The sequence below is a fragment of the Hypomesus transpacificus genome, chromosome 21 (genome assembly GCF_021917145.1).
Source record: "Hypomesus transpacificus isolate Combined female chromosome 21, fHypTra1, whole genome shotgun sequence".
Lineage (NCBI taxonomy): Eukaryota > Metazoa > Chordata > Actinopteri > Osmeriformes > Osmeridae > Hypomesus > Hypomesus transpacificus.
The window spans coordinates 8,113,353-8,257,531 of record NC_061080.1 but is presented as its reverse complement, the minus strand read 5'-3'; the positions used below and the strand labels follow the sequence as shown (position 1 = coordinate 8,257,531).

At 41.4% G+C, this 144,179-nt stretch overlaps 4 protein-coding genes and 2 long non-coding RNA genes across 9 annotated transcripts; 3 read left to right on the top strand and 3 right to left on the bottom strand.

The window, feature by feature from the left end:
* The first annotated feature begins 3,653 nt into the window (after window positions 1–3,653).
* Window positions 3,654–58,586, top strand: sde2 (SDE2 telomere maintenance homolog (S. pombe)). 3 transcript variants are annotated; one of them, XM_047043507.1, is made up of 7 exons: window positions 3,654–3,785; window positions 50,523–50,640; window positions 51,123–51,234; window positions 51,761–51,930; window positions 56,532–56,637; window positions 56,747–57,050; window positions 57,869–58,586. In XM_047043507.1, the coding sequence occupies exons 1-7, from the start codon at window positions 3,783–3,785 to the stop codon at window positions 58,085–58,087; spliced, it is 1,032 nt and encodes a 343-aa protein (XP_046899463.1). In that variant the 5' UTR covers window positions 3,654–3,782; the 3' UTR covers window positions 58,088–58,586. The 3 variants fall into 3 exon arrangements, with proteins under 3 accessions (XP_046899463.1, XP_046899462.1, XP_046899461.1); XM_047043506.1 differs by lacking the exon at window positions 3,654–3,785 and adding an exon at window positions 40,402–40,560 and having other exon boundaries at window positions 57,872–58,586; XM_047043505.1 differs by lacking the exon at window positions 3,654–3,785 and adding an exon at window positions 40,403–40,560.
* Window positions 39,549–40,227, bottom strand: mrps28 (mitochondrial ribosomal protein S28). The gene has a single exon (XM_047043508.1). It carries the CDS (start codon window positions 40,199–40,201, stop codon window positions 39,623–39,625), a length of 579 nt encoding a protein of 192 aa, XP_046899464.1. The 5' UTR covers window positions 40,202–40,227; the 3' UTR covers window positions 39,549–39,622.
* A 6,118-nt stretch (window positions 58,587–64,704) lies between the features above and the next one.
* On the bottom strand, window positions 64,705–66,430 carry LOC124483547 (putative nuclease HARBI1). The gene is made up of 2 exons (XM_047044040.1): window positions 65,043–66,430; window positions 64,705–64,900 (listed from the first exon to the last, which is right to left on the bottom strand). The coding sequence occupies exon 1, from the start codon at window positions 66,285–66,287 to the stop codon at window positions 65,547–65,549; it is 741 nt and encodes a 246-aa protein (XP_046899996.1). The 5' UTR covers window positions 66,288–66,430; the 3' UTR covers window positions 64,705–64,900; window positions 65,043–65,546.
* A 15,076-nt stretch (window positions 66,431–81,506) lies between these two features.
* Window positions 81,507–107,779, bottom strand: mtif2 (mitochondrial translational initiation factor 2). Of its 2 annotated transcripts, none has more exons than XM_047044093.1 (14): window positions 107,614–107,779; window positions 107,076–107,236; window positions 100,339–100,453; window positions 99,967–100,138; window positions 99,652–99,812; window positions 99,371–99,547; window positions 98,899–99,038; window positions 97,703–97,827; window positions 83,911–84,115; window positions 83,301–83,553; window positions 82,817–82,957; window positions 82,466–82,630; window positions 81,929–82,069; window positions 81,507–81,788 (listed from the first exon to the last, which is right to left on the bottom strand). In XM_047044093.1, the coding sequence occupies exons 2-14, from the start codon at window positions 107,232–107,234 to the stop codon at window positions 81,619–81,621; spliced, it is 2,124 nt and encodes a 707-aa protein (XP_046900049.1). In that variant the 5' UTR covers window positions 107,235–107,236; window positions 107,614–107,779; the 3' UTR covers window positions 81,507–81,618. The 2 variants fall into 2 exon arrangements, with proteins under 2 accessions (XP_046900049.1, XP_046900050.1); XM_047044094.1 differs by having other exon boundaries at window positions 99,689–99,812.
* Window positions 107,780–118,509: 10,730 nt separating this feature from the next.
* Window positions 118,510–120,021, top strand: LOC124483758. The gene is made up of 3 exons (XR_006957899.1): window positions 118,510–118,633; window positions 118,774–118,914; window positions 119,748–120,021. It is a non-coding gene; the product is annotated as an uncharacterized LOC124483758 (long non-coding RNA).
* A 303-nt stretch (window positions 120,022–120,324) lies between these two features.
* LOC124483683 lies at window positions 120,325–122,277 on the top strand. Its single transcript, XR_006957890.1, has 4 exons — window positions 120,325–120,390; window positions 120,583–120,713; window positions 121,090–121,293; window positions 122,155–122,277. It is a non-coding gene; the product is annotated as an uncharacterized LOC124483683 (long non-coding RNA).
* The last annotated feature ends 21,902 nt before the right edge of the window (window positions 122,278–144,179 follow it).

Here is a 144,179-nt window from a genome sequence, read left to right as displayed (position 1 = left end):
CAGCAGCGCTCTGATGTTTGCTACCTTTGGAATGGCTAGTTAATGCCGCCTCTCCCATGTTTGAAATGTTGAATGATTTTCCACCACACAACCGACATTTTGCCGGGTCTTTGTCTGTTTAATGTATCTTTCCATTTGTAGCCAAGCATCGTTAAATCGACACTTTCCTGGCATTTTGAATTATCCCTTGCGCTTTTCTGAGTTTCTGTTGCTATGGCCATCTAACTTTTCAGTTAGTATGAGAGCGTATGCCTGCTTATATTTTGAACGTATTTCTTTTAAACGCATGTGAATTATTTAAAACTCAGTGTAAATGATAACAACTTTCCATGACTTTTCCCAAACTTTTATTTTTTTCAAGCACTTTTCCAGGCCTGGAAATAACCATTTAAAAATTCCATGACTTTTCCAGGTTTTCCATGACCGTACGAACCCTGACAGTACTTGACAGAGATATTTCACAGTTATCAATTCCAAATCTACAACATGGAAAATAGGGCTGTCCCCGACAATGATTTTCTTTGGTCGGTCGAAACTCGACTAAAACGTCTGAAAATCGACTAATCGAACTTTGAAACGCTTAAAAAAAAAAAAGTACAAATATTTTCGCGATCTGACTCAACGGCTGCTGGACATTGCAGATTCAGCTGCTAATAGCCAACTGATAACAAGACTTGTATCACCAGTCCTGTTGTAACCGAATGCCGATGGTATTTAGTATATCTTACAATGTACTACAAATTAAAAATATTGTTTGTTTAACATGCAAATCATCAGAGCGCGCATATCACTGCCTGAACTTGCAGCATGCAAACTTACATAGAAGCTGAGTGGGGTACGTTGCAACAGAGAAAGATTTTGTCTTGGTCGGAGAAGATAATGTCATTCGATTTGGATGTGATTCTTTTAAAAGGCATATTCCTTTTTCAACCCAGCGCGTTAGCATGAGTGAAGTAGGGCTAGACCAACTTACGTTTTTCAGGTGGTAGGCTACAGCATTTTCGACGTCGAACTATGAAAAATAAACCGTTGTTGGCAGAGTTTGCATTCAACGTTTTTGGAGTCACCCGGTACTTTGTAAATGTAAATGTACTTTAATCAAATGCCACCATACCACAGATGTCTTTGCCATTTTGACTAATAACACCGACAAAGTAGGCTATGGCAGAGTTTGTAGTTGTGCAGCCAATTGTGCTCGTGCAGTGTGCAAAATACCAAAACAAAACAAAGCGCAGATTAACGAAAGGGAAAATAGTAACACCTTTTCTTTTAAATTATATATTTTTAGAGTTGGTTTATTTGTCTTAAATAATATAATCTACAATTTCTGTTGAACATTTCGTTAATTCAGCAATGATGACACAAGCGGGAATCAGATCTCACACTGCCATATGGCAGCTCGACTAAAACAATCTTACTCGACCAAGAGCATATCGACCAGAAAATCGACTAGTCGACCAAGTGGGGACAGCCCTAATACTGTTGATTCGATAATTCTACACATTCTCAAATGTATTTCCCATCTATGTCCACATTCTCAGATCCATTCCCAAACCCTCCACCTCCGACCCTGGCAACAGATGGAATGGATGGTAAATAATCTAAATTAATAATGTAACTACCATTGCAATATCGTTTTTTCATGTATTTTTTTTCATTGTATTTTACCTGAACCCAGAACTCCATGACGCTGACCCAGCATTTTGTCGAAGGTAAACTGATCATTTTACATGAATTGATTTTTGAACATGTCCTTAGAAAATGCTGTTCTGTTGCCCTATAGCAGACCAATAATGTCATGATAACAGACTTTCATATAATTACAATATTGCAATGTTGCCAATTTAGACAAGAGACCCTCTTGGCCAGCGACAGCTTGGGAGCCAAGAAAACTGCAAGGTATGCCTTTTTATACATCATATTTAAACTTAACCTATGATATACCCTAAAGTAGCCTAATAATCCCTAGCATTTTTGCAGACACTGTGACCGCGGTGGTGATGTAAGGTGATTCTTAATTACAGATACACTACAAGTTCTCCTTCAAAAGGTGGAGACAATTGAAGCAAGCCAGAGGGAGATACTCCTTCTGTTGCGCAGAAGCCAGGGAAGACAAAGTGAGGAGCCTGCACTCAACATTGTTGCGGCACAAAGCCTAAAAGAACTTCAGGATCTTAAGGAGCGCCTCAAGATAACCGAGTTCAGAAAGAGAGTGGTAGGTCGCTAGTATAATGCTTAATTCAAGTTGAACTGTCCTGTAATTAATAACCTACCTAATTTGGTGTATTAACTACAAACATAAATTAAACAGTTTAAGACTAAGAATGATGTACTGTTGAAATGTAAAATTGCAAGTTGAATGTGGTTACCTTCAAGGCCTGGTTATTTCAACAGATTCACCATCTCAGCCTCACTGGTGGGGCCACTCCTGGCGAGTGCGTCAGGAGAGTGATGCGGTCCGTGGCAACAAATGCTGTCTGGAGCTGCTACAGCCTCAATGGGAAAAGGGAAAAGTTGCCCTTCATTGGCACTACTGTGTGCACAACAATTAAACGTTGAGTCTGAGCACTTCTTTCTGTGAAAGAATCACATAAAATGTCTTAAAATGTTGATGATCTCACTTAACACTGGGAGTCAGATGGCTGAGCGGTGAGGGAGTCGGGCTAGCAATCAGAAGGTTGCTGGATCGATTCCCCGCCGTGCCAAATGAAGTTGTGTCCTTGGGCAAGGCACTTCACCCTACTTGCCTTGGGGGGAATGTCCCTGTACATACTGTAAGTCGCTCTGGATAAGAGCGTCTGCTAAATGACTTAATGTAAATGTTAACACTGAATGTATATGGTTGTGTTGTCTGTCCAATTGCAAAAGCAGTTATGAAATGGAAGGCAGGGCTGGGAGAGAAGGAGATTGAAATGCTGATAGGGGAGACTCTGAAGCATGCTCCAGCACAGACCATTAAGGTAATAAATAACAATGGGCAGTTATATTGTTCTTTAAAATGTCAGATTCAAAGCTAGACAGGTAAAATGGGATGGACTTGACACTCACCTTTTCTGTTTGTGCATTGTTTTGTTGATAGGCGCAACTGGTCTCTTCAGTTGGAGGAGTATAGCTGCTGGAACTATGGGGCGCCGTTTGTAAAAGGTTGCACGTCCGTTAATCCTGCTCATTTTTCGCACATTTAGCACAAATAAATGCAGCACAATCTTTAACGGTCACTTTTTTTAATATTTAGAGGGAAATTCATCTAAATACATGTCATAACTTATCCAGAGCAATGTTCTGCAGTATGCAAAATGATAAAATAATATTTTATAGAACTGTTAAATCAAAATGTTTAAATGTAAATGTTAAATCTAAATGTTACATTTTAAATCTAAATGTTAAATATTTAGCTAAATAGTAAAATATTTAGCTAAATAGTTAAATATTTCAAATATTTAGCTAAATAGTTAAATATTTCAAATATTTTGCCAAATAGTTAAATATTTAGCCAAATAGTTAAATATTTAGCTTAATAGTTAAATATTTCAAATATTTAGCTAAATAGTTAAATATTTCAAATATTTAGCTAAATATTTAGAGACGAGCCAATAGCCGAGCTCCTGGCAGTAGCAGTGCACACAGCCCCGCCCATACCCGGATCAGTGGGTGCAACGTGGGTGACAGGATTCAAACATGGCTAGTTCTTTCCAGTTAGGAGAGATCGAACGCCCCGTTATGGCAGGTGTAAGGGCAGCCTCCAAGGTGCAGGTCCACCGGTGGTGCCGTCCACATCATTAATGGTAAGTTGTTTTAATTTGAACTTCTTACTACACCTTGGAGGACGTTACATTACCTAGCTAACTAGCTAAAGTTAGCTAACATTTGTCAGGGTGACTCGGATGCTAAAGACTCGAATGCTTAGTTAGTGCGATCGCTAATTACAGTACCTTAAAACCATAGAGTTAATGTACCTAGAGTAAGCTACTTTTGTCTTCCAAGATGGCGTCCCCATTCATTTCTACGAAAAGTGCTCAGTGGCGCAGTGAGGCAAGCGAGAGTGCGAGACTGGGCGCGACCATATTTCCACTTCCGTGTCTTCCGGTCTAGCTTTAAAGAGTGGCTCATTTTTTTCCTAGCTCCGAGACTTCGTGCACGCTTGCAACTAGCTACAACCAGTCGCGAGCATAGATTTATATGGTTACGAGAGTGTGAGTTAAGGCAGAATCCATGGGCAGAAAGTCCGATAAGAATCAGAGACATGATGCAGACTTACGGAAATGTATTCTGTCACTGTATAGTATCCCTTCTACTTGATTTTTAGAAATATGCTATAGGGCTAAATATAAGGCTATTCTAGATGGAACTCATCACATATGTTGCTTTTTTTCTTCGTGATATGAGTATGATTTCAAACGCATTGTATCGGACGAAATAAACTGTTAACATGAACAGTTGTTCTCGCCAGGCAAATATAGCTTAGTTATTTTGGTAACCGAAATTCCATAATGCAGACTTACCATAGCTTACTGTCAACTTTATATTCAAACGAAATGCCACAAAATTCACACTGCCTTCAATTTATCATCAGTGTAGAAATGTGGCCTGTGTTTTATATGTTCATCCTACAAAACCAAACGCCTATTAATGGATATAACGTGATCTAACAAGACTTGGTAATAATGTAATAAATAAAAGCTTGAGAACTGTGACTAAAATATACTTTATTGAACATTTGCCTTTGAAAGGGGCTCATTCACAGAACCATATAGGCTACAAGACGTTTCCATCAGATGAAAGTGGGGGTGAAGCAGTCTGGCTTGATGACACGATCAAGAAAAGAATAATGGGTGTTTTTAACAAAATTTCTGAAGGCAAGACTAATATTATTTAAATATATATAATTTCCTATTGTGGTTAACAGTTAAAGTATTAATCTTCGTCTTTGCTCAAGATAGACATGTCAACAATCTATGCTTGCGCTTAACATAATATAGGCTATTTTCCCATCATGTCATTAACGTTTTTATGAAAAATCTAATCCGTTTTACAATAACGGGAATAAACTATATTAACAACATTTCATGTATGTGTGACAACGATTTGCTAAACTTGCTACAACAAGGCAGGCAACTCAAGCCATTTCTCCCTGTGCTCATTCAATATTAGTCTATGGCTCATTCAGCTCCATGTAAATCGGCCATCGGCCAATGTGAACTTTTGTGCTCGTGCCCTTTTTGTATCCGCGAGCACATTTGCAGGCAACTTATATTGACTTAAGTAAATATATTGGGTGCTAGTTTACCCATTTCGGATTGGTCTCAAACTTAGCAAAAGTCGGGAAAAAATATTCTATGAAAAAGCTAGTAGTATGAGCCAGGTTCGAGAATTGAACAAAAATTATTGGGGGAGATAGTTTTGTAAATGTTGACTGGAGTTAATAGAATAAAAACGATCGGAAGAGTCGGAAACCTAACCGTAATGCAATACCACCTACATTAGACCCCGAAGCCGCCGCCAAGCGCCGATAAGCGGCGCCATTTAAAGGCCGATATATGCTTTTGCGTTTTTCGAAAAACTGACACATGGGAACGCCCTCGTCTCCGTGGAACGCCCTCTAAAAGCTCTCTGTCAGCCCTCGTAGAGCCTCGGACAGCTTGACGTGCACCTCCTTAATTTTGTAACTATCCGTCGTAGCTACGGAGAGCTACGGAGAGCTACGGAGACCCCCTTGGCTGTGATTGGTCAGTATTAAGTACCACTTGCGTCAGGGGTAGGGGCGGGGTTGTCGTGATAGCAGGACGAACAGAATCCTTTGACCGCCATTGCTTATAAAGTTTTTAAAATTCATATTTCAGCTAAACAGTACATGTAAATCAGAATCTGAATTAAAATGTGATGACAAATGGTCAGTGTAGTTGCTGAAAATGTGCGTATTTTATTGATGGAACGGCTAATTTGTAAACTTGCTCCGACTTTTCGGTAACCTAGGTAAATAAACACTTAACGACTTCTAAACAAAAAACCGTTGCGCCACCTACTCTTCTGGCGGTGAATTGTTTTCAGCACCCACAGCCTACGGAGAACCATAAACGCAGTCTATCCGTCCGTATCCGTGCGTATCCGTGCGCCCGCCCATCCGTAAACGGAGACGCAGAAGCATATTTCGGCCTTAAGTTTCAGCCAAAGCCAGCTAATAATTTTGTCAGCCAAATTGAGCCGCCATCTGATATTTTTTTAGCCTGGCTGCCAGCCCAACTTCTCCCCGCCCCCAAAAAAATTTGGTCGGGAAGTTGGGTCTGGAGGGTCTCGTATTGGGGACCAACTACAGAAAACCAGAATCTGGGCGAACCAATTAAATTGCCAGGGCGGGCTTTATACGATGATGGACAGATGATCAACAGAAACGTAATCACACACGTCACAAAAGAGCGCTTAAGTTGAATTCGTTTTGAACAAACATGGCTACCGCTGGAGAGCTGGGATGTTATGATACTGCCATCGAGTCTGTTTTAGAAGACATCGACAGCGCATTAATTTTGAAAGAGGAACAGAGAGACGCAATCAAGGCATTTGTCGATGGAAAATATGTTTTTGCCGTCCTTCCTACGGGATTCAGTAAAAGTTTAATTTATCAGCTGGCCCCGATGGAGTTGTAATCCTAAACGGAGAACTTCGTATATGCATTGCCCTTTATTGTTTCGCTCAAAAAGGTTGACCGTGTGAACAAATACTCTCCCTACCCTTAAATTAATTTTACAACACCGGCAAAAATCGTTTGTATTCATTCTTCAAGCATACTTCAAGTCTGCTTGTAGTTTAGTTCTGTTGACAACAACTATGCGGTGCTTAACATACGTCACATACTCTGTTGCTCTGATTGGTTGTAGATCTATCCAATTGAGCGAAGAGGCATTTGTTTTCCAGGCTCGTTTGAAACACGCCCTGTAGTCAAAGCCCAACGGAGAGTTCTCAGACTCATATTCTGACTAGAATTGAGTATGACAACGTCAGGCTAATATTTTTTGGCTGAGCCAGCTGAAATTATTTGCATCAAACAATAATTCTATCTATCACATAGAGACATACACACACGAAAAATAAATGATAAACTAAATCAATGTTGCACACCGGATTCGCCACATTATCGTGCTCGTTGCTATGATACACAGGACTCAGTGAATTGATGACCAATTAAAATTGCGCGTTTTCCTACAGTGATGATCATAGACAGTAAAAGAAAGAATGCATTTTTCTCTCACGCTGAGCTGAAATGGCGGAAACAACTAGAAACGGTAATTGTGTTGTTCTCACATAGCACATTTTAGGTTCTCAAATCTCACAGTATGAGACTAAAAAAGCATCACGTCATGAGAGCGTCCTGTTTATAGACAAGTTTACGTGCCAAAACTAGGGGCTGCCATAACTCTACAAATATGCAATTCATTTCCGCCAGAAGTGGTTTGCAGAGCGTCTGCCGGTATAAACACAGCGATTTGTCTATGCTAGCTTGGGATCACGGTTCTACTACTTTGACATACTTGTCGTTTGACATTTACTACTGGATAAGTTGCCAACGTTGTGGCATGTACTTGTGGATAACGTTGTCGCCTTACTTTTAAGTACATTTAGAGTATATTTATAGTTATAAAGCTTTTGCCAGTTCATCATTTTGGAGCTTTTAACATGGAGCAAAGGCAATGTCAGAAGATGACTTTTAGTCGGTGATTCATTAGAACATTTGTTGTCTAGCTCTTCAATCTCTCATTAAAATGTAGGCTAATTATTTGGCTAAAGGATGCCACACGTATCAGACAGAAGTTGTTCAATAAATTCGTAGCCTGACATTAAAACCATTTGTGGTCGGTTGACTGATCGCGTTGTTGTACCCAGTCAAAGGAATAAACACACAGGAACATCATGAACATTCAATGGTCTTGCCAGTTGTCATGGCAAAACATGTAGCATAATGTTCTTTATTTATTGCCAGGACACGGTACAAGTAGCCTAGGCATATGTTAAATTGAAAGCTAACGCTAATTCGTTTGGAATTTCTAGGCTATACTTGATGTTACATGTTGATGTTCAGCCTATTCAATTTAACAACTTCAGAAGGACAAGACAGGCAGTACAATGTTATCCTTATTTATGTGGCAATTGTCACTGCCTGAAGTGCCAACGTATCTATTCTTATGAACCTGGTTATGACTGCTTTAAACAAGCACCGTTTGGCTTCACACCTCATGCCGGGTTTATATAGACGTGTTGTATTGGCACTTTGAAAGGTTTGAATTATTATATCCACATATCAATGTATAATTATTAAATCCACTGCAACAATAGGACAAAGGAACACCAACAAAATGTGACTATCATACAAACAATACTGTAGTATAGCCTAACAGTAACAGGCTAGAGGCAATTCTAGAGGCGATTCTAGGTTTTAAAACTGGTCGTAGCACTCTATCCAACCACTCGTTCAGGTGCTTTCTCGAGTGTTTGCAACCAACTACCGCACACGTCGTTCCCAAACCACTTTTCTTCATGTTGTAAATGTTATAACCTCTTTTTCCCTGCGATACCAGTGCTTTGTCGGCACAACGGATCTAGCTAGCAAAACAAACCCAGCCCGCCAGAAGAGAAGTGGATTGCATATAGGGGAGCAGTTCAGGAAGTATAGCGGAAACGGCTCATTAACTTGTCTATAGTAACACGTGCGTTCGACTTCATGCAGCGCCGGCATCGCCTGCAGCCCGGCTATCGAACGCCGATTGTGCCAAAACGTCTGAACTGTCGTTCGTGTACACACGTCAATTTTTGACGTCTGTACACGTCCGTTTTTGACGTCTGTACACGTTTTGATGTCTGTACACGTTTGGACCATCTATGCTTACATGCTATTGGTTGGCTTCAACATAGCCACCCCCCTTTTTACGTAGTGTCAGCGCGAGGCTGTACGTAGTCCTACTGTGACCATGTGGGCTCTTACGTAGCTATCATTTAGTATTTTGGACAGTCCATTTGTGTGGGGGAGAGCCACTTGTGCAGTTTATCCGGTATCATACTCCCGTCCAGTAGGTGGCGATGATGCACCTATACATTGTTTGCTAACTGCCATTCAAAGAACCAACGAAGAAGACGAACACGTTGTGTGTGATTTCGAATTCTGGTGGAGGCAAATCTCAGAAAATTACGACCACAAACTTTCTCAACAAATGTGCCCAGACTTTTTCAGATTGTACTCGACTTTTATTTTCAGATGACCAGGATTCCATACAGACTATTCTAACCAGGTAAGCTATCAATTAGCAACGTTAAGCCAAGTTACTTGTTTTGTATAGCTGTTGGCTAGTCCTGTCCTCCTGGGCTCCTGACTTTTCGTCAACACACTTGTAGTGCTAACTCTTTAATAATGAGCAAGATCAAATTAACGCCGCTAAACTAGACCATAAGGCTTTGAATATTGTGTTACTGAATGCGATTATTATGTTACTGAAGCCAGCAAGCTCAAAGAGTTGTTTAAGAAGCTTTGTTGTAGTTAGCCTACCACTTGTCAACACACTTGTACATAGGGAGGACAAACGTTCTGCTCTCAATGTAATCACAACGGAGGGTTCCAAGCGTCAACAAATGCAAAATTGAACGTATTGCTCATTTTACATTGTGATAAAAAACACAATTGTGAGATTTAATGTACAATACGATGTACGCTGATATTATTAGTACATTTACTTTCGAAAACAGTAGTCAATTTTCGGTTGATGACTGAGTCGTTAGCGTAATTAGCCTCTGTTGAACGGTCTGTGATACATCCGTTTTCAATCGTTAAAATAATAAACATGCCTCACATATCGATTAACTTTTTATGATTTATTATGACATTATATTACTAGTAAACAATTCATGGGTACAATTATCATTATATACCTGTAGTTTTAAGCCAGTGTAGCTCACTGTTATGCTGTACGTGACGCGGTTTAGAGAAACTTAAAATTCTACTGCTGTTTAGGAAGCCAAACGGCGACAGTAAAATCTCGGCACTCCCCTTACAAAAATCAAAATTCCCAGATGAGTTTTTCAATTGGTGAATCAACCTGTCACTCAAATTAGAGCCAATCCCTGTGCGAATACCATCCCGTATGTGGCACAGAAGTTTTCCCATTTTAAGAGGTCTGTAATGGGCTGTGAGTACTTTGAGCCATTGCCTACTAACCTGAACTTCAATGCCACAGCCTCAATTTGATGTCATTCTGTTCATGAAGGTCTCCTCTACAAGACTGTGAAAACCGCAAACATTTCCCATCTGGGGTTTTTTTAATAATCGAGCTTATGTCTGAGGAGTGCCTGTGATTTACTGAATTCTGACAGTAGCTACCTAGCTTGGAATGCCCACGACAGACTGAGGTTATACTGGCTTTGTTTTACAGTGCCTAAGTGGGATGACATGGTTGCGTTTTGAAGTTTTTGCTACATTGGGCTTCATATAACATTTCTATTTTGAGTATACTTGTATCTTGCAAGGTTTGCTATAAAAAAAAAAGTTTATTCGTACTCGAAAAAAGGCGCGTTTTTATATTCCCCTCAACTCCGCCATCTAGTGGCTTTTTGTGAACTGATCTGTATTATCTTCAATCACCAGCACATAATGAGACAGTTAAATATCACATAGATTAAACAACAAATTTAGCCAATCCCAAAATTAAGTAGGCTATTGTGTGAAAGGTGTTATGGAGGACATTTGGATTTGAATGACTGACAGTGATCAGCTCGACGTGACTTTCACTGAGCGCATTAGTAAAAGTTTATTTTTGGGTTATTTAGGTGGCTCTTAAGAGCCTTTGTTGCTTTTAGGCGGGAGTCTTTACAATATCCTGCTCAGACCTGAGTGGACATTCAACAGAAACATTTTGTTTCCCCTGAAATTTAAGTGAACGCCGTCCCTTAAATAACAATCATCCTTATGATGGATGTCGTTGTTTCGGATGCCAGACATGCCCCTATCAGCCAGGAAGGCGGCTATGCCGGCATTCACATGCCTTCGGGCCCGTTCAATCCCGTACACACTGGTACCAGGTACATGGTTGCGATAGACCTGTCGCTGGATGATATCGGAAAATATGATCCTGGTACTGGGGTACTTTTGCAGTAACCATTCAAGATCGTTCCTCATTTGGATCATCAGACAACAAGATGTTTGAGAGGCCAGGTTGTTTCCGCCCAGATGCAAGATCATTACGTCAGGACCTGGACCCGCTGTTCCCTGGAGAAGAGGCAGGAGCTGCGCCCATCTCATACCCCTCTTCCCCATCCACTCAATCTGGCACATCAAGCCGAGGGTGGCTGTGTCCCGTGGCCTTGTGGCGATCAGGTGGCGTTCAAGCCAGTATATCAACGAGCTGCCGATTATCCACACTCGTGGCTTTCGAAGGAGTTGGAGTTTGCTTTCCATAATAGTTGGTGAGTATAACTAGAGACAGATGCACTTTTATTTAAACCCCCTTCTATTTTTTTTAAGGGACAAATAACTGCTTACTATTGGTCTGTCATAAAAGGGCGGGAAATGTTACAATTTACCACAGTGACAGGGGGGAGGGGCACAAGTGAGTGACAGGGGATATGATCTTATTGGGTATTGATCAGAGTAAACAAACCAATTATATCCAGCTAAGCACCCTCCCCCCCAGCAACACACACAAACACCCCAGCAACACATTGTAACTCATACAAAGATTTAGCCAATCAATACTTTGTTACTATCCACCCCTCCCCCCCTGTCAGAGAGTAGTTATTAGTTCAAATCTAATAATTCATTACTGACACTGACGTAACAAACGTCAAAAACTATCGAACGCCAACTGTGCCAAAACGTCTGAAATCACGTTCGTGTACACACGTCAATTTTTGACGTGTACAGACGTCAAAAACGGACGTCTGAATTTAGGTTAAGAAATAGGCTAATATAAATTGGCAGTGACATTATCAACAACTGTAGGCTATTTTGTACCAACTGAAGAAAAAAAAAAAGCGTTTGTATACTATATCATATTCACATTTCGAAAAAGGTATACATTTAAGTTTGTTAAAATGCCACTAGATGGCAGTGTGAGTGCACAAATAGTAAGGGCAGAGCCTCTGGTCAATGTGATGGGTATAGCCAAGGATAAATTGTGGTGCAACAGCAAGCAAAATAACATTACAATAAAACAGGTTAGGAATACACAGGGTTGAAGACAGCTGGACAGTACACAGAGTAGCCTTATTCAAGAAATAAAACAAGTAATACCCATGGCAATATACAAGTAATATCCAACACAGGGAATGTACAAAATACTTTTAATGTAATTAAGAGTAAATGAAAATGTACAGGGTCTGTTTTTTCCCCCCAGGATAGGGATGGGAAGTAGTAGTGGTTCCCAACCCTGGTCCTCAGGGCACCCCTGTCCTGCATGTTTGAGATGTTTTCCTGCTCCAACACACCTGATTCAAATAAATGGTTATAAGCAGGCTTCTGCAGAACTGGATAATGACCCATTCATTTGAATCAGGTGTGTTGGAGCAGGGAAACATCTCAAACATGCAGGACAGGTCTATAGAGGATAGAGACCTGTGTTATGCTGGAATTTTTTTTTTTTAACTTTTAAGATTGTTTAAATGTGAGAGACCACAAACATGAGGACAAGAAAATCCTAAATGTAACCTTTTTGATCCTATAGTGTGTGGTGTTTGTTCTTGGGGTTCCCCTCACACATGATTTCGGAGTGGCTCCGACGTTCTTCCGAGCAAGTTCGGCCACTCTTAACACACCTCACATCAAGGGAAAATCTGATAAAATAATCAGTAGATAATCGGGACATAACCTAGGATTGTCGGGACATTACCTAGGATTGTCGGAAGGGGGAAATCGGCCCAAAATCAGACCGATTATCTTGTGGTGTGTACCCAGCATTAGTCAGAGGATGTTTGAACGGAGTTGTAAATTAGTGGAGCAAGGAACAGAGTACCATTAATTAAACCTGAGCAAGGAGCGCATATTATTAATGGCCCAGATAATGTGATCAGATTTAATCTCCATGCCGCTATGTTGCATTGCCTGAGCAGCACCTTTGGCCAGATATCTGGTGCATTCCTTTGCCTATTTGGTAGGCTATTGAATGTTTGAATCCCCTCAATCATTCATGGGGCATAGCATACTCATTTATTTTTTCACTCATACTTTGGTGGTTGTAAAGTTTCAGCATAATACTTTTTCACGCCAAAACTAATCTTTAATAAATGTGTATATGACCTTTCATCAATTATTTACAATCTCTTTGCATGCTCTGCACTTGAGTCATTATAGGCTATGGTTGCATTCATCCCTGTTCCCAAGTCGAGGTGCATCATTTTCGTAAAATGAATGACACTGAATAGTTTGCCATGAAATGCTTGTCTTGTTGACTACAAAAACAAATTGTAGGCCTATGTGTAGGCTACAGAGTCACATATATTTATGCATAAAGTTGAACACGTTGTTTATGAAATGTCTAAAGTTGGCCAATTTAGATTATGTAGGCCTACCTTAATATTCTAACCCAAGGGGGTTGGTATATTATGCAGTGTATATAATGCACTGTATATTTAAACATCAGTTCTCAGCTTTTTTTTTTTTACTGTCGAAGGCCGAACACACCACAAAACAAGGCTATAGCAAAATCTGGCTATTGACTTTACAAGGAATTAATTAGCCTACGCACTAAAGAGGCTTAATTATTATTATTATTATATGTATATATTACATATTTCCGGTACAGCCAGAGCTCGCCTTTTCTCTACCCAGAAGATGGACTGGCCAGGTTCCCAAATGCAAACAAGTGCACGCTGGTGCTATACCTGTGGGCGAGACTTTAAAAGGTGTAGCTTGGAATAGGTTAGAATATGTTCTGCAGATCAGTTTGGGGAGGACTAAATGTAGTGGATGGATTTCAAAGGCGTAATACTCATCTTCGAATGTTATGTATGTGATCTGCTGATCCGTTGGGAGGGCTGAATATTGTTTGTCCTACATGTATCCTTTTTTCAGTTACATAATGCAATAACATTAAACACACAAAAATTGTATTTGGTTTGCTCATCTTTATTACATTGACGTGATGGAGACTGCTTACTCATTCCAAGGCCTATTGACAATGTGATTACAATAGTTAAATTATGTGTGTGTGAACTGTATTTAAGACAGGACATTGAGGACCTGATCAGTTCCCAAACTGTCTCCATCTCCACCCAAACGATTTGTGTGTTGCCTGAGGTGTTCCAACTGTTCGTCACTTGAAATTGGTTTAGGGGTACCAGAACTCTTTGTAGCCAGTCAAAGACAAGTGCAGCCGCCCCCTGGTCAGCCACCCCCTGGAACTGTCTGCTCCAAATATACGTAGGGTACCAGTGTGATGTTGCAACTCTTGTGTCAGACAACCTTGCACAAAAATTTGATATGGTGACATGTATTTGAAATTTATTGTTTGGAGGATAACCCCTTGAGATGCAGCATCTCGTTTTCGAGGGGGTCCTCAAGACACAAGACAAAGACAAATACATGCACATTCAAACTCGCTCAAGTTCCCCCACTCCCAGACCTCACCCACCCCACCGACTCTTTATTGAATACATATTGTAATATTGAGAGGTGTATATATACACATATACATACATACACATATACATACATATATATGCACACATATACACAAACCTTCACCCGTACACACGTACAATATTTATACATAAAAAAAAGAAGAAAAAAAAAAGAAAGAAAAGTCCAGTCAAACATGAGCAAAACATTTACAGCGATAATTTGCTTGTAAGTGATTATAAAGGGATATTTTGAAGGAGTGCAAAGAAGTGATAGATCTTAGAGACCCTGGTAGGCTATTCCAGTCTGAGGGGGCTTTAAATTTAAAGGCACGCCTGCCACTCTCTTTTGAGATGTTTGGTACAGTAAAGAAGGGGTATTCGGTGTGTCTCAATCTGTACATAGGTCTATATGGAATTAAATATTCCTTCAGGTAAAGAGGATAGTCAGAGTAGATACATTTGAATATAATCTGGTACCAGTGAAACTGTCTTCTGGCTTTTGGTGATAATAAATTCAGTGTGTTATACATAATACAATGGTGAGTAGTGAACGGACATCTCAACACAAATCTGCACATACTATTGAAAACAACATTTAGTGCTTTTAGATTAGATTCTGATGTGTTTTGATAGCATCTACATAGTCTAATATAGGAAATATTAGCTGTGTCACAATTCTTAACCTAATCAGTTGAGTGAAACAGTTAATAGAATGATACAATATTCGTAAATTACAATTTATTTTATTGACTACTAAGTGAATGTGACGCCTAAAGGAGAGTTGTGAGTCAAGTACAAGGCCCAAATATTTGAGTTCATCAACTTTAACTAGCGGAGTATCATCTGAGAATTTGAGTAAGAGATTGTTGTCTTGATTCAATGTAGCTGATCTGGTGGGAAACAGCATACTATATGATTTTTTCTTATTGAGTAGTAGGTGGTTGGAATGGAACCAAAGTTGGATGGCATTAAAGTTAGATTGCAGTGTGGATTGAATCCTAGAAATCGACGAGTTAGATGCATAGATCACCGTGTCATCTGCATATAGATGAATAAGACAGTCAGAGCACATTTGAGGAAGATCATTGATAAATATAGAAAATAAAAGAGGCCCTAAGGAAGAGCCTTGAGGGACACCTTTTTCCATTATTAAGGATTCTGATAAATAACCCTGAAAAGAGACTCGCTGACGTCTAGAATGGAGATAAGAGTTAAACCAAAAAAGAGATTGTTTAGAGAGGCCTATCGCATGTAGTTTGTCAAGAAGCATATAGTGATCAACCATATCGAAGGCCTTAGTGAGATCTATAAATATTGCGCCAGTCGACATGTTATTGCCTAAGGAGGATGAAACATCATTGGTGAATTTTAGAAGAGCAGTAGTTGTAGAAAACTTAGGTCTGAAACCAGATTGATTAGGTGACAGAATGGAGAAATCATTAATATATTTAAATAGTTGATTAAATATTAGTTTTTCAAACACTTTTGCTATACTACTTATGATGGAAATGGGTCTGTAGTTGTTAAGGTCAAGTGCATCGCCACCCTTGTGTATTGGTGTTACTCTGGCAGACTTCCACATTGATGGAACCACACAGGTGGATAACGATAAGTTAAATAAGTCCGATAAAGGAAATGCCAGTACATGAGAGGCGAGCTTGATAAACTTGATCTCCAGACCATCAGGATCAGTACCATTACCTGCTTTTAGATCAGAGATTGCCTGTTGGACGTCAATAGGATTCATTGAAGCGAATGAGAAGGAGCTGCTTAACTCATCTATCGGATTAGAGTAAGAGAGGTTGAACGATTGTGAACTACAAATAGTGGAGAAGTGTTGGTTAAAAGCATTGGCAACCGTAGAAAGATCACTAATAATGTCATTGTGAACTTTGACTTTTGTGGCAATGCTTTTAGTCGATTTGTTGAGTAAAGAATTGAGACTTTTCCAGAACTTCTTAGGACTTCTGAAGTTATTAGACAGAGAATCTTTATAATAGTTTGATTTGGCGTTTCTTGTTTTAGTTGTACACATATTTCTTAATTGTTTATATGCAGCCCAGTCTGTTGAGTCCTTTGACAGGCGGTACTTTTCCCATGCCTTATCTCTTTGTTTAAAAAGATGTATTAGATCAGCATCAATCCAAGGTAGGTGTCTGCCCTTAACCCTTACTGATATCCAAGTAAGGGTGTTTGTCAATAACTTTAAGAACTTCAGTGTAAAGAAAATGCCAAGCATCTTCAACAAAAGGTATAAGTTGAAGCCTATTCCAATTTATATTTACTATATCTTGAATGAAAAACTCAGTGTTAAGATGCTTACTCTGCCTTACCCTGATTACCTTGGGTGGTAAGCGAGGCAATCTAATTTTCCATACACAGAAAACCATAGAATGATCGCTAAAGCAATCGGGTAGTACACCAGATTCAGTGATTCTTTCAGAGTGGGTGACCAAAATCCAATCTAATAAAGATTTAGATCTGTGGTCAACCCGAGTAGGTTCTCGGATAAGTTGAGTCAGGTTTAGGGTCTCAAAAAAATGTCTGTCGTTTAGAGATGAACGGTCTAACCAGTTGATGTTAAAGTCACCCAGTATAATCATCTCATTTGAGTTATCCACGGATTTGATAGTAGTGCCTATGGAGTTTATTGACTCTGAGGGGGAGTTTGGAGGTCGGTAAATATTCCCTATGATCAGCTGTTTATTTGCGTGAAAACAAATTTTAACAAAAAGGCATTCAAAATGCACAGGGTTTTCCTTCGGGATTACAAGTTCGGAAAATAAATTTGAGGAGACATAAGTGGCTACTCCTCCACCACGAGCACCCCTGTCAGCTCTATACACAACATAGCCATCCAGTTTGATTTCATCATCTGATATTTTTGTATTCAGCCAAGTCTCAGATAGTGTGATAACACTGGGTTTGCCAGCTGTCCAGAAGGCAGCGGGGTAGAGACTGAAAGATGGGTGGTAGCAGTCTTTTAGAATCTTGCCAGCTTTCCTGAGGCATCGTGTGTGGTAGGTGTCCTGTAGGGCTGGGAGATTCCTGTCGATGATAAACTCAGCCGACCTGACCACACTACGTAGGACTCTGCGTTTTTTTTGTCACGCCTCCAGACATCGCCCCACAGTCTTTCAATGCGTTGATTATGAGTGCTCCCTCGGGTTGATCCTCGGAAGACATCCATGAGGAGACAAATGGCGTTGTTTTCCCCTCCATAGTCAGATCTGACTCTGGATGGGACACCAAACTGGGCGACTGCTTCCGAAAACAGATCCATTACAATGTCACTTCTGTTGTTGTTAGAAGCCTTCAGGAAAACCACCAGTCGGCTGAACCCATCGATTCCTCCATGGATTACAATCCTCCGCCTAAGAGAAGAAGGAAGGGAAAACGAAAGATTTCAATTGCACATCTTATTTTATAAATAACAAAAAAAATATGAATGGCTTGCATGCAGCTAAAATGATTTGTATACATTTCTGTGCAACATGTTGGGCGTTTAACAGAAAGAAAAGTCCAACCTCTATTCCATTCACGTGAAGCTGAAAATCTTATTTTAAATTCAAAACTAATAAAATAATCAGCTTGTCATTGGCTAGGGACACAGTTAGGGCAAATTAACGAATCACAGTAAAACAAGCCACTTACTTTAAGAGCTTGTGGTTGCGATCAAGATGCCACAGCGAATTTGACCCTGCCACTCGATGTGTTCTCCTCCGAAGCCTGTGGGACATACTCCGAATAGCAGCACCTTCAGATCAAGTGCATCATCTGGTCTGTAAAAGATGAAATTGTGCTGTCTACGGAAGACAATGTATACATATTAGGACTTAGATACATTTTTTACATTCATCCCTAGTAACTCTAAATAAAACTATGCGTTTAAGGAACAGTGACAAGGTAGCTATGTGCTACAAGCGCATGACGGTTTTCTCTCCAAAGATATGGGATATGAAAGAGTTCTATCAAAGTATATCAATTTCTTCATGAAATGTATAGAAAGCATAATTATGCAGTGTTTCATGTGCTTTGTAAATAAACAAATAATTGTGTAGGGCTCAGTGAGAAAGGGGTCACTATCTCTCCTGAACTAGTCCTTCAATTGACACATACCTTAACCGTCGATTCACTGTTCTTCTTGAGACACCCACGATCTCCGCAATCTGTTTAGCAGAGAAGTTAAAGGACAACAATATCTGCAACTGCTCTTGGGGGATTTGGTAAACCGGCCTTCCTCCAGTCTGTCCTCCCATTCGAGGTACGGTGAAACCAGAAGCAACTGCAGTTAAAGAGAAAAATGTTAGAGGCATCGTGTTTTGAATCTTGCTTCTTCAGATTATGTTTAATCTGACGAGTACATTACCAGGTTGTTGTTGGCTTCCCGAACTAACTCGCTAATGAGCAAAAGCATCTCATCCACCACTCCAGATTGATGCAGTCGCCCTCTGCTCCAGCGAACGCTCGTCGCCATTATCTCTAACCTGTTAGCATGACAAAATATATTAGTGGTAGGCTAACTACAACAAAGCTTGTTTAACAACTCTGAGGTTGCTGGCTTCAGTAACATAACTGCATTCAATAACGCAATATTCAAAGCCTCATAAGGTCTAGTTTAGCGGCGTTAATTTGAGTTTGCTCATTATTAAAGAATTAGCACTACACGTGTGTTAACGAGTGGTATGCTAAATACAACAAAGCTTGTAAAACAACTCTTTGAGACTGCTGGCTTTAGTAACATAACCGCATTCAGTAACGCAATATTCAAAGCCTTATAAGGTCTAGTTTAGCGGCGTTAATTTGAGCTTGCTCATTATTAAAGAGTTAGCACTACAAGTGTGTTGACAAGTGGTAGGCTAACTACAACAAAGCTTCTTAAACAACTCTTTGAGATTGCTGGCTTCAGTAACTAATTTGATCTTGCTCATTATTAAAGAGTTCGCACTACAAGTGTGTTGACGAAAAGTCAGGAGCCCAGGAGGACAGGACTAGCCAACAGCTATAAAAGACAAGTAACTTGGCTTAACGTTGCTAATTGATAGCTTACCTGGTTAGAACAGTCTGTATGGAATCCTGGTCATCTGAAGATAAAAGTCGAGTATAATCTGAAAAAGTCTGGGCACAATTGTTGAGAAAGTTTGTGGTCGTAATTTTCTGAGATTTGCCTCCACCAGAATTCGAAATCACACACTAAGTGTTTGTCTTCTTCGTTGGTTCTTTGAATGGCGGTTAGCAAACAATGTATAGGCGCATCATCGCCACCTACTGGACGGGAGTATGATACCGGATAAACCGCACAAGTGGCTCTCCCCCAAACAAATGGACTGTCCCAAATACTAAATGATAGCTACGTAAGAGCCCACATGGTCACAGTAGGACTACGTACAGCCTCGCGCAGACACTACGTAAAAAGGGGGGTGGCTATGTTGAAGCCAACCAATAGCATGGAAGCATAAATGGTCCAAACGTGTACAGACGTCAAAAACGGACGTGTACTATGGAAGGCCTAGTGGGTAAGTATTAAGACGCCCCCGTGTGTTAGCACGCGTAATTAACGCCGATTTGGCACGCAAAGTCGGCGTCTTTTGCGCCTTGTTTGACACGGCCACGTCTCAACCACGCGTAAAAAACACCGACTTCCATACAAAGTCTGCGTCTTTTTCGCCTCGAATTGAAGCGTGTCACGTGACACGTTGCATTTACACACGTAAATTACGTCTCAAACTTTGAGACGTGTCTAGCAAACCACACGAAATTAACGCCTGGTTTGGCACAATCAGCGTCTGGTTTTCCAAAATTAAAGTCTGCTTGCTTGAATCTCCGATGGGAAATTATGACAACAATTGTAACAACTAATACGTAAGCCAAGTAGGTCAAAGGATGCTCATGCGAGCTACTAACAAATGCAATGTTGGTTAGCTAGTTAGCTATTAGTATGAAGTTGGTGGTCACAATTGCAATCCTAAAAAGGGGTGCAGACTAGAGACAAATAAATGCAGTAATATCAGACTGGCTGGTTGTCTGGCTTGAAGCTTTGTGAACTTTCCTTGCACTGCGATTGCGTTGCCTCAGTATTGTGCGCGATTTGGTTTCACTGCCAACATTCCTTAATGTAAGAGGCAATGCGCAAACTCAGTTGGTGGCAAAATACAACTGTTGTTACTATTCATGTCAAGTGTATTTTATTGTCATTTTCAATTACATATGGTAGTACAAACGAAACAGAGTTTCCCCAGGACCATGATGCCATATTAAAAAACATGACAGTAAGGTGCCAGGGTCAGCGTATATGTAGCCTACAGTGACAGGACAGCAATGCGCAAACTCAGTTGGTGGCAAAATACAACTGTTGTTACTATTCATGTCAAGTGTATTTTATTGTCATTTTCAATTACATATGGTAGTACAAACGAAACAGAGTTTCCCCAGGACCATGATGCCATATTAAAAAACATGACAGTAAGGTGCCAGGGTCAGCGTATATGTAGCCTACAGTGACAGGACAGTATGTACAGTGACAGGACAGTATATACAGTGACAAGACAGTATGTACAGTGACAGGACAGTATGTACAGTGACAAGACACTATGTACAGTGACAGGACAGTATGTACAGTGACAGGACAGTATGTTCAGTGACAGGATAGTATGCAGTGACAGGACAGTATGCAGTGACAGGACAGTATGTTCAGTGACAGGACAGTATGTACAGTGACAGGACAGTATGTTCAGTGACAAGACAGTATGTACAGTGACAGGACAGTATGCAGTGACAGGACAGTATGACAGTGTGTACAGTGATTGGAGGTAGCAGTTATGAAGTGACAGGTTCTCGTGCCAATATATTGTGATGCCAATTTGTTGAGCGGTCATCTTCCTTGTATAGACCTAGAAAAGTGAAATACACAGCCACGGTGACATAAATAAAGGTTCATCTGCTGTCCTTCACGTTCACACACTGTTGTCCTTATACTTAACAAATCATCTATGATGTCTCAAAGGCCCAACTCATTTTCAGGTCACCTTCTGGCAGCAACCATGCTGCTGGATTTCACTGTGCAACCAGGCCTACCCCAGCTGCTGCTGGGCCAAGGGCTGATTGGAATGGCACACTGGGACTTGCAGATGACCTGAAATAAATATTTGTCTTTCTGCTGTGTAAGATGTAGGCCTACTGCTTTTAACTTGTTGAACGCTGTTAAACACTGCCATGGTCAGCAAACACTAGCCATGGCTCTACTTCAGAAAGGATACTGTTCACAGCTGTATGAGTCAATAGGACATTACCATTACCTGAATGACTTGTAGTGGTCAGGAGGTTATGCCTGTTCTGATGATAGCATAAACCATGTTAGATTGTTGGCTCTATGTGCATTGTTTGGGTCTCCTTTCTCTGTCTTCTGTTTCTATGTCTTTGGTTCTGTTGCAGGATGGCAGGTAGGTAGAGGAGCTGTGATTGCTGCTAGAGCACACCTGTGATCTGTGCCTCGGTCCTTAATAAGTTGTGCCCTAACAAGCTGGGTCTCTCCATTACTATCAGGAATGTCATTACTGTTTGCTTTTTAGTTTGTAATGATTCTCTACACTCAACACTTGCACTGATCCCACACCCATTCCCTACACTACTAATTTACCAACCGTTTCTTTGTAAGCACTTTTTATTAAATAAATACATGTTTATTCTTATTACCGTGGCTTGTCACTTCCTGAAGTTCTTATCTAATCTTCCTATGAATCCAGTTATGACAGCATTAAACAAGCACTGGTTGGCTACACACCTCATGCCAGGCTTATACAGATGTGTGTATTGGCACTTTGTAAGGTTTAGTGTAGGCTACTACCTCGTGTGAATGAATACATTCAACGTTTGTGTAGTGACCTGTATCCATGTACGACATGTCTAGCACCTCTACTCTAAGGAAAATACTATATTTTGACTATCTTTCTGTCCCCTGGTCCTCCCCCAGCACCAAGGGTGTTCCCAGAGGCCTACACCTGTGACATAACCCTGAGACTGCCCATACACACAACCCAGTTCAAACAGTACATGAAGTCTGGGATAATACAGTCACCCACCTTTGGGCAGGCATAATGTCACGGCCACAGCCGTGCCCCCGTTTTTGGTTTTGCCCTGCCCTACCGCGTCCTTGTGTCTGCCATTGTCTTCACCTGCGTCTCGTTGAGTGGTTTCAGTTCTTGTTTGTATTATCGTGTCCACCTGTGTCTTGTTTGGTTCTGTGTATTTTAGGTTCCTGTTTTGTGTCTAGTCTTTGTCTTGTCCTTACCCTTGTTAACGTAATACCCTGTCCAGTGCCGGTCTTTCCTATAGGCGACATAGGCAGCCGCCTAGGGCGGCATAAGAGTGGGTGCTGGTGAAAAATCAGTCTAGGGCGCCAAATGTGCTAGGACCGCTACTGACCCTGGCTGTTTCCCGTTTAATAGAATAAACCCTTTGTTTGAGGCAAAGTCTGGCTACTCTCCTGCATTTGGGTCCTACCACCACACACCGTAAAACATAAGGCATAATTGAATTAATTAAAGACATCAAATTAAATTGTATAACCTTACTTTTAGAGTGTTTGATTTTAAAAGGGTTTCTTAGTAGCATTGGCTTCTGAGTGTAGGTGGCAACCTACAGATATTACCGTTGGACTTACAAAAATGTTTTATAATTCTTTAAACTTCTCTTTAATCAATGCATCTGCAGTCGTAATCCTGAATGGAAGTTTAGTTAAAATCTAGTATTTTTCACCCCTTTACCAAGACACTGTAGCCTAATGATGGTACATTGTGTTAGTTTGGAGTATGTTATAAGGCTGAATGTAGGGGAAAGTGTATTACATGAGAAGGAAATGTAACAAAAGGTTAGGGTATGATTTCCCAGATAATGAAAATGGTGTTACCCTTATAGATGGTGTCACTAAAGGGTCAATGACCTGAGCGTCAGGTCACCTCATAAAAGTAGAGGACGCATTGCGTTATTTGTTAGTCCCTAGTGAGCGGGCACTGTGAAGATAAATTAAAGTTATCACAATTATTTTATTAGTAGCCTAACACTGCATTGCGAGAGCAGGTTTCTTCTCTTTTGTGTTTTTCTGCAGACATTGAGAATGTCTTACTGTCTTGTAGACTGTACATACTGTCTTTTCACTGTATATACTGTCCTGTCACTGTACATACTGTCCTGTCACTGTAGGCTACATATACGCTGACCCTGGCACCTTACTGTCATGTTTTTTAATATGGCATCATGGTCCTGGGGAAACTCTGTTTCGTTTGTACTACCATATGTAATTGAAAATGACAATAAAATACACTTGACATGAATAGTAACAACAGTTGTATTTTGCCACCAACTGAGTTTGCGCATTGCCTCTTACATTAAGGAATGTTGGCAGTGAAACCAAATCGCGCACAATACTGAGGCAACGCAATCGCAGTGCAAGGAAAGTTCACAAAGCTTCAAGCCAGACAACCAGCCAGTCTGATATTACTGCATTTATTTGTCTCTAGTCTGCACCCCTTTTTAGGATTGCAATTGTGACCACCAACTTCATACTAATTGCTAACTAGCTAACCAACACTGCATTTGTTAGTAGCTCGCATGAGCATCTTTTGACCTACTTGGCTTACGTATTAGTTGTTACAATTGTTGTCATAATTTCCCATCGGAGATTCAAGCAAGCAGACTTTAATTTTGGAAAACCAGACGCTGATTGTGCCAAACCAGGCGTTAATTTCGTGTGGTTTGCTAGACACGTATCAAAGTTTGAGACGTAATTTACGTGTGTAAATGCAACGGGTCACGTGACACGCTTCAATTCGAGGCGAAAAAGACGCCGACTTTGTATGGAAGTCGGCGTTTTTTACGCGTGGTTGAGACGGGGCCGTGTCAAACAAGGCGCAAAAGACGCCGACTTTGCATGCCAAGTCGGTGTTAATTACGCGTGCTAACACACGGGGGCGTCTTAATACTTCCCCACTAGGCCTTCCATAGTGTACAGACGTCAAAACGTGTACAGACGTCAAAAATTGACGTGTACAGACGTCAATTTCGGAATTTCGTGTGTACACAAACGAGATTTCAGACGTTTTGGCACAGTTGGCGTGCAAGTCTGCAAGTCTGTTGATAGCGCGGACAGACCTGCCCCCACTGCAAAAAAAAATCCTAATCCTAGAGGAAACACCGTTTAGAACTTGGAAATATTGAGATCTAGTAAATCAGTATAACATACACATCTGTAAACATGAAGTGGCAGCTTCAGCCATTTGTAGCTATTAACATTTTGGCAGCTGCAGCAGCTATTTGGGTTTTGGCTGAGCTGGCTAGCCAGCCAATAACTTCATCAGCCAGCCATTATTCTCAAAACAAATGGCTTCGGGGTCTAACCTACATCCACCGGGGCCGTTGCTTCAAGCCGAGGGGAGAGGGGTGGGGGCTTGCTTAAAACCCTTCAAAGTCAATTGACGCTTTCAAGTTCAAGTCTTTTATTTGTCAGGTGCACAGAGCAACACAAGGTTAGACTGGGCACTGAAATTCTTAAGACAAGACAACGCAAGCACTTGGCATAACATAACATATAAGTACACAGAACAAATTTACATCTATGCTGAGCTTAGATAAGTGAACTTCCTAAATATACAGATAGCAATAAATAAACGACTATACTAACCCTAACACTAAAACTTCCTAAATTACAGATAACAATAAATAGTACGCTATACTAACCCTAATACACAAAATTTGCAAATTTACAGATCAAGAAAGACAAACAGCTTACAGCTTAAGAAAGACAAAGCGTAATATCTATGTATGTATCTATGTATTACAGAAAGGATGCCAGTTTCCGTAAGACACAAAAGCAGTAACTCTTAAACCCACTATCCACACAACCTGGTGATCCAGTGATGAGTAAAACTGTACCCAATCACTGAATCATCCCGCACATCTTATTCCATCACAGCCTTTCGTTTACTGTAGATGTGGTACACTCCCCACTCCCAAAATATGTAATCGTTCAATCCGCTAAAGTGATATGTGTAATACTGTAAATATTTTGCTTTGTAACTTACTGTTGAAATTGCCTGTTTTCCAACTTACTTTTGTGGAGAATGTGTGCAGGGAACTTTCTGATGACAGTGACTTTGAAAGCCCAGTTCTCCAATGGAGACGCATAACCCCTTATCTACCTAGAAATCACTGTAAATAACAGCCCCTTGAGGTCAATTGCTGATCTGATTTTCTTCATATAGTGAGTCAGAGAGATGCAGTGTCCACTACCCAGAGAGCACTGTGAGAGGCAAGAGGCTGTTGAAGCCAGTGCTCCATCTGACCATGGGATGGGATTCAAGGACAGCGAGAAGGAAATACAATTTATGAATTTACTATTCACTTTGCAGATTTCATGCACAATTTATGTATTAAACTTTTACCATGTAACATTTAATTGACATTTTAGGGTGGTACATTTTTTAAGGGACTGTATCTTCTTTTATCCTCCTGTGTGCAGTCCTATTGATGTTGAAGAAGACAAAGCCTTTGACGAGGCCATCGGTGTCCCTCAGAGTAACAAACATTTTCTAGCTATATAACACAACTTTACTTACTGATCTCAGTGATGTGACAGTGGTGGCAGAGCTGGAAGTGCCTGACGGCACCACTGGTGTGGAGACCTGAGACAAGAGCCCACATGTTAAATTCCAGATATGGCAATAAAGCTCCTTCAAGGTCTAGAGGGGTGAAGTCTACCTGGTACTATGTTGATATAATGGCCTCTGAAAGAGTCATACTTTGGCCTACAGTGAAGTGCGGTTTGAATTCAGGAGACTCTTGGCTACATGATGAATACTATAAAGCCAAACCATTGGTTTATTATGGTGAATTACATAATACTATTGTACAATTATATTGGCATGCCTCCAGGTCTTGAAACCAGTGTGGAAAAACGTTTTTGGGACATACAAATATGGGGATACAACACAGCCATTAGTTTCTGGCATGTACGGTTCGGGAGATATTACGCTTTGTCTTTCTTAAGCGTTAATTGACTTTGAAGCGTTTTAAGGTACTGTAATTAGCGATCGCACTAACTAAGCATCCGAGTCTTTAGCATCCGAGTCACCCTGACAAATGTTAGCTAACTTTAGCTAGTTAGCTAGGTAATGTAACGTCCTCCAAGGTGTATTAAGAAGTTCAAATTAAAACAACTTACCATTAATGATGTGGACGGCACCGTCGGTGGACCTGCACCTTGGAGGCTGCCCTTACATTTATTCATTTAGCAGACGCTTTTATCCAAAGCGACTTCCAAGAGAGAGCTTTACAAAGTGCATAGGTCACTGATAATAACAACAAGATAGCCCCAAAGCATTGCAGGTAGCCAAAAACAGAAGTACTCTTTGTGAACAACCAAAAATAAGTGCTAAAGGGAAGAAACCATAAGAGCATGTAGTTAAGCAAATTACAATTACACAACATTAATCTCTAAGTGCAAGTGTACCTGTAGGAAAGCAATAAAAATAGGATTAAATATAATACAACAGTTTAAATCAGCTACCACTAACCAACAAGAGCAACAGTCTAAGCAAGAGTCATTGTGATCCTTGAGGAAACTAGCGTTGGGTTCAACAAACCATTCCTAAGTACCGTTGTACTCCCGGAACAAGTGCGTCTTGAGCCTTCTCTTGAAGGTTGAGAGACAGTCTGTGTCTCTGATGGAGGTGAGGAGGTGATTCCACCACTGGGGGGCCAGGCAGGAGAAGAGCTTGTGTTGGGACCGGGCGGTCTTGAGCGGTGGGACCACCAGGCGGTTGTCTGAAGAAGACCGTAGGTGGCGGGTGGGGGTGTAAAGCTGCAGGAGAGACGATGTAGTCGGGTGCAGTCCCCTTCACTGCTCGGAAGGTCAGTACCAGGGTCTTGAATCTGACGCGGGCCGTTATGGGTAGCCAGTGGAGGGAGATGAGGAGCGGGGTAACGTGGGAGCGTCTGGGTAGATTGTAGACCAGGCGGGCCACTGCGTTCTGAATCCTCTGAAGAGGGCGGGTTGCGCATGCTGGGAGACCGGCGAGCAGCGAGTTGCAGTAGTCCAACTTGGAGAGGACCATTGCTTGGACAAGCAGCTGGGTGGAGTGCTCAGACAGGTATCTCCTGATCTTCCGGATGTTGTAGAGGGTGAATCTACACGACCGGGAGACCGCAGCAATATGGGCCGTGAGGGAGAGCTCGTCATCCATGGTAACCCCAAGGTTCCTGGCAAAGGATGAGGGGGTCACTGTCGCAGATCCCAGGGTGATTGAGAGGTCGTGGGAGGTGTCGGTGGCAGTGTTAGTGGGGTGGGACGAGAACTCGTCAATGGGAGGGAGGGAGGATGTTACAATAGAGGAGAAATGGGAGGGGGATAGGGAGCGGAGGTTGCGCCGGAAAGTTACGAGGGGAGGGGAGGTAGGAGGGGTTGGAGGGAGAGAGACAGAGAATTTTGATAAGGTAGTGATCAGAAATGTGCAGTGGGGTTACAGAGGTTAAGTCAGTGATACAGTTACGTGTCAGGTCTAGCTGTTTGCCTGCCTTGTGGGTCGCCGGTGTGCTCAGCAGCGTCAGGTCGAAGGAGGTCAGGAGAGACAAGACAACCCTTACACCTGCCATAACGGGGCGTTCGATCTCTCCTAACTGGAAAGAACTAGCCATGTTTGAGTCCTGTCACCCACGTTGCACCCACTGATCTGGGTATGGGCGGGGCTGTGTGCACTGCTACTGCCAGGAGCTCGGCTATAGAGGGTTTTCACCGACGCGTCATCAGACCGGAAGTTGCCATCTTGGAGGCACTCCGCATCACAACAAAGCACTGGCACTGAAGTATATCCCGAACGTCGTCAAGGAAAATTGTGAATTATTGCCGTGTTTCAGGTTGTACAAATAGGACAGATCGTGAAAAACATTTGATATATTATCGACATCCAAAAGTTATTAAAAACCAGGGAAAGGAATGCCAGAGATTGTCAGAGGAAAGGAGGCGCTTGTGGTTGGCATAGCCCAACCAAGATCTACGAGGGAAAAATCTGAACAACATACGGATTTGTTCGGCACATTTCTTGTCAGGTATTGTGAAATGTTTATTTCAGCGGCTCAAAACTAATTTTCTATTGTACTGATAGTATTTTTTATAGTAAATAGTAAAAACAATTAGGCCTACTGTTTTTACTTTGCGCTTATTTTACTGTAAAGCTGACGTTGACATAATATAATTCATATCAAACTACTGCATGTGTATGGGTTCGGCGAGAAAACCAGGTGGTTGACAATATCGAGATATCCAACTAAAGGCAGAATCACCGGGTCGTCACGGATTCAAGTAGATGGAGCTAACTGGTAGGGATCTGCACCGCCAATAAATCCAATTTTCTCAACATATCGACGGTTTTCTTGCGGTCCAAGGCCTTCCCTGTATGCCGTTGGTTCTTGGACACTTTTTGGTGACCTTTTCGGTCGTTTAGACATGGCTACAATTGTACCAAAGAGTGTTGAATTTACGTTATTTTTGTTGTACTCCGTTGAGTTGTTTACATCGAGTGCCTCCAAGATGGCCGCGCATCCGGGTTACTGCCCAGAATGTGACGTCCGTGAAAACCCTCTATTGGCTCGTCTCTAAATATTTAGCTAAATATTTGAAATATTTAACTATTTAGCTAAATATTTGACTATTTAGCTAGATATTTAACATTTAGATTTAACATTTAGATTTAACAGTTCTATAAAATATTATTTTATTATTTTGCATACTGCAGAACATTGCTCTGGATAAGTTATGACATGTATTTAAATGAATTTCACTCTAAATGTTTAAAAAAGTGACTGTTAAAAATTGTGCTGCATTTATTTGTGCCAAATGTGCGAAAAATGAGCAGGATTAACGGACGTGCAACCTTTTACAAACGGCGCCCCATATGGAACCACGTCCTTCTTTTAGACTTGTTTTTTTTTAAATAAAGTTCTTGCATATAACTTGGTACGTCCATGTCTCATTTACAATTACAACATAGCGTTAATGTTGTGTGTTTGTGTAACGGATAGCAGGTTGAACTCTACGATCCTTGAGGCACACAACCAACATGGTGAGAGTTTATAAAATATAACTATTGGTATACAGTTCTAAAAACAGAGGACTCAGTTATGAGCAAATCACAACGTTACACCAGGTGCCAAAAGCTAGGGTTAGCAGATCCACAGCAAATCCACAACACTGCAAAACGTAATCGTGCACCATAAATCTATACAGCAAAACGGCGATATAACCCCAAGTCACCCATGGAAGTAGCATAAGATACAGCTTAGCATAAATAAGAATTAGCCACTTAAAAGTAGAATACGGCTAAGAGAGGATTTGTCCAGGATTTTGTCCAGTTATGCCACCGGTCCATACACTCACGACCCTGGTGATGACCCAACGTTCCAGTACTCCGTAGTCGCGACCGTATTGTTGCTCCGCTGAGATAGTCTTTTCCCCGCGGTGGCTCGTACGCGCTTCCCCCAACTAGCACTAGTAGCGCAAGTAACTCACCATTTCACGGTAATGGGAGATAAGTAAAAGTATTTCCTCTTTGTAGGAATAGAGGGCGTTGTATCTCTACGGTCTCCTTGGCGTTGTCTCGTTGAGAGCGATGTACTGGTTGTTTCCAGAGCCATAGAAAAAGAGAGTTGCGACACTTCCATAGACTCCCATTGTTATCGAGGAATGCGGAAGTTAAGCGTGTCTCATGCAACCTATAGTTCCAAACATTGTATTTTCCACCGTTGAACCCCATTCATTTTCAGTGTCTACGAAGTAAGTTAGCTGGTAAATTGATGAAAATCATGCATTTTTTCATATTTCAACCACCACATATCAATTGTTATGAGTAGTATTTCATATGGCCAATTTAAGATAAACATTTTCGTAAGATTATAGCTTGTTAGATTCTAAATGCAGTTAGAGCTGTTAGAGCCATATATGGCTTATGGGGTCCGAAGCAAGTGAGCTGGTAAATTGATGAAAATCCTGCATTTTTTCATATTTCAACCACCACATATCAATTGTTATTAGTAGTAGCCAGCTGTAGAGAAAATGTATTGTAAGATTATGGCTTGTTAGATTATAGCTTGTTAGATTCTAAATGCAGTTTGCGCTAGACTATAGTAGAGCTATGCAACACTTTTACTGTAGCTAGCTAAAGAGCATATGTATCAACCAAAAGTTCGTTGGTTTATAGTCTGTCAAATTAGTTCTAATTATTGGTGTTCTTTGGCATACACAGTTTACAGAATCTGCTATTATTAGCCTATAGTACATCTGATTATAGCTAGCAACAATGAATTGCAGATTAAAGCCTTGGGTCCCCCATCGTCCAGCAACGCTCGGCAGGAATTTCAGGTCCACTCAATAGCTAGCTAGTTAGTTAGCTCAACTAGATGCATCTACTACTGCGGTCTAAGTTTTGTGAAAAGCAGACATTAAGATCACCTGCTCACTACAAACAAAAGGAGTGGAAGAACACTGGACATATTGTACAATAAAATGTTTTATTGAATTGCAGTTGGTTGCCTTGTATATTCTGTTCAATTTTTTTCTATTGAACAGTTGCCGGTGATCATGGTTAGATTCAACTTGCATCAAGTACAAACGTGTTGTTAATGTGGTAAATTGTAAGTGGGCTGATGAAGAAAAAAAAAGTTGAACAAATCCCATTTACTTCAACAGTCGAAGGTTAAACGTTAAGTGGAACAATATAGGCTAGCATAGCCATTTCCAGCTCTGCTTCACAATATTGCGTTATGCATTATAAGTTAATGTTATACATACATGTTAATAAAGTAGCATACATACATGATACAACACACCAGTAACCAATTGATATTGTGTTAATATACCGAAAATATCCGTGAATCGAGATGGTGCTGCTGTCGGTCCAGCCGAAAACCATTCAAACACGTTGACAGCAGTGGGTTTTCATTTAACTACAGCGAGCTACCGGAACCACGTGACAAAAAAGCTCTAGCTTTTTTCCTGCGTTTCACTGGCAGTGAGTGTTCACAATGTTGTAGTTCACTCCATTGTTCACCAAAAACGTCAGCGAGGATTGCCTAATGTAGATAAGAGTCAGCTGAAGATAGCCAGAATATCGGATTTCTTCAACTGAGCCTGTTTCATTCGTAATTTGCCTGAGAAAGCGACTTCCGTTGGCCAGCTCCATTGAAAACCATTCAAAAAAGTTGACAGCAGTGGGGCTTTTTGGAACTACAGCGAGCTACATGAACCACGTGATCACGTGTCGGCGAGATCAAAGCGTGTCGCAACTCTCTTTTTCTATGGCTCTGGTTGTTCCTAGGGATGGGACATATGGCACTGACGCATCGATGCTTGTGTCGCAAAACCAATACGCACAGTTTCGAAAAAGTGTTTTGTAGCTTGTATCAAATTACGAAACCACGTGACAGATGACGTTCAATTCTTCAAACGTCACAAACTGGTTCGAAGTTTTGCCGCTCTTCTGAACCAGAGCCATGGAAGGAACGAAGCCACCGCTTCTTGTTAAAGACAAATCTCACATTGTCAGAGAAGCAGCACCAGGCATCGCTAGAGTTTCTTCCATCATTCATTATTATTTAGCCAAATCCGTATAGTAATAATTATAAATCCGTCCATTTGTGTTGTGTTATTTTATTGAAATGAAAGTAACATGATAGGACTAGGTAGGTCTATACAGTGCCCAGAAAACAAATGTTGATGATTCGTCAACATTGTCAACAGTAATAATAACTTGTAAAAATAAAGTTCCCCCAGTTCACAATAGACCTACATATCACAAATGTTAAGAAAAAATCGGTGTTATCTAGTTTAATTGATATAAAGACCATATCGTATAAAGTCCGTCCACCCGCAACAAAAAGTAATGATTTCTTCGGTGGTGTAGTTGGTTAAAGCATTGTATGCCAACATATTGTTAATGCGAATCTGGAATCCTGAGTTCGCGCCCCAATGCAGGGACCCTCGTACGACGTTCTTTAACTTTTACTGTGAGAAAATGACATAATTCTAAAGGCCTACGGATGTATCACAACATTTTAATGTGTGAGAACTAATATCAGATCAAAATGAACACATGTAGCCTTAATTAAATATTGAATAACGTAGGGTAGTCTACCGTCGGAGACAACCACTACGCCTCATTCAGCCAGTTTTAGCGGCTGCTAGATGACGCTGTTCATTTTCAATGCGCCGATAGTTCGGCTCTTTGGGCCGGCACAATCCGGAAGAAACCACCAAAGCTTCACAAGGCATCGTTCGCCCATCCCTAGTTGTTCCTCTATTGCAACGTTGCTATTGTCTCCCTCTGTGGATTTAATCCTCGGATCCTTCACTGGCACCTGCTACTAACCAGGGATCTCACTCGTCGTTCATCGTAGATGAAGGGTTTTTCGTCGTCCGGCGCGGGCCCCGGATCCTTTCATCGTCTGAAGCGGCTCTAGAAAAAGCTCTCTCGTTGGGAGGACACAGTGGTTTTTATGCGCTGCACGACCAAAATAATTAACGATTCTCTCTGTAATACCACAGTTAGTTGTAATTCCAAACATTCCTATCTAGGCCGACTGCTGTTGAAGGTACACTACAAGTCAAACTGAAGTGGAGACAATTGGTAGTCAAACAATTAGTGAGACAATTAGTAAAGTGGGCGGAGACAAAATGCGCCCGGGGCTTTAAAAAGGAGACGTCGGGAGCAAACATTAGTTGACGAACGGCATGAGTTGAGAGGAAAAGAGAGACTAGTCTGCTGGTCGCCAGCAAGAGATGCCCTACGAATGCCCGAATGACAGCCGGTAAGGAAACTAAACTCTAAAACCACCTCGCTGATGTAGCCACACAGTTGGCAGACGATCAACTGACGTCACTGAACCCTGTGTTGCCGGGGAAATTTGTCCGCTTACCGCTGTTTAAGGAACGAGTGTTTGGTACATTTTAAGAGTACTAAGATGAGCGAGTCTGAAATGCTTTTGATGCTCTTGACCTATGGTGTTAGTGTAATTAACTGTTTAAATGTTATATTGGGTTTAAAAACGGGAAAAATCTTAAACATTTGTATTTGTGTGTTTGTGTTAAAAGGTTTTTCACCTGAACTGAACCGAACTGAAATCCAAATAAAAACAAAAAAGGAGAAAAAGGAAATGATGAGTGGAATCCAGTCCTTTATTTCGGGTAGAGGCATCAGATCCCTTTCAAGTGGGGTGGCACGAAACATCAGGAGGAACTTGACAGTTATCATTTATGTCTAGCTGTGCACCATGCAAAATATTGGTTTTGCTTAAAAACTGCTAGGGGCAGGATAGTTTTGGGCAAATGAGGACTGCTATAGCAGCTAATGCAAGTCCGCCCTAGAATAGGCAAGGTTTTCAAACCTGATGATGACCAACTGACGACATTACGTTGTCACGACGTTGCAACGACCATCTGACATAGCTGCACGGTCTGTAGAGATATTGGGACAAAGCTGCAATTCAGTACATAACAGAAAGTGTTTCATTCTGCAGAAATTGTGTAAATGTTTAATGTAACAAATACCGTTTTTCATAACACCTCAATTGTTATCATTTGTATAATATTACAGCTTATCATCGTTGGTCAAAGGCACAATGTTTACCCGGACGTGACTATTGTGCATGGAAAAGTGAAACGTAAATGTAGTCTAGAAAGTTATGTCAGGCTCTGAATGATCACTAGATATAAAGAAAACGTTGACTTCCACTCGGTGCTATTCACTGACAGTTAAAATAAACTGTATATGTGGACTGCTGTTCGTAGACGAGCTCCAGAGGTCGTTGCTGCGTTGATAAATGATAGCAACTCACCAGGGCTGCGTTTCACGAAGCATCGTAAGCCTAAATTGATTGTAGAGTCCATCGTACAATGGATCTTAGTTGTACGGGCCGTTTCCCGAAACCATCGTAGCTAAAGAGGCACTTAAAATCCTCGTAGATTAACGAGAGCTCCAGACCAGTCGTAGATCGCTAAATGCATCGTAGCTAGGGCAGCAACAAACAATTATTTTGATAATCAACTAATCTAACGATTATTAGATCGATTAGTCGACTAATCATCTATTTTTTTCATTGATTCATCAGAATGCTTTGAACGATTATTTGTTTTTTGCAATTTGTTAAAACATTGAGTTATACTTATTCTAACTTATAAATAAAACCAATAAATCACTTCAGCTTTAAAAAAAAAAAAATTGTTGGCACTTTGAGCCAACTGTACAGGCTATTACATTTCTTTTTGTCCAATTGTGTCCAACCTAAATCAAAAATGCTCTCTAAGCATTGTTTTAATCACGTTGCTTTAAAGTATTTAAAAGATAAACAAAAATAAGTCAGTTGTATTACAGACAAAAAAAAGGAGGAATATACACATATCTCTTGTAAGACAACAAGGTTCTGTTCAATGAAAAACAGTGAGTAACAGTATAATTTCTGGACTGGTTTTTTGTTTGTCTCATTACAATGGTCGTATACACTGAACTGTCTAACTGCTGTCTGTGGACATGTTGCTACGGTGTTAGTATCCGTGAAATACTGCGTAATTTGATATTATCAACTGGTGTGGCTAACTAGCCATCCAGCTTGAGCACACTCACCTCTGGCCGTTTCCATCTCCTCTCGTGCGGGGATGCTTTCGTTTTAAATGTTCATGCATGCACGTTGTGCTACCATGGAAAAAAAGTTACGCCTTGCACACATTACATATTACTGTATTTTTAGTTGTATATTTGGTGAAACTTTCCCGCACAAGACTTTATCAGGCCCGTTTGCACCCTAAAATGTTTACCGCTGTTCTCTTCTTTTGGATAGCATACTGGAGGCCTTCATTAGTCTAGCGCTACAGCACCGCACTGGTAAAATCACGTTATTGCAGGAACTTAAAATAGGTTCTATGAGATCAAACGATTTGTCGACAACAGAAATATTTGTCGTCAATTTTTTCTTATCGACGTTGTCGCTAACGTTGACTAATCGTTGCAGCCCTAATCGTAGCACAGAGACTCAGTGGAGACACACGTAGGCCGACCATGAAAACTACATTAGACTAATGCTGAAAGTTACTTCAGATGGAAAATATGATTTTTTGGTCCTCTTTTTACATCAGTTACGCTGGAACTGGGATATTTCTTAGTGAACCATACAAGTTCATTAAGAAATATCCCCAAGAAATATAAAATCGGGTTTATTCTCAAATAAATTTAGGTTACACAAAATAATTTGAGTTGGTGGGTTTGGTGCATGCAATTGAAATATGGCTGTTGTAATGTGCTATAGGAACTAGAAATGCATTAATGTAACGCTTTTACGAGTACAATAACACAACAACAATTGAACATTGAAGATGTTTATTAGAATTATAGGGCTGGTAGCACGCCAAGCCCGGTGGATGAAGAGGCTGGTGGCAGAGCCGAGCCTGATGTTGGGAGATGGTGGCGCCCAGGAAATGGAAAGACTCCACAGGGTTGACTGGGAAGTCACACAGGGTGAAGGGGCCAGGAGGGAGTGAAACTACTACTAATACAAAAATCATAAAAGCCATTGAAGATATCATGATGTCATCTGACATATCTTACACTCATAATGACTATAATTGATCAACCATCAATTAAAGTAGAGTTGATTATTCATGTCAGAAACAATGATTCCATGTTGAAGACATGGGGTATTCATTACTTATGTGTTTGTCATTTGACACAATGTCATTTGTGGCCAATATGTGAGAATTATGAGATTGCAAACATGGTCTTGGAAAGCTGTTGGCCTATGCAAGATTGTAGATATAGTCAGCACAAAAAAACAAGACAGTAAATATGTTGGATTTTGTATTTGTACATTGAATTATTTAGGCTGCTAGCTGGGACATGCCATGTGTGATACCATTTATATGCATGGTTTTTAACCTTGTAGTTCAATCAAGTAGCAAATATAGGTCTCATATATATATTTGCCTATGGTAAGTGTACTACCAAGAAGAGTTAAAAACTAAGGCACAAGTAATTTGATAAATAGTTGTTTATGGGAGTTTGTTCTCCCTGCTCCTCACATGGATCTATAAGGTGAAAAAACATGTAAGGATTGGACAGGCAACGCTGAATATATGATACAATACACAATTCATCCTTTACTTAAATAAACATTGTATGCTTTTTGCAGTGTTTCCCACACAGACTAATTTGTGGCGGTGCGCCACAGAATCAACACCGGCCGCCACATATTGCGTTTCGTGAAAAAAAAATGTTATCGCTATTTAGGTTAAAACACGCAGCGTATTCGTTCAGCTGCATTTCCTTTCCCCTGCCCTCCCTCTGTCTCTCTGTCACTCATGCGTCTTTCTCACATATGCACAGTCACAACGTCAGCACACGTTAGCAACAATGCATACATACGGCGTTGTAGTAAGACCGACAGCTATATCAGCGAGCTTTCAGCATTAGTGCCGTAGCTAAAAGTCGAGGAAAGTTGAGGCTACTTTTCGCTAGGGACCTTACTCGAAGGTTCCCCTTCGTTCTTTTGGTGAGAAGTCTCAGGAGCTAGCTACTTACCCGGCGTCCTGGAGCCGACCAGTTAGGTTAAATAGTTGTTTAGCACTAGCGTGGCTACATGCATAATGCAGAAATGATATATTAGTTGTTGTTAATTTTGTGAAGGTGTGAATCATTTAGGATTAATAATTAATGTAACAAATTATTAACAAATTAACTGTGTAACGAATTATTAACGAAGAAATTATTACGACTCCCCCCCCCCCCGGTCTGACAACCCCCCTCCCCGCCACAACTAGATTTCTAATCTGTGGGAAACACTGTTTGGATACAAACACTACCTTTTTGATTGGGCAGAAGAATAGGCACAGAAATGGAGGGCCTTGTGAACTTTAGCATCCTGTGTTGCTGATTGCAGGGTCCTAACACCGGTGTAAAACTCAGATGCAGCATAGTTTGCACGTTCACCTTATTGTCTTTGCCTTCATGTAGCATCATACAATGTACATTGAAAAGTACTCAAATAAGTAGCCTATAATAAATGTTGGTTTTCTGTAGCGACATAAAATATTTTTTGTGTACCGTAATTCGTCAATTAGCTATTTTGGTTAACGTTTTAATTTTAAAGTCTTAAAGTTGCGTCAGAAGAATCACATTTCAGTACAATGGACAGCGTCTTGTTAAGTGCAACTTAAGAGACACACAATGGTTTGCCTTACGAGCATGTTCGGGAAACCCTCGTAACAGAATTGCAGCCCAGGAGGACACTTCAACTCTCCACTCATTCTCCTAGGTAGGCCTACAATGAATCGTTTAATAAATGAACCATTTATTTGGCTTTGATGGCCGGCTGCGGACCATCCTATACATTAGTGGTTCTTGCTGCATATTCTTCATCCCGGTCAGTCACCATAGTTCAGGGCTCCAGACTAACTTTTTTTACTAGGAGCACAGTAGCCCCTGACTGAAAGTTTTAGGAGCGCAAGCAGAAAATTTAGGGGCACACCTTATAACCTGCAATGCATTTATTAAGGTAACTAGAGAGGGTACAATTCAGTGGCAATTTATTCTCAGCACCCCTAAAGTATAATATATTTTAAATATATTGTTTATTATCATTTGATGCTGGTAGTTCATGAAGAACGGGACATCCTTTTTTCATTCAATATTTTGCATAATAATACATAAATGTATTAATTGTTATCCAGTAAAACTAGGGATTTATATTAGCAAGGGGATTTACGTTTAGCACTTTAGCAAGGCACTGTATTCATGTCACATTCTCATTGGGGGCTGAGCACCCCTAAAGGTCTGATCCTAGAATTGCCCCTGGGACAATTTCTGGGGAAATTGTGGGCTCCATGACGCCGGGTAAGAAGGGGTCGTGAAACTGCTCATCAAAAGAACGAAGGGGAACTCATTTGTCTGGCAGATTAAGACGTTCGTAGGAACCTAGTGAAAAATAGCCTAAACTTTCCAAGACTTTTAGCTAGGTTTATAGGTACCTAGCGAAAAATAGCCTCAACTTTCCAAGACTTTTAGCTACGGTACTAATGCAGAAGGAACACTGGTATCGTTGTCATACTAGAACGTCGTATCTGTGTCGTTGCTAACATGTGCTGACATTGTGCACACTCGATGAATTCAAAATGTGTCGGTCGCACATGCGCGAGTGATTGTAAAAAATGCTCGCATTGTCTAAAAAACTGGTCGCAAAATGCGACCATTTGGTCGCAGTCTGGAGCCCTGCCATAATTCTAGTACTAGACTAACCGTGCGTGTCCACTACAGCGGCGCGGAGCGGCGCGTCGGCTTCCTATTCATTTTCAATAAAAACCGGGCGTTGACGCTCGCTTACGCTCCCACAATGCCCTACGCGAGCGTCAACGCCAGGTTTCATTGAAAATGGATTGGAAGCCGACGCGGCGCTCCGCGCCGCTGTAGTGGACACGCACGGTGAGGCTCCTCTGCTCCATGACTCCCCAACCTGACGTTGTCGTCGAATTGCGCTAGTATGCTAATGCTAACACAAAAAATGACAAAAACTGGTCTTAAACACCATTTTGAGTTTCTTGTATAATATTCATATCTTGAGTGCTTTGTGTACCCATTTATCGACAGTGGTGGTTAACCTGCCATATGGCCTTTAAAGTTATCAATGAGAAAAGTAATTGCTTACTAGAGCAGCTCAGACTTTATCAAATGAAGTTTGAACGGTGTTTCTAGCGCTGTGAAACTAGTAGGCCAGCAAAAAAGTGGGAGGAAAATTAAGAAGAAGTATGCAGGATAACAAGTGTTTTTGCTTTCAGCAAACACACTAATTAGTAATCAGACTGACAGTTTCGCTTAATTGACAATCTCATCGTGTAAGAAGTAGGCTAAAAGGTACATGAGCCCCAAACACCAAATTTATAACATTGTGTTTATTGATGTCTGTGGACAAACTAAAACATGAACTTTAACGCGTTTGTCTGGTTACGCAACTATTACAGTTTGGTTTTTGAGTCCTTGCTCTCAATCACTCCAAGAAGGAAGGCATCCGCCTCCAGTAAAGTGGTGTCCGTGTTTGCTCCCAAAAAGCGGGACGTCAGCTCAAGGTCCTCCAAACGCAAACGAACCCGGCTGTCTCTGTGGTATTTCTCCCCATCCACCGACGGTCGTTTGCATACACAATGAAACTTTCCACCAAAGTCAATGTACAGATCGTCTTCAACAATGTGGAATATCTTGCCAACGACTATTTTACCCTTTGCTGGGCCCATCTGCATGAGAGGAGAGTGTCGTAGCATCGACGCAAATGATTTATCATCCCTCAAGTAATTTGCTCTGACAGCAACTGTCACCTGGTCTTGTGTCTGCTGGAGATCTGTGTGCTGATCGAAGGCTGCAGCAAATCCACTTTTAGGTTTCTCCAAGGCTGGTTTGACCGTTTCCACGACAGCATCTTTGTCTGATCCACCATTTTTTGCTGTACAGTAAAATGACATACGGACATATACTTGTCTTATAGGGAACAGGCACGTGCGGGTCCTCAATCCTGTCACAACCTTACACAAGGCTGCCATGTTGGTTAGCTGAAGCGGTGTGGATGACGCTAAGAATGCTGGGTAGTGGTGATTGTTTGGTATCTAATCTAAATATATATAATATATACATTGTTTTTTATATATATATATACAAATATACAAATATGTATAACAATATACATATGTATATATAACAACTGTAGTTTCCTTCACTAATCATGTCTCCACTGGGCTTCCTTAGCTTATATCCGTGGACTAGAATCACTTCCGGAACGAGCAACACGCAGATTGTCAGCATGGAGGTGTTTGTGTATAACCCATTTTCCCAGTTTTTCAGTGCGCTTTTTCCTCTTGAATCTCATGTTCAAGACCTTGTTGAGCACTATATTAACAAAAGGGTGAGTATGGGATTTCCCAAATATTTCTAATGTTTATTAAACTTTTCTTTCTTGCAAGCTAACGCACGTCAAGTCTGCTACCGAATGTTTGTAGCCTAGCTATCGAGAGACTGCTGGCGAGGTAGCTAGACTAGGCTGATCGGGGCAGACTAAAACCTTTTCTTTTGATGAATGATCGCTTGCTGTAGAGACTTGTTGTTTGATTATATGAACCAGAACCTGGGTCTATTTGTCCTACCGGGGGCCTGTTCCTTAAAGGGAGTTCGGTCAGGTTAATCTACCGTAGTGGAAAGTTAGTCTTGGGCTGTGTTCGAAATGTCTTAAATGCGTCCTTACTTCCTTTTAAGACAGCGAAGTCTGTTCGAAATGTCTTAAATCTTCTCTTGCTGTCTAATAAGATACCTTGAAATACGTCACATAACGGTCATTTTTTAAGAGAGCATCTGAGCTGCCTTGCTGTCTTAAGGCCAGACACCACAGGTTAATAGGGTATTTTTTTTTACTAATAGATATCCCCATTAAACTTCCCAAGTTGATTACTTATATTAAGACAATGTTTTTTTGCATTACAAGTTTTCTGAATATTTAATGTAGATATGCAAATTATATGCAAATGAGGCGCAATATACTTAAATATGCGCACATTTCCAGAACTGAAATCTGAACATTGGTTAAAGCTAGGTAAACACTTTTAGTGTCCTTTTGTTGATACTTTTAATACAAAGTTTTTTACAGAGGACATTTTTGATATCTCTTTTTATCACTTCAGAAATCAGAAAATACTCTCAACACTCATAAAAACTCGATTTTCGCCACTTTTTTCAAATAAAATGGCCGATAAATCAGGCTATGAAATATTTATAAACAAACCCTTCTGTAAACTCCTAGACAAAGTAAATAGGAATTTAAATAGAAAGTTTGATCTATGTAAGTACTACAGAAGTGGAGATTTCACGCTCAGAGCATGAGAAAAAACTCATTTTGAGAAAACGGCCTTTAAAAGATATGTGTTGTAAATTTTTATACAAATGTATTTCAAAGCACTATTTACAGACAAAATATCTCATCAAAACCTTAGCAACCACAACAGACAACATCCCAAACACATTAAAACTAAAAATTGAACCAGCATTGGCCTTTAACTGAACAGAACTATAGTCAAACACACGCACCCGCACAGACACACACTGCGACCAGAACTGCCACACTGGTTTGGTGGTTGTCGCATTTATATTTATTTGTTAGCATTTATGTCTGCAGCCTAGCTTTCCATGCCAGCTTCATATGTTGGACCCTCATCCCTTTCTTGCTGATGCCTTTTCACTTTTTTTGCAGTGCTCAGACACTTGCGCCTGTGCTTCATGCTGGTGGTGTAAGCCTCAGCTTTGGATATTCTGAACCGATCAGTTTCCCTCATGGCGTTAACTGTCACAACTGTGCTCTGAAGCCACAACCTCTCCATTACATTTAGCATGGCAGAGGCACCTTCATTAAAAGTGGAGATGGCCATACTGGCTGCTGCCTCAACCCTGCTTTTACCCACAAAAACCGTTTTTGGACACCGTGCCCATATAACAGAGTTGAGGCACTCGTTTGCATTTTGAGTGCCTCCATGCTGCATTCGCTGCAGCAGGCTGTCACTTGACATCCGGTGGTAGACTGGTATAAGCTGCTTTCCCACCTCACGGGTTAAATAGTTCCCAGCATGCTGCTTGTGGCTACCAGGTGATTCCCCGTTCTCCTCTGCCTTCCTGTACCAACACCAGGAGGGATTGCACCTGGTGTGCAAGGGGTTATCATCTGTGGACATACAGTGGAGGAGACTTGCCCATATTGCTGCCTTCATCCCGTCTACTGAACCCTGGTTATTTATAATTGCCCCCCTGTAATAATTTTGCAAACTTTTGCATTTTTTTGCAGTTAGCTTTCCCAAACCCTTTCCTCCTAACTTTCCCTGTGCACTCAGCTTTCTTAGAGCTGTCCCCATTCGCTTGTGAGCATGATTGATACATTCTAATTTAACAATGTCATGCCCAGGGTATGGGTTCAGTGCAACCACCTCCCTAAATGCTGCACTATCCCCATCTGACAGCATCTCTGTGTACCGCACCTGGTGGCGATTCACCGACCTCGCCCACATCCTCTTAGCGGACTCCTGCTCCATTGCCTTACTTGACCCTGTGAAGTTCTTAGCACAGTCATTGTGAGTGTTCTCCCAACTGTCAAACTCCTGCTCTGTAATTTTTTTTTCTTGCTTGGCATTTTCTTTTAGAGCACAAGCATGGCAGTATGAGGATAGGACCTCATAATCTATTACTAGCCCCGAAAGGAGGTCAATGCAAAAACCAATGCCATAATGAGAGGTGAAGCCTCTTTTTTGCCAGGTTCCATCAAAAGACACGCTGATGTTAATGACTGCATCTTCATCCTCCCTCAGCAACTCTGCCACTTCTGGGTCAACATCTGCATAAGCCTGTCTGATCTGCTCCCTGGTCCTGTGCAGTGACTCCAGCCCTCTCTCAATTTCTGCCACTAAAATCAAATGTTTAGTGTATTACTTACTGTTCATTTGGACAAGTGTTATTGTTAAAGTTATGTTTTTGCCACTAAAGTAAAACAAATTATGTGTATTGGTGAGCTACATTATCTAAATATTGTCCACTCTGATATTAAAAGGAAAAGGCTGTGGGGTTTACTGTAAAACTTACTAAATAACACATGAATTATATACTTTATTCATCCGTAAAACAAATTGATGAAGGCTACAGTGGAGCTGTGTGGTTGGTGGGGGATACAACAATGCCTCCTTTCATTAGTAATTGACTTTGTCCAAAGTGCCACATTGTTTTCCACCAGTGAGAGAGATGCATTCCTTTTCCCCTACCACTTTAAGTCTCAGCCCTGTTTCCATAGCCTACCTGTCACTCTCTTGTCGTGTTTCTGATAAGTTTTCAAATGAAGAGCAGGTATCCCTAACACTTTGCTTATTTTCTTGAGCGCAGCATACCCCAACCCTAACTCGTGCGCTAAGAGCACCATTCGCACATTCACGTCAAAGGCAACGTCGTTTCTCGTTCCGTCTTGAAGACGCGTTGATGTGTAAATACTTTTGCGGTATCCATCTCTTTCGCACAGACTGCACTCCAGAAGTAAACTGCTACAAAAGCCTTGATTTTGCGGATCAATATTAATTTTAAGCCCTGTCCCTGCACAATTAGGACAAATTAATCCATTGACCAGTTCATTCAAACGCGCCACATGAACTATCAGCCACTGCTGTGAGGCGCGTTGTTCACCGCTATCTAACTCTTTTCCTATCGATAATTTTCGCATGGATGCGCTTTGTGAAGGAACTTGATAGTCTTCTTCATTAGACTGTTTAGCCTTTTGTCTGGCAAGTGACAATTGTTGTCTTCTTTTCTTGGTAGTTTTTGTTCGCGCTTCTTTCGGCATTTTGAGATTTAAAAGGTCCCACTGACAGCTAAACCAGGAAGCGTCAGCGCACATCACGTGATGCATTTGAACGAATCAAGTTATCATAAATCGACTCCAGCCAATGGGATTTCTTGATTTGGTCTAACCCCCCGTTTGTACTTTCACGATTGGTTGCTGATACAAAGGAAATGACCATGTTTGGATCGGATAACATTGTGCAGGAGAAAGAGAGCTTTACAACGATACCACGACTGTCATGGTGAAGCAAACGGTCGCGGTACTATATGTTACGTTAGAATGCTAACTTTTGCTGAATTTTGGTGAAATCCACAGGCACAACAAGACAAAGTGCAGTAGAATAAACACTTTAAAATATATTTTGAACGTTTTCTTTCTACTAGTTTGAAAATAGACATGTTGAGGAAGCAAAATAGCTAAGAAAATCAAAATTGACCAGTATACGAAAAACTCCTATTTTTGCCTGCCGTGTCTCGCCTTAATGGCGGCACGTATTACCCATAACTCTGTGCGCGGGGTTACCGTGAGCAACAAGTTAAACAGAATCCTTTGACCGCCATTGCTCTAAGTTTTTACAATTCATATTTCAGCTTAACGGTACTTGTAAATCAGCATCTGAATAAAAATGTATCAAGAAATGGGCAGTGTAGTTGCTGAAAATGTACTTATTTTATTGATAACACTCCTAATTTGTAAATTTGCTGTGACTTTTCGATAACGTACAGTAGCTAGCATCACAGTGCAGTGCAGACACTAGCTAGTTGCTGCGTTTTATCATAATCCTATCAAATGAGTGAAATACAAACGCAAATGTTATGAGCTATTGAGCTTATATCTAACACAAGTATAAATACAGCTTAACTTGACTTAGTGTGACAATAAACTCATTGCAATTGACTGCCGTCTGACAAAGCGGGCTAGTGCGAGCACATAAATACACGCAGCGCGATGACGTACATCCTGTCTTAATAGGCTGTTCGAAAACAACGGTTTTTAAGATACCTTACCCCGAAGAGAGCTGTCTCGTTAGACACCTGTCTAGTAAGACATCAAGGATTAAGAAAGCTGTCTACGTTTTCGAACACAGCCTTGGGCTAACACAGTGGTTTTTAAAGTGAGGGGCGCGCCCCCTAGGAGGGGGAGGGGGGGGGGGCACGGATGGAATCAATCAATCAATAAATGACACTACCAGAGCCTGTTTAAGGAGAGCCTGCCCACTCCCTATGAAGCCCCATTGTACTGAATTTTGTTGCAGTTCCACCAGAGTTCCACTGGGAGTGATCGCGGTCGAGTGCAAAATGAATGGGAGTCTATGGAGCTAAACGGCTAAATGTGTCTCTTTCGCCTGATTGTCGTTGATAAATCTCAGATTTGATTGTAGTTTTTGCATGTTCAACATGGATTACAGGTCAAAAGTTGAATGAACGGGTGCTTATGTCCTTTCGATTTCTTACAGGGTAAGTCGTTGTTGCCCATAACACGCTAGCATTCTGCTAAATAATGCGGATTGGTTAGTGAAGGATTGACTACGACCAGAGATCCCGCTTGATGGCATCCGAAGTAGAACCAGAATGTCAGAGCATTAGCAACAACATTAGCAAGCCAAAGCTCTTTCTAGCATGTGTATTGACAGGCAGAGCCTAACCTGTCAGCTGTGTTGTCGATGTCTCGAGAGAAAAGTGGAAGTAACCAGAGCTTGCCGTCAAGCAGTAGCTCTTGTCGTACGATGTGTATGACGTCAATGACATTTTCAAAGGCTTTTTAGAACGGAAAGGCGACTTAAGAAAAATCTAACACCCAGCGGTGTCTATTTTTTTTGCCTCCCCTTTCGAATTCAGAATTCAAATTACTAGACAAAAAATTATATCCTGAGAAAAGTGGATTTTGAGGGGTATAGCTCCATAGACCTCCATTCATTCCGCACTCGACCGTTAGCGCCCTCATATGGAACTTGGGTGGAACTGCAACCAGTTCAGAACCCGGAAGTTTCCCGAGAGTGGGAGTTCTCTCTTTATTAGACATTCTCTGACACTACTAATATTGGGCTACCATATTTGAGTTTGTGAAAAAGAGGACACTTTGGCGCGTCGGCGGGGGGGCGGGAAGGGAGGGCGGGGGGGGTAGCTGGTCGTGTATTGCATGCCGCACTATCTGATCAAAATGACGATGTTTTCTGAGGTTCACAGATGTCGCGCAACAAGGTGGAAGGTAAAGGCCGAAATATGCTTCTGCGTCTCCGTTTACGGATGGGCGGGCGCACGGATACGGACGGATAGACTTTGTTTATGGTTCTCCGTAGGCTGTGGGTGCTGAAAACAACAATTCACCGCCAGAAGAGTAGGTGGCGCAACGGTTTTGTGTTTAGACGTCGTTGAGTGTTTATTTACTTAGGTTACCGAGAAGTCGGAGCAAATTTAAAAATGAACGCAGATGCATTTATCGGCATTCCGTCGTAGCTACGGAGACCCCCTTGGCTGTGATTGGTCAGTATTAAGTACCGCTTGCGTCAGTGGCGGGGTTGCCGTGATAGCAGGCCGAACAGAATCCTTTGACCGCCATTGCTTGTAAAGTTTTTACAATTCATATTTCAGCTAAACGGTACATGTAAATCAGCATCTGAATTCAAATGTGACGAGAAATGGGCAGTGTAGTTGCAGAAAATGTGCATATTTTATTGATGAAACGGCTCATTTGTAAATTTGCTCCGACTTCTCGGTAACCTAGGTAAATAAACACTCAACAACGTCTAAACACAAAACCGTTGCGCCACCTACTCCTCTGGCGGTGAATTGTTTTCAGCACCCACAGCCTACGGAGAACCATAAACCAAGCCCTTGCCCCTCGGCTTGAAGCAACGGCCCCGGTGGATGTAGGTGGTATTGCATTTACGGTTAGGTTGCCGTGTCATCCGGTCGTTTTTATTCTATTAACTCCAGTGAACATTTAAAGAGAAAGAGAAACCCTGGACATGTGTAGCCTATCTGGATAAAAAAGGCGAAGATTAATACTTTAACTGTTAACCACAATCGGAAATGATATATATATTCAAATAATATTAGTCTTGCCTTCAGAAGCTTTTGTTAAACACACCCATTATTCTTTTTTTAATCGTGTCATCAAGCCAGACTGCTTTTGTGGGACAATGAAGGTCCTCAGTGACTCTGTTTCACCCCCACTTACATCTGATGGAAACGTCTTGTAGCCTATATGGTTCTGCGACTATTCCCCTTTCAAAGGCAAATGTTCAATAAAGTATATTTTAGACACAGTTCTCAAGCTTTTATTTACTACATTATTACCAAGTCTTCTTAGATCACGTTATGTCCATTAATAGGCGTTTGGTTTTGTAGGATGAACATATAAAACACTGGCCACATTTCTACACTGATGATAAATTGAAGGCAGTGTGAATTTCGTGGCATTTCGTTTGAATATAAAGTTGACAGTAAGATATGGTAAGTCTGCATTATGGAAGATTTCGGTTACCAAAATAACTATTAAGCTTTCTTTTCCTGGCGAGAACAACAACGGAGCTGTTCATGTTAAGTTTATTTTATCCGATACAATGCGTTTGAAATCATACTCATATCACGAAGAAAAAAAGCAACATATGTGATGAGTTCCATCTAGAATAGCCCTATATTTAGCCCTATAGCCTATTTCTAAAAAACAAGTGGAAGGAATACTATACAGTGACAGAATACATTTCCGTTAAGTTTGCATCGCGTGTCTTGATTCTTATCAGACTTGTACCCCATTCTGCCCATAGATTCTGCAACGCCTTAGCTCACACACTCGTAACCATATAAATCTATGCTTGCGACTGGTTGTCGCAAAGTATGACGTGTACAGCTAGTTGCAAGCGTGCACAAGGTCTCGGAGCTAGGGAAAAAAAGAGCCACTGTTTAAAGCTAGACCGGAAGACACGGAAGTGGAAAGATGGCCGCGTCCAGTCTCGCGCTCTCGCTTGCCTCACTGCGCCACTGAGCACTTTTCATAGAAATGAATGGGGACGCCATCTTGGAAGACAAAAGTAGCTGACTGTAGTTATATTAACTCTATGCCATAAAAGCAGTCTATCCGTCCGTATCCGTGCGCCCGCCCATCCGTAAACGGAGACGCAGAAGCATATTTCGGCCTTTACGGAGAGCTCGTAGAGGGCGTTTTTTTTTGTTGAGAAAAACGCAGAAGCATATATCGGCCTAAGGGAGATACCCTTTCCAAAACTTGTAATTGCGAAATAGTTTGTGAAAGACCCAGAGAAACACAAATATCCGACTAGGCAAAATCCCGGACAATTTTGAAATCCCTGCCGGACGCATTTTTTAGGTCTCGAAAAGAGTACATGTCCGGGTAAAAGACGACGTCTGGTCACCCTAACATAACTGGACAAGTTGACGGGGCTCCCACCAGGGTTCTAAATTAACACCCGCCAACCCGCCAAATGCGGGTTAAAATTCATTTTGGCGGGTGTTAATAAAAACTCACTAGCCAGTTTGGCCGGTGATACATGAGGCATTACATGAATGATGCATAAGGTTGTTCTCTGCATGGTTCTTGGTCATTTATCCCCCTGGCAGTACTTCCTGAGTTTCCAATGAACACTGTGCCATAATGGTACGTGATAACGTTTTATACGCCCATTGGCTGCGCGCAGTTGAAGTGAAACCGGCGCGAGAAACCGTGGAAACGAACGGAGTTTCCACCAGAAAACACAAGGAAGAAGTCAAACGAAGTATAGCGGATCATAGGAGGTAATAAGAGCTAGCTAGTAAAGTAAAAAGTAAACTTAATGCGGCGGTGGTTAGGACAAAGTTCGGGGGGCGAGAAGAGGAACGAGGCAGGGGATGAGGATATTGATAGCACTAGAGAAACGAAGAAAAGAAAATGTAATGCCAAATGGCTGACAGGTCGGGAATGGCTTGTGTTTGACAATGAAAATGTTGTCATGTTTTGTAAGGATTGCCGCATGTAGTCTACGCATAAGAAAAAACTATGTTGCTTACTGACAGTCTAGTGTAATGTAAATACACTGTTCTTAATAAAGAGTATATTGGGTCAGTTTAATTATAGCCTGCTTGGGACAAAACGTTACTGTAAATGCATGGGCAGGAGTCAATCTCATCATGATGCGAATGGACGTTTTAGCCATTTATACGGTGGCCGACATGTGCAAACGCGCTGCAAATATAGACAAAGCACAAGCAAATTGACAAACGCAAGCAAATTAAGAAAACATCATGTATTTGACAACACATGCGCAGCATTCAGCAAATGCGCTGCAAATATAGAAACGCGCTGCAAATACACACAACACAACCAAATGGGCTACATAAACACGCTGCAAATATAGAAACGCGCTGCAAAAAGGAAAGCACGCAAACCCCGAAAACAAATGCAAACAGAAAAAAGCTGCATCCAGATAACACAACGGAACTGCTCCAGGCCTCTAGTAGGAGCGCTAAGTGGAAGAGCGTGATTTTCGAACCAGAGAGGGCAGATGAGAAGTTTGTTTTGAATAAGGGGACCAAAATCGAAGTAAAGAGGCAACATAAAAAGATTAGTATTCATTTTTACATGTGCCCCTCTTTTACAGTTTTTCAAAAGACTTACTTCGATGTTGGTCCAAACTTTTCATATGCTCTCTCTTTCTCTCTCGCTCCATGGGGCCGAAAATCAAGATGTTCCACTTGGATCTCCCCCTAGAGGCCTGGAGAACTTCCGTTGTGAAAACTGGATGCAGCATTTTTGGTTTGCGTGCTTTCGTTTTTGCAACGCGTTTATGTACTTTAGCGTTCTTGGTTTGCATGCTTTCGTTTTTGCAACACGTATTTGCAGTGTTTATGTATTTGGTTGTGTTGTGCGTATTTGCAGCGCGTTTGCTGAATGCTACGCATGTGTTGTCAAATTAATTAAGATGTTTTCTTAATTTGCTTGTGTTTTGTCTATATGCATGTGTTTTCTTAGTTTGCAGCGCGTTTGCTCATGTCGGCCACCGTACATTTACAATAAATCGTGTCCTTACTTAGTCACGTGTTGGTGATTTCACATACCCTTGCATCATACTTCTGTGCTTCATTTTACTTCATTTTCTGTGTTTTTCATGCCAACAATGTTAATAAAATGATCAAATGCATTCAGTGAAACTCATAATTGTTCTTATTTTCACCGGAAAGAATTTGGCTAGTGGAAATTCTGATTGGCTGGTAACTTTAGAAAGTTACCAGCCAAATTGGCTGGTGATCAAAAAAGTTAATTTAGAACCCTGGCTCCCACGTAAACGCAAAGCAGATGATGTATTACCAAAAATGTTGTCTTATGTACCAAAGGGGGACCCAGCACAGAAAGTCTGGGAACCACTGGGCAAACAAACCCTTACCCAAACATTGGTGTGCTCAGTAATTCCTGGTTGGACAGTCTGGCGAGAAGAATACAATCTTAGGACAGCTGTAAATAATATGTAATGCTATGTGCAATTGCAATGTAAACTTGTGCCTGTGTGTTTTCAGGGTTATCTGTTAGAGGACTTCTATATCAAGAAAAACGGGCGTCTATCAGGACTCGATGATAAATTACAAGATGGAGCAGTGTATCGACTGGAGCCTCGTCTTTGTGGGGGAAAAGGAGGTTGGATTTCATCAGAACAATATGCAAACTAGAATAATTTAGGCTGTGTATGACTGATTAAGCTGAAAATAGCCAAGACAAACTTACTATAGGAGTAGACCAGAGTTGTTTAGTCATTTGTTTGCACATATTGATGCTACATTTCCTCAGGTTGTGAGCAATTTGGATGTTAGTTAAGAAATGAATGGGACTTTTTGTGTAGGAATGGATAGATAAGGAATACATTAACTGATGTGTTTGCACTGACAGTTTGTCTCTCACAAAATATTGTCAGAAAGTAATTGACTTATGGCACCAAAAGCAATTAATCATAGCCTCTCTGTTAAGTTCACTCCTTTTATACAACACTTCACTTCTGCAGATGTTCCCTCAGTTTCTCAGACAGGAGAGTATCTTGGTGGAGCTGATGCAAATTATGTTGTCTAACAAATTATATTGTTTGCGACTTTCCGAGTATGACTGTTCCATTTTGTATTTGACAGGCTTTGGCTCTATGCTCCGAGCTCTTGGGGCTCAAATTGAGAAGACCACCAACAGAGAAGCTTGCAGAGACCTCAGCGGAAGACGTTTGAGAGACGTCAACCACGAGAAAGAGTAGGATTTTATATAGTGCCTGATACTCTGCTGGTATATACAGCATAGTATCAGGCACTTCTTTCAGCAGAGTATCTGTACATTTCTTTCTGTCCGTGAGCATTTAAAAAATAGTTTCCCAACGTCACTTGTTCCAAATGCAAACTAGACCTACCTACTCATTTAACACATGATGCTCCCTGGAGGAAGAAGGACAAATCATTGGATCAAATGTTTTTTACACAAACAGGGTGGAAAAAGCTGATTTCCTAAACTTGGACACTTTTCAATTTCAGTCCCTGAGACTTCCAATTGTAATTTGCCATGATTATGGTTATTAAAGATTGTAATTGCTGTCATTTTGTAAAAGATCTATTGATCTGTGGTACATCCATATGTTGTAGTGATTTGCATTTTTTTTTTTTGAATGTATATTTATAATGACTGCTTCTCATCAAATCATATGGTCAGAAATTTGCTACCAGGGTCGCTATCAATGTTGACACAAACGTGCACATGTCTAAGTGGTCTGTGTGACTGTTCCCAGGATGGCTGAGTGGCTGAAGAAGCAGGTGGACCGGGATGCGGAGAAAGAGCAGCGGCGTTTGGAGAGACTGCAGAGGAAGCTAGCTGAGCCCAAGCACCAGTTCACAGATCCAAAATACGAGCGGCAGTGCCACGACCTTTCAGAGCGCCTGGAGGACTCCGTCCTAAAAGGCAAGGGCAACATTCTTATCACAACAGACTGACTACCAAGATCTTGCCAACAATTGATAAATCACCTAATTCACAGCACCTTTTACATTGACATTTATTCATTTAGCAGAGGCTTTTATCCAAAGCGACTTCCAAGAGAGAGCTTTACAAAAGGGCACAGGTCACTGGTCATAACAACGAGATGGCCCCAAAACATTGCGGGTAGCCAAAACATGTAGCATACATTGTGAAAAGCAAATAAGGGCCAATGGGTACAACCTGAAGAGCATGCAGTTAAACAAGTTACAATTAAACAACATGATCCTCAAAAGTGCAAGAGTGTACCTGGTAGAGAAGCAAGCAATAATACCGCAATTTTCGGACTATAAGGCGCGCCGCAGCAGCTAAATTGAATGATGTGTACATATATAAGCCGCACTGGACTATAAGCCGCAGGTGTTTTAATGTTTAATTGTGTGCTTGCCACGTCAACACACGTTAGTAACGACGCATGGATACAACGATTTCGAGTGGAACTGCAATCTCGGATGTTTGATTTAGGTCGTCAAAGTCTTTGTAAATGAGCAAGTGCGGGTCGCCCGTGAGGCCGTCTAGTCTTTTAGGCGGCAGCCATGCTAGAAAGCATCATAGTAGTATTTTCGTAGCTAATTTTATAGTCCAATTTTACACGAAAAAAAACAGAGAGGGAAATGTAATGGCGATATGACTATTGTAAAGACAGCCAGGTGGTGAGATTTTAATGTAGGTTGCTGTAAAAACTTTAATTTGTTTGCTACGTAAGAGCCCCATCAGGCTCCATTGACGATTTGCGGCAGCAACAACAGTGTTGTCAACGAGTGTTGACACTCGTCGACAACAGTGTTGTCGATCTGCGTCTGATGAGTATTTTCTTAATTTCGTACCAGGGTCAATTCTACATCCAAATGGAGAGCAGTGTTTTAAAGATATGGCGATTGTGAAGACAGCCAGCGGGTCAGCTTATTTTTGTTATTTGTGTAAAACTTGGAATTTGAGTGAGACCGCGTCTTGTTTTGACGTTAGCCTCCGAGTCACAGACTCGGCTCGCCCACTGGCAGTGTGTCGTAGTAGGTTACAGTACTGTCTTCAATGCCACAGCTATGGCTAAACTTTATTATGTCTTATTACACGGCTGTTCTTAACGCTGTAGAATGCTTCATTCACTTGAATGGGGCTTCCCAACGTTCAGCGGTGAACAATTCTCATATTTGACCGTTGCTATGCATATTTGACCGCTGTCAAGGGAAGTGGCCTTTTTGCCTCGGATTCACGTCTTTCGTAGCACTCCGCAAGTAGTCCGGTAACTTTTTAACCCCAGCGTACTCTGTTGCTTAGCGACGTTAGCTGATTTGAAGCCTAAAGAATGTTCAAAGTCTATGAAGTTCAACCTCTTTGGCGAACTATTTTTCTGCTGATAAACAATACGAATGGTAACAAATGCATTGTAAAAAGACACTTAAGTTATTTTTATTGGCAAGTAGCCGTGTAATAAGCGGGATAATGTATAGAACGCTGGTCATTTTGGGGAAAATAAGCCCCTTCAGGACGAAACAAAACCCCTGCGCTTCGCGTCGGGGTGCTGTTCGCCCTGTCGGGGCTTATTTTCCCGATAATAACCGGCGTTCTATACATTATCTACGGTGGCCGACATTGGCAAACGTGCTGCAAACTAAGAAAACACATGCATTGACAAAACACAAGCAAATTAAGAAAACATCTTCATTAATTTGACAACACATGTGCAACATTCAGCAAACACGCTGCAAATACACACAACACAACCAAATACATAAACACGCTGCAAATACGCGTTGCAAAAACGAAAGCACGCAAGCCAAAAACGCTGCATCCAGTTTTCACAACGGAAGTTTTCCAGGCCTCTAGGGGGAGAGCCAAGTGGAACATCTTGATATTCGGCCCCATGGAGTGAGAGAGAGAAAGAGAGAGCATATGAAAAGTTTGGACCAACATCGAAGTAAGTCTTTTGAAAAACTGTCAAAGAGGAGGGGCACATGTAAAAATGAATACTAATCTTTTTATGTCGCCTCTTTACTTTGATTTTGGTCCTATTCAAAACAAACTTCTCATCTGCCCTCTGGTTCTAAAATCACACTCTTCTACTTAGCGCTCCCACTGGCCTGGAGCACTTCCGTTGTGTTATCTAGATGCAGCGTTTTTCTGTTTGCATTTGTTTTCGGGGTTCGCGTGTTTTCCTTTTTGCAGCGCGTTTCTATATTTGCAGCGTTATGTATTTGGTTGTGTTGTGTGTATTTGCAGCGCGTTTCTATATTTGCAGCGCATTTGCTGAATGCTGCGCATGTGTGGTCAAATACATGTTTTCTTAATTTGCTTGTGTATTGTCAATTTGCTTGTACTTTGTCTATTTGTAGCGTGTTTGAACGTCGGCCACCGTAATTATCCCTTACAAAAGAAACATTCTCATTTCCGGCGCTTTCAAACAATCAGTGAAGTGTGGATAGCAACAGCAGCTAGCTTGCCTCTAGCAAACTGCTTTTGAATTAGCCATGTCCCCCTAAATTAATATCAAACTTATTTACGTTTTGGGGGGCTTATTTTCAGTTAGCCGACGGTACTATTTGAATCTCAATTCCATCTGAAATACTGCCCGTGACAACGTTGTTACAGTAGCTTGTTTCAAAGGGGGTTTCTTGTTTCAAATGGTGTTCTTAATGAATATGCAATGTGAGTAGGCTAAATGCTTGAAAATATCACTAGATGGGAAAACGGACCCACCTGCAACCGATGCAAGCAGGCACACCTTACAATTTCCCCAGAAATTGTACCCTCTCTAGTTACCATATGTAAGGGTTCGTGCACAGAGGGGATTGTCGGGAAAGAGATGGCTGCTTGAGGAAGCTCCCATTTATTAACCGCTAGCTGTACAAATCCATATATTAGCCGCACCATTATATAAGCCGCAGGGTCAAAAAAAGGGACAAAAGGTGTGGCTTATAGTCCAAAAATTACGGTAATATAGTTCACAGCGAGTGCAACAATTTAAATCAGTTACAACTAACCAACAAGAGCAACAAGTTTCTCAATAAGAGTCATTGTGATCCTGGAGCAAAACTAGCATCAAGTCCTGCAAATCATTCACAAGTACCGTTGTACTCCCGAAACAAGTGCGTCTTATGCCTTTTCTTGAAGGTGGGGAGACCGTCAGTGTCTGATGGAGGCGGGGAGTTTATTCCACCATTGGGGGGCCAGATAGGAGAATTGTGTTGGGACCGGGCGCTCTTCAGCGGTGGGACCACCAGATGGTTGTCAGAAGGAGACCGTAGGTGGCGGGTGGGGGTGTAAGGCTGGAGGAGAGACTTGATGTAGTCGGGTGCAGTCCTGTTTACCACTTGGAAGGTCAGTACCAGGGTCTTGAGTCTGATACGGGCCATTATGGGTAGCCAGTGAAAGGAGATGAGGAGCGGGGTAACATGGGAGTGTCTGGGTAGGTTGAAGACCAGGCGGGCTGCTGCGTTTTTGAATCCTCTGGAAGGGCGGGTTGCGCATGCTGGGAGAACGGTGAGCAGCGAGTTGCAGTAGTCCAACTTTGAGAGGACAAGTGCTTGGACTAGCAGCTGGGTGGAATGCTTAGACCGGTATCCCCTGATCTTCCGGATGTTGTAGAGGGTGAATCTACACGTCCGGGAGACTGCAGCAATGTTGGCTGTGAGGGAGAGCTTGTCATCCATGGTAACCCCAAGGTTCCTGGCAGAGGATTCAGTAGAAGACATTACTAACAGTAAAACGTGTATTTATGTCAATTGTATAACGTGTAAACTAGTGTTGTCAGTTAAACGCGTTATTAACGGCGTTAACGCAAACCCATTTTAACCGCATTTTATCGCAAGATTAACGTTCATAAAACTTTCAAATGCTGTTGCAACAACTACTGACATTAGAAAAACTACAACAGCACACCGGATCTAGCTCGACTGGAAACAAAACAACAGGCTTGCGAGCCGGCTATAGTGTAGTAGGCTAACGTTACGTTTTAAGTGATGGCGAGCGCGAGATGCCGAAATGGATGCTACTAAGATTCTGAATGGAAAGTGGACTTTAAAAAAGATGCCAAATGGTTCCATTGACAAGACCAAAGTGATCTGTGTGTTTTGTAGTTGTAAACTGAGCTATCATCGCAGCTTGTCCAGTCTGAAATACCACTTGATGGCCAAGCACACAGCTGATGCGAATCCTCCGCCCCCTTGTCAAAGGCAGGCGATTGCAATGTTGTTTTCAATTAAAAATAAAACATTTGCACTAAGCAATCTGATCCACTTTTCCATGTTGATAATAGCATTACAATGAGAACAAATAATGGGCCAAAAATAAATCAAGGAACATTTAGAATAGATAAAATGTGCGATTAATCGCGAGTTACCTATGACATTAATGCAATTTATCGCGATTAAATACTTAAATCGTTTGACAGCACTAGTGTAAACTCAACCTAGTTAATGCATAGAGTGAAAAGCTGCATTTCATGCTATATTTCCATTCGTTTACACAAATGTAGTGTAGAAACCTATTCGTGCACACATTCAGAGTCTGACTGCCCGTTCTTTCAGGAATGCAAGCTTCATCTAGTGGGCTAGTCAAGGTTGAAGAGGCACCCAGTAGGAAAAGGCCTACTCCAAATAAAGGTAGAAAAGCCACCAAGAAAAAATGCTTATGGTGAGTTGCGTGATGACTTTCTTGTTCCATCAATACAACAATTATTAGACCATTCCCGATATGATAAACAACTCGTGACAATATTTTTCAATAACTTCTATCGTCCTAGGACGGGTGCTTCCGGGCTAGATGACCTCAACGACAGCTCAGAGGAGGACGAGTCGACTGACAGCGAGGCCTCTGCCTCCACCTCCTCCTCCAGCCCAGAGGCTCCAGGCAGCCCAGCGAAGAAAGATGACAGGGCTGAAACGGAAGTCCCTTATTCAGCTGCTCAGGGCAAATCTGATGCTAAGGAAACCAACTCCGGTTCCAGACCCCTCTCCTCAGAGAGGAGCCCGGCTCACGTCCAGGCATGTGGGGTGGCTGGGTGTGGAGCGGAGCAGGAAGCAGAGCCAGGCTGCAGAGGAGAGGAGGCAAGGACGAATGTTGTTTTCTTGGAGACTAACACAGACAGAAAGTCCCAAGGAAAGTCACTCACTGCGTTTACATGATGGTATCAATTAGAATCTAGCTTTATTCGGATAATGCAAATTTTTGGGGCAACTGCTATTATCTGAATATATATGGCAGTGAATAAACTGAATCATTGGCCGAAAGCATGTCATATCCCTGTACGATACGTGGCGCTGTTTTCATTACAACTAGTAGTGATGCAGCCCTTTTCGCTTGACCTTTTTCACCACTACCAACAACATCAACATTTTGAGAAAGACGGCGAACAGAGAGTAAGGTGAAGCTACGTCCCTCTACATTTCGTGCATGATGACAGTAGGAATACTGCGATTGCAAACGGCGCTATTGGCTCGTGTTGTATGTTTCTGCCGGGCTGGCTCCCGGCAGCGACAACTTATTGTCGCTGTCGAACGGACCGCAATTATTAGAACAAAGGTGTTTACAAGAAACGGATCATTCTATTTCAGTCCAAATAAGCCTGTAATTCGAATCCATGTAAACGCAGTGACTGTGACAATCCAGTATTTTGTGACTACCAGTGATTATACATTCATTTAGTTGTCCACACAATTTCAGGATGTACATAACAAAATTAAAAAATGTTAAATGATATGTGACAATTTGTCACATTATTTTCAGCGAAGTAAAAGATTATCGACTAAAATTATCAAATTCAGTCAAATTTAAACATGTAACATTTAAATATGCTAAATACGTAACATATCACCCTAGTGATTTTTCCAACATAATAAACATGGTTTTTTCTCCCTGACGGTAGCAGGAACAGCAGCCTGTAGACCTCGAGGCTGTGGGCTCTGTGAAGGCGCTTGAGGCGCTGGGCTTGGAGAAACTGAAGGCAGAGCTGATGAGACAAGGACTGAAGTGTGGGGGAACCCTGGCGGAGCGTGCCGCTCGCCTCTTCTCCACCAAGGGGCTAAATCCTGAGCAAATTGATCCTGCTCTGCTGGCCAAGCCCAGTAAGGGAAAGAAGAAGTGATCGGGCGAGTTCCAAATTGCTGATCTGTGTGATTTAAATGTGTGTTGATCCAAATGAAAGGGGTGGGAAGGTGGACTTCATAATGAGAATTTTGAATGTACACTGTCCAGCCTATCAGAAGACAGGTATGGAATTCAAGGGACTACAACTGTTTCAAACTTTTTTTTATTGGGTGCTTTCTTAAAGCAACAACACTTGCTTGACACGACACCAATCGTGCTTAATTCTGTCACTCATATTCTGTTGAGCCCAAAATAGTTCATTAGTGCATTATGTTTTCAAGCTGGATATTGTCTTGTGATTAATTGATTTTTTAAATGATCCTTCCTAGTTTATGTACTTAAAGGTATAACTTGTCAGTAATCATCAACATTTTTGTTTTTTTTACTATATGAGTTAAAACGTGTAGAACATATTCTAAAAGAAAGTTTACTTTAGTCGGTTTGGTCCTGGTAGAAAGGTTGTATATGGTTAAATACATTAAACATTTCAGATGGAATGTGTTTTGTTTTTGTTGGAAAATTGAGGGTATAGAGTAGTGTTATAAGGACATTAAATGGTTTTAATCTTTTAAAGGATATAATCTTGGGGAGGAGGGGGATAGTTTGTGTGATAGACTAATGTGTTCTGCAGAGAAGGGAGACTGGCGTTGGTCATGGTTTGGAATGAAAGGGATAAAACAGGACAGAGTAACACAACAGATATCGCTCTGTTTTGGATGCTGTTATATAGACCTTAGTGGTCCCTTAATACTGTATCTGAAGTATCTTTCCCGAATTCAGCCTTGGTGCAGAACTACAGCCACTACGAGCTGTCCCACAATGAGCTTTCCTCAGGATGTGCTGTTTCTGTGTTTGTAGCTTTAAATGCTATGAGGAAGAAAGAGGCATGGCTAACTGCCATCCTTGGTTGTTTGCAAGCCATGATGTCTCGAGAAAAAACAATATCGAGCTTGCACGGTCGTAGCTGATTTTCTCATTGGTGGGCCAATGTCTCTGTGCGGGCAAAGCAGAAAGGGGAGGTAAACTTCAGTTTTATGACGTCATAAAACCAGCATTTTTAAAACCGAGCATTTCAACTTTCATTTTCTGAAAGGTGGAGAAGAATACCCAGGGCTTGGTTTACACCTATTTAAATATCTAGCCACTGGGGGACCAAAGGCAGGCTAGGGGAACTCCATTAATGTTAAATAACCTAAAGTGAACATTTCATGTCATGGGACCTTTAAGGCGGCAGGCGTGTGTTGCTTAGCTGGAAAGTGCTGCTGGAAACCCTGGATGGAATTAAATCTTTGAATCAAGTTTATGGTATTTATTGTAAGATCTAAGGTGCTGCTTGCAGGGAAAGGGTCTGAAATTATTTAATATGTATTTCAGTATAATAGACACACACAAGGAATTTGTGGAAATGTTTTGATTAATTCCACCCCAGCATAAACTGGCATCAATCCCCCCCTAAATTTTCATTTTAAAAGTTGATTCCATGAAAACAAATTCTGCTGGGCCATTTACCCCATTTATTTGCTTACCTCAATAAAAGTTGCCTGCAAATGTGCTCGCGGATACTAACAGGGCACGAGCTCAAATGTTCACATTGGCCGATAGCCGATTCACATGGAGCTGAATGAGACAGAGATTTATATTGAATGAGCACAGGGAGAACTGGCTTGAGTTGCCTGCCCTGTTCTAGCAAGTTAAGCAAATGGTTGTAACACATACATGAAATGTTGTTAATAGTTTATTCCCGTTATTTTAAAACAGATTTGATTTTTTGTAAAAACGTTCATGACATGATGGCAAATATATTATGTTAAGCGCGAGCATAGATTGTTGACATGTCTATCTGGAGCAAAGACGAAGATTAATACTTTAACTGTTAACAACAATAGGAAAGGATATATATTTAAATAATGTTAGTCTTGCCTTCAGAAGCTTTTGTTAAACACACCCATTATTCTTTTTTTGATCGTGCCAGACTGCTTTTGTGGGACAATGAAGGTCCTCAGTGACTATACCCCCACTTACATCTGATAACGTCTTGTATAGCCTATATGGTTCAATGAATATGCCCCTTTCAAAGGCAAATGTTAAAACAAGTATATTTTAGACACACTTCTCGAGATTTTATTTATTACATTATTAACACGTCTTGTTAGATCACGTTATATCCATTAATAGACGTTTGGTTTTCTAGGTTGAACATTTAGCCTAAAACACAGGTTGCATTTCGACACTGATGTGAAATTGAAGGCAGTGTGAATTTCGTGGCATTTCGTTTGAATATAAAGTTGACAGTAAGCTATGGTAAGTCTGCATTATGGAGAATTTCGGTTACCAAAATAACTAAGCTTTCTTTGCCTGGCGAGAACAACGACGCAGCTGTTCATGTTAACAGTTTATTTCATCCGATACAATGCGTTGGAAATCATACTCATATCACGAAGAAAAAAAGCAACCTATGTAATGAGTTCCATCTAGAATAGCCCTATATTCAGCCCTATAGCCTATTTCTAAAAAACAAGTAGAATGAATACTATACAGTGACAGAATACATTTCCGTTAAGTTTGCATCATGTCTCTGATTCTTATCGGACTTTCTGCCCATAGATTCTGCCTAGATTAGCTCACACGCTCGTAACCATATAAATCTATGCTCGCGACTGGTTGTCGCAAAGTATGACGTGTACAGCTAGTTGCAAGCGTGCACGAGGTCTCGGAGCTAGGGAAAAAAAGAGCCACTGTTTAAAGCTAGACCGGAAGACACTGAAGTGTAAATATGGCCGCGCCCGGTCTAGCGCTCTCGCTTGCCTCACTGCGCCACTGAGCGCTTTTCATAGAAATGAATGGGGACGCCATCTTGGAAGACAATAGTAACTTACTATAGTTATATTAACTCTATGGCTTCACTGCGCCACTGAGCACTTTTCATAGAAATGAATGGGGAAGCCATCTTTGAAGACAAAAGCAGCTTACTCTAGTTATATTAGGTGCATTCGACATGGGCTGCGGCTGCATGAAACGTCCGGCGAGAGTAGCCGCTAGTGATGTGTCGTTCGTGAACGATTCGTTCATTTTGAACGAATCCTTATAAGGACTCGGGAGTAACGAGTCCTCTCAACGAGTGATTCGTTCATTTCCCGACTCGGTCTTTCTACGAGTCTTTGGATCATTTTTCACGTGACCTGCATAGGCTCTGTAGCTAGAGGAAACGAACGATTCGTTCCTTTCCCGACTCGGTCTTTCTACGAGTCTTTGGATCATTTTTCACGTGACCTGTATAGGCTGTAGCAAGAGGAAACAAACGATTCGTTGCTTTCCCGACTCGGTCTTTCTACGAGTCTTTGGATCATTTTTCACGTGACCTGCATAGGCTCTGTAGCTAGAGGAAACGAATGATTAGTTCCTTCCCCGACTCGGTCTTTCTACGAGTCTTTGGATCCTTTTTTCACGTGACCCGCATTGTATTTTTTAGTAGAGGAAACAGTTTCCTTATTCCCTTTTGCGTGGCCGCTGTTTTAGTAAGACGTGAATGAATGATATTCGCTCAAGTCATCATACTGACTGGTTTTGTTATTTTCACTTTACATTTACACTTACAGTTTAGTGCAGTGTAATTGTTTGACGTGATAATTAAATGCTAGTGTGATAATACATGACCAAATCATACAAACTCATGATACATTATTTTAATGCAGGAATTTATTTTGAAATAGTATTTGCTGGTGCACATGTCATGCACTAACCTACAGTGGACGTATAGGGGCTATACGTCCTTTGCAGTGGACGTATAGCCCCCTAGCCCCCAACCCCCCCCCCCCCCCCCCCCCTGAAATGAACAAATGACTCGGAAAAAGATTCGTTCATTTTACTGAACGAGATTCAAAGAACCGAATCAGTAAAAAGAACCGAACTTCCCATCACTAGTAGCCGCTTGCAGTCGGGGAGGAGTTGAAAACGGCTCTGTGAAGTCGGACATTCCAGCTTCTCGTGGTTTGCTGCGTTGATGTCAGTCATGGCCGATCAAGCGCTGTTTGCTTAATTTACTTTATTTATAATTTAACTTGGTCTTTCCGTTAGTGAAGAGGCTGACTAAAACCTTTTCTTCAACACATTTTGAATTCAATTAAACTTTTTTAAGCGTTGGCGAAACTGAAGGTGTCTGAATATTCCAAAATACGCGTCAAAGTTGTCGTGTGTGAGTCTGGCCAATCATGAAATAGCTGTTTCGTCACTTGAACCCGTGCAGTTGCTCTTGAGAAAATGCGCTCGGCTACACAGCCGGCAGTTCTCGAATCGATCTCACGGTACTTTGATGGGGACGTCACAGTGACGTGTCCTCGGCGCCGTCTCAAGTCGGACAAAAAGTCTAACCAGAATGCACTTTTTCAAGTCAGCCGCCTGCAGCCGGCTGCGGCGCCGCATGAAGTCGGGTCATGTCGAACGCACCTATTAACTCTATGGGTGCTAGTTTACCCATTTCGGATTGGTTTCAAACTTAGCAAAAATCGGGAAAAATTATTCTATGCAAAAGCTAGTAGAATGAGCCAGGTTCGAGAATCGAACTAAAATTATTGGGGGACATAATTTTTTAAATGTTGACTGGAGTTAATAGAATAAAAACGACCGGAAGAGTCGGAAACCTAACCATAAATGCAATACCACCTACATCCACCGGGGCCGTTGCTTCAAGCCGAGGGGCGAGGGGTGGGGGCTTGGTCTGAATCCGTTCAGACAGTAGCCTATGGCCAATATTCTCAACAGGAGATTGAGAATAATACCCACAGAACGTGGCAGAAATTGAGAATATAGGCTAAAATTCAAAACTGACGAAGGCCTTGGTTAATTGCACTTGATGTGGGCTAATAATGTTTTTGTCTTCGCATCTTGAACAAAATTAATAAATGACTTCAAAATAACTTTGCCACACACATTTATTAACTGAATGCTGAGCTTTAAGATAAAAGGGAAAGATAACCATGACTAAAATTCAGGGGATGAAATCAGAATCAGATTTATTCGCCATGGAAGTTTGCACAGACAAGGAATTTGCTTTGGCAGGAAGGTGCATACAATAAACATATAGGAACCTACAATTTAAATATGTGGACTATGTATACTAAAGCCCAATTTATACTTAGGTCGCAGACACTTTTGAAAAGGTCGCCGACAGAAATGGCGTCACGGTCGACACTTTTAACCGTCGCTTGAAAGCGTCGCCTACCAGGAGAAATTTCTAATGGCGCTGATGTCGTCACATAGTGTTACTCAAGTGTGATTGGCTAGATAGACGGCACGCGTCGTTGACTTCATTGTTTTGAATTTTCAGCGAGCGCTCAACAGGTGTTTTCCAACAGCTGTTTTCTAACAACTGTTTATGATGGAAGGAATAGAGGAGAGATTGGCGGAGCAAGTTAGAAAATATCCGCACCTTTAAAATGCCTCTCTGCCATTTTATAAAGATCATCAAGTGTTACCAAACTCATGGGGGGAGATTTCGCAAACGATTGGCTTGACAGTAGTGGAGTGCAAGGCCCGGTGGAAGAAACTGCGCGACAGGTAGAGCTAACGTTAAATTCCTCCTTGTGGTGGCTAATGAAGCTAACAACAGTCAGAATACAAATAAAATAGCTATTATAGAATAGTGTCGTTATTTTAATAAAAGTCACTCATAATAGTAGCATGTACTTGTACAGGTATAACAAGGCAAAAAAGAGGATGGCGGGGAGAAGCGGCGATGCCGGAGGAAAGCGTGTCCCCGACATTTATATAAGCCTCTCATGGATGCACGACTTTGTCAGGCTCACCAACAACACCATGACAAACTTTCCGGAGACAGAGGAGGTGTCAGTGAGTATTATGATTGTGTCATTATGCTGCAGTCAAACATTACATATGGCAGGGGCAGCAACATTGAAGCTACTAGTTTGTTTACCCTTTAAATACACAATCTAAGCAATCTGAAATGAGGCACAATGCTCGAAATGATTGGAATCATACCAAAATTACATTTCCTCTCAATGTGGTATTCAATAGCCTATACAATGCTTATGCTAAGGCTTGACATTTTACAATATTTTCCATTGCGTACTAGTCAGAGAATGAAGAAACTACTATTAACAGGGAAGACCTGGATGCACTCTTCTCTGGGACCAGCACAGCAGAGCCAGCTTCATCACAGCCAGCTTCTTCACAGCCAGCTTCTACACAGCCAGCCTCTACACGTTCAGCTCCTTCACAGCCATCTCGGCGCCGAAAGAGGAAAGGCTCAGAAGAGGCAATCCTGCAGAGGCTGGAGGAGCTACGGAGGATCCGGAAGGAGAGACAGGCCAGAGCAGAGAACGAGGACAGTGTTTTTGGCAACATGGTGGCCAGCATGCTCCAAAAACTGCCTCCACAGAAGAAGAGCGAAGCAAAGTTTGCCATACACAAACTCCTATTTGAGATGGAGCACGCAGGGCAAAATACAGAGGAGTAGGCTCACAATAAAAAAGAAATCAAAAGATTTTGATGAGATATATATTATTATTTATTATTGCAGTATATTATTATTTATTATTGCAGTTATTGTTGTGGCGGGTGGGGATTGAGGAGACCTCTTCTGATGTGGTCAAGCTGCCAGGGTACCTGACCCTGTGGTGATTGAAAAAACATATTGAGGTCATCCCTGGTGGCAACGGCAGCTTGGGATGCCCTCGCGTTTGACAGACGCCCAATACCCATGAGGTTATTGTCCCCGGCAACCACCCGTCTCCACTCCCCAGGCTGGATCTCCTGAGCTGCTGACACTGTGTCAGTGAAGTTTGGTGGGATATACCTGACAGATGAAATATGGACAAACACACATTATACAGGGTGATGAGTTGGATTATATAAGTATAACAAAGCTAGACTTTTAAAGATCTTTGATTCCTATTTGATTCCTGTTGCTGCAATTACACCTGAATTTATAATAATACCTAGTGGCCAAGGAGTTTGCAGCGTCTGTGTAACACAGGTAGTTGTGGAGAGCCGCTCAGGCATTGACCACATCAACCACCTTCTTTGGATGGAACTCGATGGGCCGACCTAGGACCCTCCATCGCGCAGACATGATTCCAAAGGTGTTTTCGATCACCCTCCTGGCTCTTCAGTGCCTGTAGTTGTAGATTTGTTTTCCTTCATCAAGATTGGTACCTGCATATAGAAGTATTAGACAAGAGACACAATGCTTTGTATGATTTTCATCAGAGACCACTGTCAAATTTTGAGATTTATTAGAGAATATTTCAGTCCATATTTGGGTTTAAGGGTCAATAAATAGGTACATGTTCAGCATAAACATTTGAATAAATAAGTAATACATTTCCTGACAAGAAATTTCCTATTATTTAGCCTAAAGGAGGAACCAATTTTTCGTTCCGCTTGCAACTTATTGGGAATTATTTAATTGTTGCCGTTAGGATAGTTTTACCGGTGCACAATCAGAAGAGCCTCACGAGGTGCTGTGCTTTCAACGTGAGGCCAGTAACAACAGGAATCTTACCATAGGGACGCATCAGATTTGCGTGTAGGGGGAAAGCAGCATCTCCCAAAAAGGTGTGTGGGATGGGCACTGTACTTCCAGGAAGATCGGCTGGCGGAGGAAGATCGAGTGTCCCCTGGAGAAGCCCGTGCCCAAACCGACTGGCTTGAAAAATCCCCCCATCGCTCTGCCTCCCGTAGGCTCCAACGTCCAGCATGGTAATACGGTACTGGGCATCGCAAACTGCCATCAACACCACGGAGTGTGTTCCTTTATAATTGAAATATTCGCTGCCGGCGGATGGAGGGGCTTTGATCTGCACATGCTTCCCGTCAATGCAACCGATGCAGTTGGGGAAGTTCCACATCCGCCAGAAATCCCTTGAAATCTCCTGGAACCCAGCTCTGGATGGGTAGGGGATGAACTCATCTTTCAGTGCCGTGTGTATGGCCTGGCAAACTTCGGACACGATACTTGAGACTGTGGCCGACCCTAGTCGGTAGCTAGCAGCCACACTCTGTTGTGAGCCCCCGCTAGCCAGGATACGGAGTGTGACGGCCAGCCTCTCTGCTACAGTAACAGGTGATGAGTGGGTGCTGGCATGCTGGATGTAGGGACGGATGCGGTGGACCAAATCGTCGAACCTACTGGCTGACATTCTGAAATATCTGAAGTGCATTTCTGGGTCAATTTCCCTCATCTGCTTTACGAGCTGATACTCTCCCTGGATCTCTCGACTCCTGTTAAGAGGACGAACACACCATCGTCTATCCCTTCTGTGCTCTCTCGCTAACAGCAATTATGTTAGTAATTCCTCCTCTAATAAATCAAATTCCTCCTCCACTGAAATGGTCTCTATTATTCCTCCAACCCCTCTCTCTCCCTCTCTCTCAAAATTAGCTGCAGACATTTTCTTCGATTGATCACATAGGCTACAAAGCGTTAACAATGTAACCATAGCTATGAATGTAACGGTAAAATGATTCTGTTTACGTCACGCGAACCTTGAGCACAGGCGACTGTTTGCCGAAGAATAAATGCAGCAGCCTGAGCGACACTTTTTTTTTTTCGTCGGCGACCATTTCAAAAGTGTCGGCGACAAAAGTAAAAACTAGGCTTAAGGGTACATAAACCAGCACTAAGTGGAATTAGAATGAAATAAAATTTACAATAAAATATAAGTGGCCATAATTTATAATATAAAAATACAAATATTACCAAAAATACAAATGTACAAGATACAATTTTGTAATGCAGTGCAAAATGCAGTGTATTTTAAGCAGGAAGTCATTAAAGTCAGTGTGGACCCTTGGCCTTGTTGATGAGGCCAACAGCGGAAGGGAAGAAACTGTTTTTGTGGCGTCCTGATGACCGCAGCCTTCTGCCACAGGGGAGTGACTGAAACAGGGAGTGTCCAGGGTGGGAGGAGGCGGCCACAATCTTCCTCGCTCGCCTCAGGGTCCTCGAGGTGTGCAGGTCCTCGAGGGTAGGCAGATTGCAGCCAATCACCTTCTCAGCAGTGCGGATGATACACTGCAGCCAGCTCTTGTCCAGTGGCAGCAGCGTACGAGACGGTGATGGAGGAGGTGAGGATGGACTCAATGATGGCTGAGTAGAAGTGCACCATCATTGTCTTTGGCAGGTTGAATTTCTTCAGCTGCCGAAGGAAGTACATCCTCTGTTGTGCTTTCTTGATGATGTTGTTGTAGCTCACCCTGGTGCGTGTTGCTATACAGCAGTCCTCACAGAAGCTGATGTATGATGTCAGGGCCTCCGTGAGTTCATCCAGACAATTGGAGGCAGTCATGAACATATCCCAGTCAGTAGAGTCCAAGCACGCCCGCAGATCCTCCATAGCCTCAGTGGTCCACTGTTTCGATGCAGGCTTACAGTGCTTTAGCCTCTGCCTGTATGCAGGAATCAGGTGGACCATGGCGTGGTCTAAGTGACCCAGTGCTGCTCGGAGAACCGCATGGAATGTTTTACTGATTAGAGTAGCAGTGATTCAAAGTGTTCCCTTCTCTGGTAGGGCATTTGATGAATTGTCTGTATTTGGGGAGTTCTTGAGTGAGATTGTATTTTGGGGAGTTCTTGAGTGAGATTGCCTTTATTAAAGTCGCCTAGCACAAAACCAAGGAGTACGGATTTACATGCTCCACACACAATATCTGGTTGACGAGCACACGTTGAGCCTCGTTGGCGCTAGCCTGAGGGGGCATGTAGACGCCAACCAGTATGAATGCAGCAAACTCACGTGGCAAGTAAAAAGGTTTACAGTTAATGAAAAATGATTCCAGATCAGGAGAACAGCGCTGCAGAATCACTGTCACATCTTCACACCAGCCACTGTTAATACAAAACCAAATACCACCGCCTTTCGTTTTGCCAGAAAGCAGGGAGTCACAATCCGCTCTCAGCAGTTTGAAACCTGCTAGATGTAGCGCAGAGTCCGGGACAAGCCCCCACCCCTCGCCCCTCGGCTTGAAGCAACGGCCCCGGTGGATGTAGGTGGTATTGCATGTACGGTTAGGTTTCCAACTCTTCCGGTCGTTTTTATTCTATTAACTCCATTCAACAAAAATATCTCCCCCAATAATTTTTGTTTGATTCTCGAACCTGGCTCATACTACTAACTTTTTCATAGAATAATTTTTCCCGATTTTTGCTAAGTTTGAAACCAATCCGAAATGGGTAAACTAGCAACCCATTTATTTGCTTAGTCAATGAAAGTTGCCTGCAAATGTGCTGGCGGATACTAACAGGGCACGAGCACAAAAGTTCACATTGGCCGATAGCCGATTTACATGAGCTCTCGGAGCTAGGGAAAAAAAGAGCCACTGTTTAAAGTTAGACAGGAAGACACGGAAGTGGAAAGATGGCCGTGTCCAGTCTCGCGATCTCGTTTGCCTCACTGCGCCACTGAGCACTTTTCATAGAAATGAATGGGGACGCCATCTTGGAAGACAAAAGTAGCTTACTCTAGTCATATTAACTCTATGGTCCGGGATCAGTTCTCTCAGCCATGTCTCCGTAAAGCACAAAACGAAGTCGCACCAAAGCACCGGCCCGTTTACCTCTCCTACGACGCTTCGCTGCTAGGACAAAGCTGAGGGTGGCTTTGACTATAATTCCCACTAAGTCTGCCGCTGGAAGCAGAAAAGTGGGAAATAAATCCACAGGAGTTGTAGCCCTGATGTTTAGAAGTACTTATTTTGTTAGAGAACCTTGACTATCTTGGCAGAACACTGAATTAACAGACAAAACAATACAAAACAGAGTGCACTTAGCAACCGAGGCAGCCATCCTTGGTGCCATCTTGGATCTTCTCTCAAATGAGTATTATTGCATAAATCCAGCACAGACTTTCATATCAGAAGGTGACCCGAATTGTAGCACATGTTGCATGGCAGAACAGTAATTTAAAATTGCTCAGCATGACTAAGAATATATAATTATTATATTACGCATGCATATTTAATCCAAATCCAATTACTACTATTCTGGCTGACAGTGTATGGACAGCTGACCCATATTTCCATATTTCCAATTAATATAGTCTGCCTCCACAGATCCAGAGAGGAATGGACAGTGGCAGACTGTGGGTGTTTGAAGGGCAGGGGCAGACAAATGTAAAGGGCTGCTACTGCACGACATGGGCTCTCAACAATGTAACAATGGGATGGGACAACACCAAGTGTCGTCACGGCCTTACTTTGGGAAAGCATGCCCTAGTGGGCACATTGTAGGGGAGACTCTTGGGCACAGCATCTAATTGTCTTCTTTGGAAAGGGCACCATTTGGGACACTTTCATGTAGGGGCAGTATAAAGGGCAATTTATAACAGCACCATTTTCCATTGGAAGTAAGGGCACGGGAACCGTCAAATATAGACCATTGTAACGGCACCTTATAGGGTACTGCATCACATTTTCTCTACTACAAAGGAACTCATTAAGATATGTTTAGAAATTCATAGAGGTCACACTATCATTTATTGCGTTAAGTGAAGCCCTCTGTGACATGCTTGCGTGTAAAAAGGGCTACAGTGCCCTCCAAAAGTATTGGAACAGTGAGGCCAATTCCTTTATTTTTGCTGTAGACTGAAAACATTTGGGCTTGACATCAAACGATGAATGTGAAACCAGAGATCAACGTTTCAGCTTTTATTTCCAGGTATTTACATCAGGATCTGATGCACAAATTAGAAAATATCACCTTTTTGTTCGAACCCACCCATTTGTCACGTGAGCAAAAGTATTGGAACATGTGACTGACAGGTGTGTTTTGTTGCCCAGGTGTGTCCTATTACATACATTATTCAATCAATAAATACCACTGAATGTCTACACTCAGGTTCAGATTGGGTAAGATAGGTTTTGTCTATGCAGACTGTATTCAGAGGTGAAAACAACATGAAAACCAGAGCGCTGTCTTTGGGTGAAAAACAAGCAATTGTGAGTCTTAGAGAAGATGGAAAATCAATCAGAGCCATTGCAGAAACATTGGCCATAGCCAGTACAACCATTTGGAATGTCCTGAAGAAGAAGAAAACTACTGGTGCATAAAGTAACAGACGTCGAACAGGTAGACCAAGGAAAACATCAGCAGTTGATGACAGAAACATTGTGAGAGCTGTAAAGAAAGACCCTAAAACAACTGTTAGTGAGATCAGCAACAACCTCCAGATGGCAGGAGTGAAGGTATCACTATCTACTGTTCGCAGAAGACTTCATGAACAAAAGTACAAGGGCTACACCAGAAGATGCAAACCACTCATTAGCAAGAAGAATAGGAAGGCCAGGCTGGAATTTGCCAAAAAGTACAGAGATGAACCTCAAAAATTCTGGGACAAAGTTTTATGGACTGATGAGACAAAGATTAACTTTTACCAAAGTGATGGAAAGGCTAAAGTTTGGAGAAAGAAAGGAACTGCTCATGATCCCAAACACACAAGCTCATCTGTGAAACACGGTGGAGGTAATGTCATGGCTTGGGCTTGCATGGCTTCTTCTGGGACGGGCTCATTAATCTTCATTGAGGATGTAACACATGATGGCAGCAGCAAAATGAACTCGGAAGTCTACAGAAACATTTTGTCTGCCAATTTAAGGAAAGATGCAACCAAACTGATTGGCAGAGCCTTCATCATGCAGCAAGATAACGACCCAAAACACACTGCCAAAACAACAAAGGAGTTCATCAGGGGCAAGAAATGGAAGGTATTAGACTGGCCAAGTCAATCTCCAGACTTAAACCCTATAGAGCATGCATTTTACCTGCTTAAGAGGAGACTGAAGGGAGGAACCCCACAAAACAAACAACAACTGAAAGAGGCTGCAGTGAAAGCCTGGGAAAGCATCAAAAAGGAAGAATGCAAAAGTTTGGTGACGTCAATGGGTCACAGACTTGCTGCAGTTATTGAAAGCAAAGGATTTGCAACTAAATATTAAGTCTTATTCACTTAAATATGTTTTAAGTATATCTGTTCCAATACTTTTGATCACATGACAAATGGGTGGATTCAAACAAAATGTGATATTTTCTTAGTTGTGCATCAGATCCTGATGTAAATACCTGGAAATAAAAGCTGAAACGTTGATCTCTGGTCTCACGTTCATTATTTGATGTCAAGCCCAAATGTTTTCAGTCTACAGCAAAAATAAAGGAATTCGCCTCACTGTTCCAATACTTTTGGAGGGCACTGTATACAAATACATTTGATTTGGTTAAGGGACACCCTGGGCACTCAACCATATTTTACAAAGTGAATGGCAGACACAGGGCACTTGGTCAAATTTTTGCAACTCTAGACGGCATTCCAAAAAACGCTTTTTTCAATGCTGGGGGCACCAGGCAGTCACCCCGAGTCTTCCAGTGGGCCTGGATACACCCATGGGGACAGTATATTTCACCTATAATATTGGGGAAGCCAGAAAGAGAGTATGAAGTAATACTTTCAACAATGAAAATGCATTATACAATTGAATAAAAAGTCTCCTCGATTCTTTGTGTTTCAAGATGACCTGGAAAACTGATGATAATATTCAGGTACTGCTTTGGAGCAAGGTATACCCTTCATATTTCCTGGCATAGTTGCCTTTGCTAAACCTTTCAATAATACCAACCCTGTTCAATAATATCCCACATGCAAAGACACACAGAGACGCAGACAGACTGAACAGTGGTCAAGGCTTGGCTACAGTCCTTTTGGTGGTTGGAGGATAATAGGAAGCAAGGGCTTCAATCTTACTGACATGAGGGCAGATGACCCCACCCCCAATTATGTATCCAAGGTACTCTACCTCCTTCTTGGCAATATGACATTTGCATGCATTGCAGACAAATCCAGCCTGAGGGTAAAACATCAGAGAGGTGTTGAATGTGCTTCCTCCATGTCTTAATGAACACCACTATGTCGTCAATGAATGTCGCCGTGTATCCGTCCGCTCCTCTAGCACCTTATCCACCAGCTTTTGAAATCCATTCAGAGCTCCGTGCAGGCCAAAAGGCATTGTCCTGACACGATAAAGCCCACTAAGCCCTGTCACCCTTCCTACCTGGTGCTGTTAACTGCAAACACGATCTGCAAAACTGAACTGTGTCAGCAAACTGCTGTTGCCGGTAGAAGCAAGTTAACATTCTGGATTTTTGTTTTTTTGTTTGCCTAAATTACCTACACAAGGCACTAAATGAGCAAGCTGTAAGACTATGGGCCTCAAGCTGAAGGGGCAACCAACTGGTCTCCGAACGTGCTGTGACGATACAGCTGTTCACCCTTTAGAAGAAAAAACACTGTGACCTCCGTTGAATTAAAAACACACTTTGAAAGACGGGGATTCTAGAGTGGGGTCCTGCCTTTGAAGCTGGGCTACATCAACAAGTATGACCTCTAATTCCTCACATTCGGGCTCTGGCTCCACCTGCTTTATTCCCCTCATCTCATCCTGTCTCCTCTGAACTCCCTCCCTTTCCTTCCTGAACCCTGTCTGACTCGCTCAACTTTAGGAATATCCCCACCTGCAAAAGATAGTACACCACATAAAAGCGTCTGCTAAATGAATACATGTAAAATGTAAATGTGACATGTGCACTGGGAGAAAGAAGAAAGCCCGAAAGTCCTGTCTGGTGTGTCTGGCCTCATACTGTGAGGCTCACCTTCAGCCTCATTATGATTCCCCTGCTTTTAAGAAGCACGATTGTCGAAGCCTTCTCACAACTCACCTCAAATACAGTGCCCTCCAAAAGTATTGGAACAGTGAGGCGAATTCCTTTATTTTTGCTGTAGACTGAAAACATTTGGGCTTGACATCAAATAATGAACGTGAGACCAGAGATCAACGTTTCAGCTTTTATTTCCAGGTATTTACATCAGGATCTGATGCACAACTAAGAAAATATCACATTTTGTTTGAATCCACCCATTTGTCATGTGAGCAAAAGTATTGGAACAGATATACTTAAAACATATTTAAGTGAATAAGACTTAATATTTAGTTGCAAATCCTTTGCTTTCAATAACTGCAGCAAGTCTGTGACCCATTGACGTCACCAAACTTTTGCATTCTTCCTTTTTGATGCTTTCCCAGGCTTTCACTGCAGCCTCTTTCAGTTGTTGTTTGTTTTGTGGGGTTCCTCCCTTCAGTCTCCTCTTAAGCAGGTAAAATGCATGCTCTATAGGGTTTAAGTCTGGAGATTGACTTGGCCAGTCTAATACCTTCCATTTCTTGCCCCTGATGAACTCCTTTGTTGTTTTGGCAGTGTGTTTTGGGTCGTTATCTTGCTGCATGATGAAGGCTCTGCCAATCAGTTTGGTTGCATCTTTCCTTAAATTGGCAGACAAAATGTTTCTGTAGACTTCCGAGTTCATTTTGCTGCTGCCATCATGTGTTACATCCTCAATGAAGATTAATGAGCCCGTCCTAGAAGAAGCCATGCAAGCCCAAGCCATGACATTACCTCCACCGTGTTTCACAGATGAGCTTGTGTGTTTGGGATCATGAGCAGTTCCTTTCTTTCTCCAAACTTTAGCCTTTCCATCACTTTGGTAAAAGTTAATCTTTGTCTCATCAGTCCATAAAACTTTGTCCCAGAATTTTTGAGGTTCATCTCTGTACTTTTTGGCAAATTCCAGCCTGGCCTTCCTATTCTTCTTGCTAATGAGTGGTTTGCATCTTCTGGTGTAGCCCTTGTACTTTTGTTCATGAAGTCTTCTGCGAACAGTAGATAGTGATACCTTCACTCCTGCCATCTGGAGGTTGTTGCTGATCTCACTAACAGTTGTTTTAGGGTCTTTCTTTACAGCTCTCACAATGTTTCTGTCATCAACTGCTGATGTTTTCCTTGGTCTACCTGTTCGACGTCTGTTACTTAGTACACCAGTAGTTTTCTTCTTCTTCAGGACATTCCAAATGGTTGTACTGGCTATGGCCAATGTTTCTGCAATGGCTCTGATTGATTTTCCATCTTCTCTAAGACTCACAATTGCTTGTTTTTCACCCAAAGACAGCGCTCCGGTTTTCATGTTGTTTTCACCTCTGAATACAGTCTGCATAGACAAAACCTATCTTACCCAATCTGAACCTGAGTGTAGACATTCAGTGGTATTTATTGATTGAATAATGTATGTAATAGGACACACCTGGGCAACAAAACACACCTGTCAGTCATATGTTCCAATACTTTTGCTCACGTGACAAATGGGTGGGTTCGAACAAAAAGGTGATATTTTCTAATTTGTGCATCAGATCCTGATGTAAATACCTGGAAATAAAAGCTGAAACGTTGATCTCTGGTTTCACATTCATCGTTTGATGTCAAGCCCAAATGTTTTCAGTCTACAGCAAAAATAAAGGAATTGGCCTCACTGTTCCAATACTTTTGGAGGGCACTGTACATCTACTCTCATCGTGCCAAAGTTATCAACATTTTCTGCCGTTCAGACCATCAGTGTATCTGTTATTTGTGTTCGATAGATGAACATAAAGGCCATGATATAGTGTCAGCTGCAGAAAAAAGGTAAGAACATTATCTGTAATTATAGAATATTCTATGTGGTAGAGTAAGGTAGAGTAACACAGATTTTGGTCCATGTCCTTTTCAGTAAATTACTGGGAATATGCTTATCTTGCCAAGCTTTAAACCATGGTCTAAAGCGTAATTAAATCAAACAGAGTACTGTACAGCTTCGGTTTAGTCTCATGCCAAAGGACAATTTAAAATGTAAAATACACACAATATTGGTCATAGAAGTTTGAGGATTACATTTATTTGAATTATCCAGGCTGAGGGTAGTATGAACTGGAAAATATCATTACTAAAACAAAGCGTTACACATTGAACTGTGCATCCATTGTTAATTTTGGGCAATGTGACTTACCATAGTTGTTATTATGCAGAACCCTTATGGTTCATCAAGTTGTAAGAGTGACAAACACACAGAGTGACTGTGTGTTTGAGAGATATGATGCCATGGATGTAACGTGTGTAATCAATCAGTAAGACGTTAGTTGTGAATTAAACTATTTTACTGCTTCTGACTTGGTTCTTCTGTGACAAGTCTTGGTCTAAAAAGGCAATAGACATAACACAGAGGTTCTTCATGAGTCTTTATGGTCAACTCTTGGGATCTCCCTCAGTCCCTTAAACTGTTTAAACTCCTCCACTGTAGCAAGCATCAAGTTTCTAGTTCGTGTTTGTGGTACAGGCATCTGGGGAGACATCCGACAGTCCAGCACAGAATCCAGGAGAGAGAAAAGGAGCTGAAGGAGCTTCAAAAGGCTTACAGTGAGTTTTGGAAGACACACACACACAGACAAGACAAACAGTGCACAGGCAACGGTGTGTGACTAGTGTTGACTATGGGGGGGGGTCAGATGGCTGAGCGGTTAGGGAGTTGGGCTATTAATCAGAAGGTTGTTTGTTCGATTCCCGGCCATGCCAAATGACGTTGTGTCCTTGGGCAAGGCACTTCACTCTACTTGCCTCGGTGAGAATGTCCCTGTACTTACTGTAAGTTGCTCTGGATAAGAGCGTCTGCTAAATGACTAAATGTAAATGTATATCATTTAGAAAATACACTTTTCTTGATTTACCCTATATTAGTTGTATCACTATATTATTAGAACCTAATCAATTGCTTTATTGGATTATAGTTGCGAAGCCAAGCGCAGCCATGTCAAATTGCCATTTGGCCCAATGGCAACAATGTGATATTGAAGTGTATGTATACATATTCTTACATAGGATGTGAACACCTGATCATCACACCCACAACATATTAACTTGTCCAAAACCAGAGGCATTCATTTGGAAAAGGCCCCTATGCACATGCACAAGGCCCCCATGTCCACACAGAAATGTTTTGTCAAGTTTGGTGTGGAAAAACGTGGCTGGCCTGTTTAGGTCACATATACCTGACCTAATCATCATCTAACACATTAGGGAAACATTCTATTGCAGTCTCCAATCTACGTAGAGGTGGTTTATTAGCCTGGTCCTAACCAGACCCTCGTACATTTCATTTGTACAGAGGGTCTGGGATCTCTCGATTGACAAACGTTAACTTCCTTGAAGGCGGGTCCTCTGTTGAAGTTTAAAACTATTGGATCCGCCCAGAGCCACTCTGATTTGCCATAACCAATCGCAAGCATTCGCCTTAGCCAACTCCTTCACCACTACTGTAACGGAGCTCGCTGCCATAGCTGGAAAATCAAACTTTTCCCGAACCCCGTGGGGAGGAGGGCCACAACATCATGGCCACCAACAAAACTCAGCAAGGAATGTTCTTGCTCCGGCTTTAACCTATATTCGGCAGCGTTGCCACAACCGCAGAATAGTTTCGCTCGCATCTTTCTCCGCCGCCATTACTGAACTACTCAAACAAGTGCACGACATTAACGTCATCGTTCTCAGCCACTCCCTCTGTTCGCTGATTGGACCTACAAAAACTTGTTTCTGGAAACCGACTTCAGAACCGACATCCCAGACCTACTACAGAAGCAAAATCCAAATTGAGCGGAAGTACGTAGGAGGGCAGAACCAGGCTAGTGGTTTATACAAGCACCCTTGAATTGATGAAATATATCTTTACATTAACATTTAGCAGACGCTCTTATCCAGAGCGACTTACAGTAAGTACAGGGACATTCCCCCCGAGGCAAGTAGGGTGAGGTGCCTTGCTCAAGGACACAACGGCATTTGGCACAGCCGGGAATCGAAACGGCGACCTTCACATTACAACCCGATTCCCTAACCGCTCAGCCACCTGAATCTTGTTCTATGTGCTATGTCTGCACCATTTTGAAACGTCTCTGTCTCTCTCTCTCTCTCTCTCTGAATGTGTCTGTGGTTTCTGTAGTCAATCAAGCAGATGTTTTACAGCTACCAGAGTGTCGGAGAAATATTAATCCAAGTTTTTAACCAATATCAAAATGTGAAACAGCACAAAAATGGCAGCAAAGTATGACGCAAAGTGTTTATTCGAGTCCAACACAAAGGATTGATTCCAACAAACGTGGGTAGATCCTGGAGTCTGACTGGAATTTTTCTCCGGACATTCGCTTATATATTTACTCTCCATTATTTTGTGATATTTTGTCATTGGTGCATTATAGTTAGTCACAGATGCATAATGCATTTCTCACACCATTGGTCTCTTACTCTAGGGGCTTACAGTTGCATAGAAATCAGGCCTGCTCTGGCCTTGAAGACCAGCTGCACTAAATTCCTAGGTGTAGGGTCGTAAATATGTTCCATGATATCTGGGTCTTAGTCCTGGATATCAGGGCCTTGTAGTTCTATGGAAGAAGCTTATACACACAGTCTTCTCTTGCCCTGAGCCCCTAAATATTCAGATTTGCACTTTGGGCTTAGTATCGGCTACATATTAGTGGCAATACTAATCAGTCAACAGCTTTGCATCTGGTTTTCAGTAATATAGTGTTTCAAAGTAAAAAAGGTGACTAAGAGGTTCTTTTTCAATCTTATAATCCATAATAATTTCTACATCGTCATAATTACAGCAGTGTGATGTTTTTTCCACAACAAGAGCCCAAGACCTTACATGGTAAGTGTGTTTTATCCTTTAGCGTATATTGCTCTGTTCAAGAGGGAAATGCCAAAAGTGAACATCACATATGTATGTATGACAGGCATTATGTAACTATGAGCAGGAACCACCAGTCATGCCATTATACAGAGCATTATAAGTGCGGGCTGGGATGGAGGTGGGCAGCAACAACAATGATACAGTAAATAGGGGCTTAAGAGGGTGAATGAAACAGTGTTCATCATAAATTGGCCGCCTTGCTGAGTGTAAGTGCGCTGTTCAGTACACAGTCAGCTGGTTGTCAGCTGATAAAAGCTGCCTGAACAAGCTTTACTCCATTTGTTAAAATGTTAATATAAATAAATACATTCTCTTAAAGTGGCTCACCTCAAGGGAAACTCCGTGCCGGAGTAATACATTGCACTTTTTGCGTGGCCATAAATACTAAAGGAGCCCAACATGCAACAATCCTCCATAATCATACAATACAGAACAGAACTTAACGATGTGGAGGCTTCAGAGCTAATGGACAAGATGAAAGAATATAACAAGAATGTGATCATATTTTACTTCAACAATGAACAGCATCACATGTTGCCCTGATTTTCTTTTTTTGTGGAGGAATTGGCGCATTTATTTAATGTTTACTAATGTGTGAGGGGGGCTGTGATTGGATGATAACAGGTGGCGGTGATCATTCTCAAGTGTCATGATCAGCACTGCTGCTGTTGCATCAGTCAGTGGTTAGATCAATGTAGTAGTCTATAAACATGACAAGGAAGATGTGTTATTGTCGCACCAATACACTCATTTTAAAGATGAGTGTATTTTGATCATTTAAATAAGTTAGTTGTTGAACTAAATACCATTTGAACTAGAACTGGATTACAGAATAGCTATTTAAGTAAAAACCTATAGAATCTTGATTTGGTTTCAGCTAAGTTTAGTACATTATTTAAATCAGATAGGCCGTACAATATTTATTTGTCTTTATTTATCTTTTGTTATTATACACCTTCGTGAGTGTATAACTCGCACAACATAAAATACAAAAACGAGATTCATTAAATAAAATGTTTTTGTTGTGTTGATTTCATCTCTGCTTGTCTCCCAGATTCCTGTTGACTCACACGGGACCCAAACACTGCAGACAAAAGCCCCCTCTGACTAATGACAGAAAGGTGACCTGGAGGGGAAACACACAGACACAGTCATATCCTGACCATCAAGATGGATTCACCAACTGGGGTCAGGTGCTGTGTAAAGAGGGTCTGCCTGAATGCTGTTACTGGGAGGTGGAGTGGGGCGGGGACTGCAGCGGTCTCATATAAAGGTATCAGGAGAGTAGGGCTGCAACAAACTATTATTTTGATAATCAACTAATCTAACGATTATTAGATCGATTAGTCAACTAATCAAACATTTTTTTCATTGATTAATCAGAATGCTTTGAACGATTATTCAGCTTTTGCAATTTTTTAAAACATTGTTATACTTATTCTAACGTATAAATAAAACCAATAAATCACTTCAGCTTTTTGAAAAAAATATTTGTATTGCACTTTGAGCCAACTGAACAGGCTATTACATCTCTTTTTGTCCAATTGTGTCCAACCTAAATCAAAAATGCTCTCTAAGCATTGTTTCAATCATGTTGCTTTAAAGTATTTACAAGATAAATAAACAAAAATAAGTCAGTTGTATTACAGACAAAAAAAGGAGGAATATACACATATCTCTTGTAAGACAACAGGGTTCTGTTCAATGAAAAACAGTGAGTAACAGTATAATTTCTGGACTGGTTTTTTGTTTGTCTCATTACAATGGTCGTATACATTGAACTGTCTAACTGCTGTCTGTGGACATGTTGCTACGGTGTTAGTATCCGTGAAATACTGCGTAATTTGTTATTATCAACTGGTGTAGCTAACTAGCCATCCAGCTTGAGCACACTCACCTCTAGCCGTTTCCATCTCCTCTGTGCGGGGATGCTTTCGTTTTAAATGTTCATGCATGCATGTTGTGCTAACATGGAAAACAAGTTATGTCTTGCACACATTACATATTACTGTATTTTTTGTTGGATATTTTGTGAAAATTTCCCACAAAAGACTTTATCAGGCCCATTTGCACCCTAAAATGTTTACTGCTGTTCTCTTCTATTGGAAAGCATACTGGAGGGCTGCATTAGTCTAGCGCTACAGCACCGCACTGGTCAAATCACGTTATTGCAGGAACTTAAAATAGGTCGTATGAGATCAAACGATTTGTCGACAACAGAAATATTTGTAGACAATTTTTTCTTATCAACGTTGTCCATAACGTTGACTAATCGTTGCAGCCCTACAGGAGAGTCAGATTATGACTGTGTTTGGATGCAATGACAAGTCCTGGGGCTTGGTGTGTTATAGTGAAGGCTATAGTTTCAAACACAAGTAAGTTGTCACTAAAGTATCAGTCTCTTTGTCATCCAGAGTAGGAGTTTACCTGGATCACAGGGCAGGTACTCTGTCCTTCTACACTGTCTCTGACACACCCTCATTCACATAATCCAGACCACTCAGCCACTCTATGCTGGGTTTGGAATTGGTTGTATGGCCAAAGCTGAGCTGTGTGGTCTGTGGTAATCCATTTAAGTTTCTACCCATCATGTTGTACCTTTTCAGTACAGTTTTGTTCGGGATCCAGCCTTAAAGGTTGAATACTTTATATTTGATTAATCTTAGAGGATAAACTCTGATTAATATTTTCTTGTAAATATTGTACCTGTACTTGGAGATGGCTGAAGCCTGCTGCTCTTAGAGGTCAACATGGTGGCAATCAGGGTAAAACACATTCCAGAATCACTATGCATCATCTTCGAAGGATGTAAACATAGAAAAGAGTTAGGTATATAATATGCTTGATTCAAAATCTAAAATACTTCTCAGACTGACATTAACTGACATTTATCGATTTATTGTGCTGAAAATATAAACGTCCTCGAAAGCATTATCCACAAAGTGTCTACATTGAATACCAAAACACATTCTAAATCTGTAAATTAGTGCTGCCAAACGATACAAATATTTAATCGCGATTAATCGCATTAATGTAATAGTTAACTCACGATTAATTGCAATTAATCACACATTTTTATCTATTCTAAATGTCCCTTAAAAAATAATGGGCCAAAAAGAAATTCTCATTTTAATGCTCTTATCAACATGGAAAAGTGGATCGGATTGCTTAGTGCAAATGTTTTTTAAAAATTAAAAACAACATTGCAATCGCCTGGCTTTGACGAGGGGGCGGAGGATTTGCATCAGCTGTGTACTTGGCCATTAAGTGGTATTTCAGACTGGATGTGCTGCAATGATAGCTCAGTTCACAACGACAAAACACACAGATCACTTTGGTCTTGTCAATGGAACCATTTGGCATCTTTTTAAAAGTAAACTTTCCATTCAGAATCTTATTGGCATCCATTTCGGCATCTCCTGCTCGCCATTACTTAAAATGTAACGTTAGCCTACTACGGCTCGCAAGCCTTTTGTTTTGTTTCCGGTCTAGCTAGATCCAGTGTGGTGTTGTAGTTTTTTAACGTCAGTAGTTGTTAGCACAGCATGTGAAAAAAACAAAAAAGTTTTATAGGCCAAAAATAACGTTAATCTCGCGATTAAAAAAATGACGCTGTTAAAATGGTTTTGCGTTAACGCCGTTAATAACGTGTTTAACTGACAGCACTACTTAAAACGCATTCATAACAATGTCAGAGGATGTCAGTGGCCAAACTTATTTAAGATAAGAGTATACTGCAGTATATTTCTAAACCGTTCTGTGCAGTTCACGGGTATTCTGCGGTCACTCAAATGTTTATAATTGCCATTCAAGTCAAGGTAAATATTTTATTATACATCCCCTTCCAGAGTTTCACATAATCAAATACCATCAAATTCTGTGTAGTTTTCTGACACGGTATGTCCAAATATCAGTGGTAAATATCTCAGAATCCAGGATCCCATGAGATAGTTTGTGGAATGTCTGTCTCCTCATAGCACACAATTTCATCTCCAGGTCTGACCGCAATATCTTGGTCCACCGAGAGTCCGCATTCCATCCCAGTTCTGACCGACTGGACGTCATCTTTATGGTGCTTTAGTGCCGTTAAGGAACCTGCAATTCACATCAAGAAAATTCTATTATCAAGAAAGGAATTATTGGGATACGTCTCTACTAACTTTGATGAGCATTTTTGACCTTGAGTGGAAAACATCAAGCTGTTAGAGCTGTTACACCAAATCCAGTTTGCTTACCCTCCCAGATTACATCTTGACCACGCAACAGTCGAAACTTCATCTTCCTGTCGAGCTGACCTTTCTGAACCCGACAGCCAGCCACCTGAACCTTTTTTTTCCCCACGGTCACATCAAACATGGCCAGGACAGATGCTTCTCCTGGATCGATACAGTGTTGCAGAGCAAGGAGGGCCATGAACAACAAAAAGAGCCGTTATGTTGTTAAAAACTCGATTGACAACTCCATCCAGAGGAGGATTGAGCCCAGTCTACAGGATGGTTCTGCTACTGTTCAATAGTCATGCTATGAATTCCCTCGTTCCTTCTGATTTTAATTAGTCCACAACCTTAATTGTGAAGATACAGTGTCTATGTGGAGTGTGTGTGTGTGTGTGTGTGTAAGTGTGTATATATACACGCATACATTGATATTTATTATTGGAAAATGTTGAAGTAGTAACGATCATGTACATAATATACATCATTTCATTTGTATGTTATAAAATATAAATGTAGCTACATTAAGGATGGCTATAAACAGATTATGACACATACCAATCACATCCTCCTTCACCTTAGGAGGGAGTTTATTGCTCAACTCCTCCTTTAGGTCATCAATGAGTTTGTAGATAACTTTGTGCAGCTTGATGGGGATGCTTTTCTTATTTGCCATTTGTTGGATAGACTTGTTCACACCAACATTGAAGCCATATATCATCCCTGACATAAAAAAACACCAACATTAAAGCCATATATCATCCCTGACATCAAATATATTGTTAAGTAAAAGTAATCACGCCATTCCATGTCACTAAATGTCTCCAAAAAGTCCAGGTCTACTTTGCATTGAGTGCACACAAGCCATATGAGCCATTTACATCTCACACAGTATCATGTCAGACCAACCTGAGAAGGTTTCAGCCAGGTTGATGTCATTCTCTGAGATATCTCCTATTCCAAAGTGAACAACCTCCATTTGGCACTGGTCATATGCATCGTAGGTCTCCATGATGTTAAGGATTGCCTCCACCGAACCGTCCACATCACCTGGGGAAAACAGACAGGACATTGTAACACATGTAACACAGGACGACAGGCAAGTAGCTCATCCAATCATTGTATTCGGTCCACTGTCGGTTTATTACAGCCTTATGACAGTCACAGATATCGGATATATTTCCTTTCATTGTCAGAGCATTTCATTTATTGATCAGGATGTGAAGTGTATTTCAAAATATGACAAAAAGTTTACATATCCTGCCTTTATTGTGTTAACTTATTAAGACTGATTAAGATATGTGTTTGTTGGATGAAATAGTTTTTTGTATGATAAAGTTGAACGTTAAGTGCATGTTGATGTACAGCCGACAGTAGTGTCACATTACTCCACCTTTAACTATGACTGGTAAGGAAAGCACTTCGGACTCCAGCTTCTCACTCGGTCTCATCGCTAATTTCTTCCTGTTTGTTTGGTACAGGAGAGACTTCCTCTGCCTCCAGGTGAGGTGGGTGAGACCCTCTCGCTCCTTCCTGTAGATTTCTTGGTGCTCTCGCTGTTTAGCTTCAATGATAGGGATGGCGTTTTTCAGTTTATCCTGCTCCTCCATGTAACAACGCCAGTCCACCACTTCCCGTGCTCTTTGCTAACGTCAAAAAGATCAACACACATGGTCAATTCTGATTACACAGTATACACATTCAACTTCTCAAAAAATGCACTGGACTGGAATATTTGTGTATAAACTGGTTACAATTTGGGTGGACATGCACAATGAGACCTACACCACCCTTTAAATCTGTCCTGGATTTTGATGCCTGATCTCGACTCGAGACTTAAGTGGATGACTATTTTGTCCTCAACTGTAAACACTTTAAAGGTTCACTAGTTCCACAAATCAATTACCCATGCCATTATCTCAAGGATCAACCCTTTTGGTCTTTTAAGTCCAAGGATGACTGAAGCTTGTGCTAAATGAAAACATTACTGAGAACTTAATCACCTCTGATTCCACCTCCTGGATCTCTTCTCCTGCAGAGGGGAGCTCCTTCCATCCCACAATCTCAACTGCGTCACTTGGGTGAGCTTCAGCGATGGTGCGGTTGTTCTCGTCGAACAAGAAACGAACCTTGGCCCAAGACTTTCCTGCCACCAGTGTGCAGCCTTTTCTCAGTGTACCTCGCTGCACAATGGCTGTTGTAACGGGCCTGTGAAAAGTGGGACATTTAAAATGTGTTTACAGAATGGGCTTAAGTTAAGGAGGGGACGCTAGGTACTAGTCAACACCAATATTTTAAGATGAAAAGATTGTCCCCACCAATATTTTGACAAACTCCTTTGTGCTGCAATTTGGATCGATTCAGAAAAAAAATATTTTGCACAATATATTTGAAAAACTCAGTGGTATTATTGTTCGTCGCCCAGAAAAGTTAAAAATAAAGTTAACCAATGCGCCCTCGAGCCTGCGAGACAAGATTATGTTATTTAATTGGCTGAAGTGGCAGTCAGAAACACTTCGTGAATCTTGACTTGCAGAAAGAGAGCTGTCGGTAGTCTAACAGCTCGGTCAGGCTACTGACTACTTAAACTACTAAATAGACCAACTTTCACCCTACGTCACACGACTGTCAAGCTGGCTGAACTGCACATGTCGGTTACAAAAGACGAACTTCTCCCGGGTATAATACACTGGAGTGTCGATCAGGTCATCATATATCTCTGTCCACTGGATTACAGGGCCTGACATACATTTTTTGAGGCACTTCACTTGTCAATGCACAAAAGTATTTTGAACCCGATACCTTTATATAGCCTGACCAAGTGATCGTACAAAACTAGCCTGGCTAACGGAGGTCGCTGTCTAAGGCAAATGATGAATGAAACAGGCTTGGTTAAAGAAAACCGAGAAGCTGGCTATCTACAGCAGGCTCGTTTCTACGCTAGGCAGTCCTCCCTGACGTTTCTGTTGTAGAATGGAGTGAAGTACAACATTGTGCACACTACCAGTGAGCGAAGAGTCTGACTGAGGCTAACGTCAAAACAGTGTAACGGGGACGCAGTCTCACTCAGATTGCCAGTTTAAACAAATCACAAAAATAATTGAAAAGCAGAATTCCCATATCTCTTGTAAGCTGCCCTGCTCGACTTTTTAGATTTAGAATTGACGGTAAAACTGTACAATTATGAACTTTGTGACATGACGTGAAGCCATGAAGGGTTCCAGACAAACATTTTCTCTTGGTTGCACTGGTGCGCCTAACTTTTTTATTTAGGTGCACCAGCACAAAATTTAGGTGCACCCACATTTTTCCTTGCGTCGCCACAATTTCAAGGTCACCTTTTTATCACGCTCCATATACATTCATATATATTATGTAAATGATCTTAAACAAGAATAAGGTGTAGGTAAATACTGGTTTTATTTGAAGCACAATTAAACTGTATATTAAAGTAAAGATATTTTAAGTGCTTCACTGAGCTGCCAAACTAAAACATTGCAAGCAAACTAAAACATTTCAAAATAGAAAGTGCTACTGACCTAACTTTTCATGGCTCAAAGTTTTATAGCGGGTCCCCCCTTGCTGTTGCATGCCCTTCAGATGGCCAACACCTGTAATTTGTCTTTCTTGCCCTTGGCCTTGGCTAAACCAGCTTGCCACACTCTCCCTAGCATCAAAATCCTAGCTCCATGGGTTAGCTCCATAGCACAGCTCCGTAACTCACGGGTAGACAATTAATTTTGACAAGATGCCACATGAGAAACTTGAAATGTTTTGGAGGGCCGCATCAACAATAACTTGAACTTAATTCTGCTCACTTATCATTTTCCCCCATTGTAAAAAGCAGTAAAGTATATATTTTGATTAGCTGCTACTGGTTATCAGAAGAATTACGGTGCGTGTCCACAACAGCGGAGCGGCGCGTCGTCTTCCAATCCATTTTCAATGAAACCGGGCGTTGACGCTGGTGTAGGGCATTGTGGGAGCGTACGCAGAAAGCAGCGGTTCTACTCTGAGCCCCTCCCGGATGACCGAGCTTCTCACCCTATCTCTAAGGGAGAGCCCGGATACCCTTCGGAGAAAGCTCATTTCGGCCGCTTGTATTCGCAATCTCTTTCTTTCGGTCACTACCCATAGTTCGTGACCATAGGTGAGGGTAGGAACGTAGATCGACTGGTAAATAGAGAGCTTCGCCTTTCGACTCAGCTCCTTCTTCACCACGACAGACCGATGCAGAGCCCGCATCACTGCGGACGCCGCACCGATCCGCCTGTCGATCTCGCGCTCCATTCTTCCCTCACTCGTGAACAAGACCCCGAGATACTTGAACTCCTCCGCTTGGTTCAAGATCTCCTCCCCGACCCGGAGTTGGCACTCCACCCTTTTCCGGTCGATTACCATGGCCTCAGATTTGGAGGTGCTGATTCGCATCCCAGCCGCTTCACATTCGGCTGCGAACCACTCCAGTGAGAGCTGAAGGTCGCGGCCCGATGAAGCCAACAGGACCACATCATCTGCAAAAAGCAGCGACCCGATCCTGAGGTCACCAAACCGGACCCCCTCAACACCCTGGCTGCGCCTAGAAATTCTGTCCATATAGGTAATGAACAGAATTGGTGACATAGGGCAGCCCTGGCGGAGTCCAACCCTCATCGGAAACAAGTTTGACTTACTACCGGCAATGCGGACCAAACTCTGGCACTGGTCGTACAGGGACCGGACAGCCCCGATCAGGGAATCCGGTACCCCGTACTCTCGGAGCACCCTCCACATGAGCCCCCAAGGGACACGGTTAAACGCCTTTTCCAAATCCACAAAACATGTGTAGACTGGTTGGGCGAACTCCCATGTACCCTCCAGGACTCCGCGGAGGGTATAGAGCTGGTCCACTGTTCCACGGCCAGGACGAAAACCACATTGCTCCTCCTGAATCCGAGGTTCGACAATCTGACGGACCTTCCTCTCCAGGACCCCTGAATAGATTTTCCCAGGGAGGCTGAGGAGTGTGATCCCCCTAAAGTTGGAGCACATCCTCCGGTCCCCCTTTTTAAAGAGGGGAACCACCACCCCGGTCTGCCAGTCCAGAGGCCTGTCCCCGATGTCCACGCGATGTTGCAGAGTCGTGTCAACCAAGACAGCCCTACAAAATCCAGAGCCATAAGGAACTCCGGGCGGACCTCATCCACCCCAGGGGCCCTGCCACCACAGAGCTTTTCAACCACCTCGGCCCCCCCGATGTCCCCAGACTCTGCCTCCACGTCGGAAAGCGTGTTGGTGAAATTAAGGAGGTCTCAAAGTATTCCTTCCACCGATCCAGGACGTCCCCCGTCGAGGTCAGCAGCGCACCATCCCCACCGTATACAGTGTTGACAGTGCACTGCTTCCCCCTCCTGAGTCGCCGGATGGTGGTCCAGAACCTTTTTGAAGCCGTTCGGAATTCATTCTCCATGGCCTCGCCGAACTCCTCCCATGCCCGGATGTTTGCCTCCGCTACCGCCAAAGCCGCGTTCCGCTTGGCCTGCCGGTACACATCTGCTGCCTCTGGAGTCCTACCAGCCAATTAAGTCCGATAGGCCTCCTTCTTCAGCTTGACAGCATCCCTCACCTCCGGAGTCCACCACTGGGTCCGAGGGTTACCGCCGCGACATGCACCGACCGCCTTGGGGCCGCAGCTCCGGTCAGCCGCTTCAACAATGGAGGCCCGGAACATGGCCCATTCGGACTCAATGTCCCTGGCTCCCCCCGAGACATGATCGAAGCTCTCCCGGAGGTGGGGCCTGCCAGGCCTGACCGGCGTCCTCCCCCACCATCGAAGCCAACTCACCACCAGGTGGTGATCAGTTGACAGCTCCGCCCCTCTCCTCACCCGAGTGTCCAAGACATGCGGCCCCAAGTCCGACGACACGACTACAAAGTCGATCATCGAACTGAGACCTCGGGTGTCCTGGTGCCAGGTGCACATATGGACACCTTTATGCTTGAACATGGTGTTCGTTATGGACAAGCCGTGTCTAGCACAGAAGTCCAACAACAAAACACCACTCGGGTTCAGATCGGGGGGGCCGTTCCTCCCAATCACGCCCCTCCAGGTCTCACTGTCATTGCCCACATGAGCATTGAAGTCCCCCAGGAAGATGAGGGAATCCCCGGGAGGAGCGCTTTCCAGCACCCCCCCCAGAGACTCCAAAAAGGGTGGGTACTCTGAGCTGCCGTTTGGTGAATAAGCACAAACAACAGTGAGGACCCGTCCCCCCACCCGAAGGCGGAGGGAGGCTACCCTCTCGTCCACCGGGGTGAACCCCAATGTACAGGCGCCGAACCAAGGGGAAACAAGTATTCCCACCCCAGCTCGACGCCTCTCACCAAGGGCAACTCCAGAGTGGAAGAGTCCAGCCCCTCTCAAGGAGACTGTTTCCGGAGCCTACGCTGTGCGTCGAGGCGAGGCCAACTATATCTAGCCGGAAACTCTCTACCTCGCGCACCAGCTCAGGCTCCTTTCCCGCCAGCGAGGTGACGTTCCACGTCCCTAAAGCTAGCTTCTGCAGCCGAGCATCGGACCGCCAAGGCCCCCACATTCGGCCGCCGCCCGTGTCACACTGCACCCGACCCCCATGACCCCTCCTGCGGATGGTGAGCCCACTGGAAGAGGGTCCCACGTTGTCTCTTCGGGCTGTGCCCGACCGGGCCCCATGGGAAAAGGCCCGGCCACCAGGCGCTCGCCATCGAGCCCCACCCCTGGGCCTGGCTCTGGGGGGGGGGCCCCGGTGACCCGCTTCCGGGCATGGGCAACTGAGAACCATTGTTGTTTTTCTTCATGGTAGGTTTTTTGAGCCACGCTTTGTCTGGTCTTTCACCTGTTACCTTTCTAAGTAACAGTAAAAACTAAAATAATCATTACATCAGTGCTTCATTTTATTTGTAAATAGTTAATCTTCACAAACACTGAAAAGTTGTTTTGCAGTATGTTAAAGATATGCAATTGATCAACTTTATACAAAAAGCAATACTTTTTTTCAGTTCATTTTGTTCTGAGAGAGGAATCCAGTGGGCTTGAACAAGTGCATCGAAATCTGGCTGAATGTCTGAGATGGATATGCGAAGGACAGCTGACAGGTGATGATCCGGGTCTGCAATTTAACTAGCAAACCATCAGCCCGGGCCCACTGAATTAGTAAAAATCTTATTATGTCTGCGTTAGTTTTTTTCCTTCAATTTTAACATTTTACTCTTTGTCTATAAGTCTTTCCATAACACTGCTCCTCTCTACCTATCTGAACTTCTCCTATTAGAAGTATTCGCTCATCTGACCAGGCTATGTTAGTGGTCCCCCGTGTACGGCTCAAGCGTAGAGAAGAGCGTGCCTTTTCTGTGGCCGGTCCTCTATTATGGAATTCCCTGCCACTAGAGATTAGGATGGCACCCTCCATTTTTAGTTTTAAGACCAGGCTAAATACCCACCTATTCTCTGGAGCCTTTCCATGACTGCTCTGGGGTTTATGTCTGTCTATATTTTTTATGGTTTTATTTATCACTTTCTTTTAAACTGGTTATTTTATTTTGTCTACTATTTTTAATAATGCCTCTTTTTAATAATGCCTATTTTAGCTTTTTGAACTCTTTCATTGTGTACGCGTGTATGTGTAAGGTCAATCGCACTGTGAAGCACTTTGGCCAGCCTTGTGGCTACATAAATAAATTTGAACTAGTCCCTTAGTGCCGATTCATATTATAATCCTTCAACACAACGACCTTAGCGAACTAAGAACACAGCTTTGACTTTGACCTCAGTAAACAGATACTTAGAAGTCCATGCCTTGTTAAAAACTACATTCTGTATCAACCTTTCGTTTTTCATTTTCGAGGGCAAACCAACAGCTAACTCTCATGTCAGTGAGGTTGCGCAAGCGCACATGTAAATCGCCTGATCACTAGTTTTTCAGGACTACATATTTACCAGCACTCAACAAATGTATTAATTTTTAATTTTAGATTTACCTCACGCGGGCCGGATTGGGAAAGCCTGTGGGCCGGTTGTGGCCCGCGGGCCGTACAATGCTCAGGTCTGCCATAACTGATTCTCTGGTGCTCAGGTCGTAATTTCAATCACACAGCACGGAGCAGTGTAGGCCTACAGGAATATCTGGACCACAGCCCATCAAAGGCAAAGACCCGCTCCATCTCTCACTCTGATTAGTTTAGACTGTACTGGGCAACATTCTCACTCAAATGTCAAGACTTTTGTGACCCAAATCAAAATTCTGATGCGACAGATCAATGGGGAATCGCTTTCTCTCTTAAAGGCTATCCTCTTCGACTTTTTTGGTCTTTTTAAATCTAACTATTTGTATGATCCGTGTGGTCCTTTTGCTATTTTAAATGCAATCCTTTCCCGGTTTTCTGAAGCCACATGTCGCTCGCATCCCGAATGTTTACAAACAAAAAATTGGTAAATAATAAAAGGCCAGAAAATAATAAAGCCTCTTATAGGACATTTCAGCCTGACGTCACAACAACAAATATCTTACTTCCAGGTGGATAATGTCGATCTTGGCTGGAGATAGTAAACCTAACAAGCCATTGAAGCCAACAGTATTTTTCATGTCATTTAACCACAAACACGTTTTACGATTATTATGATTATAACACGTTTCATGATTATGATCTTGTGAACTGAAAAATGGGGGGGTAATAAAGTACCCATCTATCTTATTGAATACGGAAACTTTATCATTGTAATGATGAGCAGTTTTGAGGATTTGTGTATCGATGAGCAAGCAGAGTTGACAGTAGAAAGGTAAATGTTGGATAAAGCAAACATTAAGATTTCTTATCAGTTAAATATTGATTGTTTCATATAGTATAGGTATACGTCTGTATACAGTATATATATATTGTTTCATATAGTTCAAGTTCAAGTCTTTTATTGTCCGATGCACATTCTTAAGACAACGCAAGCACCTGGCATTTACATAGGCCTAACATAAGTACACAGAACATAAATTACATCTATGCTAAGCTTAAATAAGTAAACCTCCTAAATATACAGACATCTATAAATAATACAATACAAATTACTGTAAATACTGTGTGTACTGTACTTACTGTAAATACTGTGTTTTTACTGTACAAATTACAGTAAATAATGAAATATTTGTATCTAGCTTTCATGGCCATTTAATGGCTATTTGTATTTAGCTTTCATGGCCATTATAATAGTGTTTGGCCTAGCTAAATTTGAGCTGCTTTCTCCCCTTGAGGAATGAAGGCATGACCAGTGTGGTACCACATTTAACCAGTTCTTCAACAATCAAAAAACCCCTGTCTGCCATAACCTGATCTCCTGAATTGATGTTAGTGTACAAGTCAGACTGTGCACTGATCTCCTTGTCGGATATTCTTCCTCCCCACATTTTGAAAACAAATGATATTCAGCCATAGGGCTTGATACCTATTAGAGCTTTGAGTGTGTTATGATGTTTGTAGTTTGACCTGAGGTCTAGGCCCTAGGCCTGAAATTGAATGGCCTGTAAATGAAAAACTCCAACCAGATCACGCCACTGTGTGTGGTTTGTTAATTACATCAACTGGACTAGTACTCTCACGCTAGCAAGCTTGCACAATATCCTACCCAACAGCAACCCAACAAAAACGTTTTATAAATGATCTGTGAGGAAATGTCTTCCTTAAATCCGGTCATGAGTGGTTGGATGCCAGCCTGTCCAATGGTACCGTTAGATGCAGCGAGACCGCCCGGTAAACGTAGACTAGGCTACTATAGCTCGATCTGAGCTAGCTAACGTTATCCACAGGTTCCGTTGGGTCGATTTCGATTTAACCGTGGCAAAACGGAAAAAGCCTTATCCTTTACATGCCTGTGTACATTTGACATTACAACCCCAAACACAACAAGATTTCAGCATGACGTTAATCTTTTCGATCTAATCTTTGAAATGAACTACTATGAACTACTATGCTATGCTCCCATACTAACTGCTGTTGACAGGATGACAGTTATCCACCCGGAAGTTTCTTGGCAACCTTTGTTTATAAACATTCTGATTAGGTCTATTATATGGCAACGACAGTACGAGCGTTCTGATTGGATAATGGTAGTCATGCCAGCCGCGTATTGACCTAATCGCCGGTCTGCGGTCTGATACGGATTATTATTGCCCTCCTCTGACGTCATCAAAATTAGCGATATCGAGGAGTCAGCTGAGTTTTACTATCCAGACGATACTGAAGACATCAACAGGGACGAAGAAATTGTTAACTAAAAAGAGTCGTTATCAGGGTTCCTTCGGTAGGAGGAAACGTATTGTTTTTGTTAGTATTATTCTTATTATTAGGGTTCCTCCGGTAGGAGGAAACCTATTGATTTTGTTAGTATTCTTATTATTAGGGTTCCTCCGGTAGGAGGCAACCTATTGTTTCTGTTAGTAATCTTATTATTATATTTCTCCGTTAAATGGCTCAATAGCTTAAAAAGTCCTTGACCCGATTTTTTTCAAATTTGGCCCAATGATACAACAGGTCACTCATTACTCCCAGACGGCTAGTGGCCCATGTACGCCCATAGGTGGCGCTATAAAACACGCCCAAAGTCTACGTGATTTCCTCAGCGCCCCTTTACTCCAAAATGCCTGAAAATTGGTATACATTCTTTATTTCTCATGGGGAACACAAAAGCATCAAGAACCTATAAGGTCCGCCATGATAGATTTTGCTGTACTGTCCAAATTTGATACAACCTTCAAAAACCTTTTCCTCATGAACCATAGATCCAATCGACTTGAAAATTGTTACATATTTGTAGAATACATGTTTTTTATAAAGGGTCAAATTGAATAACAAATGCAATACAAAATGGCTGAAAGGGGTGTATTTATGTAAATGTCCACATTGCCTCAATATCTTTGTGTCAATAAATCTAATATAATTTTGACTGATTGTTTTTCAAACCTAATAGGGTTCAAGACGACATCACTCTGAAGTACCATAAACAATTTCACCTTGGTATGTCAATATATTATTGAATTCAATTGAATTACTCCAGAGCGCGCGCTCCAAATTCTCACAGACTCATCCTGCCCCTTGACACTTGGGTTACCACCTGTCCCGCTTTGCGTTGTGTCGCACAGCATTTTCACCCCTTGTCCCGCACGTCGCATATTGAAAATGCTGTGTGATACAGCACAAAGAGGGACAGGTGGTCACCCTACTTGACACACGCGCAAGCTTGGCGAGACCACATACATCCTTTCTGGAAACCAAGCAGCCACCCTCGGTCTTTAGCTCCTGTTTAATTTCGCTTCCAATCGCAGCTCGCCGTTATGAATATACATTATTTTTTGGCGGCCATTGTTGTTTTCAACTGGAATCGCCTGATAGCTGTGTTAGAGGCAGTCACGTTCGGTAAGTCCTCTTTTTACACATTTCAAGCTAGAATCAATGATTGGGTTCGTGAAAATACACTACTCTTGAATTATGGTGAAGGTTTGAGCACTTTGAGACCTTTAGATCGTGAGTTTGAAGTGATGGAAAACCGAACTCGAAAAGTAGCTAGCTTTTTCCCTCTGTGTAATTAGTGAATCATTTAGCATCTCGGTGAATTCATCAAAAAGGTAGAGGAGGGCTAGCCTGGCTCTGCCCTCCTATGTACTTCCGCTCAATTTGGATTTTGCTTCTGTACTAGGTCTGGCCATTCGGAAGTCAGATTTTGCAAGCATTTCACAGTCAAAACTGTAGTTTATGTCAAGTGTAGGTGTAAAAAGCTGAATTTTTCACAACTGACATGGATCCTTTCTTCACTTTTACAAGACTGGAGGATCATGCAGAGGCCTGCTCAACAGAATTCAACAGAGGATGCTGAGAGAAAAACAGATCCCTTGCTGGACTACCCCCCTCTAGCTGGACAGCTTCTCTTTAGCCCTGACCCCAGGACAGCTTCATCCAGCTGGCCTGCCCTGACTGACTGCCTGCAGGCCCTGCTTGCCCCTGCCTGCCAGCCCTCCAGAGACAGACAGTCACCCCACAGACACAGTACCTCTGCAGACTGCTTTTTTGAAGACATTGATGAAAAAGGATAAACCAGCATTTTTTACTTTGATGAAATTCTAAATGTTTAATCCTTTCCATGTGCCAGCATGCCAAGCTGCTGACTTTTAGTGTCTTAAGTGATGAAACCAGTTCAAGTGCAGGGCTCTAGAGTGCGACCAATTAAATTTGTACGGGTGCGATTAAATTTTTTCCCAGGTCGCACCGGTGCACCTAACCTCCTCGCATCCGCTGCCTCTCCAGGAACGAAACGTTTGTTTTTTCTTTGACGGAACTCACACTCATGGTTGGATCATATCGTGGTCTAAACTAATCAGAGAAAAATATGGGGCGGGACTTTTGTTGTGGAAAAAACACCGCACTGTTGTAATTATGAAGATGTAATGATTATGGATTCAATGAAACTTGTGATCACCTTTGTAGTACATGCTATATTATTGGAAACCAGATGCAAGCCTGTTGGCTGATTACTGTTATCCCTAAACAATGGTAGGAGACATGAAGCCCAAAATATAAGGTTTAAATAATTAAAGGATGAATGGCGGAGAGGAGCATGTGTATGCTTTCATAAAGGACCAGGATGCATAGCTGTATCTTATGAGACATTTGTGGCCTTACGCCCAGAAACCTAATGTAGCTGGCTGTTCAAGGTCAGAAAGAGCCTAATTTCAAGCAGTGTCTATGTAGGAAAGTACCTGTTTTGAATCCCCTGAGACAAGGGACCCGCTTGGTAAGATTACCTAATGTCTACGAAACCAACTAATATCGTACCATATTAACATACAATGGGGAGAAGACTATATAAGTTAAATTGTCCGGAGAAAACTTCAGTCTGATCCCGGGATCACGCTCACGTTCTATTGGCAATCTTTGTTACCTGAGAACCAATAAAACACTTTGCATCAATCCTGCTGAGTTCCAGTGCTGTTTTTACATCTTGAGAAATTGACTGAAGACGTACAGAACTTATGTTTCAACACTTTGCCTTTGATTGGCTGTGGTCCAGATATTCCTGTAGGCCTACACTGCTACGTGCTGTGTGATTGAAATTACAACCTGAGCACCAGAGAATCAGTTATGGCAGACCTGGGCATTGTACGTCCCGCGGGCCACAACCGGCCCACAGGCTGTCCCAATCCGGCCCGCGTGAGGTAAATCGAAAATTGATAATAAATAAATGTGTTGAGCGGTAGTAAATATGTAGGCCTGAAAGACTAGTGATCAGGAAATGTACATATGTGCACTCACCGACATGAGAGTTAGCTGTTGGTTAGCCCTCGAAAATGAAAAACGAAAGGTTGATACAGAATGTCGAGTTTTTAACAAGACATGGACATCTAAGTATCTGTTTACTGAGGTCAAAACTGTGTTCTTAATTTTGGATAACAGGTCACTGTGTTGAAGGATTACAATTTGAATCGGCACTAAGGGACTAAAGAAAAACAGAGCAGAGTGCATAGCTTAAAATGCCATATAAATAATAAACAACTTACAATAACCGTTCGGTCATGCCGGGAAATATCAAACTGAGGCTTGAACGATACAGCAAAGCCGAAACCTCACGCCCCGTTAGTAAGTAGTTAATATTAGTATTTCGTTTGGTCTCAGCATTGATATTTTTGACCCTTTTGTGCTTTGTAGATAGGAAAATGTCACCCAAAGAGATGTATCAGAAGTTCTTTCACCACCCAGAGTAGCCATCAAGAAGGTAGTTGTTAGTTGGCTAGTACGAAAACTACCCACACAGTGCAAACCTGCCAGCCTTACATCGCCACCCATTCTACAATGGAAACACGTTTTGAAAGTTGTTAGTGTAGTATAGCATGTAACTTTTGCTTGTATTAAATCTATCCCTAGAGTCTGCAATCTTTCGACCAGTGTGTTAGCAGCAGCTGGTCTTGTTGAAGCCAAGAGGATAAAGCTAACATACCCACATAATGGGGCTGTGCTAGTTTAGCCTAGTACCAGCAGGCTAGCAACTCAAAAGTGATATTAACTGGTAATAAGTAGTAGATCCCTTGGATAGTCGCTATCCCTGTAATCTCAACCAATGTCAGCAGTCAACTAAGCATGGTTAGTGTCTGTTTCAAATTGATGACTTACTGAGCAGGAAAAACAGCAACCTGAAGCTACAGATGTAGAGCAGGTTGGTGATGAATCAGCATCAGGGGTTCAGGTGAGAAGTTGAATTGTCCATTTTGGTAAAGATTGCATTGAATTGCTGTTTTTTAAGGAATGTTTAGACAATGTTACCCATGAATGTTATCATTCACACTTATACTTGTAGGTAGTAAAAAGGTGCTATAAATTGGGATGCCCAAATAAAATTAATTATTTAATTGCTCAGAAGTCCAGTACAGATGATGTACGCCTAGTACAGCTCCATAAAACCAGAACCAATTACAAGGGGGGTGATGCTAGTTTCCTCCAGGATCACAATGACTCTTACTGAGAGACTTTTTGCTTGTGTTATAACTGATTTAAAATTATTGTACTCAGTGTGAAATATTTTACTGTTGATTGCTTTTCTACAAGTACACTCTTGCACTTTTTGAGGTTTGTGTTGTTTAATTGTAACTTGTTTAACTGCATGCTCTTATGGTTCTTCGCTTTGGCACTTATTTGTTTTTTTCACAATGTATGCTCATGTTTTGTCTACCCGCAATGTTTGGGGCTATCTCGTTGTTCTGATCAGTGACCTATGCACTATTGTAAAGCTCTCTCTTGGAAATCGCTTTGGGTAAAAGCGTCTGCTAAATGATTAAAAGTAAATGTACAGTATAGTAAACTAGAGGGGAACTGTGCGGGCCTGCTAAGTTTGATATACCAGCTATCTTTACATTTAAAAAAGAACGGTTTATTTCGTTTTTTTAAGGTGTTAAAGGTGTTCCTTCAGAACAATTAGTGCACATGCTAGTTTGAGTTTTTGTGCATGTTAATGCCAGCAGTGATCCATGCTAACTTAAAGATCCCATGACATGCTGTTTTTGGATGCTTTTATATAAGCCTTAGTGGTCCCCCTAATACTGTATCTGAAGTCTCTTTCCCGAAATTCCGCCTTGGTGCAGAATTACAGCCACTACGAGCAGTCCCACAATGAGCTTTCCTCAAGACGTGCCATTTCTGTGTTTGCAGATTTAAATGCTATGAGAAAGAAAGAGGCGGGGCTAACTGCCATGCTTCGGTCGTTTGCAAGCCATGATGTCTCGACGAAAAACCAATATTGCACTTGCACGGTCGTAGTTCATTTTCTCATTGGTGGGCCAAATTCTCTGCGCGGGCAAAACAGAGAAAGGGGAGGTAACCTTCCTCCTTACGATGACATAAGCAGAGGATTTTCAAAACCGGGCGTTTCAGCTTTCCTTTTCTAAAAGGCAGAGAAGAATACCCAGGGCTTGGTTTATACCCATCAACATTTCTAGCCACTGGGGGACCAAAGGCAGGCTAGGTGAACTCAAATTAACATTAAATAACCTCCTAAAGTGAACATTTCATGTCATGGGACCTTTGAGATAGACCCGGCATAAAAGTTTAGGTCAAAGGTCTGTAAGTGAAAAGGTTCAAGCAATAAAATTGTGTGGAATATTCCACAAGAGAAATTATGGCCAATAAAGCAGCTTTTAAAAGCTATTCCAAGAACGTAGAAACCACCTTTCAGTCACAATCAGTTCCACTTTAGCAGCAATTCAACTGCTGAGGTCATGTTCTCATCGATGGGTGTTCCACACTAATGCTTACCCCTTGCCCTTGTCTGTGCGGCTCTCAATGATGATACCCTCCACGGGTCCTGTAGGGTCATCTTTCAGCTCCATAACCTCAGCCAGCGTCACTGTAGCTTCAGCCAACTCTACCAGGTTGTTTCCCTAAGAAATATGCATCATTCATGTCAATACATGTACATCAGTCTTTACAACCGCTTTACTTTCCACATATACCAAACCTTTGTGGTACAGAAATGTTTTCAAAACTGTCTCAATGTTGTGGTATGCAAACATTGCACATTGTTTCGACTCGATAATGAACCATGAATGCAACAGAACTAATATATATCTTTCTTTCTTTTCAAACCATTGTTCCAACTTTTATGAAGACGAATGAACAAAACAAAGCAGCTTGATAGTCATTGGAAACTAGTTGGTATGTTCTCATGTGAGTTTGCTATTGATAATAGGAGATTGTGTCTAATTGTCTGGTTAAATAGATGTTCGAGGTCAGGAGAAAGTCCTGTGTAAACGTCTCTTGTGATGACGACGGGGAGAGCTCCACCTATGATCTCTCTCTGCCCTGAGAGTGGTCATGGGTTGGGAGCTGTGAATCTCTTTCTCTGAGACTGTTGTAATGTCATTACTGCTTGACTGTCACTATCTGTGGGGTGGCTGTGGGGCGGCTGTGGCTCAGGGGGTAGACAGGGTTGTGTAGAGAGGGTTGTCTGTTAATCTCAAGATTGGCGGTTCGATCCCCGACTCCTCACAGGCCATGTGCCGAAGTATCCTTCAGCAAGACTCTGAACCCCAAGTTTGTCCCGATGGGTTGTCAGAAATATTAATCTAGCAAGCATTGCACAGTCATGGGTAGAGCGGCACCTTGCATGGCAGCTCGCTGCCATCTGTATGTGTGAGTGTGAAGGGGTGAATGAGAGGCAAAATTGTAAAGCACTTTGGGTGCCGCTAAGGTATAAAAACGCTCTATATAAATGCAGTCCATTAACCATTTATCTATGTTTACATTCTTGTACCCTATAAAAGATGGTCCTCCGGCCTTCAGAGCTTAGATAGACATGATTGAGACCTAAGCGTAGTGTTGTGTTGTCACTTATTGTTCTAGGTCTTGTTTTCTCTCCCAATCTGCAGATTGATAACTTCAAATCCAGAACAACTGAACTAGGTCACTCCGTTAATGAAGACAGACACTTTCTTCAACAATGGTAACTTTACCTTCAAAGCAGACACATGGATGGCCTGAACTTCTCCACCATACTCCTCACACACCACATCATAGGACAGCAGCTCCTGCTTCACACGCTCAGGGTCGGCCTGAGGCTTGTCACACTTGTTCACCGCTACAATGATTGGCACTGAATAAAAAAATAATAATAGATTAACCACTAAAACACACATATTCGACAATGTACAGAGGATGCCACTCAAAGTTTGTATTTAAAACTGAAGGTAGTGCAGTCGCATAAAGGATCTGCCGGTAGGGGTTTCTTGCAAATAAGTAAGATTATTGTGTTAAAAAAAAATTTTTTTTTATATTAGAGAAAGGATTAACCCTGATTAATGGTTAATGAAAGAAGTTCAGAGCTAATTTATATTTCACCTTGAAATGCAGTACAGCACATCACAGACTAAGATTTTGCACACACATAAATGGTATTTGAAACACAATAACAAAGAAAAGGTTCACCTTTAGCATGTTTGGCATGCTGTATAGATTCTATGGTCTGCTTCATCACACCATCGTCAGCAGCAACAACCAGGATGACGATGTCTGTGGCGAGAGCCCCCCTGGCCCGCATGGCCGAAAAGGCAGCGTGCCCTGGGGTGTCTAGGAAGGTGATTTTCTCCCCTGAAGGAAGCTTAACTGCAAAGAGAGGTTACCAGTTGAAACCTTTGAGATGTGATATGACTAAGAAAATCTAATATTCCATCCATGTCTGCCATCCGTTATGTGTCGGGGTTCCGTACCCAGGAAGGCCCCTATGTGCTGGGTAATGCCACCTGCCTCCATGGCGGCCACTTGGGTCTTCCGGAGGCTGTCTAGCAAAGTCGTCTTCCCATGGTCTACATGGCCCATGATTGTCACTACAGGAGGACGTGATACCAGATTTGCATGATCCGGGGGCGGTCTACAAATAAAATGACTTTAATCACTTATTTGCCAGCTTGTGTTGATTATTCATGAAGCAGTATTTACAAAATATTTTAAACAATCATTGGGTCTCCAATCATGCATCGTTTGCTTATTTTGAAAACAGAGTACAAGACTCCAAGCTTACTCGCCTTTTCTGAATATCTTTGTTTTCTCTCTGTTTGGTCTCCACTAGTTTGGCCCACTTGTACTTCATTCCAGATTTCTTCACAATCTCTTTGATCCATTTCCCTTCTAAAATAGATTCAGGCTCAAGGGAGTCCACATCAGCTGAAGTGTCCAGTAAGGTCTCAATGATGTGATCTACGAGAAACAAATAGCTGATGTATTGTACAATTATGTACAATACAATTATGTACAATACAATTATGTCCTTTCATGTCTCCATCTTCCATAAAAAAATATATGCAAATTAGCATTCCATATTTAACTAACTTGATATTCCGTCAATGTAAAATATATTTTTTGCCAGGAGTGCCAAGTACACAGCATATTGACATTACCAAAGTCTTTGTTCATAGCATGTGCAAGAGCAGACACGGTCATCCCTTCCTTTATCTCCACCTCTTGTTTCACCTGTTTCTGTTTGGATTTTTGATCTTTGCCAGGGCCTTTGACCTGTAGCATAACAAGAGCATATGGTGAGGGAAAGAAATAGGAATGAGCTCAGAAACATATATCTACCTAGGAACAATGAATGATATATTCAATCTAAAAGAGGCTTGATGGTTTAATGCTGGCTCAGTTGCTTGATGACTTATTTGTTTGGTTGACCAAGTAATTGTAAGTTAATCAATCATTTAATTATATGCCACAGTAATTGACTGCAAATGCTTTTTGTACCAATATCTGTACATTTTGATCAAAGTAAATCTTCATGTCTCTAATAATGACAGGAATCTCTCTATCTCTCTCTGTGTGTTTGTGTGTGTACAAATTAGCATGGGTTTTGTTTCCCACGATCACCTGAAGAACCGGGCTCAGTTCACATTCTGCATGTGTCCTTTTTACAATACAGAGTGCAGGGCCGCGGATTGACGTTGTTTGGATAAGCATTTCGACATCAAATAATGAAAAAAGAATTTGCCGCCAGTTCAGCTTGCTCTCTTTGCCTCCCAGCCCCTTCACTCTAATTAACAAATGCATTCAGAACTAGAGAGGAAACTATTTCTGGGGAAATTGTAGGGTGTGCTTGCTTGCGTTGGTTGCAGATAGTAGGGCTGGGCAATAAATCAATAAAAATAACTATCGAAGTAAAGACTTCCCTCGATAAAGATATCGTAACATTAATTCATTTTAAATAATATCGATAATGTCGATAGAGAATAATTAGGAACAGCAGTCCATACTGAGCACCTCAAGTGGAGGAGCTAATGTTAACCGCGGAAAATTAGTCTTATTGCTGAAAACAGTGGCAGCAATAGCCATGGCGAGGGAGCAACTTCCAATTAAGAAATTATTGATAAAAAGGGTTTGTCTTCTTCAGTTATTTGGAAGTTGTTTGGCTTTTTGAAATTCGACAAAGAGCAGAGCAATGTTCGGTGCAAATTAGTGTAGTAAACAAACAGGTGGCTACCAAGTCTGGTAATACGACAAACTGCAAATGTGGACTTCTTGTTGATCTCGACCTACGGTCTCGGTTAACAAACGTTTTAACAAATCTCTGCTTACAAAGGTGTTGGTAGATCTGTCGAAAAGTCCATATTTGTTTTTTATATAAAATAATAACACGTAGGAAAATCCCAAATCAAACACGACGAATCTGGAGCAGACTCCGTGTTGTCAACATCTCCAAGGCAACCGCTTGCTAGGTCCGTAAATCGTTTGCGGACGTCTGGAGAGGTCCGCAAACGGTATTGCGGATTTCTTAGAACGTCTCTTGACCAATAAGAACAGCGTATTGGTCCAATTAGTTTTAAAAAGCTTAAGTTACTTGACCCCAGGTATGTGCTCCCTGGCCGCAAACATTTCTCTCACACCGCTTTGCCTAAACTTTATGCCGCTTTATGATGCTGCTAGTACACTAGCACGTCGTATATCGTTGCTCACTAGGGCTGACATTGTGACGAAGGCTAGCACTGAGTTCCCTTGTGTAACAAAAGGCACTTTTTGCCACAAAAACTTAATTCAAGACTAAACCATGCAACGGAACGTAAATAGAAATACAAGCAACTCAATCGCTAACAACACAAACCATTTGACAACGGCGTTGTCTATGTAGCGCAAATATTGAGGGATCCTTAGGGGTGGGAAAATAAATAATAAAGAATAAATATATATGAGAGAACAATGATTGTGCTCGCCGAAGGCTTGACACAAAGCTAGTCAGGAAAATAGGGACATTCTGTTTAGTTATTTAGAAGCAAATTTGCTTTTACAACCATAATCAGGTGCTTTCAAGCGAACAGAACGACAATATAAAGTGGATATACTTTCAGTATAAATCAGTAATATGTAATCACTTCGGTTATATACTAAATGTTTGTGTTTGTGGTGGTAAGACAATTTAACAGATAACCAATATAGTACACTTTTATCAACATAACATAAGCAATTTATAACGTAGGAAACCGCAGACAAATGAAGGCTACATACCATATTTTTCAGAAAACAGGTTGCATTTCTATAAGCCGCACCCCACCAGAATGGGAGCTTTGTGTCTGTAAATCGGACTATAGGCCGCACTGGAATATAGGCCGCACTTTAAACGGGAACATCGATACCGCCTGCTAGCGTTGAGCAGAACAATGCACCCGACTGTTTATTTATCCAGAAACACTTTCCCATTGGACAGCTTGGATAGCCATCTAACTAGACAACATTCCCAATCAGGATGAACACTCAAATGTTCTAAACTACAGACCATAGCATTACACATTTCAAAACAGAACAAACACACCAATGGAACTCCAAAAAATGCTTATCTAACTAAGTTAATGCCCTTAATTTCATAGCTTTTCAGCTTGCCGCAGGCCATTCTGGATACCAAGAGCATTGTTGCTACAATACCAGATAATGCACGAGTACAGGCGATCTTACAGCATTGTGTAACACACTTCGGTTGTGAATAGTATGTCCAGAAATAAAGCCAAGTCACTCATTCAGTGGCAAAATCCATTGTTATGTCTTAAAAATTATTTTAGATATAGTATAAGTTTAGCTAACTTGCAAATCCTGAGGATAGCCTACTGTAGCAGACCTTTCTATGTTCAACGGACAAGGGTGTTTTGTCCCTCTGGAGTTGCCGTAGGCATGATGCCAACGTAAGTATTACCAGAGAACGTCTAATATGGGTATTCATTGACAATTAATTGGAAGCCCCTTGTCGCCCGCTCTGTTATAGTGGACACGCAGGGTAACGGTGCGTGTCCACTACAGCGGCGCGTCGGGTTCCAATTACAAGTCAACGCTCGAGTAGGGCATTGTGGGAAGGCGAGCTGAGCGTTGCAAGCTGGATTTTCTCAACTTTATGTAAATGAGGAGCATTAAACGCTGGCGTTGGCAGCGAAAAAAGGAAGTGAGGTGGGGGGGATTCATATTTTATTGAGTGAAAAGCTCAACAGAAGCACATTTACAGACATCACGCTCCGCGGCACCGGGGGCAACAGAACCAAGACCCCAGGATCAAGAGCCCAGTTTGCCCTCATAGGCCGCAAGGTGAACCACGAAAAGTCTTTTAGAAAATGATTCCCGCTCCACAGTCTGGCATCTACACAATCTTTAGCTCATAAAAAAGAACGGTTGTGCTAAGCTACCAAAAGAAAGTTTGTATCTGAAATTCCAGTCGATTGTTGATGCGTCTGTTTTATGCAGAACTAGTTTCTTCAGAACATAATAGGATTTTGGTGGCACGGTTCGACACATGATCGTTCTATACCTATAAGGTAGCTGATTTTTGTCAACAGAGTGGCACGATGGATGGATATGGTTGGCACGTTACCTGGATGATCAGAAATCCGGCCCCTGACAGTGTTTTGCATGTGATACACTTAATAATTGTACTTATACCAATGACCATAGGTTCGTTCATTCATTCATTCATTCTTCCACAAATGAAAACAACACTGATCAACCATAAAAACAATCTTCATGAAATATGATATATAAAACTGTACGAAACAGAATAAGGAATAACAGATTAAGGACACACATACCCCTTTTCCACCAACGCATATTGGGTGCCGGTTTGGAGCCGGTGCCTAATCGCGAACCAGTTCATCCTCTTTCGACAGACTGGGAACCGGAAAAGTGGTTCGTACGTGGTTCATACGTGGTTCGCAACGAGCACCACTTCGGAGCTGGTCTAGTTTACGAACCAACAAAGAACCGCTTGGGGCGGGGTTACCGTGACCAACAAAACGCTTTGGCCGCCATTGCAAAGTTTTTACAATTCATATTTTAGCTAAACGGTACTTGTAAATCAGAATCTGAATGAAAATGTATCGAGAAGTGGGCAGTGTAGTTGCTGAAAATGTGCTTATTTTATTGATGAAACTGCTAATTTGTAAATTTGCTCCGACTTGGTGGCTGCAGAAAACCGGGAAAGGATAGCATTTTTTATGGCAAAAGGACCACACGGATAATACAAATAGTTAGATTTAAAAAGACCAAAAAGGTTGAGGAGGACAGCCTTTAAAAGAGAAAGCGATTACCCATTGATCTGTCGCATCATAATTTTGATTTGGGTCACGAAAGTCTTGAAATTTGAATGAGAATGTCGCCCGGTACAGACTGCATAGTCGAGCGGCAACCATGTCTTCGTCATGTCACAAAGTTATTTTATAACTTCATAATTTTACAGTCAATTTTACATTTTAAAAGTCGAGAAGGACAGCTTTCAAGAGATATGGGAATTCTGCTTTTAGCCAGCTGGTCCGATTGTTTTTCTGATTTGTTCAAACTGGCCATGAGTGAGACTGCGTCCCCGTTACACTGTTTTGACGTTAGCCTCAGTCAGACTCACTCACTGGCAGTGTGCACAATGTTGTGATTCACTCAATTTTACACCAGAAACGTCAGGGAGGACTGCCTAATGTAGATATGAGCCTGATGAAGATAGCCAGCATCTCAGATCTTTAACCAAGCCTGTTTAATTCTTCATTTGCCTGAGAAAGCGACCTCCGTTAGCCAGGCTAGTTTTGGGCCGATCACTTGGTCAGGCTATTTACATTTAGGCTATTTAGGGTACAGTATCGGGGTCAAGTGAATTTTGTGCATAGACAAGTGAAACGTAAATGTATTTGTCCAAAGGCCAAGAGCCTCAAAAAGTTAATATCAAGCCCTGTAATCCAGTGGCCAGAGATATACTGTATGATGACCTGATTGACACTCCAAGTGTAATAGACCGGGGAGAAGTTCGTCTTTTACAACCGAAATGCGCAGTTGAGACTGCTTGACAGTTGTGTGACGTAGGGTGATAATTGGTCTATACAAATGGCGAGTTAAACAAACACGTTGGATGCGCCGTGTTTGGATGCCGATGTAGGTTCCCAAAACCATGGGCAACAACAGCAACGAAACGTCCGCCATTGTTGATGTTGTGTTTGGCGCTACCGTTGCTGGGAAATATGAGACGTATACAGTGACGTAATGACGTGGCTCTGTGGTGGCTCTCGCCCGTGGAAAAGCAAACCGGTTCTTAGTAAGCTCCGTTCTTGAACCAGCTCCGAACTGGCTCTAGCACCAGCTCCGAACTAGCTCCCGGTTCACTTTGGTGGAAAGGGGGTATCAGTCCCCACTGTCAGTGTCAGGACGGTTATCTTCCAGTTCCACAGTTTCTTTTGTGTTGGCACAATTACAACAACGACAAGTCTGCGCAACACACAGTCCTGCAAAAAAAAAAACATCTGCCTGTCTCATAAGCACTTTTGCAGCCGCAGTGAATCACATGCAAAACACTGTCAGCGGCCGGATTGCTGATCATCCAGGTGATCCAGGCGTTTTTTTGGTATCTTAGCACAACTCTTTTTTTTTATGCGTTAAAAGATTGTGTAGATGCCAGACTGGAGCAGGATGAAACAATAACAGGGTTCAGCTTACGGCCCTGGCCCACTCCAGCATGAAGATCGGACTCATCGAGGACGTCACCCCCATAGACATAATAAGTCAGATGGCTGAGTGGTGAGGGAGTCGGGCTAGTAATCAGAAGGTTGCTGGATTGATTCCCCGCCGTGCCAAATGACGTTGTGTCTTTGGGCAAGGCACTTCACCCTACTTGCCTCGGGGGGAATGTCCCTGTACTTTTACTGTAAGTAAAATGACTGCTAAATGACTAAATGTAAATGCAAATAAAGAGTAGACGCCGCATCGACTGCTACTGCCTACTGGCGCTGACGAGCCGTGGAGCCGTGTAATCTGTTCGGCTGGGGCAATGAACTGTCAGAGCATTTAATTTATCATACCAAGCTGATTTTCACACGGTTTGCTTTGCTGCAAAGGTCATACATGTAGCTATGATACAGGACATGGTTATTATTTTCACAAAATACAACCAATAGTATGGTAATTTTAAATCTTACTTGTGAAAAGTAATCCCCTGAGCCCCGTTTGCGATTGTCCGCCAATTTGAGCAGGAATATGCTGCACAGTGCTGGCATCTTGTTTATTCTGATGCTAAGCAACGAGGAACTTTACCTTTCCAAGATGGCGGCTGCATTTCTCGCGCCCAGCAGCCAATGCGACGTCTACTTAATTATGTCTATGGTCACCCCTATTCCATCAGACAGCACTTGCCGTAAAGCAGTATCTCTGGCATACGATGTGTATGACGTCATTGACATTTTAAAGGGCTTTTTAGAACAAAAAAGAGACTTTAAATCTAACACCCAAGTTTTTCTTTTGCCTCCCCCTTTCAAATGCAACATTCAAATTACTAGACAAAAAATTATATCCTGAGAAAAGTGTATTTTGAGGGGTATAGCTCCATAGACCTCCATTCATTCTGCACTCGCCCGTGAGCGCCCTCATATGGAACCAGAGTGTAACTGCAACCAGTTCAGAAGCCGGAAGTTTCCCGAGAGTGGCAGTTCTCCCATATTAGACATTGTCTGGATTCACTGACATCTTCACCGACTGCATCGCGGGCACAGTGCACTAGTACAGTTAAATTACCAAATTTGTTGCATATAAACAATAGGAACATGTGTCTCTCAAAAACTATATATTATGAGGTGTTTCCAAACTTTGACAGCCACTGTATGTAGTATAAAACTCATGTGGGTATCTGGCTCATCTTACTTACCTTCTTAGAGGCAAAGAACCTGACATGTTGGTAAGTCAGTTGTGACGTTGGGGTCCAAGTTGATTTTAGAGTGCGACATGGAAAGTACTTAGCAAGAATTGCGGGGTCACGGAGGATAATCAGGCTTGCCCTTATGATCAGAGAGGTCATACGAATCATCTCTGCAATGTTCAGAACAGTAACTTATTATTTGCTTGCATGTCATTTCCCCATTTTAGCTTGCGAGCTATTATGAAATGCATACATGTGTTAGAGGTTATTATTAGGGTTATAGGTGTGTGTGTGTGTGTGTGTGTGGGGGGGGGGGGGGTTCCCTCGTGAGAAGGCAGTAAGATATTTTTCCCAAATTCACTGAATGCAGTTATACACCAAGACTCGTTGAACTGCACGGTCATGTTAACTAACAATCCTCAAGCTGCACCAAACGTGTGCATGTATGTCAGCTAACAGTACGCGTCTCTGCAACAACAGCGATTATCATGTCTCAAAAAAGTGGTATCGGCTTGGTACTGGCTATAATAATAACAACATATCTTGCCTTGTACAGTTGAATGTTCTACTCATGTCATTCTGAAAGGTTGGACGATAGCTTTTAAACAGATGTCAAATAATCCATAAAATCCACCACACTCCAATAAGGACACCGCCATGACAGGTATCCCAGAATACAATTCGACAGCGTCGTTCGAAAGAATCAAGAACCATAAGTAAATTGCAGGCCATAGGTGGTGGCAGAGTCATAGAAAATGGCTCTGAGCCGCGTATCTGTTTTGAAATGATCGTCCCCGTCGATGGAGGAGCTGAATTTTTGATATTATCAAAGTCGTTATTTTCTTGAAACATTTTCATTTGTTGGCACATCCAATTCTTGCAAAAATGTTATGTAGCTTAGTTCAAAGTTAGCAACTTTATCAGGCAATCGTCTCAACTACCTAATTCTCCAACCAACCAGAACTCGTGCATTTCTTGTTAGCTGATCGAATGGTTAGTAACAGGATCAGCTGATAGTAGAAACCAAAGCCATAGAAAAAGAGAGTTGCAACACTCATAGACTCCCATTAGGTGCGTCGACATGAACTGCGGCTGCATGAAACGACCGGCGAGAATAGCCACTTGCAGTCGAGGAGGAGTTAAAAACAGCTCTGTGAAGTCGGACATTCCAGCTTGAAGGACTCAGAATCTTTGTGTCTAATCCAATATGTAATGATGGTATTCAATGACACAAGTCTGTGTTCTAGAAAGAGTGGTCTGGAGTCGCAGAGGTCCGATAATATCAGCTTTAATGCAGCAGCTGGAAATCAACAAGTACAGTGCTCTGGGGTTGTCTATGTTTCCCTACCCGCAACAGAGTTTGGGCTGGTTCACTAAGTCCAACTAACTATCAGTGCCTGCCCCAGCATATATTATACAGTGCAGTAAAACAAAAAACACAAGAAGAGGGTTGAGCTTGTTCTCCTGTGCAGTAGGGAGTTGTTCTTGCCTACGCATCCCACCTGCCCGGGTGCTGTCTCAGCCCGGTTTCAAGGTTGCTTCTGAAATGGAGAGATAACAACACAAAATACAGCCTGTTTCCCACACCCTGTGTGAGACACAATGTTTAAGCACACTTCTAAGTTCATAAGACATCAATTTAATAAGCACAATACATAACTTTAATACATGCTTCCTTTATAAAGTCGTACAAGCATTGTTCCCGTTGCTATATTCACTAGTGCACAGTGCCCGCGATGCATTCGGTGACTAAGATGTCACAAATATTAATAACTGGATTTATGGATAGTGCCGTGCCCGTGATGCAGCTGGTGATGACCGTTCATGAATTGTACTGTAATGTATTATAAATTATTTAAGCTTCTCGTGGTTTGCTGCGTTGATTTCAGTCATGGCCGATCAAGCGCTGTTTGCTTACTTTACTTTATTTATAGGCTAATTAAACTTTGTCCTTACGTTAGTGAAGAGGTAGCCTGGCGTTGTCATACTCTTAATTCTAGTCAGAATATGAGTCTGAAAACTCTGCGTTGGGCTGTGACTACGGGGCGTGTTTCAACCGAACTCGTAAAACAAATGCCTCTTCGCTCAATTGGATAGACCTACAACCAATCAGAGCAACGTAATATGTTGTTTGTTGAAAACAAATTCAACCCAAGCTCTCTTTCGTGACGTTGTTGATTACGTTACTGTTGATCATCTGTCCATCATCGTATAAAGCCCGCCTTGGCAATTTCATTGGTCCGTCCCGATTCTGGTTTTCTGTAGTTGTCCCCAATACGGGACCCTCCAGACCCAACTTCCCGAACACATTTTTTTGTGGGCGGGGAGAAGTTGGGCTGGCAGCCAGGCTAGTGAAGAGGCGGACTAAAACCCGTTCTTCAATACATTTTAAATTCAATTAAACAGTTTGGTCCGGATTTGAGCATTGGCGAAACTGAAGATGTCAGAATAATTACAAAACACGATCAAAGTTGTTATGTGTGAGTCTGGCCAATCATGAAATAGCTGTGATGTCATTAGAAACCGTGCAGTTGCTGTTGAGAAAATGCGCTCGGCTACACAGCCGGCAGTTCTTGAATCGATGTCACGGTACTTTGATGGCTACGTCACAGTGACCTAGCCTTGACGCCGTCTAAAGTCGGACAAAAAGTCTAACCAGAACTCACTGTTTCAAGTCAGCCGCCTGCAGCCCCCTGCAGCGCCTGCAGCGCTGCATGAAGTCAGTCCATGTCGAACGCACCTACTGTTATCGAGGAATTTGGAAGTAAAGCGTGTCTCACACGACCTATAGTTCCAAACATAAGGTGTGTTCAACTTCGTGCAGCACCGTCTGCAGCCGCCTGCAGCCCGGCTGACTTGAAGCAGCCAATGGCATTCTCAGCTTCAAGGTAGCCGGCTGTCGGCGCCGCCGTCGCTGCATGAAGTCGAACACACCTATAGACATAAGAGTAGACGTTGCATTGGTTGCTGGGCAGGAGAAATGCAGCCGGCATCTTGGACAAGGCATATTCCTAGTTGCGTAGCATCAGTATAAACAATATGCTAGCACTGTGCAGCATATTCCTGCTCAAATCGGCGGACAATCGCAAACAGGGCTCGGGGGATTACTTTTCACAAGTAAGATTTAAAATTGCCATACTATTGGTTGTATTTTGAGAAAATAATAACCATGTCCTGTATCATAGCTACATGTATGACCTTTGCAGCAAAGCAAACCGCGTGAAAATCTGTTTGGTTTTCAGGTCAGTATGATTCATTAAATGCGCTGCCAGCTCATTGCCCCAGCCAAACAGATTACACTGAGTGAAGCGGGTGACCGTTCCAAGATGGCGGCCCCACGGCTCGTCAGCGCCAGTAGGCAGTAGCGTTCGATGCAGCGTCTACTCTTTATTATGTCTATGGTTCCACATTAGGTGCATTTGACTTCATGCAGCGGCGCCTTGAAGCTGAGAATGCCGTTGGATGCTTCAAGTCAGCCGGCCTGCAGGCGGCTGCAGGCGACGCCAGCGCTGCATGAAGTCGAACGCACCTATATGCTATGGCTTTGGTAAAAACAACCTAAGTGACCATGCGTCAAGTAGCCTTCAAGTCTCGGCACTACAAAGGTAGGTCGGTTGAGCTTTAATTGGTGGCCAAGTATGGGGCCATTATTGTAGCAAAACTATTTACAAATACACAGCCCAGGTAAAAAAAAAGTATACTTTAGTGTATTTCAAACATATTCACATTTTCAATAATACATTTTAAATATACTTTAAAAAAGTGTATTATCTGTGAATATATAAAAAGTATACTACCATCATGCTTTTTCCAATTTTAACGTTAATACTTTGAACACACTTAAAAAAAATTGTACTACAGTACACTTTTAGTAAATATATTATATAAAAATGTACTTTAAATAAAATGTATATGTAATTTCTAAAGTGTACTACTGGAAAAAATTTTGAAAACATATTATTTGTATATTTTAAAATGCATGCTAAAAATTTTCTTTGTAACAATGCACTTAAAGCTTACTTTAAAAATACACATTTTAATATGCTGACATTTTAAGATATTTTAAGTTACTTTCGAGTGTAATTATTAAGTTAACTTATTCATGCTTGTATTTCAGTACATTTGTACATTTCGTTTGGTAAGTGTTAACATGTTTTAATGCAGAAATGAACTGAAAGCCCATTCATTAAATTTTTCAAAAAAGTAAAGTACACAAATAGCTACTCTTACAATGTAATGTTTAATAAGTTGATATGGCAAATAAGTATCATGTCACAATACATCTTACACACTAACGCCATGTCAAACAAAACACTGAAAGCACACATCAAAAGTACGGGTGCACACAATAAATTCTGAGTGTTCTGCTGAACAGTAAGTTGTTCAAAGTTGGTGCAGCCACTACATAGTGATTTTTCAGATGGCATCCCTCACACTACATTAGAAAACTAAATGGTGACTAAATTGCATGCAAAAACAGTTAAGTTAATCCAAACCAGTGTTACAAAAAATAAGAACATTACTTTTTTTTATGGAGGAAAAAAGCAGGCCTAATGCAAATGACACTAAAAGACCATGTGGGTCTTCATGGGTAAAGGACAGATTAAGGGAAGTTGGTGTGGCGTCATCTAGAAATGTTGCTGTAAAAGTAGCTCCCTAAGAACATGTACATTTTTAGTCTCGTTCTATGGTGTTAGGAAGTGGAATGACATACATTTTGTCCTTGGACTTAACCATTATACATTTACGTTTGAGTGATTGAGGATGCACCACAAACACATTGTTGGTATGAGACACTTCATTTATAAAAGTGGAGGATATATTAAGCTTTATATCTCTACAAACCTTTCTTCCGCTCTTGGAAAGCTCTTTAACTAAAACACAGAAGCCATTTGTGGTGGATGCAGAAGAGGTCCCATCGTCAGAGGTAAGAGCCACCAGGGTCATAATTTCACATAAAGTTCCATCACTTAACTGTACAACAGAATTATTTCTCTTTTTAAGTGTAGTGTTGTTATATGAATGAAAAAAAACACTGCTACATATGAAACGGTCATAAAAAAAAAACGAATGAACTGTCACTCATGTGAAATGTTTAATAGCCATCCTCTGCAACACAGATGTGCTACCTTTCTTCGGGCAGCCAAAACCTCTGACATTATCTTGAAACTCCCTTGACTTTTTTCTTAAGCCAGAGCTACTTTGTAGTTTGTCAAATAATTCCCTTATACTGTCATTAGCATTTGCCATCGTAGTCCCTGCTTTTATTGAGAGACCCCTCCACTTAAGGAATGTCTTTACTATTTGTGTTGGCACATGTGTTGTTCCATTAAAAAACTTGAGCAAAGTCCCATTGAATGATTCAAATGGAAATGTGGATGTGGCCCACAGTGGTCCCCAGTTGCGCACACTTGCTGCCAAGTGCATTAACAAATGCACATTGAAAGAAGCATTAGCTGCACCATATAGTTTCTCAAAGTTCATCACAAACTTTCGCAGAGCTTGTTCTGCCACATCCACATTGCTCACTTTGATGGAATCCTGAAGAAAAGTGTGCATTGCAAAAACTAATAAAAATAGATGATTCCAATACTTCTTTTTCAAAATGCCATTCAAAACTATGGCAATGCATAAAACAACAAAAATGACCTCCACTCAGGTGCTTTCCAGAATTTTCTGTCTTTCACTGATCTTGGTGTCCTTGTGACCTCCACAAGTGGATAAATGGACAGCAATTCCTGGTCTATGTCACTGACCTTGGAACCCAGGTACCAGTCTTCACTATGGTGCTTACTGTCTAGCCACAGAGATGTAATCTGTTTAGTGACACCCAGACAGACACTGTGCTGGTACTCTGGAACAAATCCAGTGATCATGTTGAAGCTCTTAAGTTCCATCAAAGGGGAAGGGCCTTTCACTCCCATTACTGGTTTAGCAGGTGTTGCCAGCATAGCATGCTGAAAATGATCTGTCTCCATCCTTAAAGGTGGTTCTGGGGTTTCCCAGACGTATGGGCCACCGCCTGTGTGGAGGCAGAAGTCACACCCGTATTTGCCATTGAACTGTTTTGTGTTTCTAAGGAGGGGGCGGGCAACTGAATCTGAGGAGCAGAGCACTGAATGAACTTTGCTTGTATGCTCTATGTTTTCAGGGTCCCTCCATTTTATTCCATCCTCTTCCAGTTCTTTGAACTGTGACACAAAAGCAGTTAAAAATGTAATCATATTTGGCTTGCTGTGACCAAACCATAAGCATGGTATGCATATGTTGCCTTGACGATCTTTTGGTGAGAGCTCTATGATTTGACACTGAATTGGCCATATCTGAATGTTGCTACTATTGAAAACTGGAATTCCATCACAGTTCCACATGATCGATATGTCGTCAGCCCCTACTTGTCCACTCTGCTTGAGTCTTTCATATTCTGCCCAACACTGAATATCTGAAACAATGCCTGGAATTGATTCCTTTTTATTTAAATGTGTGTCTGGTTTTTGCAAAACATCCACTATTTGGGTTGATAGACAAAGTACCAGAAAGTAAGATCCAACCCTTAGGTTTTTCTCAATGTCAAATTCAGCTTTACAACCATAACAGTTTTTTGAAGCTGTCTCACTGGGTCCCATGTAGCTTTCACAGTCAATACAATAGAAATGGGGCACATACTGGCCAAACTGTCCATAGGCTTTATGAAAAAGATATGAAGTTGCTGGCACTAAGCCAGGGAAATGTTCATTGAACAGTGTAAGAAGATCCTGAAGAGCTACTCCGGTCAAATTGTGCCTCAGTACATATGACATGAGTAACAGCAGACTCTGTCCTTTAGTGAGGGGAGCACCAGAGTAAATGGGATCGTCATCATGGCGTTCCTGTAATACAAGATAAGATTGATTACATTCACACCTTAAACACAATATGAAACAAAAGCAGAAATAGCAATGACAATGTGGTTCTATTAAGACAGATGACATTTAACGTAAACGAAGAGAGTGCACAGATCATCTGTAACTACATGGTTGTACCTTCAATCTGTTTGAATCTTGATTTCCGTCTTGGATTCTCTCTTCTCCTGCTCCCTGTTCTTGTCCACTTCCATCCTCTTCCACTCTTCCTTCTTGTTGTACATTTCCATCCCCTTCCTCTCTGTTCTCTTGTCTACCTCCATCCTCTTCCATTCCTTCTTCTTCTTGTCCACCTCCATCCTCTTCCTCTCTGTCCTCTTGTCCACTTCCATCCTCTTCCTCTCCTTCTTGTCCACATCCATCCTCTTCCTCTCTGTCCTCTTGTCTACTTCCATCTTCTTCCTCTCCTTCTTCTTGTCCACATCCATCCTTTTCCTCTCCTTCTTGTCCACATCCATCCTCTTCCTCTCTGTCCTCTTGTCTACTTCCATCCTCTTCCTCTCCTTCTTGTCCACATCCATCCTCTTCCTCTCTGTCCTCTTGTCTACTTCCATCTTCTTCCTCTCCTTCTTCTTGTCCACATCCATCCTCTTCCTCTCTGTACTCTTGTCCACTTTCATCCTCTTCCTCTCCTCTTTCTTCTTGTCTACCTCCATCAGCTTCCGCTCTGTCCTCTTGTCCATTTCCATAATCTGCTTCACTTTCATGTTGTCTCTCCTCAAAACTTCTCTCTTTTCCTGATGTCACATCTTGTCTCCATGTCACCACCTCTCGCTGTTCATTTTTATCACTATCTTGCTCCACTTCTGGGTAAGTATCTGCATTACTATGATCTGAGAGACCAATCTGAGAAAAATGTAAAGCCATTAAGTGCATTCATTCTTACAAAACAAGCAGTCTTTAGATATAAGTCAAATGTAAGGTAATCCTAAGGTCATTGGATAAACAGGCCGTCAACCCAGTCTGGTGCACAGAACTGTGTGAGGCTATAATTGTAAGGCTGGCTATTTGGCACATCAAGTCTCTAACATTTGGTTGAACATTGGAATATAAAATAAATACATTTACTCTTCTACATGAGCAATATTTTTTTCTTGAACATACCTTTTTAAAAACGTTTCTTCTGTAAGCAGATGTTCTAGGAATGGCTGATGTAAAGAGATATTTCCTGTAGATGTTTTATTCTGTCTCTGCAGATACAGTACAAACAAATATAAATAATAAAGTTGAAAATAGACAGTGCTAGCTAAACTCTAGCAAAGTCCATATATATGGATATACAGTGCCCTCCAAAAGTATTGGAACAGTGAGGCCAATTCCTTTATTTTTGCTGTAGACTGAAAACATTTGGGCTTGACATCAAACGATGAATGTGAAACCAGAGATCAACGTTTCAGCTTTTATTTCCAGGTATTTACATCAGGATCTGATGCACAAATTAGAAAATATCACCTTTTTGTTCGAACCCACCCATTTGTCACGTGAGCAAAAGTATTGGAACATGTGACTGACACGTGTGTTTTGTTGCCCAGGTGTGTCCTATTACATACATTATTCAATCAATAAATACCACTGAATGTCTACACTCAGGTTCAGATTGGGTAAGATAGGTTTTGTCTATGCAGACTGTATTCAGAGGTGAAAACAACATGAAAACCAGAGCGCTGTCTTTGGGTGAAAAACAAGCAATTGTGAGTCTTAGAGAAGATGGAAAATCAATCAGAGCCATTGCAGAAACATTGGCCATAGCCAGTACAACCATTTGGAATGTCCTGAAGAAGAAGAAAACTACTGGTGTACTAAGTAACAGACGTCGAACAGGTAGACCAAGGAAAACATCAGCAGTTGATGACAGAAACATTGTGAGAGCTGTAAAGAAAGACCCTAAAACAACTGTTGAGTGAGATCAGCAACAACCTCCAGATGGCAGGAGTGAAGGTATCACTATCTACTGTTCGCAGTCATTAGCAAGAAGAATAGGAAGGCCAGGCTGGAAATTGCCAAAAAGTACAGAGATGAACCTCAAAAATTCTGGGACAAAGTTTTATGGACTGATGAGACAAAGATTAACTTTTACCAAAGTGATGGAAAGGCTAAAGTTTGGAGAAAGAAAGGAACTGCTCATGATCCCAAACACACAAGCTCATCTGTGAAACACGGTGGAGGTAATGTCATGGCTTGGGCTTGCATGGCTTCTTCTGGGACGGGCTCATTAATCTTCATTGAGGATGTAACACATGATGGCAGCAGCAAAATGACCTCGGAAGTCTACAGAAACATTTTGTCTGCCAATTTAAGGAAAGATGCAACCAAACTGATTGGCAGAGCCTTCATCATGCAGCAAGATAACGACCCAAAACACACTGCCAAAACAACAAAGGAGTTCATCAGGGGCAAGAAATGGAAGGTATTAGACTGGCCAAGTCAATCTCCAGACTTAAACCCTATAGAGCATGCATTTTACCTGCTTAAGAGGAGACTGAAGGGAGGAACCCCACAAAACAAACAACAACTGAAAGAGGCTGCAGTGAAAGCCTGGGAAAGCATCAAAAAGGAAGAATGCAAAAGTTTGGTGACGTCAATGGGTCACAGACTTGCTGCAGTTATTGAAAGCAAAGGATTTGCAACTAAATATTAAGTCTTATTCACTTAAATATGTTTTAAGTATATCTGTTCCAATACTTTTGCTCACATGACAAATGGGTGGATTCAAACAAAATGTGATATTTTCTTAGTTGTGCATCAGATCCTGATGTAAATACCTGGAAATAAAAGCTGAAACGTTGATCTCTGGTCTCACGTTCATTATTTGATGTCAAGCCCAAATGTTTTCAGTCTACAGCAAAAATAAAGGAATTCGCCTCACTGTTCCAATACTTTTGGAGGGCACTGTATAAGGATATATAATGGATATATATATATAATATATATATATATAATATATATAAATAAAGTCTCTGGCACCAGTGATAATGTTTCATGATTAACCTTTTTAACTTACAGAGGGCTTGAGCCAAGGTTTTAGGAATCCTATGTAAATAGGGTTCTGTCTGGCCAAGAAGTTATATGATATTATCAAATCAAATGGAGATTGATAATATTGAGTGAAATTATCTCTTACAAAATCATATCCATCAAAGGCCTATATCTGTGGCCTTATAATAACCTAAAAAAAGAGGTGAGTTTTTATGTAGAGGGAATATAACTTGATATATATATATTTTTTGTGTAACTTTATGGAGTCTGTAAGTATGAAAGTAGCTACTGCTGCCATGTTATTATAAGAAGTTAATCGTTATAAACTACATATATTTATATGTTTATGTTTACAACATTCAAACTGATTACCTAATAAAAAGTAACATGTTAATAATGTAATATTTGTCTAAATGTGAATCATTTCAAGTTATAACCATTGACTGTATAACTAACGTGATACTGATGCCTTTTATATTTTTCTGGCGAATGGTAAAACTATTCATATTATATTAGCCCACAGCATTTCACCAGTTATGTTTTGGTTTACCTTTTTTTCTTGAAGTTTTCTGTACTTTGTTGTTCTTGGCGTCTCAGGTTGAGTCTCATCGGAATTCAAATGTCCTTTAAGTTTTCGTTTTGTATGATTATTTTGAATCACAGACTGTAGCTATAAAACTATTTTTACAGTACAAAACAGTCTGTTCTATGTTTTGAATATCGGCGCCCAGTCTCTGACCAATCAAGCGTAGCAGTTTTGGCGCTCACTTCCAGCCAATCTGAGATGCAGACGGTACTCGTTCATTGCCAGCGTTGCCAGGTCCGCGGTTTTCCCGCGGAATTGGGCTACTTTCGAAGTGATGCCGGGTTGAATTTTTTGTCCGCTGGTTGGGGTCAGGGGCGTGTCCAGACATTTTTGATAGGGGTGGCACCAGGGGTGGCTCGCCTCTGACTGGGCATATAGCCCAAATATAGCCATATATTGGGGTGGCCAATCAGATTGCAGGGGTGGCCCGTGCCACCCTAGGCCACTCCCTGAACACGCCACTGGTTCGGGTAGACCTATTTTGCATGCAAATTACATGAATATCTTTAAATAAAAATCTATATTTTAAATGAAATAATTTACTTATGCCCAAATCCTACCAAATTGACTCCATATCAGCACATACACACATGGACATGGGGCACGCATACATACACACACTCACTGTGCGTGTGCACGTGTGCCTAATGCTCTCAGTCTCCTGAGAAAATCTCCTAAAAAAAATGCATTTAATGCTGGCATACTAAACATTTGGTTTTACTTTGTAGATATTACAATACATTTGTTTGGCAATGAAAGCAATGCTGTTGGACTTAAAAAGCAGTGTATACGGTTTGGCAGGGGCATATTTTGAGTTTTTATATTGGGCTGGTTTTGTCACACAGACTTGGCAACCCTGATTGCATCCTTGGTTACTCACGTGGATGCAGGTTAGCAGCACACAATGTCGTTCCAATACGCCATTTATTATTTATTTAATAAAACACTTAAAGTGGAAAGTACATCGATCATTGTTGGTAATTCCAAATTCAGCCAAGTGACATCCCAGCCTGACCTGGAAGAAGATGCATGGATTGAAATAAAATGTCCAACAAAGAAAGATCCGGAGAAGACAGTGGCTGCTAAAGTCCTACTATTTGGAGGTAAGTTTGGAGTTTACCAATTAACATTCGCTACTTCCCCATTTTTTGTTGTTGCAGCTATTAGCTTATGTTAACTGTATTTGTGTCATTTGAAGGAAGAAGCTTATCTTGAAACTTTTTTTTACTCCTTTTTATATCAGATTCATACAAAGAACTCATCGCAAAGAAGAATTTATTCATTCTGGGCAATGATATATGGGGCAAGGAGGAAAGCAGGGGTGTGCGCATGCAAAAAAGAAATGCGGGAGACCGACAATGAGGTGGCTAAAAAGCCTGTGCTGGTGAGTCGTTTTAGCTCTCTACATTTGAACGGTAGCCTAACGCATGCTGTCATGCTAGCTCTAATATTAACGTTAGCTAGTTAGCTCTAAACGTCCAGCTGCTTTTGTAAGGCAGAGGACTTGATATGCCCTACATGAAAAATCGTACTCAAGTAAAATACATAAGTAGGGCCTACTATCTGCAAATTGTTGTTAAAGTAGCTATTAAAGTAGCTAATGTAGAAAGTCAGGGGTCCCGTTATCGTCCATCCAACCACTCTCAATGGAGTGGAGAAATGTCAAGTTTGACGCTGCGGAAGGCAGATGCTGCGGTTTGAGAGCGTATTTAAATACTCATATCTCAAAGTAAGAAGCTGAAATATGGTGTGTGGCTATATAAGTTATGTACTGTACAGTACATATCGATAAGTTATATCTTTCGTTGCGGCTACATATCTACTTTAAGATCTTCTGGAACGTTGGCAAGTTTAATGGACGATAATGGAACCGCTTACTCTACATTGTTTGGTTACACACTTATAACAGGGTTTCCCGCAGCACTTGGCAGTTCAGGCGTCCGCCTTTAAAACACAGGCTTGCCGCCTTGACTACGTTGTTTTTTAATCAAGGTTATTCGCCGTATTTCCGCCAGTTTTCTCACCCAAATCTCAACCTACCACCATGACTAACACATTTTCTGCGTGAAACCCTGAATATCATGTATATATGAAAATATTAGACGTTTACTGTATTACTGAAGCATCACTGTGTAAGCCACATGTTACTGTTGTTGCTGTTGAAGGTGGAGTTAGTTGGACTACTTTTATATAAAGTTGTAACACACATTTGGGCAGGCAAAGCAAACCAAGATTAAAGAGGCAGCCAGGGACCAGGTATTACAAAACCTAAAGACTGCCCTGTCTCAGAAGAGGGCCCTAGCCATACAAGATCACCACACCAGTTCTGAGGATGAATCTCCACAACGTTTTCATAGTGTAAGGCATGCTTTTTTTCCTAAGCAGCTGGCTACATTGCTACACAACACCAAAAACCTGTGGTGTTTCCAAAACTACAAAGTGCTTAATTAACATGTCTTGATTTGAAAGTAATAGGACAATCTACATTTTACTCATTGTTAGTTATTAGGGTAGTTTGTCCCCCTTAATTCTTTAAACCGGTCAACCACAGTTCATAATAGTTAATGACAACATCAACTGATGTGACATGTACTTGTTTATTATAAATATTGTCTAGTACCACTCAAATTTCAGAATTTTTGAAGACCTTGAAGATGTTATGTAGAAAACATCTTATGTATCATCAGTCCTACGGTAGGAAACATGTTTTAAATGACAATGTAAATGTTTGTTAATGCGACTTTAATCTAATATTTTTGTCCAAAATGCCTGATATTCCATTCTTCATTGTAGCAGCAGATGGATGATAATAGTCATGGCGTGGCACCCCGAGTGGATGAAATCATGGCATCCCTTCGTGGTAGGTGTTCAGATTGGGATTGAAGGGGTTGACATTTCAAAACACTGTTCATTAAACTAAGATTCATGGTGTTTCCGTATAAGGCATGATTGCACTGTACTGAACCTAAGTATCATTATCCATCTACTACTGGCCAGCTTTTATATTTAATCCATTTGTTCTGTTTTTCAAATTATCATCACATTCACCTAGACCTCCCGGAAATGATTAAATTAATGAAGGAGTGTGTGGAGTGTGTCAAGGCATTAATGCCCTTGGCCGGGGGCACCCCTTCATCTGCGATGTCATCGTCATCTCTTTCTGTGGAAAGTGACATTGAAATGGTATGTTACAATTAATGGATCAATGTATATGTTTATTACTTAACAGCCATAGTTCATTCATGGATGTTTCGAATGCAAAATTTGCACAAAGTAACTTTTGTCTAGAGTTTTTGGTAAAATGTGTCAGTAATCAATGATAAATTTAAAAGGTTACATGTGTTATACAATTATCTTGCTGTAAGTGGGAACCTTCAAAACCACTGGTCAAATCACTCGATAGTGGGATATACAGACTACCAAGTGTTTTCCAAAGTAAAGATTGATTTAAGCACATTATTATTTGAATATTGTTTATTCATTTCTTAAGGGTATCTCCCAACTATATATTCATTTGTTCAATTGATTCTCTCTTTCCCCCTACCTCTCTTTCATACAGCACCACTTGGCTGGCAGCACAGTGACAGTTCAAAGAGGGCCTTCCTGCGGCTAAGCCGAACTCGCATGACCATTTTTGCCCAGGAGCTGGCTGTCCTGGTGTTCACAAAAGAGGTCCTTGCACAGTCCACTCTGACTGGGAAGTCTGGGAAAGGGGGGGCGCCAAAAGGACAGCTGGACGTTGACAAAGTGCGGGCCATAACAGGTAAATTACCTGTTAAGAAAATCTTTCTCAAAAAGTACACAAAGTCGTGGGGTTCAGTTTTGTGATGGAGAGTTTATTAAACATTTCCAAAGTTTGTAGTTCCGGAGCTGGTCTGATCTCAGTCACACAAGACCCAAAATTAAGATTCGGCCACGTACATTCTCGGTCCATGGCTTTTATACACATTCAGACAGGCTTCAAGTTTCTTCATAAGACAATACAAGATGCCACCCATCACACCTCGCGCATCCGTTCATCAGATAACAGGATGCTGTTGTTAGTATAACTTTAGGCATGGGGGGTTGTAGACCCTGTTCTTATCTAAACACAATCCAGAGAAGTGTCAAAAATCCAAATCTCGTGACAATATGCTCCCCCCTAAATAACCTAAACAGAGAAGCCCTACAACGTTTATGGCTTTACCCCTAGAATGACGTGTAGAAGCAAGTAATCTAAACTTTCTCATGAGGCTATCATCCTGTTAGTTTCTACTCTGTCAATCTTGTCTTTGACTTACAAAGTTTAATATAAAGTAACATGAATGGGTTCTTAATAGAATAAAATATTCTATTTAACAGAATTCAAAACAGTCCTCTTTTTTTAGCTTGTATAACAGACATATTACAAACTTTCCTTGAGTATTGCATGAGTATACATATAGTCTACTGACAAAGCTTCTGTGATTTTTTTTAAGCAGCAGCAAGTTTTTGTAGCAAACCACCAGTAATTGTTAAATATATGTTTTGCTATGTACTGGTGGCAATATTTGCATGCCATACTGATACAATTACTCACTGCAAGACAGTCTAATGTAGTAAAAATATAAGAAAATGTTGACCTTACCTCTTGTCTGTTTTGCAGATGCTGTTCTTCTGGAGTTTCCTCAGACTAGTGCCTCTGATGTGCGGGCGGCCATCAGACGCAAGTGTAATAATGAGCAGTTCAGCCAAAAAAAAGAAAAGTAAAATGTAGTACCTGTTTCTTACGTTGCGTGTCTACTACAGTGGAGCGGGCGATGCGTTGGCTTCCAATTCATTTTCAATGAAATCGGGCGTTGACGCTTGCGTAGAGCATTGTGGGAGCGTCAACGCCCGGTTTAATTGAAAAAGAATTAGAAGCCAACGCATCGCCCACTCCGCTGTAGTGGACACGCAGGGTGGTACAATGAACAGGAATGTTGTTATTTTATTGTGTTTCTCACTGTTATAAGGAATGAGAAATGTCAGTTTGTGTCAAATATGTTTACAGCTGTATTGTGAAAATTGTTAAAAAGGAAAATGTTCATAAACTTTTCATATATTTAAGGATATAGTACAATTCATTGTTAATGTATTTGCAATGTAGCCTACTATTGAAAATGTTAAAACATTTGAAATAAAAAGTTTTTTTCACCTGGAAAGTGCATTCAGCATAGGAAAGTCCCTTCATTTATTCACCCAGGAAAGAAAAGAAAATGCATCGTATACTAAATTTTAGCATACTTGAGTATACTTTAAGATTTAGTAATCATCAGTATACTTCAAGTTATTGCATGATTAGTTAATTTGAAGTGTTCTATTTTGGAACAACTAAATTTGTATTTAATATATTTTAGTTGAAATGAAATTGTACTTAAGCACAATTTAGAGTGTATGAAGTGTACTTTTATATACTAAAGTGGAACAACTTCTAGTATACTTAGTACACTTTAAGTATATGGCTATGTGCATATACTTAAAGTATACTAGAAGTTGATCCACTTTAACACATAATAGTGCACTTAATATACTTTAAATTGTGCTTAAGTACAATTTAAATACAGCTTCAAGTATACTTAATACACTTTAAGTATATGGCTATGTGCATATACTTAAAGTGTACTAAGTATACTTGAAGTTGTTCCACTTTAGCACGTAAAAGTGCACTTAATATACTTTAAATTGTGCTTTAGTACAATTTAATTACAACTTAAATATATTAAGTACAAAATAAGTTGTTCCAAAATAGCACACTTCAAATTAACTTATCATTCAATAACTTGAAGTATACTGATGATTAATCACTCTTCAAGTATACTTAAGTATGCTAAGATTTAGTATACTTAGTATATATTTTTTTTACCTGGAGCACAATCCACAAATGCACAAAAAAGATTCACAAATGCACAGCCCGATCCACAAATGCGCACCACGATCCACAAATGTGTACGATCCACAAATGCTTACCGCGATCCACAAATGTGCACTGAGAGTTGTGTATGTGTAAAACATTGTTCAAATATGTAGTTGTAACCAGTGTGAACAGGTGAAACTCACTCCTCAGGTATGTAATGGGCCACCCGCGTCAACGAATAGATAGCTTTTCTTTGGCGTAGCTGGTAGTGGTCGCGCTTGGCAAGTCAGAAGTGGTGAGTTCGACTCCTGGTCGGTGTGGACAGATACCTTTGACGGAGTTTGCTGGCAAGACCACGTCCGTTACAAACCCGTTACATTGCAATCTACGCCACACATTCACCCCTCTGAAACTCACTCCGGCCGGTTAGCTGATGCTAACCTAGCGATCCGGGTCACGGCACCAATGTAACGGGTATGTAACGGACGTGGTTTTGTATTTTTTGTAATATTTGTCTTTTTTGTATTTTATATCGTAAATTACGGCAACTTATATTTTATTGTACATTTTATTTAATTCTAATTCCACTTAGTACTGCTAGTTTATGTACCCTTAGTATAGATAGTCGACATATTAAAATATTTGGTTCCTATATGTTTATTGTATACACCTTCCTGCCAAAGCAAATTCCTTGTCTGTGCAAACTTTCATGGCGAATAAATCCCATTCTGATTCTGATTCTGGTTTAGTGTCATATCCGCTTAATGTCGGGCTCTCCAGCCTCGAGATGAAGGGGACCATAACAGCGAGGATGGCGTATGTACAATTTGTGTGTGTTGCCAGCTATTAATAAACTATTAATAGCTAAACTTAGTGAGCTTGAAACTGTTTTTAATTACGGATATAACCTTTTATTCTGTATAAAATGATACTGTGTTCAGCATTCCTTGCCTACAGAAAGGGGAACCTTACCAAATGAACTCAAACCAACACCAAGTTTATCTTTACAGCATGCCATTTGGTAAGCCTAACAAGGTATAAACTCCAAAAACGCACACACATACACATGCAATATCTTTCAGCTAGACAGCTGTTATGCAAGGGAGTCGGCCAATGACAGAAGAGACGTGGGACAGTTGCATGTCTGTATCATGATTGTGGATGGACCAATGAATCAGAACCGCAGCAGATTCCTGAGACGCTCTGAAGAGGCTGTTGAAAAGACAGACCTGTGAGACACGTGTTCTATACTCTTCTTTATATTTACACACTTTATCAACAAAAAGCCATTGAAGGAAGGTTAGAGGCAGGAAGGACGGAAGTAATTCGTTTTTCAATTAAAAAACAAATACATTTAATAAAATTAAAAAAGCACACCATGTTCAATAAAAGTCCGGAAATAAGCTGTGACCCCAGTGACAACCTCGACAAAGACATCGTTATCATTAGAATCAACGTCTGGGTAATGTGTGCAAGAATCATCTGGAAAGACAGAGACTGGTAATGAAGACATACCCTACTCGTACATGGGAATACAAATTGGAGAGTAGGTGTTCAAGAAAGGGTCTTTAAAATACGCTTTGATGGATAATTATCTTAATTATTTAAGTACTAAACCAAATCATGTACCTTGGGTGTGATTTCAGCATCTTTCTCGTAAGGGAAAAGCAGCTTGACCACATCGTATCTGTTAGAGAAGTGGCCAAATGCCAGTCACCTTTAATCCCTTTCTCAGCTGTTTCATTTGTTTCCCTGATCGGCCACTTCGATACATATACTTACTAACTTTAGTCCAGACATGTGCAGAGCATAAAAAAATAACAAAGAAAAATGTACATTAGAAAAAGAAAATCTGATGATTGAATGTGCCTAGCTTGCTAGCTGATGAAACTCAAGACAACTCTGAATTAATAGCCTTATTTAAATACAAACTACTACTTAACTCGTTTTAAAGCTAGATAGACTCCTGATCGTTACTCGATCACCAGATAGCAAACTTCATTGAAAATACGCTGAATCAACATTCCGCTTTTAACGCTAATTTCATTGAACCAACGTCAGACTCTGATGTTGACCCATGATGAAGAAAGTGTTTTGTCCGTCTCATCATAAATGGAGTAAGTTCAGTTGAGTTCTGGATTTTAATCAATATTTATCAATCTGCAGATTGGGAGAGAAAACCAGACCTCTGACAATAAAATGATACCAGGCTTAGGTCTCAATCATGTCTCTCTCGGCTCTGAAGGCTGGAGGACCATGTTTTATAGGGCACAAGAATGTAAACATAGATAGTGTCAGGCAGTAATGACGTTACAACAACAGTCTCAAAGAAAGAGATTCACAGCTCCCAACACATGACCACTCAGACTGGAGTTCATAGTTAGAGCTCTCCTTGTAGTCATGACAAGGAACATTTACTCAGTACTTTCTCCTGATCCCGAACATCTATTAACCCTGACACATAGACACAATCTACTCTTTATTACTAGCAAGCTTACATGAGAACCTACTAACTAGTATCCAAAGACTAGTTCTTTTGATTAGTGAATAATGTAAGCACACAGGAAATCGCAATTTCTTCCACACCCATTATAATTTTGCACCCTTATTTAATATTGAAACAACATTGAAAAACCAACACGATTCTAACGGTATTTCCACCAATATTACTATTGAAACAACATTGAAAAACCAACCAAAATCTACGCTATTTCCACCAACATTACGATTGAAACAATGTTGAAAGATCAACATGACATCTGTGGTATTTCAATTAATATTCAACCACAGAAAATGTCCTGCTTTATTTACAGCCAGGATAAATGTTATGAAGGCTATCCTACACATTAGGCTTATATAATATGTAAATGAAAAAGGACAAATTATATCAGTAAAAATAAATGTTTATTTGTATTTAAAAAAATCTATAATAATTTTTCACTCCTGCTCTGATTGGCTCCCACCCATCCGGTCTGGGGCATTGTAAAGCCACTTTTGTACAGCCTGGGAAAATGCAAATTCCGACATTCCTGCCCCCATTTGCTGAGTCAGGGAATCTAAATTCAGATTACAGATAAGCTTGACACCTGTCAATATAAGTAGAACAGTTTTAAGTGATGTCCAAGTGTATTTGTTGACACGATGAGTGTGTGGCTAGCCATTTTTCGCTAGCGATTTTAAACGATGTCGCTCTGAGCAAAACATTAGCAGTTTGGTATGAGATCTATTCAGTGTGGTTACTGTAATTAAATTACTTAGCCACTGAAAAAGCAAAGTAAGGGATTACTGTTCATTTTTAGGTTATTTAATTTCAGTTACTTGTAATATAGTTGCGTTACATACTGTAAATTGGTCAAACAGTTCTGTATAAATCAATATTGAATTAAAATCAAAATGTATCGTTTTAGGGTAAAAGTGAACGCTGCCTCTTTAAAATCATTAGCTGTAGTGCAGTTGCACGGGAGACGTTTTTGGTGCATGAGCGCGGGCTCTAGCGGTTTGAAGTGGAAGATTTCGGACTCGGCTGAAGCAAGTAGCTCTAGCTGTTTTACCAAATGGAAATATTCCAAGTACTTTTTATTGTCACAGGTTGACAAGAACATTAATTTTAAGTGCAAGCTATGTCCTGGGGAGAAAAAACGATAAGCAGCTGCGGCTAGCACATGTAACCTACTGCAGACATCCCAACCAAGCCCCCGCCCCTCGCCTTGAAGCAACGGCCCCGGTGGATGTAGGTGGTATTGCATTTACAGTTAGGTTTCCGACTCTTCCGGTCGTTTTTATTCTATTAACTCGACATTTACAAAAACTCAACATTTACAAAACGATCTCCTCCCAAAAAATGTTGTTCGATTCTCGAACCTGGCTCATACTACTAACTTTTTCATAGAATAATTTTTCCAGATTTTTGCTAAATTTGAAACCAATCCGAAATGGGTAAACTAGCACCCCATTTATTTGCTTACGTCAATACAAGTTGCCTGCAAATGCGGATACTAACAGGGCACGAGCACAAAAGTTCACATTGGCCGACAGCCGATTTACATCGAGCTGAATGAGCCATAGACTTATTGAATGAGCACAGGGAGAAATGGCTTGACTTGCCTGCCTTGTTGTAGCTAGTTTAGCAAATGGTTGTCACACATACATGAAATGTTGTTAATATAGTTTATTCCCGTTATTTTAAAACAGATTTGATTTTTCGTAAAAACTTTCATGACATGATGACAAATATATTATGTTAAGCGCGAGCATAGATTGTTGACGTCTATCTGGAGCAAAGACGAAGATTAATACTTTAACCGGTAACCACAATAGGAAATTATATAGGCCTATATTTAAATAATATTAGTCTTGCCTTCAGAAGCTTTTGTTAACACACCCATTATTCTTTTTTTGATTGTGTCATCAAGCCAGACTGCTTTTGTGGGACAATGAAGGTCCTCAGTGACTATGTTTCACCCCCACTTACATCTGGTGGAAACGTCTTGTAGCCTATATGGTTCTGTAAATATGCCCCTTTCAAAGGCAAATGTTCAATAAAGTATATTTTAGACACAGTTCTCAAGCTTTTAGGCCTATTTATTACATTATTACCAAGTCTTGTTAGATCATGTTATTTCCAGAGGCGTTTGGTTTTGTAGGATGAACATATAAAACACAGGCCACATTTCTACACTGATGTTAAATTTAAGGCACTGTGAATTTCGTGGCATTTCGTTTGAATATAAAGTTGACAGTAAGTTATGGGATGTCTGCATTGTGGAAGATTTCGGTTACCAAAATAACTATTAACCTTTCTTTGCCTGGTGAGAACAACGACGGAGCTGTTCATGTTAACAGTTTATTTCATCCGATACAATGCGTTGAAAATCATACTCATATCACAAGGAAAAAAGCAACATATGTGATGAGTTCCATCTAGAATAGCCTCTCACTCTCGCTTGCCTCACTGCGCACTTTTCATAGAAATGAATGGGGACGCCATCTTGGAAGACAAAAGTAGCTTACTCTAGTTATATTAACTCAGTGGCTGTTTATCAATCCACATTTTTTTCAGTTCTTGTGGTCTTGCGAACTCTTTTGACGTCATCTTTCATTGCCCAAGTACGGTTCCAATCCAAAGAACACAAGTCACCAAGAACGCCAAAAATACCCGGAAATGTTCTTGATCAGCCCCTTTTATCGAGGATGCATCGGATGTTGACTTGACCAGCGAGAACGCTTCTGATTCCTCAGAAGTCATTGCAAGATGTCAAGCGAGGCGGACAAACCTCACAACTGTACATTTTTACTTTTCATATTTCAGCTAAACGGTACGTGTAAATCAGCATCTGAATTAAATTGTGACGAGAAATAGTCAGTGTAGTCGCTGAAAATGTTCTTATTTTATTGATGAATCGGCTCATTTGTAAATTTGCTCCGACTTTTCGATAACCTAGCTAGCATCTCAGTGCAGACACTAGTTAACATTAGGTACTGTAAGTTAGCAAGGGCTACAAAAAACGTAAAATTACAGGTAGAGGGACCATTTTTTTGCTTTGTTATCTTGTTTTCGTAGTTAGTCAGTGTTATCATAATGCTGCGAGTCCAGGAAAACCCTAACCATCTCAATTCATTCTCCGTCCTTGCGTCCTTGCAAGACCATTCTTGCAAGAACGTTCTTCAAAAGAATGTACTTGCGTTCTCAGCGTTCTTCGGATTGATAAACAGCCTATGATATGATCCCAACCTGCAGCGACTCATTTCCGGGAGGTGCCCCCCCCCCCCCCCCGGACGCAATCCGCACGCAAGATGTACCCCTCAACCATCACGCATGTCTATAAAAATCTATCATGCATTGCACATTGAATCTTTTTTTGTTACTGAAGCTGTAACCTTAATTACTGCCAAAACATTATGAAGCCCTATACTCTTATACTAATAATTATCAATTGGAGTATTAATGAAAAAAAAAAAAAAAAGCTACTTGAGAATTTGAAGGTTATACTGTCAAACTGACTGAAGAACGAAATAACGACGTGAAATAATGAAGATAGTGTGGCTCATTGGCTAGTCAATTCCCATGATGCAAGGCGGTAAATAGTGTAAAAATTTGCTTTGAAGTTTGCCGTTTGTTCGAAATACAAATGTAACTTCATGATTTTAATTTCTTTTATGTGCTTAGAATGTAGTGTTTTGTTGCGTGGTAATTGTCATTGTTGTGCTGGTTTACCATTGTAATCATGAGTTAAATTACTGTTACGTTTCATGAGAAGACCTGGATTTGTCAAAAGATGCCAATGCAGTAAGTAGTTTTTTCAGAATCTGCAGTGTGACTTTGTGAGGTCCCCCGTTCTCGCCATGTGACCAGATCTGAGGCGTCTGAGGGGCCCCTAAACATTTTAATTTCTTAGTAAGTCATAGTAAAATTTAATGTATTAAGTTTACTTCTTGAGGTACTTACATTAATTGAAAGTGTACTTGAAAGTATTACAAAGTATACTTTGAGGCTCTTTAGGAAGTATACTTCATTAACTGAAAGTGCACTACACAGGTTACTTTAGAGTATTCCAAGGTCTACTTTTAAGTACTTTAGGAAGTATACTTTATGAACTGAAAGTGCACTACACAGGTTACTTTAGAGTATTCCAAAGTATACTTTGAAGTACTTTAGGAAGTATACTTGATGAACTGAAAGTGCACTACACAGGCTACTTTACAGTATTCAAAAGTGAACCTTGAAATACACTGAGTTTACTTTAAAGTGTACTAAATGACCTAAAAAGTGGGCCAATTCAGTTTACTTAGTACAAAAATAGTATATAAATAAGTACACTGGTAGTATACTTTAAGTAACATGATCATAGTATACTTTTTATACTAAGTATACTTACAAATTAAACTTGAAGTATACTTCTGTTTTGTAAGGGAAGCCATTGAAGCCAACAGGATTTTCCATGTCATTTAACCACAAACACGTTTTATGATTATTATGATTATAACACGTTTCATGATTATGCTTGTGAACTGAAAAACGACACGTTCCCGATGTCGTTGCTGTTGATATTGTTAGCGAATAACGGTAATATTGTAACGGTGTATCAAACTCGTAGTGACTGAGATCGATAGCTACTGCTGTAGCTACAATATCCAACTTAACGATTAAAGATTTTCTGGACTGCGTGAGCTTTCAAGCTATCTGTCTGGACACAATAATTTTCCTTCGGGGGTAAAGTACCTATCTATCTTATTGACTACGTAAACTTTATCATTGTAATGATGAGCAGTTTTGAGGATTTGTGTATCGATGAGCAAGCAGAGGTGACAGTAAAAAAGTAAATGTTGGATAAAGCAAACATTAAGATATCTTACCAGTTAAATACTGATTGTTTCATATAGTAGGTATACGTCTGTATATATATATATATATTGTTTTCATATAGTTCAAGTCTTTTATTGTCCGATGCACATTCTTAAGACAACGCAAGCACCTGGCATTTACATAGGCCTAACATAAGTACACAGAACATAAATTACATCTATGCTAAGCTTGAGTGCAAATACTGTTTTTTGAGCTAAATTGACATTTATTCATTTAGCCGACGCTTTTATCCAAAGCGACTTCCAAGAGAGAGCTTTACAAAGTGCACAGGTCACTGATAATAACCAAGATAGCCCCAAAGCATTGCGGGTAGCAGTAGGAACTAAATCTCTGAGAGCGTCATGGCCGTCCATATGGACGTCCATAGACTGACGGCGATGGCTGCTGATCTTTGCATGGATGGACGGACGGCGATGCTGTTCAGAGTGCCGTCCATAGAGGGACCATATATTTTGGACGGCGATGGATTAGCAGGGACGTCCGTCGCTAGGGGGAGCATAGATCATGGACGGCGTCATAGCCGTCCATATGGACGTCCATAGAATGACGGCGATGGCTGCTGATCTTTGCATGGATGGACGGACGGCGATGCTGTTCAGAGTGCCGTCCCTGATTAGCAGGGGGCACTCTGTTATGGGATTATGTTATGGTTTGGGTTTGCCTAAATATAGGCTACATATATTTTAATTATTTCGAGAATTGTCAATAAAAACTCATTTAAATGTTAAAATTGTGTTATGACCCTATGAAATACATTGCCCTTTAGGTCTTTTAAACCGTCAGTTTAAAGTGTTTTATGGGTGGATTTGGAGCCACCAGTCAGTAGCTCCAATGTTGCGCACAAACTTTGCGCACGAACGTTGAGCGGAGACAAACGCAAAACAACAAACACTCACTTTGAGCGGAGACCAATGCAAAATTCAATACGATGTGTTGAGCCAAACCAAAGCCGTCAAAGGCTACCATGTAGCTACAGCAACCGTGGATCACTGGGTTGATCTTGGGGGGATTTTACAGTTGGGACTGGCAAGCTAGCCCATAGTTAGCCCATAGTTAGCCCATAGTTAGCCCATAGTTAGCCCATAGTTAGCCCATAGTTAGCCCATAGCTAGCCCATAGCTAGCCCATAGCTAGCCCATAGCTAGCCCATAGCTAGCATGATGTCTTCTAGATCTAGATGGAGCTACATTTACCCGGTAGTCTACTTATCTGAACTACAACGACATGATTGTCCGGGACAAGTGGATTTGTAGGGCAAGTAAAAGATAATGTACTTGCCCCACTGGACAAGTTTAAACTCAAACAAAATAAAATTGCATTTTACTTGCACTGGCCATCTTGCAAATACTGAGGATATCCTACCGAAGTTGAGTTAGCCAATGTCGTTAGCGATGCTAGCTAACGTTAGTTTGCTAACATTTCACTGGGTCTCGCAGCTGTTTGATTGACTAAAATTACATCAAATGTTACGTTCTACTACTAGCCATTTGCCTACTTTAACAAGTCACAGTATTTCCAAGCCCTGATAATGTAACTGAGAAGACGCAGTAAATAATTCCTCTTTCAAGTAATAAGCCCCCGTTCAAGTCAAATTAGCTGCACTGTCTGTAGAGATATTGGGACGAAGCTGCAATTCAGTACATAACATAAAGTGTGTAAATGTTTAATGTAACAAATACACCGTTTTTACAACACCTCAATCGTTATCATTTGTATAATATTACAGCTCATCTTCGTTGGTCAGGCACAATGTTTACCCGGACGTGACTTTTGTGCATGAAAAAGGGAAACGTAAATGTAGGCTAGTGTAGTGCCTCAAAAAGTAATGTCAGGCCCTGAATGATCACTAGATATAAAGAAAACGTTGACTTCCACTCGGTGCTATTCACTGACAATAAAAATAAATTGTATATGTGCACTGCTGTTCGTAGACGAGCTTCAGAGGTCGTTGCTGCGTTGCTAAATGATAGCAACTGCTAAATGATAGCAACTCACCAGGAGGACATTTCATCAACTCTCTACTCATTCTCCTTGGTACAAAGAACCGTTTAATAAATGAATCATTTAATAAATGATAAAGGAATCATTTATTTGGCGTTGATGGCCAGCTGTGGGCCATCATATATATTAGTGGTTCTTACCACCTCTTCTTCATCCCGGTCAGTCGCCATAGTTCTAGTACTAGACTGAGGCTATAGGCCTACTCTGCTCCACGACTCCGTCGACACTTTGTCGAATTGCGCTAATATGCTAATGCTAACACAAAAAATGACAAAAACTGGTCTTAAACACCATTTTGAGACACCATTTTGAGATTTCTTGAATGATATAGCTTGAGTGCTTTTTGTACCTATTAATCGACAGGGGTGGCTAATCTGCCATATGGCCTTTTAATTCATCTCTCAGGTCCCTCACCTCTGGTCAACTCTGTGACCATGATAATCAATTTCTGAAAGACAACATCTATTGACAAGAATACGAAGATTAAGATGTTAAATTTGTATTGTTTTTTAATTAGAACAAATAAGTGATTCAGTTTGGGTATAAGAATATTATACTTCTGTAAACTAGATAAAAACAGATGACAGTTCTGTGAAGCTTTCCTTATATTAGGTTGTGTAGCAGAGAGATGATGGAAAGCCATTACGTAAACGTTTTATCTGTGCAATGTTCTGTAATTGCACACTAGATCATCCATTTGAAATCCTGTTATAATGTCAAAGCATAAGTTTTGCACTTGCCTTTCAATTGTAAAGCCAAATGACAGGATGTTGGTTTTTGAAATTACAATGTGCTGAAACTTCCTTTTCTAAACATACCTTCTGGAAGCAATCCATGAAAGGGATTGGGCTGAGGAGAGGGGAACCGTACACTTTCAAGATGCTGAGGAGGTTATAGTCTTGCATATGTTGTGGCAGGGAAGTCATCGTTGTGGTCATTGTTTGGGAAGGGTGAAGGGTGGGCACTGGCGTAAGACTGGTGCTGTTGAGTGAAATAGCTGGCTGGGGCATGAACGGGGGCATGAATGGATTGGGAGCTGGTTGAAGGATGGGGGATAGAATGAGCGGTGGAAGCTGTTGGTGTAAAACAGGGTTTGGAAAAATAACAGGGGGTTTCAAGTTATGCTCAATTAGATTATTCACAAAAGCCTATTTTGTTACACACACACACACATCACGAAGTAGCATACCATACATACCTGGAAACACTTAAAAAAAACTTAAGGAGCTGGGGCATATTTTATTTTTTGGGGTAGGTCAGGGTCATCCTCCGAATCCTCCAAAGAGTTATTGGTGGCCAAGCAGTGAAGCTGCGGAGCCACTTAAGAGTTTCTACCTTTTGTTATCCGTAAGGAGGAAACCTATTGGTATTGTTAGTTTTATTATTAGGATTTCTCCATGAGGTATTCTAGTACCATGGGAGTCAATGGCAGCCCCTAGGTGTTGGCCTTGGCCAAGGCCTGAGCTGGTTACAGGGCCGAAAGCAGATTAGATTGGGGTAGTTGTTTGGTCAAGTAGGCGCCTTCAATTCCACGTCTGCTCATCATTATGACCGCTAGCTTCTCCATGATGTCACCCAAATTGTGCTCAACGCGTTGTAAAGTCACAGTCTGAGTGCCACCAGCTCTGCCCACCGCATCAATCATGTCGGGCAGCTGTACGGGGCTTTTGACAGCTGCAGCCGTTTCTTTAATTTTCCGGTATACCAGGCCAGCGCCCAATCCAGTCAGCAGAAAGCATGTAATCATGGATCCGAATAGAAAGATGTCTTCAACGTCCTCCACGGAAATCGCCGCAAGGCACACGACACGCCACTTATCCCACGTGTCCATCGAGTACCCAGCTGCGAACGTCCCGTCAGGACAGTTAGGATCCCCCAAACCCGAGCTTCTCTTCGAGAAGATGGTGTCAATTGTGTTGAGAGACCAGCTAATCAATTCCATGCTTTTTGCTTTGGAGAGTGATGTGGAGAGAGTCTCTCGAGTATATACAAGACAAGACAATAGGATAGAAGCCAAGCAGGGAAGGTCAGGGGAGGGGAGGGGGAGAAAAAAATGTGACCGCCTTCGTTGAGAGCCAGAGTGAATTGGCACGTATCATCGTCAGAGCAACCCTCTTTTTGGATTTTCAAAATCGTTTGTCCGGTACAGCCAATCAAAATCTGCAATAAAGCAACCAAACAGGAAATTGGGTCAAATCTCAGGAAATCTTTCAGATATCAACACCAAACTTGGTATGTCACATGGAAGACCCTTTAACATGTTCCCATGTGCAAAAGGCAACTTCATATCTTCAAAAATGATTGGAAATAAAGCTAATTGGATTATCGCAAACGCTAAAATAATGCTTTACACATCCGCCGGTCAAAAAGTGATACTCTGATTCAATCACAAGTTCATATGAAGACACTTGAGAATGTTTAGTACACAAATCTGAAAAGAAGTTGACTGTAAGATAAAAAGTAGATTTTTTGTTTATATTTGAAACATGCATGCTTGGTTAATTGCTAGGGTGATTTCCGATGTAATGTCTCCCTCTGCTCCTCAGCGCGCGTGCTCCACATTCTCATATACTCAGCCTTTCCCTTGACACACACTCATTCCTTGGCTTGAAGTAAAGGCCCTTGTGGATCTTGATGGTATTGCATTTCCGATTTTGTATGCAATGGTAAAAAGTTCTCAAAATACTGATTCCTCCGTAAGGAGGAAACCTATTGTTATTGTTAGTTTTATTATTATTATTGGTGGCCAAGGCGCGAAGCCACTTAAGTGTTTCTACCTTTTCTTATTGGGGTGTGCTTGCCTTCAGCGAGCACAAACCATTGTTCTATATCATATATATTTATTCTTCTTATTATTGTTTATTTTTGCACCCCTAAGCCTCAGTCAATGTGTGAACTACATAGACAACCTAGGTGTCAAAAGTTTCGTCTTGGTAGCAATTGAGTTGCTTGTATTTTCATTTACGTTCCGTTGCAAGGTTTAAGTTTAAATTACGTTTTTGTGGCAAAAAAGTGCCTTATGTCAACGAATGTGATAAGAGACGTTCTAGCACGCAAATTTGGAGCTTGGATTATGAGTGAAAAATGCCACCACCAAAAATTACCAACCATTGGGCTTTGTTGAGAAAGCGATTTCGAGTGGAACTGCCATCTCGGATTTTTGATTTAGGTTGTGAAAGTCTTTGTAATTTGAGCGAGTGCGGGTCGCTCGTGAGACCGCCTAGTCTTAGGCTGCAGCCATGCTAGAAAGCGTCATAGTAGTATATTCGTAATTTTATCAATTTTAAGTTGAAACTGAAATATTACTAAGAGTTGATAGAATTGTAAATATTAAGGTTCTATGTAAATATAACCATGGTTAATTGTTTTAAAAGTTGTACAGAGGAAGTGTGAAATGCTTAGAAATACCAAAACCAATAACCAAAATTTGGGTTCAATTGTGAAATTAAAGTTTTGTTTGAAAAAGGTCCGAAAGGTCCAAAAGGTCCGAAAAAGGTACTGTCATTTGAGTTCTGGGGGGCACTACAATAGGCAAAATTGGGTTTTGACCAATAACTGTTGATTTGTTTGTCGTATTTAAGTGATTCTTATGTTTCGTGATATCTTACGATATCCTGTGTCTGACGCATGTTAACGCGTGATACCAGACAAATTGATGAGGCCGCCATTTTGAATGAATGAATAAAACATTTTTTCGATACTCCTCCTACAATTCTTGTCGAATTTTCTTCAAAATTGCCAAAGATGATCTTCAGACCAAGCTTAACAAAAGTTATCCCCTGGGGATTTGATTTTCGCAACCGTTTGTTAGTAACAGCCAATCAAATTCAGCAACTGATCCGGAAAAAAGGAAGTGAGGTCATATCTTAACGAATCTTTGATGCATTGACTTTAAACTTGGTGTATGGATTAATTTTCCTATTTGCCGTTGCGTTTTCCTGTTTGCCGTTGTGTTTTCCTATTCGCCGTTGTGTTTTCCTATTTACCGTTGTGTTTTTCTACTCGCCGTTCGTTGTGTTTTACTATTTGCCGTTGTGTTTTTATTTGCCGTTGTGTTTTGCTATTTGCCGTTGTGGTTTGCACTTCAGGGCCACCGTACAAATCTGACCATGCGTGTCACAGGAGAAACGGCTTACTTTTTGTAAACAGTAACTGTACACAGCAATTCCCAGCACTGAAAATGGCTCACTGGGATAAGACGGGTTCCTTTGAAGTGCAAGGTCGTAGCTTCGAATCCAGCCAAAGTCTCAAGCATGTCATGATGCTGGTTTATCTGTTTAGTGAAGCCAGGTATGCGACAGTAGCTGTCGAGTAGTATAATCATAATGGTCACAATAATGTTTCATTCTCAGGGGATTTATACTAAAGAAGAGTCAAATGTATTGTGCTTTGTTGATATAGTGATGCTACATCTAGCCAGTGCATCGGATTTCTTGCATCATAACTTCTGAACAGATTTGTCATAAATCACAAGATTGGTCTCTTCTGATTCTACGTGGCATACCAAGTTGAAATATATCACACTGTCCCGTGTCTGCCATTTTGGACGTTGGCCATTTGGAATTTTCAGAAAAACAAATTCCTCATTCGCCGTTGCTCCTATTTTCATGGACATGTAATCAAATCATTTTCAGACCACAATCACCTTGATATATCAACATATGACTGAATTACAGATTTTTATACTTGGGTCAAATCTGACAACACGTCCCACAGGAGAAATGGCTTACTTTTTTTTACACAGTAACTGAACACAGTAATTCCCAGCACTGAGAATAGCTCACTGGGATAAGATGGGTTTGTCTGAAGTTCAAGGTCATAGGTTCGAATCCAGCCACAGTCATCAAGCTAACATGGTATTGGTTTATCTGCATAGTTAAGCAAGGTATGCCACAGTAGCTGTCTAATAGTATAATGGTAATGATAATGTTTCATTCTCAGAGTATCTATACTCCAGAATAGTCAGATTTATTGTGCTTGGTAGATATGTGTCCTCTAACCTCTAGGGGGCGATCCTGTGTCTGACACATGTTAACTTGTGATACCAGCCAAATTGATTCCGCCATTTTGAATGAATGAATGAAACGGTTTTGTCCTACCCCTCCTACAAAATATTAGCCTGGCTCTGCCCTCCAACGTACTTCCGCTCAATTTGGATTTAGCTTCTGTACTAGGTCTGGGAGCTCGGCTCTGAAGTCGGTTTCCAGAAACACATTTTTTGTAGGTCCAATCAGCGGACAGAGGGAGTGGCTGAGAACGATGACATTAATGTCGTGCACTTGTTTGAGTAGTTCAGTAATGGCGGCGGAGAAAGATGCGAGCGAAAACTATTCTGCGGTTGTGGCAACGCTGCCGAATATAGGTTAAAGCCGGAGCAAGAACATTCCTTGCTGAGTTTTGTTGGTGGCCATGATGTTGTGGCCCTCCTCCCCACGGGGTTCGGGAAAAGTTTGATTTTCCAGCTACGGCAGATAGCTCCGTTACAGTAGTGGTGAAGGAGTTGGCTAAGGCGAACGCTTGCGATTGGTTATGGCAAATCAGAGTGGCTCTGGGCGGATCCAATAGTTTTAAACTTCAACAGAGGACCCGCCTTCAAGGAAGTTAATGTTTGCGTATCGAGAGAACGTTAATGTATCGAGAGATCCCAGAACCTCTGTACAAATGAAATGTACGAGGGTCTGGTTAGGACCAGGCTAACAAAATGTATCAAATATTCACCAAAATTGGGACAGATTATCTTCAGACCACAATCACCTTGACATGTCAGAATAGGACTGAATTACAGCTGTTTAAACTTGGGCAAAATCGGACAACCGCTTGCCACAGGAAAAACTGCTTATATGTTTACACAGTAACTGTACTTCGATTTCCAGCACCGAGAATAGCGCACTAGGATAAGTTGGTGTCCTGGAAACGGCAACATCAGAGGTTCAAATCCAGCCAAAGCCGACAAGCTTGTCATGTCTTTGATTCTCTGTTTAAAGGGACTGTAAGCCACTGCAAAGGAAGCCAATTACACCGCAGTCGCTAGCTACTTGTAGTCAAGCTGGATATAGTTATTGCAATTCTAACACAAACTATCAACATGATTTCAGATTTTCGAAACCGTTTATCCGGTGCAGCCAATCAAAATCGGCTATTCTCTGCCCCCAGTAGTGACAGAGGTGTCAAAAGTATTCACATGTATTACTCAAGTTGAAGTATAGATACTAGGGTTTAAAAATACTTCTGTAGAAGTTGAAGTATCAATTCAAGCTTTTTACCCCAGTAAAAGTATAAAAGTACTGGTTCCAAAACTACTTAAAGTATAAAAGTTAAAGTAGTAATGTAAGGGGAAAATATGCCATTAAGGACAAAAGCTTAGGCACAGGGGTCTATAATGCACGACCCCACCCCCCCCCCCCAATTTTGTTTTTCCAGAGGCCATAATGACTTGTTTTATTGAAATGTTTATGTTGAAAAATGTGGGCTGCACCTGTTTATGCCCATTGAAAATGAACACATTTTAGTAGCCTATACCATATATGTGTAGCCTACTACTTAGCATTAACACGTGTTTCATGGAGCGGAAGATATGATGACTTGATAACTAGTTGTTTATAAGTATTGTAATGGTGCAAAAAGTCAAACTTCAGAGGCATGTTATCAATAGCCTTTATTCAAATTAGACGGCGAGTTTGCGAAAGCGATTAGCTCGTGGTAGCCTACTTGGGTGCGCAGAGCTTGCAACGCATTCAAAAGGAGTTGTTTTTGCATCCAACATGTCGAAAAATTCTTCCAGGTACGGCCAGGGATGTTGAAGGGTTGGCTAATCTTCCTAGCTACCAACCTCCTCGCTGGTGCTTGGTTAGGACATTTTGCTTGAGTTATCTTGAGTCTCTGCCGCGGACATCTTCATACGCTACATACGTCTTCTATTTCCTTGCTGGAGTTTGACCTGATTTGTGTCATGTGCAGGTGATGGATCACGTATAAACCAAAAGGGTGTCGGAATGGTATACGTTTGTACTTCTCATCCAACCACAATCAAATTCACTACGGATGGCGCAATTTTTCTGGATAGTTTTTCTTTGTGTGTTTTTGAAAGATGACAAGCCGGAATGAAAATAAGCCGAAGTGAAATTGGAGTAACGCGGCTATTCTTTAAATGTAAGGAGTAGAAAGTACAGATATTTGCGTGAAAATGTAAGGTGTAGAAGTAGAAAGTCGGCTGAAAAATAATTACTTCAGTAAAGCACAAATAACCCAAAATTTCTACTTAAGTAAGGTAACAAAGTATTTGTACTTCGTTACTTGACACCTCTGAGTAGTGATGTGTCGTTCGTGAACGATTCGTTCATTTTGAACGAATCTTTACAAGAACTCGGGAGTAACGAGTCCTCTCAAAGAGTGATTAATTCATTTTCTTGTCGCCGCACATCGTGACTGTTGCATAGGCTCGTCCAAGTAAACAAAAATGATTCGTTCATTTCCCGACTCGGTCTTCGGGTTCGAGTCTTTGGATCATTTTTCACGTGACCTGCATGGGCTCTGTACAGGTAGCTATAGGAAACGAAATATTTGTTAATTTCCCGACACGGTCCTTCTACGAGTCTTCGGATCATTTTTCACGTGGGCCGCATTGTATTTTTTTGTGGAGGAAACAGTTTCCTCATTCCCTTTAGCGTGGCAGCTGTTTTAGTAGGACATGAATTATATTCGCTCAAGTCATCAAACTGACTGGTTTTGTTATTTTCACTTTACATTTACACTTACAGTTTAGTGCATTGTAAAATTTGCCGTGATAATTAAATGCTAGTGTGATAATAAATGACCAAATCATACAAACTGTCATGATACATTATTTTAATGCAGGAATTTCTTTTGAAATAGTATCTACTGGTGCATGAGAATATGATACGCGTTTGCAGTGGACGTATAGCCCCCCCCCCCCCCCCCCCCCCCCCCCCCCCCCCCCGTTGAAATGAACGATTGACTCGAAAAAAAAGATTTTTTCATTTTACTGAACGAGATTCAAAGAACCGAATCAGTAAAATGATCCGAACTTCCCATCACTAGCCCTCAGCGCGTTAGCATTCATAGCTGCACCATCACCGTGGCAACCACACAAACACGCACCACTCAGTAACACTGTTGATTGGTATTAGCTGATTAGTGGAGACACAAACTATTCAGTCAACTCGTCTCATTAAAAGAAGAGCACCACAACACAACTACTACCACTACTGATACCAGGGCTGCCAACTTTTTCAAAAACCTTGGCGTGAGATTTGGTGCGAGGGGCGAGCTTTCGCGAGCTTCACCACCACCACCACCACCCTCCCCCCTGCGCCGAGCTTTCGCTAGCTTCACTCCCCCCCCCTCAATGTAACTCTCGCCATGAAGTGGAGGGAGACACAAGGCGAGTTTACACGGCTGTTTGCGCGTCAATGTTGCTTCACTCCGTTAACCTGCGCGTCCTCGGTTAATGTTTACAACGTTAGATTGGTTACTTGTTTGGCTTTGTCTTTTCAGCGTGAGATATACAAGGTGTGGCGTGAGAGCGTGAGAAATGGTTGAAATGCATGTGTCACACGGCGAAACCGTGAGAGTTGGCAGCTCTGTGATGCTGCTATATCCAGGCCCGTAGAGACTACCCCCGCAGCCCCCGCGGGGGGGGGGGGGGGGGGGGGGGGGGGGGGGGCTTGCAGGGACGGGGGGTCTCGCGTGGCAGGCCCCCCGTAGTAAAAAAAACACAATTTGAATTACAAGGGATGCACACATGGTTTTATTGTCTTGTCTGCGTTTCCAGAGTTGATATAAAAATAAAGAAAAGTATATTTAATTGTGCTTTCTTTGCTAGCTAGGTAAGTGACGTGATGAAGCAGGTCAGATGGTCACACAGACCGGCGAGCCTGCTGCAAATAGGTAGCTAACTGTAGCGTAGCGTAGGAAAAATGAAACGCACATTTAAAAGCGGTGCCCAAAAGCGGCATTCAAAACAGAACATTTCTGAATTAAATGCCAAACTTCCCAAAATTACAAGTCTTTTTCAACCAGCCGGTGAAGGATGCACTCATCTGCCAGAAGAGACAGGTATTGTACTGTTTGCTATATATAGCTAACATTACTGTACCACTCTGTCTGTGTTGTGCGAGCCTCCTTTCCAAGAGCCAGGAAAATTAGCCTTCTTGCTCCTTTATTGACTTCCAATCAAGCTGACAACATTGAAATGGACAAGCGTTATAGTTTGCCATCAGGGAAATAAAAAGTGGCTCAATTTATGATTTAGCGAACACGCTAATAATAAAACACAACTCCATACTATCAAGTGTGCCTGAAGTAGCCACGGCCATCAAATTATTTCTGACAATACCCGTGACTGTTGCAAGCGCTGAAAGGTCATTTTCCAAGCTGAAAGTGATCAAAACATATCTCAGATGCTCAATGTCTCAGGAGAGGCTGTCAGGTCTGGCCATCCTTAGCATTAAATGAACGTGCGCGCAGTTTAGATGTTTACATGTAAAATGTAAAAGATATTGCACACAGATTTGCAAAAAGACGCACACATGTGTATTCAAACCTGTAGAAAGTGTATCGACCATATGTAGGCCTATTAGTAATTTGTTATGTTGTTGTAACATATGCCATATGCTCTGTTTAAGCGTTTTTTTGTGATTTAATAAATTTCCCTCACAAGACAAGCTTGAGTTTTAATATCTTGCATTTATTATACAGCTCTTCAGAATGTTCCAAAAAGTTCAGTTGATCGCGGGGGGGGGGGGGGGGGGGGGGGCTCTCAGGCTTATTCTGCAGGGGGGGCCTCATGCGTTTCCGTTACGGGCCTGGCTATATCTTATGCCACTACTACAACTACTAATTCTGCAGATGCTGCTAATATTTCTTTTACTAACTACTATGCTAATGACCATGTGTTCTCTAACAAGAGAAGTACTTCTGAACATAAGGACCACAACTCCTGTGGACTTATTTCCCACTTTTCTGCTTCCAGCGGCAGATTTAGTGGGAATTCTAGCCAGTGCCGCGCTAGGCTTTGCTCATGCAGTGAAACGCCGTAGAAGGGAAAAGCGAGCGGGAGCGTGCTATGGAAGAATTCGAGTGGCACTGTGTAGATCTGGATAGTCAAGGGATATGGTTTCAAATACAATTTATTTAGACTATACAATTACATATGATTAAACAAAGCTTTGCTGATCAGTCTCAACGAAGGAGGTGCCATCCGCACAGATCGTTCGTAAGAGTGATCAAGACTATAAGGAAAGGTCTTCCTTATATGAACAGAGAACAGATGTTTATCATCACCATGATTGGTCAGCACTGATCAGTGACCTTTTAAGACAATGGAAACCCCTAGGCCAGCGCCCCATGTAAACAGGACACTGGCCTTATCTCCTGAGGCCAAGGTTCAGGAGAGCAGAGGTTAACTTGCTGACCACTCTCCCCAATCTTAGTGCCCCAGGAAACTGTTGATTAAATCAGTCCCAAATACCTTAGCTGACCATCCGTCTAAACACAACCTCAGTCTAACACACTCTTAGTAACTATGTCAAAAATGTTAATCACATTCCTTACTTTTTTTGTTTTAAAACAACATGAGGATGCAAAAACGTAATTTAAACCATCCTCACATAACGTATGGAGGCAAGAAAATAAATGTAACTCCTTTAATCAAACATTACCCCCAAAAGAACAATCGAATCACATATCGTTCACATTATCCTCTTCATCCTTCTTCAGTTGGCTATAGGCAATCTTCTTTCAGGCAGTGTAGTCTAGTCAAACCAATTGCAAACGACGATCAAATTGCTCACAGCAACTTTCAACGACACTGCACTTTGCGTACAGCTGTGAAATGTTCTTGGTACTACGCAGAACGTGCATCCTCTCCTTCCGTCTCCAGGCAAGGCGCACGCTTATAATGGCTAGCGTATATCCACTTTGCTCTCCCCTCAATCTTAACCGCCAAATTAGTCGTCAGGAGAATCTGGTATGGCACCAGGACTTGCGTTTCAGGTCCTTCACCACGATCCAGTCCCCTGGTATCAAATTATGCAGCGGTCCAGTCACCGGATAAGGAATAGCCTCCACCTGCCTGTGAATCTCACAAAAAGAAACTACAAAGGGTTGCACATTGACAAACAAGCACATTCTCACAAAGGTCAGTTAAAAGTTAACTGACTTCTTGTCGTCTGACTTCATCTTCAAGATCCCATTTTCTCATTCAACTGAAGTAATTAACACAATGTTGACTCCTATCAACACCAAAATAACTTCCCTAACCAAGTGTGACCCATTATCATTATATATCCTCAAAAGACAAATCTCATTGAAGAATACTCTAAATTCACAAAAGCTTGACCACTGACCCCAAATCTGCCTGAAGTCTAAAATGTCTTCCCATTTAACAGCCTTCAACAATCATTAAAACTTT

Coding starts and splice junctions, on each gene's coding strand:
- mrps28 (XM_047043508.1), bottom strand. CDS start 40,201: ATGGCAGCCTTGTGTAAGGTTGTGACAGGATTGAGGACCCGCACGTGC.
- sde2 (XM_047043505.1), top strand. CDS start 40,459: ATGGAGGTGTTTGTGTATAACCCATTTTCCCAGTTTTTCAGTGCGCTT. Junction 51,235..51,760: donor GACGTCAACCACGAGAAAGA/GTAGGATTTTAT, acceptor GACTGTTCCCAG/GATGGCTGAGTGGCTGAAGA. Junction 57,051..57,868: donor CAGGCTGCAGAGGAGAGGAG/GCAAGGACGAAT, acceptor CCCTGACGGTAG/CAGGAACAGCAGCCTGTAGA.
- LOC124483547 (XM_047044040.1), bottom strand. CDS start 66,287: ATGAGGGAAATTGACCCAGAAATGCACTTCAGATATTTCAGAATGTCA.
- mtif2 (XM_047044093.1), bottom strand. CDS start 107,234: ATGATTCGTATGACCTCTCTGATCATAAGGGCAAGCCTGATTATCCTC. Junction 100,139..100,338: donor TGCTATGAACAAAGACTTTG/GTAATGTCAATA, acceptor TGTTTCTCGTAG/ATCACATCATTGAGACCTTA. Junction 82,958..83,300: donor CTTACCAGTCATAGTTAAAG/GTGGAGTAATGT, acceptor TGTTTTCCCCAG/GTGATGTGGACGGTTCGGTG.